This window comes from Colletes gigas, unplaced genomic scaffold (genome assembly GCF_013123115.1).
Source record: "Colletes gigas isolate AHSC1104 unplaced genomic scaffold, ASM1312311v1 Colletes_gigas_Sc00035, whole genome shotgun sequence".
Taxonomy (NCBI): Eukaryota; Metazoa; Arthropoda; class Insecta; order Hymenoptera; family Colletidae; genus Colletes; species Colletes gigas.
This window is the reverse complement of record NW_025106664.1, coordinates 1,820,251-1,964,429: the sequence shown is the minus strand read 5'-3', so window position 1 is coordinate 1,964,429 and position 144,179 is coordinate 1,820,251. Positions and strand designations below refer to the sequence as shown.

The following is a 144,179-nucleotide window of genomic DNA, read 5'->3' as shown; positions in this document are numbered from 1 at the left end:
TCAGCTGATCCCTTAAGCAGACATTTAAATCTCCTGCCTTTCGTATCCGGAGCACCCCGACGGTCGAATTGTTCGGCTCGTCGTTCGTTGTTAGCTCTTAATCGCGCAGTTCGATGGCGGCGTGACTTTAAATCCCCGTCGGAGAATTAAACCGCGACGTTTTCCTGGGAGCATTAATCCCGCGACCAGGTTTGCGGAAAGTTCTTTCATCGTGACTAATAATTCGAACGGGGGGGAGGGAAGGAAAAAAGATGGCCAACTTGCGCCCGGGCTTATCAGGCTCGAATAGATTTCTGCGTGCTTTGTGCGCAAAATTCGTTCGATAGATTTGTCTTCTCAAAGACACGAGTACCGCCTGTCTTCCGCGTATAAATGCTCGATAAGCGTATAATCCCATTTCTGGGGACTCTGGAGATCGGATCCGGTGGTCTAGGATTCGAACTTTGCTCCCCAACATATTGGATCGAGCTATTTTAATTAATCGAGCTATTTCTAAGTCGGCTCTGAGCTCGATACTCTGAGTGTCCGGCCAATCTGACAAATTTAATTATCAAAGACAGGTTGAGATGTTCGGAGAGACATTGCGACGTTTTCAGATTATTAAAATATTTGCACAGGGTAGAATAGAAGTGTGGCGTCGCCTACCATGCTCGCCACCAGAGGGGTCGCGCTCTCACAAGCGCTCCACGCTTGCTATATATGACTTCCTAATATCCCAGTCGTCTAAGGCTTACTGATAAGTCCCCTTCTTTCCTTTTCTGTCCTCCTACGATTCTCACGAGTTCCTAACCGCAGCAAAGCGAGGACAGCTCCTTTGTGCTCTATCACTTATCCCGAAAATAATTATTTTTAACTGCTCTGTTCCCCCATGTGAATTTTTAAATTACCCTAGCGAGCCTGAGAATCCATATAAGCGACCAAGCGTTGCAAATAGTCGAGTCACACCCATTTCAGCTACGTCTAATCCTAGATGAATTTCTATTTCTACGCCCACTGTTCCCGATCCAATCCCGTACCTACGATGTCAAATTGGCGGGCTAACTTGCAACGTAACGAAAAACGTGTACACTGTTGGACGTTGTTCCTCCTAAATAAACATCGCGTATGATACATCAAACGGTCACCAATCCGCGGACCAATTTTACGTTGGATCTGTACGTGTAACAGTCGTGTAGAGTATCTCAAAGGGCCGAAACGATCAAAACGGGTAGACACGGAAATGGTCTATCAGGTCAGACCGGGGGGCACTCCAATCAATTCAGCTTCCTACGCCCCAGTATTCGAAACACCTGTCGCCTCCGATAAAACGAAACCAACGGAACGGAGCAACGCTTCGTTAGTTACCAGCGCCGACGAAAGTCGAATCGATCGGTTTACCGGTGCAAAAAAAAAAAAAAAAAAAAGAAGAAAAAAGAAATAAAGGTGCTCGCTGGTTCGTCAAACGTGGAACATCATCGACGCCACGAGCAGGCAGGAAATCTCGTCGGTGACGTCCCGTTTAAACGATCCCGATGGTTCCCGGCGTAGGAGTGCTGCCAAGGAACCAGGAGGGATCGATATAGCGCGGACGGGGCTGCCAGGATCAAACAGACGGTGTAATAGAATAGACTCCCTTTTGTTTTTTCTCGGTCCGTCCGCGGGCGTCGAGGCGGAAAAGCTTTGCTGTTGCCGGGAAAACCGGCTCCGTCGGTTTAATTACCGATCTGATTGCGGCCAGACTACGTAGGGATCTCCTCTGGGCGCTGTTGTGACGTGCCAACGTCGCTGCTGGATCCCCCGACCGAGAGGGCTGAAAAAAGTCGATGAAGCGCCGGAGTGTGGATTAAACGAGAAACGAGAGAGGAGAGGAGACAGAGGGACGGAAAGGAGCCACTGTAAATAGATACGTGTGCCAGAGCACGGGAAACTGCGGCGTTCTTTTCCATCGACGAGGAATCGAATCTTGATCCGGGGGAGTACCGGTCAGCCAGGGAACCTCGAACGCTTCCCGTGTTGGTTCACCCGAACAGTACTTTGTTCAATTTTTTTTCTATTCAGATCGCGCGTCGCGAATGACCAGGAACCGAAAATCGACGTTTACTTTGAGAAAATATGTAGATGCTCGACAAACGTTAACAAATGTGTGCGAGATACTTCGATGAAAAATAGTTGTACAGTGCCTTGGCAAGAAATTTTTGTAAAGAGACAGTAGAATACAGTAATGACATTTGATACGAACCCCGGAGCGATGTTCATCTTAAGAATCATTTCTGTAGTCGCTTAAACGTCGATTTGACAAGTTGGACGAATTTTTTTCTCGAAAGTGGATAGAATTTCGAGGGTATGTGTATTTATAAAAAATGATCGTAATTGCCCCCCGCAACTGAAAATAATTTTTTTAGAACAATTTGAAATTTTTTTTTTTCGCTGAAGGCACCCCTGTCGATTTTTCATAAAAATTCGTTTTTAATTTTTAATCAACTTGTTTGACGCTATACAGAAAAGTTGTGTAATACTTTTTTGTAGGTATCCATGAGCACTACACCAGAAAAAAGTTTCATTGAAATATATTCAATATTGTAGGAGTTATGGCCGTTTGAAAATTGGACCACTTTTATGGGGTTTTTCTCATTTTGTGGTGTCAAAGAATAACTTCTCTAAAATTTTTTAAATTCCTACATATTCTTCACTAAAATACGCGTTGATTGCTTTTTGAAACATTAAAATCCTCCGATCCGTTCAGGAGTTATGACGTTTTAAAGATAATCAAGAAATTTCAGTGAAACATGTCAACGTATGGTCAGACATTACATTTTCAGTAAGGAATTTTTTTCTCGAAAATGCGCAGGATTTCGGGGGTATGTCGATTCACCAAATATGATTGTAATTGACCCTCGCAACCGAAAATAATTTTTTTAGAACGATTTCAAAACTTTTTTCATCGACAAATTTGAGCACCTACCCGATTTTTTTTCTCGAAAGTGGGTAGGATTTTGGGGGTAAGTGTATTGACCAGATATGATTGTAATTGACCTCCGCGACCGAAAATAATTTATTTAGAACTATTTGAAATTTTTTTCACCGAAAAATTTAAGCACCTACCCGATTTTTTTTCTCGAAAGTGGGTAGGATTTTGGGGGTATGTGTATTGACCAAAAATGACCGTAATTGACCTCTGCAACCGAAAATAATTTTTTTAGAACGATTTGAAAACTTTTTTCACTGATAAATTTGAGCACCTACAAGATTTTTTTTCTCGAAAGTAGGTAGGATTTTGGGGGTATGTCTATTCACCAAAAATGATTGTAATTGTCCCCCGCAACCGAAAATAATTTTTCCAGAACGATTTGAAATTTTTTAATTTCTCATGCGTGTGGAGAGGACGCTAAAATGATCTTCGAATTTTGAGGTTGGTATGGCAGTCAGATTGGGCCACGAATAGTCCATAAGGTGTAAGGTCTACTCGTATACCACGTCTGTGGTGCTATCGTTAGGGCACCGTCGCGTCGGTCTGATAAGCGTCCAAAGCGTGAAAGGGAATCTCCTTAACCAACGAGTACGAGAAAAAAAGCTTTCAGACGCCCACTTTGCTCGAGGTTGCCAGGAACGCCGGCACAAGCTGGTGTCGATTCTCCCACAGTCACCGCCGTCGCCACTCAAAGAAAACTGCAGAACTATCCCGGTAAGGGAATGGGTCGAAGAAAGGAAACCCCGGCACGGAGGAAAACCGATCGCATCGAAAACAATTTCCACGGCAAAATCTCGCATTTCCGCGAGACAAGCGAGGCTCATCGACCGGATGGAGGATCTACCATTGTGGGTTCCCTCCCAGGCTCCTAATTCGATTCGACGCTCTCGAGAACGCGCGGTACCGAACGGGAGGGGGAAGGAAATCCCGGTCGTCGAGCGATAAGTTTTGCGGATGCATTGTATCCGGTGATTTGGCATTGTTGGCCGCGGTGTGCCCGTCAATGGGTGCACGCAGGTAGAACGACACATAACGTCGGCCTTCCGTCGTTGTCTTGATCGATTTCCGATCGATCCTCGCGCGTCGAGCCACTCTACTCTTTCCCCCACCCCCTCTTCTTCACGATTATCGTTGTCGTTGCTCTCCTTCGAAAAAATCACCGATCACGGCGCAGGCTTCTAACGATATCGTACGCGACGCTCGACTGCGAACCAAAGGTCAAACAAGCAGCCCTTTCGATACCCTAATCCCAAGTATCCTGCCTATTTTCAGGCCAAGAGGAATGAATATATCAACAACCTCTCCAACGATAATACGAATTACGGAACAAATTCGTTAAATTCTCGTTCGTTATAGTTTGATACGGAAGATCGTTGTAAAATGGCAATTAATTTAATGCCCGTTCGTATCGCGCGATATTTTCCCCGGCATTTCACGTCCGTGTCGCCATGGTGTTTCGGTTCCACAAATTTTAATGCGGATCATTGTACCGGACTCCCTTTGATCGTATAATCGGAGGCGGAACAATTAACTTTATTGAATGCACTGAATTTTCGATATATAGCCAGCCGGGTAATCGCGCGTAATTGTCGTCTGGTCAGGCACTTAATCACATGGGCCGCGTTTTGGTCGAAAAAATAGTATAAAAACCGAGCGCTGCCATGGAACCGTTCTTAGCGGCGTCGAAACTGTACGTTTCGTCGTTTCGAAACGATCGTTCCGGCCGAGGGCACCGCTTTGCAATGATAATTTCGCTCGACTATTTATCCGGCCTCGAATTTTCCTGTTCAACGACGTCGACGACGCACCGCGTCCTCGTCGCGGGAACTCCCGTCGTTCCGAAGTCGATCCTCGATAATACGCTTCCCGGCGTATTGGTTAAAGCCGCGGGAATCGTCCAACTTCACGTGCTCGTTCTTTTTCCGTCGCGTAATCCCATCCCCGCGAACGTCTTAAGATATTCCGAGCGTTCTTCGACGCTGAACGGGCCAATACCACGCTGGTGAGCGCAATTAGAAGGGAAACGCCGTGAATAAATGAAAACCAGCGACGCCGTCGGGAGAACTTTATCGGGAAACTTTTGTTATGATAAACCGTACGCGCCCGAGAGGGCGACGACGAGATACTTTCGTCCCGGCCCGGAGGACGGAGGATGCAGCAGACTGTCTACCAGTTGGCGGAAAGCATCGGGTGAAACAATAATATGAACTTTTCTGGCTCGAAATAGCCACGACTAACGTTTTACTGGCTGGTGTTGCCGCAACGACGGCATTGCGTGTCCTTCCGGTCGCGAACTCTTTAAATTCTTCTGCCACGAACGTCTTTCGTTTTATTCTCACTCGATGGGAAAAGATAAATAATAATAATGCCTATTAGTCTTTTACTTTTTCTATTTACTCGTTAAGGTAGCGATAATATCTCTGATGTTTTCCGTCCACGGACCGGCCATTTTGGAGAACGTTAATAGCTCGAAATGCTGTGAAGTTAAAATCGTAATTGCATTTGTGGTATTTTTATAAGGAATAGCGAGTCTAATAATTCGATAGATGGTATCAGGCCTTGGTTACAGCTGTTCACCAAATATTTCGTTCGAAGAACTTCGCGTTTTATTCTTACTCGGCGAAAAGATAAATAATAATAATGCCTATTAGTCTTTTACTTTCTCTATTTACTCGTTCAGGTAGCGATAATATGTCTGATGTTTTCCGTCCAAGGAGTGGCCATTTTGGAGAACGTTAATAGCTCGAAATGCTGTGAAGTTAAAATCGTAATTGCATTTGTGGTATTTTTATAAGGAATAGCGAGTCTAATGATTCGATAGATGGTATCAGGCGTTGGTTATAGCTGTTCACCAAATGTTTCGTTCGAAGAACTTTACGTTTTATTCTTACTCGATGGGAAAAGATAAATAATAATAATGCCTATTAGTCTTTTACTTTTTCTATTTACTCGTTAAGGTAGCGATAATATGTCTGATGTTTTCCGTCCAAGGAGTGGCCATTTTGGAGAACGTTAATAGCTCGAAATGCTGTGAAGTTAAAATCGTAATTGTATTTGTGGTGTTTGTAAGGAATAGCGAGTCTAATAATTCGATAGATGGTATCAGGCCTTGGTTACAGCTGTTCACCAAATGTTTCACTCGTTCGAAGAACTTCGCGTTCCGGATCTATGCGTGTTTTGCCGTTTAGAAAACGCGAAAACGATCGGAATAAATGGTAATAGGCAGAGAGCCATATGTGGGCCATACGGAGGGTGAGTCAGCAATTCACGATCTAAATCCTTAATTTTCTATTGGCTGGTACTTGAAATGCATAGACACGCGTTATCGTGTTACGGAATTGCTCGGTTTCTGTTCACGTGCACCGGACGTTTATCAATTAATGCCGAACGCAGTCCAATTGTTGACAATAAACATCTGACGTAACGGTTAGGTTAGGATCGAGAGGCTTAAAATGCTGTGTGCGTTTCGGAATGGATCCGACCAGGATCGAAACGTTGGTTTTTCTTGTAAAAATTCCTTTTTTATCGAACGAGTAACGAGTTTATATTTTGGCTATACCTGGATATTAGAAAAGTCCTGGCCCGGGTCGAGATAAATGAGATTAGCGCAGCACCGGAGTCTCATCTCGCTCTAGATTGTTGGTAATTCACGTGCAACCTAATCGCCTTATTTGAGAACTTTACCCATTTGTATAAGACGAGTTCGAATAGCTTCGGGACACCCCCGAACTGTTGCCCATTTCTCGAGTAGGCAGTTCAGGATGATTCTGCTACGTTCCTTCATACACAGATGGCCATCCCAGCTTCAAGAAGAAATCCTCCATTTTGAAACTGATCGCACCACGACTGACATTTCTGAGCGTCAGTCAACGCAAGAAGATGGTCTATTATTATTTCCTATGCAACGGTACATATATTCGAGCGAAAATTAATTAATAAATTAGTCGCTATTATTATTATTAAACGTATGAAATTTGGAATGTTATTTAAAACATTGTTACCAGAAGGAGATATTTTTATATCGAGAGTTCGTACGTATTTTCCTGGAATTTTATTTAAACAAAGTAGCAAAAACTATGCACGACGATAAACGTTGACGAGACTGGTAGATGGTAGTGATAAGTTAGGTTCGATTCCAGCGTTTGTTGTGTTTCATTTTTCGCAAGTATTATTATACGGCCTAGACTATAACTATAGATAGATGGGGAACACTAGTCACAAGCGTATCATTTGCTTTTGAACGCTGTCGCTTTGTTCCAGTTACTGGAAACACGGTTCGTGGCAACTGGGAATCAGCCGCATCGCAGAGAAGACCCGATTTACACGAAGATAATGGATATACCAAACGATGTATAAATACTTATATGGCAGTCGAATACCAGTGTTTCTCAAATCTTAATTTCAATCTGATTATTTTTCACTTACACTCCATAAAAAGCAAATTTCATTCGATTCTTTAACAGAGCATTAAAAAATAGTTTCCGAGTTACACCTAAAGTTATTAAATACAAAGGCAAAATGAGCCACCGGAAACGCTGAATTTAAAAACGATAACGACTGCAAAAATACCCATGTTCTCTCCCTCTCCCCTTAAAAAAAAAAATAAAAGTTGGTGGCTTCGCTTCTACCGAGTTCGCCGCCGTGAAACTTTTAACGATGATAATTATTTTGCTAAATTTGTTCGCCGTTTCATCGTAATTGTAAATCTCGCGTAAAATTTGTTCTCGCCGAAACGCGTCGCGGCCGTTTCCCTCGTTTGCCAGGCAAACCGAGCTCGAGCATCGAGTCTAAATACCTGAAAGACGTCAACTCGTCCTCTCGTGGACTCGCCCCTCGCTCCCACCGGGCCTCGAGCGATCGATTCCCCCGAGTCTCTCGAAATCGAAGCTCGATCAACTCCCCGCGCCACTCATATCGCCATCGTCGTGAAAATCCCCAGACCTCATAACCTCGCCAGGATATTTGCCAGCAAGAACATAGTTCGCGCGATTACCGAGGCTTTCGGGATTTTAATCGAAATATAGTCGAGCGTTGGTTCCGAATACGTTCGAAAATGAAGATGAAACGCCGTTTACAAAGTTCATCTTTTTCTAGAATTACAGTGGCGCGATAAATATACTGTTTCCCAAGTCCTGAACGTTCCAAAGATTTATCTTATACGAGTGCTATTCTTTTCCCGACGAAATATCGTGCCTGGGAAGAGATTCGCGACCGTACCTCGTTAAAACGTACCTGGCGGCCCCGAGATTCGGCGCTTTAACGAGGCACCGCTGTTTCCGAGAGCCGCCGCGACGTTTCGCGACGGTTCCAGGTGGCGTTCGGCCAAGATTAAATTCACCACGCATCAGGAGGGCTGTCGCGAGCCAGCGTAACAACTGTTTCAACCCTTCGAGCGGTACAGGCACCGAAACGTAACATCGATGGGGTGGGACGCGTTCAGACTTTATGGGGCATCTTGCACGGAGCGCAGAGACAATCAATCGCGTGTCTGAAATCAGATCCTTCGTTTCGGTCGGATTCTACTTCTGTTTCCCTGTCTGCTGTACACTCCTACGGAATCTTACGATTTATCTCGAGAAATTTCAAGTCGCAGAATTTACGAGTGACCGTTCCCCTGCAACGGCACAATCGCGACTGTCGTTTCGTTTTACACGCCCGCGTTTTACGACGCGAACACCGAGTACCTGCGTTTCCGTTTCAATTTTTTCGATCGATCGAACCGAGAAAGAAAGAAATTAGGACCTTCAGGTCCGTCTGTTGAAATAATTATTCGTCGAAGATGGCGGCGAAGACACGCTTTCGCAACTAAACAGCCGACCCTAGACAGTTGACCTGTAAGGTGTGTAGTTCCGTATTACCATAAGCTCTCGTTTGCGTGCATAATCGACTCCGAGCCGACAAAGTTGCAATTGTAATGTTAAACACCATTTCTCATCAAAATAGCCGGCCATATACGCCTGTAATAATTCACCTTAAGTAATGTTTTTTGTTTCGATTTCTCGTAGCGTGGCCTGTCTGAGTTAGGCCTGGGTCTATTTAAACAAATGAATTTCATATCGGAGGGTAAATCAAAGAGCAATTAATTTGTAAATTCTCCGTATTTTTAAAAACAGGTTCGTTTAAACTACCTCAGTTTAAGATGATTTGCTTCTTTGTGCCGTGTAAAGGAATCGATATAAAACCAGGCGCTCTAAACGTCTTTCACCGAGTATAAACGAACAAAGGGTGAACCTTTTTTCCCCCAGTAAATGCATTTCCACAGCATTTTTGCCAAGTCGATCGCATCAGCCTAATTTGCCAAGAGTGCACGGACTCGAGGAACAGCGAAACGCCGCGGCCCTCGTCATTAATCACATACCTGATCGCGATACTCTCCGGGTCTGACGTGCGAGTTGATGCCGTGCGACGGAGCTGTTTACACGGCCATTTTATCCGGCCAATCTCGGATTTCGCGATTTTCCAGTGCATGTTTATCGGCCGTTAATGAAGACGCTACCGATCCTCGTCCACTCCCATTCTCCGCCATTCTGCTTCCGATCCAGCGAATCGTACTTCTTACGGCCAGACAAAGGACACGTGGAGCGTTTCTCGAGCACAGAAGACGGAGATCTCGGGTTTTTTGCAGGCATCGTTCGCACGCAGGGCTCTCTGTTCCTGACAGGCTCTACGCGCGCCGTGAAATAAAGGAACTTCGGTTTTTAACATGTCCGCCGACCAGTCGATTTTATAACGATCGCCTCTTAGGATTTTTACGCGATTCGTCAACCTTCCAGACAATTTTCAATCTGCAGTTTTCGGCGGAACCAGCGTTCCATTTTAAAAACTCGATCAAAAAACATTTTCACGTAATTTGTCGACCTCCCAAAGTATTTTCAGAGTCCACGGTTTTCGGTGTAATCGGTGCCAAGCCCGATACACGTCCCCCATTTTTAGAACTTGATTGAAAAAGCTTTTACAGGTTCGCGGGAAAGGTTTTACATTTTCCAAGATTTTAGATTTTCACGTAACTTGTCAACCTTCGAAAGAATTTTCAGAGTCTATAGTTTTCGGTGTAATCAGTGTCAAGCTATGGCTTCGATTTTTCGAAATTGATTGAAAAAGCTTTTACGGGTCCGCGGGAGAGGTTTCGATATTTTATAAAACTTCCAAGAATCTCGATACGTTTTTGACTGAAATTATTTGCGTTACGAGTCGTTTCGCGAAAGTTTCCACGAGGGGGGAGGAAAAAAGGCGAGCGTCGTTTTTCCGAGGTGGATTGACGCGTCCTGACGCGAACGTCGAACGAACCGCGCGCATCCAGCGATCATTATTGAATTAAATTGCCCGGAAAATCTTTGAGATATCCTAGTTCCTTAAATTAGCGAAGTTTTCGGGAACTTTCGTCCAAGTTCCCCAGCCCGATCGACCGTCGGACTTTAGACGTTCCGGGCGTTCCAGATTATTTAAAACGAGTCGAGCCCCGGCTGGGTTATCCGTCGCGACTGAAAGTCGTTCGTTTACTTATTTACGCGAGATTGCTCCCGTTGCTCGTGAACGCAAGACGTGCCATTTATCGCGATTGTCCCACTTGTATATTCGATCATTTTTAACGGAGGAAATACACCAAAGTATGATTTTGTTACTTTAATGGGACGTACCACGTAATGGTAGTTCTACATCTTCAAAAATTGTCGTCCCTTCCGAGTAAAACAGACATATTTTTTGAGACGCAAGGACCTCGTAAACAGAGGCATATCGACAGATACCAGCGTCGTAACTTTTTACGGACACTCGAGCGCCGCGGAAAATATGAAACAAGACTCGTATAACGCGCGAGTTCGTTTCGATCGTTTCTCTGGAACCTGGGAACCCTGAAACACATTTAACTTGGCGAATTCAATTTTGAGCAACGAAGACTTTGCGGATATAGCAACCTCCAGGAACTGTGATCAACGTTGGGATCGAAACGATTAATTCGATCGAGAGTCCGGGGTCCCGGTGGCTAATGAACCCAAATCAGTTTGACCTGGTCGGTCCTCCCCTTTGATCTCGATGATCCTTTCTCCCTTTCGACATCGTCCAAAAAGATCAAAACCGATGTCCTGTTCAAACACTTGAAGCCTGAACTCTGATTGAACGCCAAACAGAGGGCCACGCCATCAGGTAACAACGCCGCGGCAGCGATCGAGTGCGAAATTGCTGGTCGATCAATCGACAAATCGTAGGTGTATCTTTCACGACTATCCGCCGGGTTTTATTTATCCGGATCAAGTAGTTTGGCGTTTACCGTCTGACGGCGTTTGGGGGGGGCTCTGATACCGAAGTTCCGGCGGGATCGTCGTTCGTTTGCACGATAAATACGACGCCGCATCGAGAGGTCTGACCAAAGGAAACTGATGCCAACTCCGGCGTGCAAATATTGGCTTCCGTGTAAATGTGCGTATACCCGACGCCGTCGACGAATCGGGGCTCTTCCTCTGTTTCGATCCGTCCTTTCGCGCCCCCCCCCCGCCCCCCCCCCAACACCCGTTCCCCGCGAGAAAGTGCGAGACAAAGGCGCCTACGAGGGGGACAAAGACGCCGAGAGGATTTATTTATGCGAGGACAAACCCTTAAGATGTCGGGGCTCTTTGCACGCGAGAATAATGATGATCTAAATAGATGGCGGAGAGTTAGCGCCGAGAGGTTGAACGATCTGTTTACCTCGATTTTTCCGATGAGACTCCTCTCGACAGGCTTTCACCGACGGATGTAGTCGAGTTTCACAGAAATATGCAACTTCTCGGCTCCGCGAGACGTGAAGAGCGACCACGTTTGGTTCGTCGACGATTTGTAACCGAGGCACAAATTTCTTCGATCAAATTGCGGAACTACTAAGGAACTATTATTTTCTAAGTGTCGTATGGAAATTCTCGTTCGATGAAATATCGAGAAGAGATTCGCGAGTGTACCTCGTTAAAGCGTATCCAGCGACCACGAGACTCGGCGCTTTAACGAGGGACTACCGTTTTCGAGAGTCACCGCGACAATTCCAAGCGTTTGGTCAGGATCGAGTTAAAAATTAAGTAAAACCATTCTGTTTTGCTCTCGATCCAATTATTTATACTCGATGGAAAATGTTCGATTGACTCTGAACCGCAAGCAAATTTCTCTTGCATCCATCCTTCTGTGCAGAGTTGGTGTTTGCACAGGAAAGTTATTTGGAGGCCGTGAACAATATTCAAATGATATTTCCCGATGTTTTTTCCGAGAGGATAAAGGTCCTCTAATGATAGGGACACAAATCGCTTCATTATAAATTCCCGTCGCGCGGTCTGTTATTAGAGGAATTTATTAGGCGGCGCTTTCCATAAACGCGTTATCGGACCCGGAGATCTGCAATTAGGGGCATTTGCATCGCAGAAGCAGCTGCTTACGAGCCGAACAAGCGGACGCATCGCGTTCGAATGCGCACGCACGGACGCCTCGCGTTCAAGAATTCAGGCGCGTTTCGAATACGCGAGAAAACACAAAACACGTCCTCGACGCGCGGTGAGAGAATTTTTTTCTCACCTTCCGCGAGCGTCACGCACGCGGTGTCCGGTTTGCGAGCGGTTTCAAAGGTGCACCGGTGCCCAGCCACCGGAAATGGCGATCCGAGTAGGCGTCGATAAGCCGTGCTTTACCCGCGACCGGTCCTCGACGCGTTGAAAAAAACACTCTCTCCACCACGCGCGATTCGCACGACTCGACGTAATAGGAATACGAAAGCTATTACATAGGCCGCTGGGAAACTAATGGCCGATTCGAACACGCGTTACCATAGGAACGATTCGTGCCACCAGTTTCGAAACAGAGTCCACTTTTTCACACTCTACGCGTTATTTGCCTCTATCCACCAGCTATTTACCCTATGACCGCGAAAGATGCGTAATACGCTCCCACGTGTCCATTAATATGCACGGATGTATATATGGCCAATAAATTTTTGTCGCCAGAAGACACTTGCTGTTTTATAGCAGGCGATTAAACGAGCGTATATCGACGTCCGTTTGGATATGTAATTCAGTATCGATATGGCTGAACGTCAAATATATAAGTGAAACTGGATGTGCAATTCTCGGAAGAGGAATCGAAAATATTGATAGAAAATTCAGGAAGACGTTCGCCGAAAAGTTTTCGCAGAACAGAAGGTATCCCGGGAATAATATTTACCGGGATCAGTTTTCGATTAATATCGTAAGATCGAACTGATAAGAATCGAAGTTCCTCTCTTTCGAACTGGATCTTCCACCAGCGATTCTTTAAAGAAGACACGTTGATTTTCTTTCGCGAAGAAAATCCGAGCGCCGACGGAGCAAAATTTCCGGACAATTATTTTTCCAGCAACTCCGCAGAGGGGAAAAGTAACCCTTGGAAACGAAACAAACGTTCCTCTTATATGCTTCTGCCTTGTTGCTCAATGTACTCCGCTCGAGTACCTCATTATATTTTAATTCCGTTATTCGAAATCCATCTTTGTTTTCTCTTTCTGAAGCGGAGACGGGAATGGCAACGTTCGAAAGATTTCGCGAGCCACCGCGAGGCAAGTTGGCGAACTAAATGAGATACGTATTCGTTGCGAAAGTAGTGCGAGATTTCGCGTTTCTATTGCATTAAAGGTTGCGTGTTTAGCCGCCGGAACATCTTCGTAATTGAATAAAGGAAATTCCAATTTTTTTCGCTAGCGTACGCGGTATTTCTCCATATTCCCACTTTTAGAACATGGACGCAACACCGTCTATACACCGTGATTATTTAAAAAATAAAAGCACACCAATAATTGCATAAAATCTAAAATTAAAAAATAAATAGATCACCAGATCCAAGAAATATTTACAGGAGCAAGTAGAAACGAAAAGTTTCTTATAAGAGTCGTGGAATAATAGAAAATGCTATATGGAAGGCACACCAGTACTTGCATGAAATCTAAAATTAAAAAATAAATAAATCACCAGTTTAAGAAGCAAATAGAAAGGAAAAGTTTCTTATAACAGTTGTGTAACGATTGTTTATTGTACGTGGAGCGAATATAAAAAGTGTTGACGACGAACGAATTTAATTGGTGGGTTTGGGGTTTAAGGGGAGCCAAGGGATCGAGTCTGCGCGATCGGGGCATAATGGCCGAAACGAGGCGAGGCGGCACCGATAGATCGGTATGCGGGAAGAAATTACGGGATAAAGAGGCGATTTTCGCGTTCACCTTTTGTCGCGTAATATTTTCCGATAAGTAGCGGAAGTATTGAAAGGAAATGTTCGGGAAATATAGCGGGCGAGGCGTGGTGATAAGCGCGGAGAAGAGAATATACAAGGTGCGCCTGAATCTTTCGGGTAAACTTTACCAGCGCGTTCGATCCTCGCAACGAGAGGCAAGAGTGGTTATGAATATGTTCCTCAAACAATAGGGAAACATGAAGAATTTATGAGACAGCCCGAGTACCTATTATTAATAGAAGCTTTGATATTAAAAGTCTTATATACCTTGCAAACGGTTCTCCCGTGGACTCTGCGTAAATTAAAAATCATTTTCTTCATTTTTCGAGTAATAGAAAAATCTGAATTGTAAACGCCAAGAGGAAACGTTAAGAGGATAAACGAGATAAAAAGTAACGGGTTCGTTTGTCCATCAAAATTGATCGACCGCGTTTGTACTTTCGAAACACGGTGTATATAACGCGCAAGGGATGTAACAGCGTAATATCTTTCCCGAAGATATACGACGGGCTTGATACGCCGCGGCAATACGACGGGAAACAATGTCGAGTCGTGCGAGAAAATTATTTTCGCCGAGTATACGAGAGCCGGGGATTCAGCGTAACGTGACTATCCTAATCGACTCTGGACACGCTCGCTGACTAAATTATCCGAAAGAAACGAGAGGATCCATTCGGTGCAAGGTCAATACAGGGGCGTGGCGCTTTTTAAGGTCTCCAGGGAGGAAGAAAAAAGCCTGAACGAGGAAAACTCACAGGTGGAAAGAGTTACGGCGCCACTAAGCGACCCTTCAATTTCGAATTTGGGCCTTGCTCGCGACAAATGGCCGGTGGTCACGCGACACTATTAACGTTGGCGACCCTTTCATTAACACGGTCGCCAAGATATTTCTCGCGAAACGGGATTCTTGAGGCGAAGGATCAGTCGCACTTGCACGGGTCGAGCCAGATGACCTGCTTTAAGAAACTCGAATTGACTCGTAACACAGTAATCAGAACCCTCGATGTAATAAGCAAATTACAGTGGAACCCCGAGAAAGTCAGGCTAAGAATGTTGGAGTAAAATAGTAGGCTTTAGAGAAACTATGGATCAACTGTAAATCTATTTAGGCCTTCTGGACTCTGTTCTATGTTCTTCCGGAAGTTTTGTGAAACCCTGGAAGATCGTAAACGAGCTAAATATAGGGGATGAGTATTTTTCTTGGTAGCAGTAATTTAGTTTTAAGGGTTAGAAGTAGGTTCCGGAATCTTTCAGGAAACATTAGGATCCATAGTGTTGCTGGTCCTATTCATCAATGTTTCAGCGTGGCCGTTACTTAGTTAGCGAATTATGGGCCATCATTTTCCATTCGTTGTCATTAGGGGCGCGCTGTTAATACGCGGCGAAACAGCATGGTGTGTCTCGATAGTAATCGATAGACCCAACGAACGAAAGGTAATCAACGCCTGAGCACCGGAAATCTCGTTCGCGGGCGTATCGTTTCCGTTCCGTGTCTTCGCCGATTCCGGCTCACGGGTTCAGAAAAACGTACGGCGTATTCGCTGCATGTAGGCGACGGGAAAGAGTACAGAGAGGACCAGGGAATGAAAGGAGAACAGAACGTCGCGATATTGCGATCCTGACAAAGAAACAATCATTTCAAAAGGTTTCAATCGTCGGGGGAGGGGAAAAAGAGGGACGTTTAGCGGAGGCGAACCCTGGTATTTCGATATTTGTAGAAAACGGGACAAAAAGCGGTACCGTATTTAAAAGCGGAGCGACATCGCGCCGCTGGAATAAATCGTTTCAGGACAATGGAGCGGCGAATGGCTGCGAACGGAACACGCAAAAACACGTTCTATCGACGACAATAATCGCTTGTAATGTACACGCGTCCCGTCCATCGATCAGCTCGAGTCGATGAAAAACGATTGGACAGTTTAAGGTCCTCGACGATAAATTCATTGTCTCGAAGACGATCGAGTTTAGCTTCCGAAGCGCTTCGAATGGCCCTAACGGTGCTCAAGCGTCGATCTACAATGTCAAACGACTGGATGAAAGTGACAAAGGATGTTGTTATGAAGGACAACAGAAGGGAAATAAAAACTACTGCGAGGTCCTAAGTTTGGGTCCAAAAACTAGTAGGATTCCACGATAAATTAAACCTTTTTTAGAAGTACAGAAGTATAGTCTATGTATAGTTTCGAAGAGATGAGTGAGTATAACACTAAACTTCTTTGGGTGCATAGTGTTGAAGTGAATATGAAAATAAACATAGAAGGCAACATAAATTAGAATAATTACTATGTTCATTAGAGGATGAAATTCCCTTTAAAACGAGCATTCAAACGAGCCGATAGAGTAATTGGTTCCGGAGATATAGCGATTTTAGTTTCAAGTCGGTGCGGTGGCTAGTTTCGTAGATACGAGGGTCCGAAGCGTTTGTTTACGTTCACGCGAGGTGAATGACCGCGCGCGTAAATAGTAAATAGTGCGTAGTAAATCCTACTCACATCAGAAGCCAACCAGAATTTGATACCAAATTTTATCCGCTTTTTTACAAACAAATGTAAATCGTACAACTGGTTGAATTACCTAGTCGTGATAGGTTGAGTATTAATCGATCATAATTATGGAGAGTATGAAGAGACTCGATAGAAAGAAAATTTCTTGGACAATTATTTCCATTAACCTCGAGGCGCAGTAGACGTTGATCTTTGCGCTTAAAAATACTCCTTATGTTTAAGCACAGTCCTCCAAGATCGTGGATCCTTCCATTTTCTGCGAGACGCAAAAAACAATGTCGAGTTCCGAGAACAGAGTAGCTTTCAACGATCGAGCACCGGATAACTGAAAGCGCGAAGGAGGAAACGGCAATTTTCCTCGAAACGTTCGAACTCTTATATATTAGCATCTGAAAGAAGTCGAGATACGCGCGTCCGGTCTCGCAGCCATTAAAAGATAATTCTCTTTTGTTCGGTTCGAGTCGCGGGGTACGGACAGCGTTTTCCAGCAGGCAAATATTTGTTCGACAACGAAAATATAAAACGAACGGACCGTTTTAACGCTAATGAGAAAAAGTAAATCGCCGCGATGCGTCATCATTGCCGGGACGCGATAACGTCGAGCGTTATTCAGGTATTATTGCAAAACGTATTAACGTGATCCCTGGGCGACGTGTTTTTTCAGCCCGAATGGGCGAAAGCATATTTGATAAATCAAGAGTCTCTCGTCGACGTAGCGAGTGCACGGCCGCCAAACAACCGGGGGAATTTGTCTGTTTTTAATTTAATATTTACCATCGCCGGAGGATAATGCAAATTTACATCTCTGCACGCCGGCGTTGTAACGAACGGACGCGAAATAAAATGTGGATTCGAGGGGACAAGGATAACGAGGAAAGACTGTCAGCGACGGGACAGCCTCGTCCGGATTTTCCTTTTTCCTTGACTTGTGTTTTGCAACCCGTCCCGCCCTCCCCCCCCCCGCCCCTTCGATCGTCATTTTGTTATCCCATCCACCCACGGGACCGGCGGGGAATTATTTTCCTGGATTTGGAAACGGTTCCTGCAGACGAGGGCGCGGCTATTATTTCGCTCGAACAATGACTTTTCGCGAGCGCGTCATCGGCGCGGAAACATCGATCTGTACGGGGTGTCCCGCTAAAAATGCTCCGACTCACCGATACAGTCAAGCAAAGCTCCTCGATATTTTAGTCGAATCAAAGACTCGCCGAGTAACGACAATCTCGGAATAACAATTACGCGAGATTACGAGTCGCGCCATTGTAATTAGATGTAATCGTAACTCGTGAATAAAATTTCAATCGTCGGTTCCCCGAACGTGACCAGATGCTTAAGTATCAAGATAAATACACCCTGTCCCTCTGGTTGCAATAAAATATCGAACGTTGCTCGAAAGGGAACAAAAATACACTGAGATTAAGCCTCCTTCCAATGTAAACACATTGTGCATTTTTCTTCGTTTCCCTTCCGAGCATCGTTTTAGGAATTACGATTCCCGGCCGTTGGAAACAATTGGAGTACGGCTGGTTCCGCGGAACCGTCTTGCGTCAAAAGAGAATGGCAGAGAACGGGCGATTCGGTAACTTAGAATCGAATATAATATTCTGTAAAAATTCTCGAGATCGTTTCGCGAATTCACTGTGCTCCGTGGTAACTGTTCGCCATCTTTAATGCCTTTGAAAGTTCAATTTCGCAGGAAATGGAGCAAAAGCGAAGTCGTAGTTGAGGTTGTCTTCTTCGATCATGGACGAGGGGGTGGTAGAAACTATTTACGATGACTTCGAAGGTAAATTTAGGAAGTTGCTCGACGAATTAGATTGCACGCCCGTAAATATACGGAAACTGGTTTCCTTCGTAGACGCTACCCGCTCGCGAGAAATGCTTTCTGTTTGGTTTCACTCTTTGGAGAGACAGCTTCGATAAGTTTATATGTATAAGATACAGTCCTGACATGAATTCTGAAGAGCGCTGTCCCCATTTTTAGGTTATGCTCGTGGGAGTGCATAAATAGAGAACTCGTCCCCGTAATATGGAAGCTCTTTCTCGTGAACGTTTGTGTCAGGGAATACACACGCTCCGTGCCGAAACGTATTTCTCTTTTGTGTCTGAAAGTGTGCTTCTTCAATCTTTAATTTTAGCTATACGTACGCTGGAAAAGCTTTGCTCTGTTTCCCGTGGTCTTTCAACGAGATCTAAGTGATAAACTTTTTTTTTGCTTCTGTTTTGAGTAATTCCTTTAGCCCTGTCTCATTGGCGAAAAAGTCGAACCTCGATCGATCAACGAATAAAACAGAAATTTTCTAGATATCGTGCCTCTTTGGGAACTCGAACTCGAACTCGAATTCGAATTCGGACTCGATAATTTATTAACACAAAATGGACGCATCGTAGTCCTTAGCGGGGACGTTTGATCGCCGAAGACCGACAATTTCGATCTGCTTTGGCTGGTTCGGTCCATATTCCCAGCACACGTCGAAGTCTATGGAGTCGAAAATCACGTCGGGTCTCCGATGCCACAGATCAAACCCATTTACAGTCATTACGTTCAAAACTCTGCATCAAAGGATACTATACGATGGCGAATGGGAAACGACCAACGTTACAGGCCAGTTAATCTTTGAAACTATATACGCGTGACAGAGACGGGTGGGGAGAGGGGGAGGTGGGGGGGGCGAGAGCAATTATAGCCGGCGATATTACTTTTACGATTATAAATTCCATTAATATATCAGGACCGTTCGGACCGTTATAATACCGTTAAAATTATACTAATAAATCGTCCTGTTAATCCCGCCGTTAGCGTGTACCGGCGCTTGTTTTATCGACAACGTTTGTCGTTTCGCGGTAAGTCCGCACGGTTGTTACGGAAAATGCCGTACACCTGCCGACCGAACTGTTTGGCCGATCTACGACCCCCTGTCGTTCACAATGGCGGCCCGCGATCGAAGAACGCGAGATGTTTCTTGGCACGCGGGACCAAACTCGAACGTGTCGGCCATAATTTATTGGACGATGCGAGACGAGTCGGCAAGAAGCTGCAAGGATTGGGTTTTCCCTCTAGGTCGCCTGCCGGAATCGTGGACTATTGCGAGAGAGAACCGTCGAGATCATCCAATCATCATTTTCTAAACTTTAAACACTTTCGATCTACGTTGATCGTCGAGAGACTAAATGGATATTTAGTTTGTTCCGCGGCTTAGAGGGTAGTTTTCACCCCGTATATTAACCGATAAAAAACAAGAGAAACTAGGCTAAATTAAGTCTGCTTACAGTTTCAGCTCGTAAAGATATTTTAAATTAGCGAAATCGGAATTCGGAACAACTTTCGTACCCCTTTTCGTGACCTTTCGCGAGCCGGATAACTAACGAATGTTTTATAGAAATAAACGTGCATAGTGAATGAAAATTTCTCAACCATTAGCCGGATAATTTATTTAACCGTAAGTAAGCGTCGCGAACATAATTATCCGCGTAAATATTTATTCGAAGTTGTTCGAACTCTGTCGCGTTCGAAAGCCACTCGTACGGGGTCACGATCTCACTCTGTAGGCATCAATAAGTCATTTCCCAGTTTAACGCTGCGTCATCGAATTCCTGCCACGGTAAATTTTACCCCGGAAACGCTGTCGGGAAATCGACGAGTTTCTAAATCAATTTTTAATGCTTGACAAATGAATGCGGCCTGACAGGAGGCATTCGGAGCTCGTGCGTCGTCGGGAGCTTCGGTTATTAATAAACAGTCAGGATTTTTCCCATATGGCGACACCTCTGACCCCTCACCTGGTCCGCGAACAAGCCTATCCACACACATTCGAACGAACGTCCGTAGTGGCTCTCAAATTTTTTAAATTCCGGTCCAAAAATACTGCAGCATTCGGGGCAAAGAATTTTTCGAAATAATCGATATCGACAGAGACTATTTTTACTGGGAGAAACGAAGTTTCAAAAAGAGCGCCGGTATTTTAAACATAGAGTAAATTTCATTTCAAAATTCTAACCTTCTTTCTTCCGGAACTGAAAAGGTTAGAAGTGGAAAACAATATTATAATTAACGAAGTGGTAAACGGTATGAAAAAATACACAGAAAACGAGGGATAAGTTTTTTTCGTAGGTCGCTTCGTTTTCGAGATATTCGAGATTTGAAGTGTTTGGTGCGCCGCGCGATTTCGATGTTGTTTTCCTCGAAATCGGAGCGTCGTACGGGGAAACGATAGCCCATGTTTTCGACGTGTTTTTTCACGTAGAATTGGTTTCCGTGGCGGTGGATCTCCTGTCTGGTGAAGAATTGAGCGTCACTGGGCGCAGGGACACACGTGAAAATTTTCCAACGTCACGGTACGCCGCGTGCGGCTGAAATGCAAGGACAGATGGTACTCGTCATACATGGGCGTGTTACGGCGGGCTGCTTTAATCGCTTAAAATCGTGGTTAATTGAAAATGAGTCAATTTACGCGTAACACGAGACCGCCGCGGCTGCGCGGCGTCGCGTCGGATGGGCGCACCGTCGAAACGTCGTCGTCCTTGGGACAACAATCCTCTAACATCCGGCGCGATCGGCACCATGGGCGTGTTTTTTTCCTCGAACCGCTTTTTTCACGGACGACTGTTTTCGAAATTAACGCGTCGAATCTACAGGGTGTCCCCGTTTCGATCCATCCGCGCAAACGTTACGAAAGAACTCTTATTATCTATCTTTTCGAAGAAATTTAAGAACGAAAGGTGTGATAAAATATAGAATATAGTTCTTTAACAGATCCTCGACTCCAGCAATTTTGTGGCACCAAGACGAACGAGTTCTTTTTCGACTAGCAACTTGGAACTTACGAGATGAAAATAATTGTTAAAAGAGCTCCGAGAGGCGTTCGCGAATTCCGTTTCCGGACGAAACTGTTGGCGAATTTGTGATCCGAACTCCGTCTTGGCAAAGTACGTAAGCATTCGAAAGTTTGCAAAGACACAATGGCGGCTTCAGGACATTGAGACTCGAAAAGACTCTGAGTAAAATCGGTTTTCGACGAGGAATTTAAACGCGTGAAAATTCCCGCGATTTTGTCGCCGATGGAACGGGTTTTTTCGTCGAGTGGATACACCGGGTGGTCCCGGTTTCGATCGAACCGTTCGTGGCACGGAACGAATTGGCGAAATACGAAAGAATACTTTCCCGGGGTACGATTAAAAAGAGAAATCTCAGTTTTAATTGACGGTTCGACGGACGATATCGCTCGTTCGCGGGAACAGAGGCACGCCGGTGGGTTCTTTTTCCACCCTGAAACGAGATCTTCTCGCGTTTTCGAAGCTCTTGCGAGCGCTCGTCGAGTTTCGTCGGTTTTCAGAGCGATTGGCGGGATAAAATAATCGAGACGTATAAACGGCGGCGCACACGGCCGGGTTTTGTTATTGCGCGCCCGGCTAATGGAACTACTATTTCTCTTTTCCACCCCCCGTACTTTTCTTTGTTCGTTTTAATGAAAATTCATACGCGTCTAGCACCGGCGCTCTAGTAATTTGTCCGACGGTTTCTGCGGATCAATAACCTACTTTTGTGATTAATATATGCAGCGGACCGGCCACGATTATTCGAATGTTCGCTTTATTACGAGTTACCGTTGCTGGAGGGACGAACGATGATTATTTTTTATATCTCCGTAACAATACTCGGGCACAAAAACAACATTCCGCTCGAGCTCTATATCGCGTTCGTCACTGTTATCCTTAATTTTTATACTTTTTTTTCATTTTAGTACCGCCTGGAATATTTCCCATTAAATATATTGAAGCATTTTTCAGCTTTGTTGCAGAGTAGCTTTTTCCCGAGTCGATCGCAATTTTCTGATAATCGTTCAAAACGTTTTTAGCACAAAATGGACGACTGATATTAAGTGTCCATTAAAACTATTTGGAGAGAAGTTCTCGACAGCCTCGATATACTCTTTAATTGCTGTATCGCCCCAACTTTTTCGCGCGATAATTTCATTGTCAGCAGTGTTTGGAATACGCTTGCACAGCAAAGAACTTGTCCCATCTTCTGACAGTCCGAGAGTTTAATCACGACAAACGAGACACCCTGTCTACAGAGAAAGTTTGTGCAAGTTAGACGAGCTCGCAATCAGTTTCTTTGCAGAAATTATCGGGACACAAGACACGGCCACGCAGTTCGAGCCAATAACAACCATCGTCCACGTAGAACTTATTTATCGATTTTATGAAAAAAAACTGATTCGCGAGAAGCATCGTTTTTGAGTAATACTTTGTACATTATGTACGCGAAACTTTTTAAAATTACAACGCACCGGTGACCCAGCACTTTGTACTCGGAAATATCAACGAAGGAACATTCACGTCAAAAGATAAAGTAAATAACAATTTGGTTTATTATTTTCGCTGCATTGCACGGACACGTATATTTGCGATTTTTTACGGTCGTAACCTAAATCAACGTTCATTTTCCCAGGGGAAAAGACCTACATTGAAACGAAGGGGTGTTTAAATATTCATTATTATATTATGCGCTGTAAAAAGTTTGATAAAGTTTCGCTCCCAGAACACTCTATCGATCGACACCAAACACAGCGAACAATGTTCCATTATTTTTTACGACAAACAACATTTATTCAAGTTAACGTCGAAGCGCGCTGACACGGTCGCGCCAAGGGTCAGGTGGCTACGCCATTATAACGCGTTAAGATTAAATGCCAACGCCATCGGAAATTTTTCGATCGAGCAACTGTTAATGTTGAATAAATTAATTTTAAATTCAACTGCGCGTAAGAATATAACGAGCGTTACCAACCATCGCGAGAAAGAAACCCGCTGGAACAATCCGTGAAACGCAATGTTTTTAATACACCCGCTGGGAATCTGATTTCACAGATAAAATCTATTCTGACATACATACGCGATATTTGTAAAAACGATGCACCGGTAAATTCAAGCTGCAATCAGCTGATGGGTTAGTTATTTAATTAAACGCTAATGGATGCGATGGAACACTTATCAATTAATCCAATCCCATCATATGCTGTTCCACGACGATGGAATAATACTCATCGCCTTCCCGCGGTTTCGCACAATGCCAATTCGAACGTTTCTCAGTGAATTCCCAATATTTATCGAGTCTATTACAAGGAATATTTATGACAAATGGTCGAACAGCGACCACTTTTTAAAATACTGACTTTTTGACGTTTCCAAGCCAAAAGAGAACGCTTGGTATTTTGCAAAAATTTCATAGAACGGGAGTAGAAAATAACAAAAAAAAATCGACCCTCGAATGTTCGGAAATAATAGTACCGAGTGTAAATAAATTTTTGTTTGTTTAATAATACGTTTTGTGCGCGGACTGAATCACGGGCAGAATAGAGTTCAGGGAAACTCGATTCCCCTGGAAATTCCATTTTCCTCGGCCGACGGGGTTTCCAGCCGAGCGGCGCCTGGCTCCGTCAAAACACTGTTAATTCTTTCACGGAAGAACAGATGCAATCAAACTTTCAAGTTATCCACTCCCGCGCTCCTCGTCACTTTTCCTCGCGCTCGAATGCCGCGAGAAAAAATGGTAAACGGGTCGAGGCTCTTTTTAGCTGGGCCGCGTTTACGTGTGCGTTCGTCGATGATGGCCCTGCGCGCCATACGAAGCGCATCCGCGGTCTGCGGTTTCTCCAAATCGTCCCAGGGATTCCAGCCCCTCCGGGGGGGATTACTTCCGTGTTTAGAAAACGAACGCGAAAGCTCCGCTCCGGACGTGAAACACAAGCATGGCCACGCGTGCGCGAGTCATGTTCTAAATATTTTCCAGCGTGCCTCCTTACGACCCTCTTTGATGTTCTCTTGATTCCAGGCGACCTGATCGAAGAGGACACGCCAGACGCGGAGTTTGGTGAATTTTAGTCGCAAATGACTCTAAAAAATTGGTCGAGAGAGACTTCTACCTTCTCAGGGTACAAAAAATTCACCCTCGAAAGAATTCATTCGGTTGAAAATAAAGAGAAAGTAGAAGATACGAAATATGACAACTGAAATGGCTTAATTGAGATCATCGTCGACTATAAAAATGGAGGAAACAATATTAACTGGCGGTTAACTCGATGGCGAAGATAATTGTGAAAAGAATCGAGAGCGGAGCTTTCACGTATTCATTAATTCCGGATTCCTCGTAAAACGGAGATGAATCGGAAGAGTCTCGATTAAAATTCTGTGTCACTTTTTTTCCCACGGTTTTTCTTTTTAAAAAGATCGCGCACGACATCGAAATAAATTTAAATTTTCAAAGCTCTCCGCCCAGCTCGTTGGTCTTTGCTCAATTTTAGCAACGTATCCGCTCTCAAAGGGGCATCATTATACCAAAGGATACCAAAACTACCGTACGAAATCAGTGGAAAAAAGCCTCGAACCTCCGACGTGCAATCGAGATTCACAGTTTGTGGATGATCGTAACGGTCGGACGAACAAACGGAACTTTTTCGGTATTGCAAGGTGTCTCGGTGACGTAGGCTGTTCGAATTCGTATCAGTTTTTAAATTAAAAGCACTCGATACTTTCCACGCGCCGCGTCGACGCGAACGGCGGCGTAATTGATCGTTAATACGTGGCGCAAGTTTACCAACAAACTCCAGCTGTTGTTAACAAACCCAAACCCTTTCGATACACCGAGCACAGTCTATGATAAAGTACACGTAACCACCCGGTTATGCTAAGGGTAATCAATTTTAGTAGTGCTTCCAGATGGACAAAGTATCGGGTCGCCCTATAAATAACGCTAGTATTTTTAGAAATGCAACAATTCACTTGCAATCGTTAATATCAACGTCTAATTCTCTTGACCTTTTAAAAAAATTGTCCATCATCTTAAAATCTAACAAAATATGAAATTAAATCAAATTAATAATAATTAGGAAGTCCGACACTTAAATCTCGTGTTAAAGCAAGTATCTTCTCGTCGTGAAACGGTGAATTTTCCGCGCCCTGGGGCGGTCGCCTTCGATCGAGACGAAAATCTGGACATCGAAATCAGAGACTGCGGGCTCGAGGGCGGCCATTTCGAGCGATTCCGACCCCCTTCCGTTTCGAGCGAGCCACTCAAATCTTGCAACGTACAGAATTGAGTGGCCATCAGCCGACGGTAACAACAGGGAGGAACTGGGGGTTGAAGGGGGGGGGAAGGTAGCGTCGATTTTCGTTATCAACCCCCGGTGGCACTTTCCGCATTTACGAGGGGGTAAGTGTGCGTCAGCAGAGTGGGCTGACGAGCGACGTGTGGTACGACGCGTGTGTGTAGCACGGCCGTAAACAACCGTGCAACTTTCACGAGGACTTTACGCGGCCATTACAGCGACCCATTTCCTGACACGCGGTCCACGACCACCTACGCCCCCTTACACGCCTAAGCTTCGTAAGATAATTGTTCATCAGGGAGGTTCCAGCGTTGAACCGCGGTCGCGTTAACGCCGCCATTTTATCGCGGCCGGATCAATCCGCAATACGCGGTCGCGCGTTCCAATTTTCCAAGCGAGATTCGTCTTTCCACTTGTCCCACCCCCCTCAGCAGGATTTTCGAAATTGCATCCCCCGTTTAATTATTCCGATTCGTTGGAAAAGTTTACTCGATATGCGTTAGATTATTAAATTCAATGTTAAAGGATAAAATGACGTTTCTTTGAGCCCGTTTTCAAAGAGCGTAATCTTCCAGGCAGACACGTCGAATAAAAATTGATTGCTTTGCTGTCCCCTAAATTCGAAGTTTGGCCCGCAAAAAATATTATTTCGTTTCGTTCGGCCCTTTGATAACCGAAGTCGCTTTGAATTGTTATATCGTCGCGAGTATCGAAAAGAGAAATAAAACTAAAAAAGTGATACACCGAAAAGTCCCGTAACAATATATTTCCATACGAACATATCAATTTCTATTTTCATCGTACGAGCGGACGACGACGATTACAAGCAATTCATCGACGCAATACACAGATCTCGGGGTGAAAATCGATAACGAGCACCCGTTTTTTTGCTATTACCGTTAATGTGATGTCGCAAGAGTAACATCGCTCTTCGTCGATCATGGGCGGCGCTTAATATCCAACCGAACGGTTTCATGGATTTTAATGGAATTGCTGCGAGAATAGGATATATCGGCCAACTGAATACAACCCCCCCCCCCTACCCTCCACCCTCTCGTCGTTTAAACAACTCGATTTGAATCGAAAGGAAGCCGTATTGAAACGCGAAACACACATGCCGACCAATTGTCTACGTCATTAAGGTATTCAGGTTAAGTGGCTTTCTGTTTTTTCCCCATAATCGTACGTATCTTCCATCTATTGGGTCATCCGGGGAGTACCTGGTGTTTTGCGACGGATTATTAATATATTTATTGAAAAAGGGAATTACGAAAGTGGAATAATGGATTTTAATGCACGGGTTCTTTTAAAATCGCATCAACCATTGATCGGAATCGATAATCGGTGCAAAGAAAAATTTGCAAAACGAAATAAAATACTAAATTAAAACATAATATACGTATAATGGAAATAACAGAAATATTTTGTGCGATAGTTCTAAACATCTAGTCCACGGGTGTACAATTAATACGAAAGGGTTAATCACTCGCGATATGACAACACGCTTCATGTAAAGGCAACCACGCACGGTAAATATTATTGCGCAGCATCAAATATTGACAATGATATTGATTGCCTCTGGACAATACCGCGGATTAATGCCATATGAATATTGAAACAATCTAAAAGTCTTTTATTATTGATATTATTAAAACCTTCGGAATCCATTGAGCATTCAAAATCTGCGAACGATTGTTTCTAGCGAAATGAGGAAACAAATTGGGAACATTGTCTCAATAATATCGTTTCGCGATGTTACCGACGCAAACGCAGATCGTGCGTGGGTGCCTTAAATAGCTTATCCGTGTCAAACCTTGAAGAACGTGCCACGTCGCGTGCGATTCGTCTTTTTCGTTTCGCAATAAATCCGCGCGTCCGCCATTGCCGCGTCAGTTTTGTTAACACATTCGAGCAATTTATTATCGTCGTAAATTTTTTTTTTTTTCCCTTACTTTTATTAACATATTCCCGGCGGTAGGGTGTAATTTTAATTTCTAAACACGGTATCGCGAAGCGAATTTCTTCGTATTTCATTCTCGTTCGAACGCAAGTCCGACGGCGACCAGTTTATAGATTTTTGTAAATCGCACACGCCGGCTTTCCAGTTTTAGGTCGCGTGCTAGAATCGCCCCGGTTAAGAAAGCGTTAATAGAAATACTTTAGTGCGTCCTGGCCGGCCGTGAAGCTTTATGAACGAGTTTGTCGCCAACGGTCGCCGATTAATTGCCCGCACGCAATTGGACGGCGGAAAGTTTCGCGTTTCGCGCTGCAAAAAGAATACAATCTCTTACGGTCTTGCGTTCTCTTAACAGTTTCGATCATTTTCAGTTACGTTTTAGACAGAGATTCGAAATTTTAAATGCACACGAGCGGTAATAAAAAATAATGGCACGAAAAAGTAATTTCTGGCGTAGTAATTTAATAACTATCGATTATATTAATTAGAATTTTTGCTAGCATTTATAAGCATAAAACTACCCCTGAGTACCTTGTCAAAGTAAGGCCTATCGACTGCGAGTTAGAGCTTGGTCAAGTTTGTATTAGGTAGAGATCTGATGTAAGTCTTTGTTAAACATATCTAAACTTAAATTAGGGCTGGGATCATCCAAACTAATTGTGGATCTCTGTGTATGTCTTGGGCCTTCCCCGGGTTAGGTTTGTTCTGAATCGAGACTGAGTAAGCTTTGGTCGAGTAAGGACTAGGCTTCGGTTGATTCCGTATCAAAGGCTACGCCATGTCTTCCCTAATTCTATGGTCCCCCTGTACAATGAATCATGCAATTGGGGCAATTCGCCTGGTTTGTGGTGGGAAAGTTAGTAATGTCAGTGTCAATCAAATTAGTATGGACTAGTGAGTCCTGTACTTATGAAAGCATGGGGTACAATAACAGGACATTGGCAAAAATTTTGCAGAAAAAAAAAATCATACATTTTACTCGTTTCAACAGAAAAAAATTACTGCCATGAAACTCCAATTTCAATAAAACGGAAGAGTATTTTCTTTCTGCTAACTCAAGTTCAAGGGGTGAAATCACCCCCGAAAATTTTACGTCCCATTTATTAAAGTTGTTTTATTTCCTGGCTAAGAGAAACCTTGACAAAATGAAACAATTCGAAGTAAGAATGGACAGCTCCTGCACGTTTATCGGTACGTATCGTGTCTTAATAACAATAGTGGACACTGTTCATGGCGCTAAGAGACACAGAGGACCTTTCAAACGTTCATTAACATGTCAACGATACGGTGATAAGAAATATCAACCTTGTTCCTTATCTCTGTTCGAACAAAGCTCAAATTGAGTTTGACGTCTTCGATTCTTTATCGTACTAACAAAACAGTACTCATATTGAGCTGCAAGCACAAGAAATAGAATTTTTGTTTTTATAACGAATGCTTCCGTTTTTGGTGTTCAAACTTTTTAAATAAACATGAAAGATGCTAACATTTGCTTTCGATATGTCAAGAACCGTCGAAATTTTTGTTAAAATATTTTTCTTCGAGCTCAGTACCTTCAGCCTCGAACTTTCGCGGGTGGTTTCACCCCTTCGCCCCATTTTGTTATCGTCACACTGTTTCTATTTAAGAAGAAATAAGTTTAAATACAGACAAAATTGTCTACACCTTTTTACAGTCCATAATTTAGACCAACTCCACCATGTTTGTTTATTCACATTTTTTTTTAAAAGCGTCGGACATTGTTTGTTGCGCATTCGCCGTTACATGTATTTTCATTTCGCGCAGTATACGCGATAAACCATTTATAATATAAAAAATGCAGCACCGTAGGTTGCCCGCTAATTTTTTGGCACCGTTTCAAATCCCGCCGGGGCAAATTTGTTTTTACATTATTAACCTTCCACGGATTATTTATTTATCGCCCGAGAAAATATTTTAACGTTAAAGGCGGATGGAAAAATATGCGTTTAATCGCGAGCTATATAATCGTATTTTATGCCTTTGCGTACAAACGGTTGACGTTTGTCGTGCCGCACGATGAAACCATACGCTCCAAAATGTATTTATCTTTTCCACGATTAATACAAAATAATCGTAACTTGCTCGTCGTGATTCTCCCTTTAAAATAAATTACTCGAGATCAATTTGCGATATGGATTTTCAGAAACAAAAATTTCTATCGTACGATCGTTTAAGAAATAATCAAAATAAAATTGATGCTGTGAAATTATAAATTTTAAAATTCAACAAATTTCAAAGCGCTACCACGTGGTACTGGAAACGTTCAGAAACCACCCTAAGTGCGTCGCGACGTGGCCTGTGGGTAGAATAGGGACGAAATTTTACTTTGGAATTTACAACAGATATACACGATAAGATATATTCAATTAATAATAAATGAAGCTACTGTAATATCTCGTGGTGACTCTTTTCTCTCTCTAGCTTACTTCTCTCTTTTCTACTGGGCTCTCTTTACAACTAAACGTTACTGCCCGAATTCTTCTTCGAGCTGGCTTCATAACATACACATCCAACATTCGCATCAAAAACTATACAATATTCCAGCCAAACGACTCCCACTCGCCAAATTCATCCACACTCAGATACCTAAAACCGACGCCCACGGGGGCAACCCTCTGGCTGGTCGCTGGCTCGCGGAAAACAAAACGGACGCGCGTAAGAAGCCGAACGTAACGTCGACATCTAATTTCCTATAACGTAGCTTTTTCCATAAGTGCAACGGCGCAGCTGCAAAAGAGTAATTGCACTTATGCAAAAAAAGCGAGGTCGCGTAAAGATACATCTCGTTATAGCGTTCAGCTTTTTCCACGGACCGTTTTTTGCTATCCTTACGGCGAGACGAGAGACACGACCCGCCCCAATTGCATGACTCACCCTCTATAAAACAATTTCATTTTTTTTTTTTTTTCCATCTCGAATCATTCTCCCCTCCCCCACTCTTGCCAAGAACGTGCCGCCCAACGACTTAAAGGGACCCTCGGTGCGACGTCACCGACGACCGTCGTCGTTTGATCGCGCGCTTGGCGAAAAGGCGGCGTTTCGAGACGTCGCGTCGCGGCGCGATAAAAGCGGTAATTGAACGTTATTACCAGGCGTCTCCCGGCCCGACCAGACTCCATAATTCTTCGGCGGGGGTCCGTAAACGGTCGGGAAAACGCGGGCTGCGCGCCTCGGAGAAAATAAAACCGGTCCATGGGGACAGTCGCGTTCTTCGTTTGCGTTTCTCATAAGCGGTCGGCCCTGTTTTCGCCTAGCTGGACCCGCGGAGGGAATAAAAAACAACGACCGAACAGAGGGAAAGAAAAGCTCGTGGACGGATCGGCGGGTCGAGGAGGAGGACTCCCGGGGGAGGTGCAGAGGGCGGTGGGCGCCTCTTTAATATTTGCTCGCTGCATCCAGAAGCGTACCTCTCCGCGGAAGATCGATGCGCGACTGTGACCTCCTTCTCCCGCCAAGTGTTAAATTAAATTATTATGATCGTTATCGTTAATCAGAGGGGATATCGCGGGATCGACTACCGCCGACACCTGTACACGACGAGAAGACGAACGCGGGAAACCGAAACGGAACGGGAGAGCCAGCGACGACCTGGAAATTACGCGCTCCGACGAATCGGTGGATTTGATCGTTCTTTTTCCATGCATTAGGAGATACCTCTGTATTCCGATCGAGCCGATAGATCCCACCCCCTTTCGCCCCATTGCACTTTCGATAAATGGCGATCGTACCGAGATCAGGTGTCGCGTGAACACGGTGGAAATGATTACGAACAACGGTCTTTCTTTCTCGAGTACAAGAGACAAACAAATTCGCCGGAACGTATAGCGCGATAAAACAAGATAAATAGAGCGCCGTTGATTGTCCAAATTTAGAAACGGGGTCACTTATTAAATAAAATAAATGGTTCGTTGGAACAAATACGCCGCGGGCGATTCTATGACCTCTCTGTTAAAAGACATAGGCAAATTTCATTTTCTATTTCTAAATTCGACTACCACCTTTCAGTTATCCGATCGAGAGGGGCTTGCAGTTATCCGAGCGTCGGTGCGCCGAGTTCCAGAGCGGCTCGAGGTCATCGCTAGCGCGTCAGTTCGCAGGCAGATCGCGCTACGAGATACATAATTCTCCCGGGGCGCCATTAAATTATATTAATCCGCTTCCATCAGGAAATTGGAGCTCCCAACGAGCGGCGGTCGACGCAGCGTTGCTCTCGACGCGACAGCCCCATCGTCTCTGCCTATCGATCTAGCCGCGATACGTTCCTTATCCGGCGATCGGATCGCCGGGTGTCTTGCGATTCGGGCCCTTCCGTTACCGCTTGGATGGGGAAGGGGGGAACCGCCCGTTTCCGGGAGATTAGGGGGCCGAACGGGGCCGCCCGTGGCACCGAGACCGACCAGAAAAACCGAACGGGCGAGCTGGTAATTGGGTCGAATACCGTAGAAAGCCTCCGGGGCTCCGAAGAGCCGACGGAGGCTCGCGGTGTCGCGGTGTTGTTTATCCCGTATCGCGAAATGAGTTTTGGAACGAGCTACGTGGGTAGCCGGGGGAATGAGTCGGAGTGGATGCTGGAAACGCGTGCGGGGGGAGAGGATCGTCGGATAGAATCGCGAGAACCTAGAGACACTCGAGCAGGAAGGAGAACCTGTTATCTGCAAATGAACTTCCTACGGTCTATAGAGATCCCTGCAACTCTTTACCCGATTTTCCTTTGTTTCAGGATTTTATGACGGGTGCTCGAATATTAGCTGTATTTGCCTATTCGCGTGCAACCGGGAGTCGTGCGATAGATTCTACAGAAAACGGCGTGTATCGGTGTCTCTATCTGGAAGGTGAACTTCTTACCGGGTATGGTCAAGGTCTGCATGGTCGGGGAGGAAATATCGGATATATTTGTGCCAGCAGAAGTAATTTAAACTCATTAGGGAGAGGATTATCGAGTACAATTTCGAAACATGTAGATATACCGAATATGTATTATCTCTGATGTATTTACTGGTATATTCAATGCCTATTCAGTGTTACCGGGTGTCTATAAACAGTGTAATTAGTGGAACATCTTAATTCCTATTTCCTCAAACCTAACGTGCATCGAATTCAAATTTGATCTGCATTGCCAGAAAAATTACTGAACAAATAAGTCTCTTACTGTCTATATCGACTGAATATAATGCAATATCGAGCAGGCCAGTAAAATCTGAAGACATTGAGAATAACTCAACTTTTACCCCAACTTTGTTTCAAACCGATCGAAATATATTTAAACAGCTGCACCCTGTTTTAAACTCATTACGAGGGCAGATACTAAAGCGAGAAACAAATCCTGGTAACAGCAATGAACTTTCCGAACTCTTCTCATTTCTGTTTGTTTCGAATTTACATGTCGAGTATTAACCGTGTTCGAAACACTGAAAATAATTTATATATGCCGAGCAAAAAGGTCGTTGCACGAGATATCGGGCGAAGGAAGAAAAACCTGTTATTTGTCGTGAACTTGCAGGCGCCATTACCTGTTGAACTCTTGTTTTGATTTCTGTCTGTTCGAGGTTTGTATGTCGAAGACTCGAGTATTTGCTGCACTTAGAACGGTGCCGGTGATTTGAGCACAATGATGAGTCGATACGTTCGCAAAAAGCTGGGAACACCGAGCCACGAAAGAGAGTCCGTTTTCTCCGATGCACTTGTTAGCCTAGTCGTCCCGTGGGATTCATTTTCAAATTTCAGGTTTACCCAACAAATATCAATTATTAGAATTCGTTTCCAAGATGACTACTTGGAAGCTTTGTAAATTTGAATTAAAACGGAAAAAGCTTCGTCGCTTTCCTGGATTTCCGGTCTGTTCGAGGTTCACGCGTCGAACAATGCAGCGGTAGTTAAATTTAGAACAGTGAAAGTTATTCATGCAGAGGGGTAGAAGGGTCATTGAATAGATTAGGTAGATACTAGGAACAATAAGGTAGGAAGAGGAACAAATTATTGCAACAACTAATGAGATTTATAGCTAACGAGCAGCTGCGTCGTCAGATGGATTAAACATTGATCGAGGAAGCAGAACGTGTGATCTACGATTTATTTATTCCGATCTCTACCTGCTAAATTCTGTTCTAATTTGGTTAAGATCTATACGTCGAAGAAGACTGAAACGTTGGGATGCATTTGAATTAATAATCGTACTTTATGCACAATGAACAGCAGGATTATGGGATACATTAGCGAAATTCTGGAAATACTGGAGTAGGAAGGAGCACGTGTTATCTGCGATAAGCTCGGTGTTTCTACCCACCAGATTCTTGTCCTGATTTATTCAAAGTTTGTCTATCGAAAACGACTCGAGTATTAGCTATGTTTAGACACGATCAATTTGATTTATGCACGCTGGAGCAGGATTATTGAATAAAGTTGCGAGAGCCGAAGACGCTCGGGCAGGATGGCTCCTTTCGCGATTCCTCTTTGTTTGCGATCTATACAACGGGGGCAACTCGAATAATAAAAGCAATCTATATTTGTAACCATAAAGCATTTATTAAAAGCCTCGAAACTGAACGATTATCGATCCAAATCTATTTCTATTTTTTGGCTAACACTTCGCTACCCAATTTTGTTCAAACGTTTCGATTCCATCTTCATTTTGTACTTCCAAGCATTTTCTGGCCCAGATTCGCAAATACATTTTCTCGAAAGGCTCTTAAAGATTTCAGAATTCTTTAGCTCGACCTCGAATTTTGAATAGCAAAAAATAATACGAGTCCTATAATAAATTTATTCGATCTTTGTCTACGAGACGGTCTCTCCTAAGTTTTTTTTCGTACGGATGAAACCTTGGAGGCATCTTAAATCTTTTAAGAAGCAGCAAGGACGATGGTTTATGGAAGACGCGAAGAAAGGTTTGGAAGAGACTCGGTCGAGGGATGTCTGAACATTTTAAGATCCATTCGCTGCACGAAGTACGAGAAGGAATAGATTTTGTTATACACTTTTTCACTTTCTGTGTGTGCCACTCTCTTGCCCTCGGAGAGTATCAAAGATGAATTTCGCTGGTTTCTGAATGAAGTTACAGAGAGTTGGAAGGGAGCCCAATGGTATCGAGACTCGAGGCTTTCGAATAGCAAACAAAAATTTTCCCGCTAATTGATTAGCAACTTTCCCTTTTCTGGAAGCCCAGATACAAGATATATTACGAATTGCAAAGCTAAATATAAAATAATAAAATATTTCTTGAAATATGTTTGGAATTTCTTTTAATAGAAGATTATCGGAATCGATGCTCGAAAGTGCAATAAATCGAAAAAAAAGGCAGGTTTGGTAACCGCCACTTAATGTTCAGCTCGTAGTCCGTTTCTAAGTCTAATAAGTTATTTAAAACGTAAAGTTGCAAAAGGAATATAAAATGTATTGATCAGTGTAGCGAAAGGGGCACGTAAATTACAAAAAATATACGTTAGAAACTCAAGAAATTTTATTCCACTCGCAGGGAGCAGTGACTTTAATGGGATAACGAAAATATAAAATACGAAGGAAGTTTCGATCTCCAGCAGGAACGAAAACTGAAGAGTACCCTCGCGTCCATTCTTGCGCGAGTTATTTCAAACTTTGCAAACCATTACGATACTTTGTTGTACATTGTATGTACTATAGTTAACTGAAACGAGTAGTATCCGGAGAAGCAAGATATTCTTAAAACTGAGCAGGTAATTTAAGAAATTGGGTGAGAGTCCTGTCATTCGCGTACGGGCGACGTGGCGAACGTAAAAGCATTCACGGACACGGAACGGTGGTTGGTCAAACAAAACATAGCGAGATATAGAATCACAATTGGAAAAAAAAGGTATCCTTCGTTGCCAATTTGCTCGTCGCTGGCACGCGTACGTCGGATCGACGCAGTTTGCACCGATCGTTACAGAAACGGGGAAATTTCGTCCCCAGAAGCGGTGTCGGTTCGCGTCTCGACGTCGCTGGCGGAAAAAAAATCTCCGAGTTACCCCCGAATTATCGAACAAACGACGGCCCCCGAATCCGGTCGCAGAGGAATTTTTAATGCGGCCGGACGCACGCTACCCTTCCGCTCGCCGAGTGCCGCATAGAGTGACACAGCACGCATCTATGCAGGCGTCGACACGGTCGAACACCGAATGGAAAACCCTATTTTCCATCGGCGACACGCGACGAATCGACTCTGCTCGTCCAGCTCGAGCAACGAACACGGACTCACCCGCTACGACGAGGCAGGTCAGCAGCAGTCCGAGTCTCCAATCCATGACGATCCCTGGCGGTTCGCCGATCGCGCCTTCTCACTTTCAGAACGAAACGGTTCACGGACTCACTGGCACCGATTACTGTCACAACGGAAACGCGGTTCACACAGAGGTCGAGTGAGGCGGTCGCGCTTAAAAAATTGTCCGGATCGTGGGGCGAGAGCGGTTCTCGCGGGACGAGGCAGAGCAGGTAAGAACCGGGAGCACCTTGTCGCGTCTGGAAAGGGAGGAGACGACGGTGGGCCACGGGGCTGAAGAGGTCTGCGGGACTCCCCTTGACCTCTCCCTCTCACGAGTAGTCGCACGCGTGACGATCGCGCGAGAGGCACGCGTCGCGAGGAAACAGCCGCTGCCGGCCAGGCATTTGGGCAGAACCGTGTATGCCGCGCGGCGATCGCGTGTCGAAGTGCGCCCGCAGCCAGCTAATGCCGCCCTCTCGCAGTTTCACCCCCTTCATCGCCCCCACCAACGCTCTGACTCTTGGCCCCTGCGCCCCCGCCACTCGAACTGCCTCTCCCCTCCTCGACGCTCTTCGTTACGCTGACGCGCGTCGGGAGAGCCACCGGCGTCGTACGTTCGCACGAACGACCACGGAAACGACCGAACGACTGCTGCGGGAGTTGCGCCCCCACCACTCCACCCCCTACGACCACCTGGTGGCGGATCAGGGACGGACGCCCTCCAACCGGTCCCCCCCTCGAAAATTCGCCACGCGAACCGTTAACCACCGATTTCGACCAAACTTGACAGAAAGGTCCCCAAATGCACGATATTTCGACCCACATTGATGGAAACCGTAGACGCCTAACAGAACGGCTGCTATTCGGGGTTTATTGTAGGGGGATTGCAGGTCCTTATTTGGTGACTTATTTAGTGACCCGCAAGAAACAATAATCAACACTGGATGTAGAGTAATTATGATTTATAATCGCAAGACAACATAAAGATTTATGCATTTGGCCTCGTCGCCAGGTGGTTATAAACTAACGCTTTTCTCTGTTTACTTCGGCGTTATTCTGTTGCTGTACCATCCCCACCAAGCACGGGTCTCCACATATACCGAACGTGGTTTTTGATATCCGTTAATCTAATTAAATTTTAGGCTTTTATCTAGTCTCGAAATAAACGGTTACAAAATCGATATAATTATGAGTTGTAAATGAAGTTAAAGAAAGAACCCCTGACATTTTCCGCGCAGAGAGAAGGATTCAGATCCACCGGGGCACGTGGTTAATTTTCATCCTCCGAGCACGAGTACCAACCGACGTGTAAAATACACGTGTATAGTGTTGAATCTATCCGTGCGCCGCCGAGTCTCATCAAAATCGGAGATTGTCAATTGGGAAATGTTCCTTGCAAGTCGGACGCGAGGAAACGCGAACCACGGCCGTAGTCGAGATGCATCCCCCTCGAGATTCTCTTTGGCTTTCAGCCGCAGTCGGTCACGTGGTGCAACGTGACGTTTTCAGAAGAAAAGGTACGCCGGAACATGTAAAATTTAACGCCTAGTTTGTACGGAATTCTCCCGACCGGCCGTAATATGTTTTACGAGCGACGATAAGGAAAAATGTAACGCGAAATAAAAGATTTTAGAATTTAATAGCCGCCTAGGTATCGTAATTATTTAAGAAAATGGGCTCTTTATTTCCACGCGATATTCTTGTTATTTTGAGATGTAAAACTATCGTCGGAAGTGCAGAAATTCCCTCGTTCGAACGGTCGTGTCTTCCTATTAATTCGGACAATAGGGGCGGTTGCAGTGTATTCTTCGCGAATCACCTTCTGCACGAACCACAATTTATGGCACAATGCCTCGCGCGATTAAGCTTCCACCGCGTAGAAATAAATAATTATACAAATAACGCGATCCCCGGTGGAGATTTCCTTGAAACTCGTTCGCGGACCAGCTCGACTGGTATTCGAAAGGGGATGGGTACGCGGCAGGGGTTGAAACGGAGACGCTGGATATTTCTTTTGGAATTTTTCTGCCGCACGACCGAAAGGGAAAGCAGTAAATAGAGGCGGGCCGGTGGTAATGATTGTGCAAGCGAACAGAGCGGTACTAATTAAGGGGTGGAACGTAATCGCCCCTTTTTTTTCCTAATGACTTTATTGTTTTCATTGCAACCGGTTGTTTTCCGGCTTTTTTCTTCCCAGAAACGGAGTGGGCGGCCAGGCAAATCGGAGGGATTTTGAATCCTGGATTGTCGAGGTTTCTTTTTCTCCCCCCTTCCCCCACCCCTCGTCTCAAGGCCAACGGAGAAGAACGTTGTAACGATTACGTCGGTCAGTATTTAAAACGTCCTGGTTTCAGGACGCGGAGACAAGAAATTTCTACGCGAAAGAGGAACGTTTCTTTCAACGACCTTTTATTTATCCTCCAACAAGTGCGCAGCTCTTGATGAGTTAATTGGATTCTTGTTGCGGACGAAAATTAAAACGGAGAAATTATAGAGCCGGGTTACGACCCTCGACAATCTTTTTCCGCGTTTTCTTGCTTCCCAGTATCCCCGGTAACTCGACGTTTCTTTTCACTCGCGTTCGAAGATCGTGAAAGACCGAACTCGCAAAGGTCAAAAGCAACCCTTAAATTTCTATTCCCGCTGTACTTTCTTTTCCGCACACCTCTCGGAGCCCTCGTGTACAGCATTTTCATTCATGGACGTACGAAGAAAAGCGAGGGAAATTCTCTTTTTACCGAATCTTTCTACGCTTCCATCCTTCGATAAACTCGAAATCCTAAAAACGAAAGAATCTCCGTGGCGACGTGTCCCAGAAAAATATTAGTCGTTCCGCCGCCGTGGTTTACGTTTATTTTTAAAACGGGGGGAATTTTTGATGCTTTCGTCTCGTTATCGGAAACAATTATAGATTTCGACGTGCTCGATTTTTCGAACATCTGACACGCGAACGACGTTCAACGGGGAAAATACGACGAGCGTTTAACGACAGCTACAGCAATATTCAATTAACGGTGCACTTAAATTTTTGGAACAAATAGCAACTATTTCTATAAAATAATAAACGACCGACGGCTGAATGAGGCTGCAGTAAAAACGAAAGAGTGTACTAAAACAGCTCGACAACTGCTTACTAGACTTGTTAGAGCTACTTAAAACAGGCAGCCAGCAATTTTTCCGAGCCAGAAGTAAAAACTTCTTTCGCGTTTCTCTCGGAAACCGCGTTTTTTTATTTAATATTCCAATGTCTCGAGAATCTCTAAAAAAAGAGAAAATTCAAACTAAATACGTAATACACGAAACATCGAGAATGATAACCATTAACCAGCACTTTCAGTTTAGAGTGGAAATAAACGTAGGCGGTGAATTCGAAATCGCGGTTAAAAGGATGAAAAATAGCGAAATCTGAAGAAGACAGGAAAACGTGCGTGACTGGAAACAAAGCTCGTGTCAGCGTGAATAGGCGTGTCGGGCAAAGTAGACGATTTGAAGCGTACTTTTAATATTTGCTACGAAGTGGAGTACCGTTTACAGCCGCTAGAAATTTTATCCAAATCGATCTGTTTTGCTCGTTTCTTTTTCCGAATTCGCGTAAAAACGTATCGATTCGCGAAGACCGTGAGAAAGTTGCGTAAAACGGTCTCCCGATCGCGTTTAATCTGAAGGCTGCACGGTATCGGGGAAGGAAGAACGGGCCAGATAAACGCGTAAACAAACGGAATCGCGTTAAACTGTGGAACCGCAATAACAAGCTGTTGCAGTTATCGTCGCGTGTGCATGCAATTATGACCGCATGGGGGGTTGCACTAGCCGTACCGTTCCGTGATTGCACTATCGGTGCACGTTCGACTGCGTGCACGCAAAGAAACAAGTCAAACTCGTCGAGACACCGTCCAGAAGCAATAACGTAAATTTTTCGCAATTTTTCCATCCGCAAAGTTGGGGTTTGCAACCAAGATGGAAGATTAAAACCTTCGAAAAACAGACTCTTTCAACAAAATTGACGAATCGAAATCTCTGAATCAATAGCTGCTGACGTATTCTGATTTATTTTCTGTACAATATAATGTGTTCTATAGGTACCGCAAGTACTTTTACTTTAAAAGAAATGTAAAAAACCACGAGTACTCTAACGTCTGAAGAGACTCGAGCGTTCGTAATCAAACGAGGTTAAACACTCAGATTTTGTAGTCCTCGACGAAAGTATTGCCTCACTTTATCCGAAAGAATATTTACGCTCGAGAGTGAAATCTGTTTTTTTTATCACGAGATTTTTCCATGCATGTCGCGATCATGTAACTTGTAATTACAACGCGAATATCGTGTAACGTTCTAAATGTAAAGAGGCCCCAAAAATAAAGCTCCGGATAAATGAAGATATTCGAGACGACGTTCTTTTAAGCGTCGCGTAATAAATACCCATTTAAAAATGAATTATTGTTTAATTGATACCTGCGAGTGATGGATAGCGTAGTAATGATATGCGGTGGCGACTTATTTGCATTTTAAATAAATGAGCCACGTACGTCAACAACCCCTCGGGTTCTTAAATTTGCTTGCGAGATTAAACTTTGAACAAAAGGGGAATGCAACCAGGCAAAAATGTCGGTGTAAGCTCGTCGAATACCGAATATAATCGAAAAAGGAAAGAAACTGGGAACAAATACTTGTGAATCTCGTTCGACGAAATTGAAGATAAAACGGGGATTAATTTACAGAGGTTTTATACGCTCGTATAAAATAAAATTTCACATTGAAAATGCAATGTTTCCCACAATGTAAACGTAACTTGTATTGTACGTTGATTATAACAATATTGATCCAGTAACCAAAATGTTCAGTTCTGAAAATTTACACTGCATCGATCTAGATTTCTTTCGTTCTCGCTAGTCCACGAATTACCTAATTAATTACCCAAATTCATTCAATTGTCTCCTTGTCTCCTCAATTTCCATTAAATAAAATACAAAAATCTATTACACTTATAGCGGGGAACTCTAATTGCGCGAAACATATCCGAAGTTCAATCGCCCCGAGTGCTCCCGTAATTGAACATTCTATTATCCGTACAGAGTATGTCTTTACAGAATATCCGTTATTAAAACGTTTTCCCATAATGGCGCAGATTAATTATTCTAAGAATTCGGTGTGAGTAATAAAGAGATTAAAGTAGAAGTATAATTGCGATTATGAACCGTAATTTAGATTTGTCGATCGGAATATTTTAAGAAGGTTATGCAATTATTACATTCTAGCGCGAGTTAAATTCGAACGAATTAATCAGAAATTAATTCAGTTCCCAGTAAACTCGGAAAAATTAACCAGTTTCTCGGTACGAAGAAACACGCGAAAATGCTTTGATGTTTGCGTTGTTTAATGAAACTGACCTTTTTACGCTCGCGGAGCTAATATTTACGAAACGTTAAACGTAAAGATAGCTTGTTGAAAAAAACGATTCGCCATTCAAGCGTAAAATGTAAAATAAAGCAACAGAATCAAGCATTCCATTATCCGGGAAATATTTCAATCCGATCAGCCGTGTTTAAATATAAACAGTTCCTGTAAAGATAATCCGAAAATCTGTTTCGTACTAACAGCCGGGGGATATTTTTCGAATGCGGAATATCCTTCGGCGGGATCTCGTCCGAAATTCGCGATAGATCGCAAAAACCCCTGAAAATAATCGGTAAGCAAAAGGTACGAAAAAAAATGCCCCTCTAAATCTCGGTCGAAGCATTTTCCCACGGACCGATAGAAACGAAGCGAGGAAAAAATATAAAATAAAAATAAACGCGCGGGATTGCGCGACACCTGAGTCCCGGCGACCGCCCGCGTCCCGACCCGCCCCCCCTCTGAAAAATCGTGTGTTCCCCCGAACCGGGGTATCGTGGGTGGACGCTGTTCAAAGAGGTTGAAAATTGATTAAAGTCGAGCCAGAAATCGAGGAGGGTGCGATTTTTCAGCCGGTCGCCGAGACGCGGAACAATGTGTCGCTATTTCGGCTGAAAAGCGACGAAGGAATTGACGCGATAAATCTCGGACGGATGTTCGCAGGGGTGGTCGGAGCGTGCCAGGATCTCGACGTTGCCCGCACCCAGGACACGCGCTTGCGCCAGGACATCGTCCTGCGTTTCCACGTCCTCCGCAAAAACGCCTGCCTTCCATTAGCGGTGCGCCGCGAATATTATTTAACCGCTCCATTACCGGCCCCGCGTCACCCCTTCGGAACCGACAATTTCGATCGAACGTAAATCTCTTCATTTTTCGTCCACTCTGGATTCGATTCAATAAGAAATTTTACGTTTGAATGACATTATACTATATTAACACTAAACCTACCGAGGCCTCATGTACACTCATTCCTACTAAGGCTCTTTTACGAGGCAACGTACTACTAATTTTTACATTATATCCATAGAAAGCTGTGTTTTAAATAAGCATGCATTTTAAAAATCTATTCGTAGTTAAAAAATACTGGCTAATATCTACGCAATTGTAGTCAAATTTAAATTCAGTTTCGATTAAATAAACAATTTATAATCCAGTTTTACCGCACACCAGTTATATGATTAATAAGAATTGTCGAAACTACTTTAGGTATACAGCGTCAAAGTAAATATGAAAATAAACATGGAAGGCAGCATAAATTATAAAGGCAGTTATATTCATTTGATAGATGATAAAATACCCTTTAAAATGAGCGTTTGTACAAGGCAATAGGGTAATTAGTTCCGGAGATATAGCGATTTCAGTTTCAAGTCGATGCGGTGGCTAGTTTCGGAGATACAAGGGTCCGAAGCGTTTGTTTACGTTCATTGACGCGAGGTCAATGACCGCGCGCATGAATAGTAAACAGTGCGTAGTAAATTCTTGTCAAATTAGAAAAATTACCGCTTTACATAAATTACGATATCTCGAAAACGGAAAGTCGGATTGACAAAAACCAAAAAGCATTTTACAGAGGAAGGTTTACCGCCCCTAACAGGAGTTCAATAATGGATAAAACACTAGTAGCTTTGGAGCTGCACGCATCTGAAGTTCTAGTATTTTTAATACGCGTGAATAGAGTTTAAAAAATTACTTCTTTATTTAAATTGCGATATCTCCAAAACGGAAATTCCGATCGACATAAACCAAAAACCATTTTAAAGGAGAAGCTTCCCCACTTCTAATGATGGCTCGATTATGCATAAAACATTAATAGTTTGGGAACTGCATGTTTATAAAATTTAACCATTTTTAATACGCGTTGTTGGACTGTTCCAAGACACTGGAAACTGAAGATTCTTTCATCTCTAATGTTCATAAAATAAAATAATCATCCCCAGATCTTCTGTGGTTTTCAGTTTATTTCAATTCCACGTTGGAAAACTTTCAGGGAACTCGAGGTAATATGGACACAAAATTTTTATATGCACTGCCGTCCATAAACCACCGGGACATTTTGCTCGTTCATCTTGGCAAATGTAAATTAAGGTACAATTTTTTGAAACGACCTTTGTTGCATTTATTCGTTTCAAGTTTCTACCCTCAATTTTATAACGTGTAAAATCGAAATAAATACGCGATAAATTGAAGTTGTACAAGCCAACAAATTTGAAAGTTTGAAATCGAATAACAAAAAGACACTAAAAAATAATTATCTACAGAACTCGAACGAGGCTCATACACTCATAATTTAAACTTTTTGTACAATACGAGTTCCATTTCTTGTACAATGTTACGAATAATCATGCGCCCTTACCGGAGCAATGTCGTGAACTAGCATTCAGCGTGCAGTTTTAAAGAAAACAATGCAGAGTAAACGCTACGACTGTTATTTATTTCCAATCTATCTACCTGTCAATCTAGCTACAATACATTCCGCGAAAACGGATGAAAGGGGCACTTTAAATCGGCAGAAAAATAGCGGAATTCGAGGTCCGAGCAGTTCGTGGAAAAAATAACCGAACAATTTCGAGAAAATTATCCTGTATCTCGAAATGCTACGAACGACTGTACACATTTTCTCCGATAAAAAGAAATCTTGATGGAAAAGTATGTCGAAGACACGCACGCGTCTTCCTCGGAACGTTTTATCAATTTGTCGCTCGCAGAGGGGGTGTATTTTGAAATTCTCGAAGAATCTACTTGGTCCGCACATGGCCCAGCATCGAAACGACCGGAAATGTTAATTACTCGCGGCGGGGGCAGCAGAAAGCAGGTAAATTGCTCGACGCAAACGCTTATCCCGTGGCGGTGAACGCGAAAGGGGGCCAACGGCGGGGCCGCGTGGCGATTCTTTCGAGGTAATTACATTTTCTTTTTTTTTAATTCAACCGCACGCTCCCCCATTGTGTTCTCACGTGCATGCGGGTATAAATAAGATAACTGTATACAATGCACTTTACGCGTCGGTTATTCTTCCGGCGGGAACATTAAACGGCCATTGCTGTTACTCTATCGAGAAACTGCTCCGGTTAATTCCGCTACCGGAAAAATATGTTTCGGCCCTCGAAAAGAATTATTCCGCGTACAAAACTCAATTTCATATTATTAAATTAAATATCGCTTTCTTCAACTCGAGTATCCGGAATGGAAATTGAGCAGACCTGCAATTTAATACACGTTTAACAAAATTAAACACCGGTCCTCCAAAGAAATCCTCTCGCGTACCCTTAATCGTTCTCGAGCATCGCTCCTTTATTGACTTTGTATCGCTGCTACCCCGGAGTTTGACCCCTTTCGGTTACTTCGTACGACAAGCAAGGGGATAACTACGGGTGTATTCTCAACCACCACCCGCAGAGGGTGACGTCATCGAGCGGAATTTCGAACAACTTGTCCGACCAATTAATCAGAATTAACGAGGATTCGGTGCACGTCCAGGGCAGAGGATCCAAAATATTGTCTCCGCGCGAAAGAATCTGAATCGATTTAACCCACGGCGTAATCGTCGGATCTGAAACTAACCGCGAAACAGTTTCGATCGGATCGAGGGGGAATACAGCAATTCGAATAACGCATCCGTTCGATTAAATCTGATTAACGGGGCTCCGGTAGCCCTCGATCGAGCAGCGAGCATTCGTCTCTGTTCGCGTACCCTCGAACGAGATCTTTTTGCGTTTGGTACGCGGAATACAGCAGTTTTAAGAGAACGCGGAACGCGGTACAACTCGAGTGTCTCGTCCCTGTCTAATAAATTAAACTCGGCTTAATTCGGTTAAATTTGTCGTCCCTGGCTTTCCTCGTTCCCAAACGAACTTTGCGCGAAAGAAATTCCACGATGGTTCGAGAATAATAAATTTTATATAATTTTTCCGAGCGCACGAATGTAAAATTGATGATAGAAAAACAGAACGGTTGTATTGGAAAAGGGGGACACGTTAACGGATATGGCCCAGGGCCATTCTTGTACCCTTCGGCCGACTGTGATGGTATACAAATATTTGTTATGTTTCAAATTTCTCTTGTTCGTTCATCAGATAATCGTACATTTTTTCGTGAGAAATTATTTAAATTATAATTGACAAGGAAAATAGAGACTGTTGGTTACTGATATTCTGCCTTGAAAAGCTGGGATAATTATTTTGGAAATTTTGGTTGCACGTAAATTAACACGCTCGCTTTCGTAATTGATTAGTAAGCTCAGGTCCTAACAAGATCGCGTAATTATTATTTAGAGACGATTGTAAAGGAGTATATTAAATTTTAAATACAAATTTAAATGCAACTTCCGATTTCGTTCCATCGAGAAATTAATATTCCGAGACACGGTTTCGACGTTCGTCCCCCGGCGGTGTTCGATCGAAGAGGACTTATAAACCTCATCCTGGAAGATCGTAATCACGATTCCGGGGGATAGCTCGAAGAAATAGCGGGATCTGAATCGTAAGGGGTGATATATACGATAAATTTCGCGCGATATTCCAACGAAGACACACACGGGACACGGGTTTATCCAGGGGCGAAACGAGGAACGCACGCGCGAGGACGAAGCTCTTTTGCACGCGTACCGACTCCCACCTTTCGCCCGCTCGCCCCTGCGAGAACACACGCGGAGAGGACGTTGAATGTTTTTTCTGGCCCCGGGTGCGAGAATAAAATAAAATAAAAACCCCGAACCTGTCCGTCTCGGCGAACAAAATTGCCGGGCATTAATCTTTTTATCGCGAGGCATAAATGTTTGTAATGGTGACAAACGTTCGCGGAGGAAAGTTTCTGCTTTTAATAAAGCTATACTTTTTCCCCCCGAAACGAGTTCGACGACCGACCATACAAATTCGACCGTTGAACGTCCAAAAACATCAAGGTTAACGATCGTAATTTTTTCGAATTCCTTAATTCAAATTTTCAGTTTCGTAAAAAACGTCCGACTCGTCCGATATAAATTCCAATAGGAATTAAATTTCGTATAAAGCTCGTTTATAAATTGAACGAGCTCTACCGCGAATTTTAAGGGCAGGCAAAATTAATTTGATAAAATTACTCGTCGGAAAATTTAAAATTGGAATAATGGAATAATTTACTGGGGAACTTTATCAAAGTCTAACTTCTTGTTGTTGGGTAATTCGTTATTATAGAAATGTGGTTTGTAATGTGGGTGTATTAATTCCATGCAATTAAATAAATTAAACGTGTTTGTTAATACGAAACTATAAAGGTCGGCGCACCGAAGGCGAGGCTTTCGCTGTGCGTATTTAATGAGTTATTTCGCATGCTTGTATTAATTACTCCTGCAGTTATCAAAGCGCTCGGACTTCATTTTCATCGCGATCAAACGGCAACTGGGATTATTCTGACTCCAATTTCTGTGCCTTCGCATTCTTCAATTTTAGCCACTGTCGATACTGATTTATTCAATAATCAATAGGCTAGTCCATTTGAATGTAATAAACAGAATCTTCCATTTCGATTTTTCGTAGATTTCGACACTCGTTTCTCGAAAGAAAAATACTGATATTTTTAAATTTGCAAAAATCAAGCACAACCAAATCCTTCAATCAATTTGGATTCTCAAACTTGCAGTCTTTCAAAATCTCTGTTCCATCGTGTTTTGTTCTCGCGACTAATAAAGAGTTATTGCTCCCCTAAACGTACTAGTTAAAAAATGTATGAGTTTCGGTTCGCGGTTTGCTAAACTATATGTATCTGGTTGGAACCGAGACCACGAACTTCACTTTCAAGAAATTTAATGTTGCTCTTCGCGCGATAAATATGGTGATTCTGGTAAATGGGTCTTCGCTATATCTCTGTTCCATGGTAAAGATAGAAAAATATCTCTCGAAAAGAATTTTGTGTGGGATAATTACCTCTATTACCCTATGACACCACTTTTCTCAAACTTTCAAGGGAAATACATGATTTCTAACACGTGTATGTATTTCCTTGCACTCTCAAGGAAAGGTCTGGGTTAGGTCTGGGTTAGGTCTGGGTTTTCTGGGTTTTTCAATTTCTCTATTTTTCAGAGAATTCCGCAAGAAAAAGACGTGTCCCAAAATATCGAGTGTTCGATGTCCAAAGAATCGATTTCGTGTGAAGTGAGATTAGTACTCGGTGACAGAATCAATGCATCCAACATTATTGCTATGATTCTTCCACTCCTGAGGCATTCCGCGTTGCCTATAAGACCCCGAACGATCGGTTTATTAAAAAGAAATTTGTTTCGACTTTGTTTGTTGCCGCGATTCGTCCCCGATGCGCGAGGGTGGTGTGTGCAGGGAGGGAACTTCGCCAAACTCCATTCCTCCCCCGCGCCGTTCGAGCGAAAAGTTAGCGGGGACAAAAAGAAGCGGCCCCTGCGCCGTGGCGGACTTAATGAGAAACAATTGAGTTAAGGCGAGTTATTTTAAGCGGAAAAGTTGGCGCCGAAAAGCAGAGCGGAGCAAACCGACGACGGGAGGCGGTGCCCTACGGTTAACTCGAACAAAAATAAAAAAAATAAACCCCCTACCGCCCGTACGCGAACGGCGTTAATCGATCGATCGACCGGACGAACGGTCGGACACTCGGTTGGCCGCGATCAAACTCCACGAAATTAACGGGAAGTTCGTGCGCGCGTGTAGTCCGCGGCCTCGTGTTTCCCTAATGGACGGTTAACTTCCCCGGAACGGCTAATTGAGTTACGAGCGGCGCAAAGGGACACGGGATTCGACGCGGTGCCACCAAGAACGCGCCCTTAGAAATTTTCATCGAACCTTGGACCTCGCTTTTCCGGGGACATCCGTTGTTCCAAGCTTTCCACCAGCCATTGCGTCGCGCTTAGAAACGTCTGTGATTTACTTTTAACGAGGGAAAACATTGCAAAATCTTGTATTTTCTAGATGGTATCGATCGATTCTAGTATCGAGGAGGATCTTCAAAGCGTCGAAAATGGGTCCAAAAGTAGACTTTGTCATCTCCGGGCTATTAAATAATAAGTAACCCGTAAAAGGAACGCCGCGTCGGATAGCATCCCCCAGCGAAATCCGTGTAACGAAAGGGTGCGCGACATCCCGCGAGTTTAAGTACTCGAAAGTTCAACGTTTCGCGAAATCCATGAAATTTTCAACGCTCCGTACGACGGCACCCGGTACCCCCGGAAAGCATCCACGGGTTTATCACGGCGAGATTTTGCCGGTGAATTTTTCAACGTTACGAGTTAAACTAATTACTCGTCGCTTGGAAACTGTCGACGAGCAGTTCTCTCGTCCGTGTCGAAGTTCGGCGAACGGACAGTTTGGTTATTTAAAATCACCGGGACCCGCTCGGAATCGGTGACACGCGCTTATTTATCGAACATTTCCCAAAATCAATCGGTCGTTTACGCTCGCATTAATTGACATCTAATTGTTAAGCAATAATTAACGTTTTATTCACGGACAACGACGGGGCTTCCGCGACCCCCTCTTCGTCGAGTGGCGGCGCAACACGTGGAAAGCGGGTCGAGCAACAATAGACCCCCGGTGTTAATTAATCGAGCTTGCTCGTTTATTCGATAAACATTTGTCGAATCGGTGGCCGATCCTTGCACCGTAGTCGCGCTAAATCAATCGTGCCTCTGATATTCATAAGTGGTAACAATAGGGTATTTTTATCACCCAAACGTTTAGAGGCGTTCCCGTGGACTCTACGACTGGGAAGTGTAAATGACAAGTGTTTCCCGGATCTAACGATTGTTTTAGAATTCAGTTGGATATTCTAGGACTGCAAGGCACGAAAATCTATTTCATTCTTTTTTTATATATAGTTTACTCCCACTTTTATACTATAATGGCGATTCACTATAAATGAGAAGAATCTTTTTTGTTTATTATGGAATTTTTTCTATTTACATTTAGCAAATGTTCATTACAACTGTGTGTTACTTCTCCATTTATGAAGTAGTTTTGTTTTGTCCTTGGTTTTTATTTCATTTTATATACTAGTAGCTGCCAACGCAGCTTAACGTCGATGATTGTGCAAGAATCACTGTTTCTAATAAGGCACGATCGTTGACAAGTTTTATTTCTAATTTATTCAAACATAAACCCTTAACTATCTCAATGGTTTATACAAGTTTCAAAAACTTAATTCACAAGAACCCAATTGAGACGAGACATTAACTCAAAGTGAATTTCTTAACTATAAATTTTTGTCCTGTTTGTCCTGTCCAGAGAGCAGGATCTCAAATAGTTTAAATAATTTCGCAATGAGAACGAAAGATAATAAGTATCCCTGAAGTTCGTCCGGATTACGGAATAATTTGATTTCTCACCGAACTACAAGAGTCCGAAAATGGAAGCTACGAGGCCCTCGAGCTGTCGTTTAATTAGCCCTTGCGGGGGTCAAGATTTTCGAGGGTCGAGGGGTCGCGGATAATGACAAACGACGGAGATACTTTTCGCGAAACGATCGGGGAAGCCAGCTGGCGGAACGTGTCGTGCATCGATAGCGTAACGATCGCGTGCTCATTATCCTGGCGGGCCAATGGGGCCGTGTGTTGAGCATTCCAGCCACCGACTGAACTCCATATTTATGCCAGCGGCCGGCCATATGCGTTTAAATACCTTGCCACGCGTATACGATCGCGTGTACATGTATCCGCTATCAAAACGCGACACTCCGAATTTCTCTCTACGTGACCAGCCCCTATAAACAGGCTGTTACCCCACCCCTCCTAACTGCTCCAGGGGATTCGATTTTTTCCAACCCCTCCCCCCCTGGAGACCACGTCGAGAACCAGCGGGGTCGAGTCCAACGCAACATTTCAACAGGCTCCAATAATAAATAACTTGGAACATGATATAAAGTAAAAATGTTGAAAGGTTTCCACATAAGGAAATTCTGTGACTTCTATACGAGATGAACCAACATCTTGATCACCTTGTACCATTCTCAAATAATGTTGCAACGATGCAATTAGACAATGTCTGGTTACGAACGCGATCGCTACTTTTATTTATAACCTTCTATTCTGGGAAATGCCAACCACTGGTATCGAATTCGATACTTTGACCTTAATTGTTTTTTTTCCCCCGCGCGACATTTCGCTGATCAATGCTAGTCGCGATAAATAAATTTCGCGACGCTCGCTACACACCTCGACCGTTCCTAATTCGAAAAATACTCCATCAAATTATTCCCTGCGAGTTCACGAATTCAATAACGTTTTACGTCCGATAGGGGCCGATGCCGGGGAATATCAGAAAATGTTCGCGGCGGTATAGATACGATATTTTCCTTGGGAGGGAAGAATCTTCGCGGTGATGGCTGAAACTTTTTCAGGCTCCAGCAAACTTCCTTCAAAGCGGCCTTCCACGATAAAATAAGCGACTCTGCACCGAAACGATGTTCCGTGTTTATTTCGACGATGGGAGGAACCCATTGTATAACCAAACATTTTTATTGTTAGTAAAACTCGCCAAACGCGAACCTAATATTTTCTATCTCGTCGATAAATAGACGCTTCGTACGAATTTTAAGATGGCCGTTTCCAGTGAACGTTCATCGACAGTCGAGCGCGTTAGGCTGGATTTCGTTTGAACGTAAGTGGTTAGGGTTTCCAAACGCGTTTCAGTGACTCCAAGAGTGCTTCGAGGATCCTTTTGCTGCGACGCAATACTTAATAACGTCCATTGCCCGTATATGGGCGCAGGTCGATTGAAAACGGTCCTCCTCTTCTCTCTCTACCACCCGTTGCCTCTATTTCCTACCCCCGTTTAGGCGTGCATCTCCTGGAACCCGCATTTCGTACAATTACCCAGAAGGTCCGTTCATTCCATTTGAAAGATTGAAATTTTTCGTGAACTCCTCGACATACCGCCTCGAGACGGAAACGGATCAACGATAACCGCCGTCCGTTTTCAGCGGGGAATTTTCTTGCCCTACGTTTGCGACCTTTATGCATAATTTTCTGACCCCCCAACATTTCGACTTCAACTTCTCGTCGAAGAGCTAGGAATATTAATTCTCCGAGTAAGATATTAAAGAACTACTAGCCATCAATTATCTAAAAACAGAATGTTAATTTCTCAGACGATTTCACGTTCGACTCAATTCTAATCAATCCTATCTAAATTAACAAGGTTAGGTCTCGATTAGATCCATCTTTCCACCGTTTGGAATAAGTACTTTGGTTTCGATTCGAGCAAGTACCAGGCTACGTGTTCTCCTTTACCAGTCCCCGGATTTATTCGATCTTGGCATTCAGTATCCATCAAAGGAGGATCTCTACCATAAGAGGAACGAAATCTTGTATGGCTTATTCTAAATAATACGCGTGTAGAAACTTGCCGATACCGCTATCGTCGGCGTCATCCGATTTCTCGGTAGCATTTTTTATCCAAGCGTTCGAATTACGAAATTTATACTCCTGAACTATCGTACGGTCGAAACTGCGCGAAACATGGTCCGTTAGCGCGGGCACGGTAACGTAATCGACGAGCAAATAAAAAGTTTCACGCGTTCCTCCGTCGAGCGGTAACTGGATCGACAAACATTATCAAATGAACATATTTGAAGAAAAAATCTTGATTCGATGATTATAAATAGGCTTTCGCTCCCGTCGAGCACGGGATAAATAATTTTTGAAAGCGAACCAACGATTTATTTCTTTGATTTGAAACGCGCGAAGGATGCAGTACTATAAAATAAAACAGTGAGTATATATTGTATATATACTGTGACTTCGGTGAAAAAAAATGTTTTTATTCCGAGAAGAACGGGAAGAAAAAAAAAGAAATGATATTCGCGGGAAAACAGGGACGGGGGAGGACGCGGTTGCGTCGTTAAAGAGGAACAAAGCGTGTCTCGCGATCGATACCGCGATTCCTCGATTGAATCCGAACGACAGCCCTGTGACATCGCAGTTTTTCTCCCGGTAACACCGTTACAGGCATAAAGGCGGAGCTACCTTTCTCATCGTCGCCCCCTCGTCGTTCACTTCGCGAAGATAGATTTCCGTCTCTTCCGGGGGCGGACTCAAACGTAATTACTCCACGGGACTCGTGTCTCTGCTTTGCTCATCGACGGAACAGAGAAAAATCTTATCCCGATCGGTCCGCTAACGAGCAAAGAGAAACTCCGTGAAGTCCAGCCGATCCTTCCTTCTCCCGGTTCCCGTCCTCCTCCGCCCTCCCGCGACTTTCCTTCCGCCCCCTTTTCCTTTCCCCCTGGCCAGGGGCTCCAAACAAAAGGGGAACCGTTAACAAAAGTTGACGCAAGAAGAAAAGGAAGAGAATGAACCCGTCGGTACGTACGCGGGACGAAGAGGGAGACAGAGTGGGCCGCGAGTGAATGAAAAGAGACAAAGGGAGGAGAGACAGGGTGCAGGGTCCGGTCTAGGTGGCTGCATTTTCCGTCGGGAAGACACGGTAGAAGTGGGTCATCTCGGGGAGAAGTTCGTAAAAGCGTAAAATGCAAAAGTAAAACGACCAGGAGGCGAATAGGACAGGGTGGGTAGCAACGACGGGGGGAGGGATAGCGTCGGCTGAGGACCGATGGAAGGGATGCTGGAAGAGCCGGCGCTGATGTATACTTCGAGATGATTTGCATAAAGTTTCCCCGGCGATCCCAGGGAGACCGGCGAGGACGAATGCAACAACAACGCGAGAGAGCTACGAGACGCTCGAGGAGGCGGAGGGTCGAAGGAGGCGGCGGTGGCTGCTGGAAAACGCCGGTGGGGAATCCAACGGCGGGGGAGGGAACGGGGCGTCCAAACGCCTACGCGAGTCCCGTTTTTCGCGTCGTTGATTTTCGAACTATCGATCATCATCCGCTTTAGTCCGCCCGCCGCCGCCCGTGCATCTGTCGTTATTGAAATCCGCGCTCGTTTGTCTTCCCGTACTGAGTAATTACCGGAGCCCTGTCGATGCGTTTCGTTTCTATGTGCCTCCAACCACCACTTTCCTTTTTTTCATACCAACCGCATATTCCGAAAAATTATTTCCACCCCCTCTCCAGCCCTCTGCGTTCTCGCGGACGGGACGGACGCTGCTACGTCGTCGCGAGGAACGGTCTTCGAAAATGGATTTCCGATCGTCGACGATGCTTCAGACCGTCCATGGTACATACCGGGTGTAAATCCGTGGAAACTCAACCGAAACGAATAATCGTTTACTTTGGGTTTGATTACGATGCTACTTTGAATATGGGGGTGATCGGGATAGGGTCGAAGTAATTTTGATCAGACCTTCTGATTTGAAGGAGGATTTAGACGATATCGAGCTATTCGCGTGGGTGGCTATTCTTCCTTAGGGGTTACAACAAAATTCTGTAATTCGATTTTTATGAGTGTCGTCGAATCATCTTGGAGGCATTTCAATTTGCTATCCAAATATGATTTAACACTCGTCTGTGTTATATTCAATATTTCAGTATTAGAGTTCGTTCGTTCTGAATAAGTAAAGAAAGAGTTGTAATGTGGAAGAGAAGGAATTTATAACCACGCAAAAGGGTAGTAACGTTCACTCTAAAGTTCGAAATACACGCCTCGACAGTCGTAGAAGTCACGACAAAAATATTTGACTTCGTAAATATTTTTTCATTCGAAACGCGGAATGAGAATCGATTCGTGTCAAAAGGAAAGCAAATTCAATTACTTGTATCTACTCTCGGACAAAAGCTGCTCCCAATTTTTGGAATCACCATGTACGCCGCGAAAAGTTTCATCGAGTATAGAAACGCACTGAAAATAACAAAGTGGATGAAGATGTATTCAATTTCTTTTCGAACAAGTAGGGATCGATTCGAGCCCCCTGGTACACGATCGACTTGCTCGCGAGTTTACCCTCGAAACGGGGGAACAATCGGACCCCTCCGCCCCCAAAAATCGTTCCCTAATTTCGAGGATAGGACAATGCTACCCGCCAGCGAACAAACATCTCTCCTCGACCGGTTCGTTAATGAGATCTACGAAATCCTGGACAACGTTAATTGGGCCTGGGTGACCCCTATGCCAATTGACTTTCCACGTACGGGGCCTGCTCGTGTCCTTCTGCCCTCGAATTAGACAGCTGCCGTTGTCCAGCGGGGGTCTGGGACCAAAAATTCGGCAGATGTGCGCCTCGAGATAATTGTCGACTCGGTTTATCGCGATCCTCTTCCCGAAACTATTCTTCTATCGCAATTATTTTCTTTTTTCGCCGCTATTTTCTGAACTATTCGCAAGGCGCTTTACCGATAGGATAAAACGAAAGAATTTAATCGCGATAAAATCTTCCATTCTTGCCATACGATTTTATTACGATTTTTTCAAATGCCTGCTATTAAATTTTACAATAGCGTTTATTTTATCATAACGAACGTGCAGCTACGTTATTGCGAAATTAAATCATTGCATTGGATCTTCCAGAGAATCCAACTATTTTGAATTTTTGCCGAGCACATCCACACATTCCATCATACGATTTAGAGTTGGAAACATTAATTAACTTCGATTTCTACGCTTAACACATTCCGACCTGAAATAACTCTAATTCTGAAAAGAAACGATACTAAATATTTCCGATTTAATAAAATATTTAAACCGTATAATTGCTCGTGTCGACAACGCGTTACTTAACTATTTATCGGAACGAATAACACGCGACGACACGTTACTTAATTACAACGCTTTATTCGGGTGCATTTTTAGAAGGACGCGTTGCTAAAAATTTGCTTGAAAAACACAACGTGTTGCTTAATTATTCCACGGAAAATACGTTTCGTCCAGTTAACGTCACGGCTGCTCAGAAGCTCCTTGCCAAAAAGGAACGGTAAGAAAAACAACGCGCGACATAATTACCTTCCAAAAGAGCGACAATGTACTAGATAATTGCTCTCCAAGCGGACAGAAATTGCGCAACACATTACATAATTAGAAACACCGTGATACGCACCAAAACGTGTTCTTCAACGCGAAAACATATAACGTTATTATTCGCGAAAAAAAAATACTGGATAAACTTTTGGAAAAACATCACAAACTATAAATCTTAGACCTCGAACTTCCGAACCTGTAAGACCATAGAAACGAATCAGAGATCCACAAAAATATATTTTCGAATTTCTCACAATATTCTTAGAATTAATTCCATGTATAATTAACGTAACATGAGTTGTTCTCTATACAACAGTGTCCCAAGTCGAGGGCCGCGTTAAGAATTTGCGTAACGCAACACGTTGATTGTCGGTGGCGAAAGTGTCGGGATTCGTCGATGAAAAACCGAGCAGAATAGGATAATCAACAGGCGCCTTAATTAACTAGCGAAAGAGTAACGGGGACGGCACTTAATCAATTCTCGAAAGAGCAACAAGGCACTGTATAATTACTACCCCAAGAGGACAACGCGTCGCTCGAAAAGCCCTCTTCAAAAGGGGCAACGTGTTGCTTAATTACTTTCCAAAAGGGCAACGCGTTGTCGGTGAGACCGGCGTGGCGTGCGGCGTGCGGCCTAAGTACAATATCATTACGCCCGCCTAATCGCAACGCGAGGGGATCGCGAACCTTTCCGGGTTTCTTTTCGTAAACGGGCGCCATCGCCTTGGGCTGCGTTCCCCGTTCCCCGGAAACGGAACCGTCGCTGTTTCGCGCCAGTTTTATGCTCGCGCGAGCATCGTCCGGCTCGAAACGAATCGAATACACCACAAACCCCCCTCCCCCTCCCCCCTCCTCCACCCGGGTGATGAGCCACGACATCGTTTTCGAGCCGCCTAACTTTTTCGAACGCCGCCATCCGCGCAGACGCGACCTTTTTTCAATTTCCGGAATTGTTCGCTGAACCTTTTATCCGGCTCGTCGGGACGCCCGAAGAAATTGCGAAAGGGGAACGATCGAACACGGGACTCCTATTTGTTCTCGAATCTCTTACCCACTTTGTTACGACGCTCGGCTATTTGGCTAACCAAACGAATTAACCCTTCAACCCTTCGACGAATCTCTTGTCGAAAATAGAGATCCGTCTTGGTAAATAAAGCGATACATTTGAACGAAGGACGGTACAAAAATATATACAGTCACTCCCGCTCGTATTCTCCGAACGAATTAACCCTTCAACCCTTCGATGGATCTCTTGTCGCGGATTGAGAACAGAGATCTGTCTTTGTTCTTAATGAGAACACGTTGAGTTGCAAATAGAGCGACAAAATGAACGCAGATGTGTTTGAACGGAGGATGGTACAAAAATATTTACAGTTACTCGTATTTGTACTCGATAACGATCACTTCGCTAAATGAAACAAAATTTGTTTCGTACGAATCGAGTTGTTTTTGAAACTGGTATAAATCGTTCAGATTTTTAAGGGTCTGTATTTGAGAAAATTAGAAATAAAAGTGGGTGATCGCTCGAGAAAATGCCACGTATTATTGATTTGTATTACTTTATATTATTAAACGTCTCTATCGATTTTGTAATTGAGATTTTCATAAATAGAAAAGTGTCACAGCGCAATAAAAACATTCGATTAAAATAAATGGAGAACGAATTTCTCTTGCCCAGAGATTTTAATAATTTGGGAATCGATTTAAGGACGATTATTGCGGACAAGGGTTGTAATAAAATTAATTTAACGAAGGCGCACCGGGGTTTGATTAGTCATCGCGCTTCCCCCATGAATTGTTTAAATGAAATATCGACCGTGCGTGGATAAATTTGCAGCGACCGCGTCGAGCATAGCCAGAAAACGACGCCGGAACGACACGCGACACCATTAACGCCGTTACACGGCGCCGATAATGCCGCGTTAATGTAGCCCGGCCGATTCGTCGCGATTAAAACAGCGTTTTGTCCTTTCATTTACGGCCAATTGCGTCGAAACGTCGACGGACTCCGCGGTTTCGCGTATTTGCGTCGCATATCGGCCATGCCAGCTCGCCTATTTATCGTTTTCACCGTTGTGCGTAATAAATTGATCCCTCCTAGCGTCGAGGATCGTCGAAAATCGCGACAATGCGAGAACGGCTCATAGAACAAAATTGTTTTACAGAGAATTCTTCTTCTGGGAACCAGAATAGTTCAAAGAAACTATTCTGACTTAGGTTTATCCCAATGATTTTGTGGAAATGGATTCGTTTACTGTCATTCTAAATTGTTTTACTCAAACAAGAATTCAAGACTTGAAGAATTCTTCTTCGGGCACCAGCGGTTCAAACAAAGTATTCTGACTTAGGTTTATCCCAATGATTTTGTGGAAATGGATTCGTTTACTGTCATTCTAAATTGTTTTACTCAAAACAAGAACTCTAGTATACAATTATAAGGGTTGTTAATATAATTAACAGAGAAGATTCCTTATATGTGATGATTTGGTGTGAAACATATAACGGTACGTCTTATTTAGATCATGACCATGCGCCAATTTACAGATGCTTAACACGTCGACATAGACTACGTTTTCACGGCTTCTAACTTCGACTTAGCAACGTCGATATTATAACTCCTACTTAAGCGCCCAAGCATTTACACATTCACGGGTATCGAAGTTGAAACGGCTTAACAACTTTCGAACGAAGCGAGTCAGGATTTCCCGGTAGCGCCGATATAAAGTCGCGAAAAATTAGGTGCTTGCTTGCGGAGAACTATGGTTCTAAGACTTTGCTTAAATATAGAGTCGTGCAATTGATACTGGACTCTCAACGTCACAATATTATAACAACCTAATTGCCTTCATAATGTACTTTTTCGCCCCATTTTTCTGGGGTTCTAGAGCCCCATTACCACTCGAAATATTACCAACAACTTACAGAAATGAACGCAAAATGAAATTACAGAAATATTTCTGCCCACGCATTATATCTTCGGTAAGGAATTTTTTCTCTCGAAAGTGAGTAGGATTACGGGGGTATGTCTATTCACCAAAAATGATCGTAATCGACCCCTGCAACCGAAAATAATTTTTTTTTCGCCGAGAAATTTCTGTTATTTGGACATTTCAGATAACCGGGTACTCAGATAATCGGAACTCTACTGTATTTTACGTGGTTGTTTCTTGCATTTAACCTTAAGATTCTGCTGGTACCAAGTGCTTACACCAATTAATTGATAATAAAATTCTGGTTGATCGAATCTTCCAGATCGAGCGTCCTCCCCGGTTGGAAGTTTCTTCGGTTTTCGTTGGTCGATCTTCACGGGGAGAACTCGCGTTGCTTATGGGGACGATAATAGCGTTAATCGCGGGTGAGGAATCCCCGTGAACGGGCTCGCGTTCCGGATTCCTGTAAGGAGGTCAGGGCCCGGGGAAAATACAGCGTTATTCGCGGTTCGGGGTATCTTCTGGACGGCGTCGATCGAATTCGTGGAACGACTCTCAGGAGAGAACGGATGGAGAGAGAGAGGGGGAGAGTGACAGGGGCGAGCGGAGGACGAACGAAGCGGGATGAACTCGATATACAGGGTGACGTGGTGGATTTAGCGGCGTGATAAAAAATCGTATCGGTCGTGTCATCGTCGGCGTTCGACGTTCGATGCCCGATTCGAGGCATCGAGCATCCTCGATTTATACGGACAACGGCCGCCGCTCGTCGGTGCCCTAATTTATTACAGCCCGTAAGGACAACGGGGACAGATAAGGGCGCATAAATATTTATGGGAAAATTCATGTACGGGCGGGGGTGTGTTATTTTTGTTTTCTTTATTTTTTTGTATTTCAGGCACAACCACGCGGACGACGCGTTCCCCGAGCGCGGATTTGGGAATCCCACCCTCGGATCGCGGACGATGGCGTCGAGGAGGGGGGCGTCGAATACCGATTCCATTTGTGAAAACGATGAAAGAGTTTCCGCGGCGCTCTCGTTCGGAATGTTCCCTTTTTTAGCCGATGGGGTGACCCTCATACGCTTTTTGTACCATTTTCCGCGACATCGATCGCAGCCGTTCGTATAATATACGATCGTCGTGGAATAAGTTTAGCTCTTATAAATGCGCACGCGTGGGAGCAACGAATGGTTCTTTGGCAAAAATTGGAAGACGGGAAAAAACCTATTTTGAATACTTTGCGCTTCGTGCTCCGTCGAGAACTGCAACCTGCGTATATAAATGGGGGGTACAAAGTTCTTATTCGTTCTATTCGGATTTAAATGTCATCGAGATGATCGTCAATTAGCCTAAAGACCCTGGAAACTATGGATTCGACACCAATATCGGTCGTTTTCAATTATTTATCATCCTCCTCCCCATTTCTATTTCAACCAAGTTTGGTTCCAGAGTTATTAAATGAAATAAACTAAATTTAAATTACATGCGTTTCTTGATTATTCCTCCAACGCAGAATCGGGCTGCAAAATATTGGTAAACGATACTAAATCACTCTGTATTTAAAGAAGGGAGGTCAAAGCCGGATTAAGGAGAACCTGGTACCGACAGGAAGTAGAATATGGACATCGTCGAATAATTTGTTGCTCGGTTACAGGCCTTCCAACGGCGATCTAAAACGTCCGACAAGCAATAAAAAATGGAATAACGCACTGTCCGTTATTTTGCCTGGTAAATATTTATTTCCCCGGTCCGGTGATTTAAAATCACCCTTAACCGACTTTGTATTTCGACCGGTATATAATATTTGAATTATTTAATATGGAATTGATTAAACAATCTTGTACCGAGTACAGATAACCAAAAAACGATTACTTGCTTGGAAGATAACATAAGACTCTTGCAACGGAGGGTTAATCGAAAATCGTTCTATACTGGACATGTCAAACGCGGCCTGATCCATTACATTTTGCTACCCGCTTTGTTCCGTTTACGCTACGGGATTCTATCCGGCCCGGGGTTTATTTCATAATGACTTTTCGAGTGGCCGAGCTTTTCCTTTCAAAACGAAACTCTTCAATTTCCCATTGTATTTATTATCCCCGAACGCGTAACAATAATTCTCTCCGAAAGACACGAACGGGGAGCACTTAGTTGATAATCCCGTTCGTTTGTAATAACTTCGCTGTACACAATACCGACTAATTCCTAGAAGTATAACTAAATTGCTCGGGCCTTCTTCCGCGATCTCCACGAATATTTTCGTAACAGAAATCACAATTCGAAAACGAGCAATGTTTCTTTCGCTGTTCGTGCAATTATCAATTCGAAGTCGAAGTCGACCGCTAGTTTAAAATGAAATTACGAGGGTTGATTGATAACAAAGGTGTTCGATATAAAATAAAATTAACGAAACCGATCTCAAAATAAATTGTACTCCGAACATACTAAACTATTGACTGAAAAAATTCTCAATTTTCGAACCGCTGTAACTCCGTTAAAAATTATCGTAGAATCGTGATCTTTTTTCCAAATTAAAGCTTCGAGTTTCTACTTTCCGATACCGTGCTCGGATTTTCAATTCGAACCGTCTCCATCATTGTGAATTTTAAATACGCGGGTAGACTCGTGGTATCGAAAATTGCAAAGTTTCAACGCCTTCTATGGACTCGGAGAAATTTTTTCTCGATATGTCGTTTATAGCGGCTTAAAATTCGGATCTTTCTCTTGAATTTGAAAAAAACATCAAGTGGCTACGATTTTTTTTCGCGAAGTTACAGCACTTTCAAGTTACCCCTGCATTTTCTTCGTTTTTCTACACACCTTACGAGGGGTTACTTTAAAGTGCTGTAACTTCGCCAAGAAAAATCGTAGCGACTTGATTTTTTTTTTCAAATTAAAGGGGAAGATTCGAGCTTTAAGTCGGTGTGAACGACAGATCAAGAAAAAATTTCTCCGAGGATACGACGAAAATTGTTTCGTTTACATTGTCCATGTTGATCGAATTTGAGTAAAAATGCGTCTGCTCGGAAGTGAACTTTATCGCGATCTGTAAAATCTCTGATACCGACGTGATATTCGTCAACACCCCGTAGAAACGGTTTCGGGTGGTGTAACGTTGAAATAGAGACGGATAAATCAATATCCCCCGGTGTTTCCCGCGAACGGAAGAATTTTTACGAGGATCATATTTATCCAAGACGCTCGCTGCGAAACGGACGAGAAGAAGCAACCCGAAGAATGGTCGAGTCCCGGGCTGGTCGCTGGAAAACCGATTGAAATTAAAGGTCGATGAATCACGAGCCAAGGAAACGGAACGTTCCCGCAGACCGGAAGTGAATTCTGTTCCGCGGGAAGACGAGTCGCTAACGCGCCACGGGGACGGAGAGGTCGGGGGCTTGTATAAAAAATCGAATCACCGTTTCCCCTTGTTGGAACGTGAAATACTAGCCGCCATTGGCGGTTCTATTTAATTTACGTATTGTAAAATCAACACCTAATTGTAAATATTTATTTATTTATTTGTTGTATCGCTGACCACTTTTGAGAATCAAGTGTACACTGAATAAATAATTGAGGATGGTGAAATGAATTTCTTCTTCGGAAAATAAATAAAAATGTATGAACAGGTAGTTTACGTATGGCTTTTGGGGGGTGATTGAAAAATAAGACGGGAATAAAAAATGCCAAAATGTCTCGACATGCTCGATGGAAACTTTGCAAGATCTAATCCCGAAGGCACCGAGTAAGAATAAACTTGTTCAATCTTGTTTTATGGATTTTCCGAGTCTTTTGCCCCGCGCCTCGTGCGTTCTTTTCGCGGCTCTTTGGGACCTAATCCTGTGCGTAATAAACACGGCTGGCGTCCAAAATCGTTCCCGGCAGCCGTGTCCCAATTTCCGACGTCGAATTTCGCGCCGGAAACTGACACTTCTATCTTCTCCGCCGCGAAAACTCGACACCGATGTCATTTTTCGGGGGGATCGAAATAAAAATGTATTCGCGACCATCTTGCGCGCGAATTCCCTCCGATCGTCACCGCGATAATTGAAACAAAATCTCTGGTGAAATTTCGTTTTGGATCAATTTTGAGCCGCCTTTCGATACGGAATTTTGAAGACACGCACCGTGATCTATCGTTCAGGGTCATTCGAGGTCATCAGAAGGCCAAGCACGATGAGAAAATAATTTACCTCGAAGAACCGATCGAACACTTTCGTGTTTCCTCTAGTCGCCGGTATATCGCTCTTATAAACGCGGTACGGATCGTAGAATGTAAACAAACGTTTAATCGTTTAAACGTTGCACGGCATTTGATCCGTATCTATGAATACTATTATTAGTCCGCGGTATGCTATCGACCAAAGCTCGGCTTTGTAACATTCAATCTTCTAAACTGGATTTGGCAATATGGACGACGCGCGGTGTTATCCGTATCGCGTCGCTTCAAAGCGTGCATCGATGCCCCGGCACTATTTTTAACGCTTATATTGTAAACTAGTAAATAACCGAAGCGTTGGATCGACTTCTTAAGGCAGACTATTTTCCTATAAATTAAATATTGAAAAACAACCCCTATTTTCCCATCAAACCTTAACAAACAATTTTAACCCTCCCATAGATTCAAACTGCATTAAAATAAAAATAAAGACGACTTTTAACTAGACTCTGATCTTTCTGAAATTTAACAAAGCAGAATTTAAGAGGACGTATAAACTGGTTACAAATTTTAACCCTCGAGTAAAAAGAAACAAATAGGGTGAAACTGCATTAAAATAAAATAAAATAAAGTCGACTTTTAACAAGACTCTGATCTTTCTGAAATTTAACAAAGCAGAATTCAAGAGGATGTACAAACTGTTTACAAATTTTAACCCTCGAGTAAAAAGAAACAAATAGGTTGAAACGGCATTAAAATAAAATAAAATAAAGTCGACTGACAGCAAGACTCTGATCATTCTGAAATTTAAGTTCACTCCGGATAAAAGACACGATAAAAAAAAAAATAAAATAAAGACGATTGTTAACATGATTTCGATTTTTCTCAGTAAACTTGATAATGCCAGAGTTCTTCGTTTGATCTGGGTGTTCCTGAAAAGACACCGCAGCCACCCCCTCTTCCCTCGATAGGTCGTTCAATTATCCGTAATCGAAATAATAAGCATACAACTGGTTCCCGAGGGGGCGGGCTGAACGGTAAATTGTCAGAAAAAGTAAAACGAGATTCTTTTTTTTCGAACAACGCCGAGCGGGGGAGTCGCGGAGAAATGTTCATTCGGTTGGGCCTTTTGTTTCGGGGGATGAAAGACTGCCGCGAATAGTTCGGGCTCGTGCGAAACGATCAATTAACCGACACGTGCGGCATCGTTGTTTAATCGGTCGAATATTCAATCAGAGTCTCTCGCTGTTCTCATTATGCATTCTCCGCATCGCATTCGCTGAAACGAGAGGTCAGCCACGTTCGAGGCGTGTTTAACCGGAGCCTCCGACATATTTTGTATGGACGAACGTATGCACGTACGAAATAAACTTTACTTTATTTTCGATTTTACGTTTCGCAAAAGAGCGGCTGCATGATATTAAATTCGCCATTGCGACCGTCGGATCGATACGATCACGAAAATTGATTGTATATAACAGTACGCACTGGAGTTAATAAGCTACATCTCCGTTGAACATCGTCTCATTTTGGGACCGTGTTTGCTTTGGAACTTCGCGAGATAAACAGATGTCGTTAAACTATAAAGGAAAGTTTCGTGCTCTGAGCTGTGTACTTAAAGGTTCTGATCCAACTCCTTACTCTATGTAATAAAAATTATTATTATTGAGTCTTTTTATCGAAGGTGTATGCTATTATGGTGTAGCTGACTCCTGCGAGGGATGATTTAAAACACTCTCTCGCAGCTTCCTTTTGTTTTCTCATCGAGTCAATAAATCAATCTGGCTTCGAGATGATAAAAGGTCGCGGAAACTTTCAAATAATTAAGTCCGCGCATATTAAACAATTATTAATTTGAAGTTGCACGATGTGGCGGCCCCGATAATCCACTTAAGTGCTCTCACTCCGGGAAAAATGCTCCGAGGAGCAAAGAGCCGAACAGACCCCGCTGCGTAAAACGGGATTTATGGCCCCGCAATTAATCAAACGAATATACTTTGTTATTTAAATTTTTAACGATAAATCTAATCCAGATTACCATCCGTAGGATCAAAAAATTTACTGAAAAACATTATTGCCGTGCACCGATAAATAATAAAACGCGATGTAGATCCGATCGTACGCATTTCAAATACAAATATCAATTTTCTACGAATGGGTTCGCGATTGATTCGACGAATCGCGTATTTGTACTTACGGGGGAAAATCAGAGAACACAGGAATTAATTTTTGTAGCTTGGCATCGACATTAATTTCACGTTTTGATGCGCGTGGATCCGAATAAAAATCAAATTTTTATGAACGAATGCTTCCGTTTGGAAAGCGAGAACGTTTAAATTATTTAAAATTATAACGGGCTCAAAGCCAATTAAAAGTAAGACACTATAAATGACCATCTGTATTCGCCTCTTTAAAAGTGGTTAAAAGCATAATCTGGATGAGGATTAAAATTATCATTACTGGGTAAATGAAAATTGATGAATAGAAAACTCTTCTTTAAAGCAAGTCTCAACAGACTCGATTCCAATTAAAAGTAAGATACGAAACACTGCAAATTACTTTCTTTGACTCTTTAAGGCATCGCCCATCAATAACACATTTCAAATAACCATTCCCAGAAACAAGAAAAGAATACATTAAAAGGATCCACTTCGTAGTAATCCTTCTCAAGCGATCATTCCAATTGAAAATAAGGTACGATGCATTACAAATGACCCTTCTTTTGTTGCCTCTTCAAGACGCTGCTATCCAATAACACCGCTGAAACAACCATCCCTTGGAACAAGACAAAATTCATTCAAAGGAGCTCTCGCGCAAGAAAGTTTCTCCCGGGCGATCATTTCAATTGAAAGTAAGATAAACTGCATTACAAATGAATCTTCCTCATCTATCCCTTCGAGGCATTTACCATCCCCATTCGTGGTTTCCAAACCTTTTGGAAGGAACATTTCAGCGACCAAATTTGGGGGGAAAATAATATTTTTGTGCCCAGAATGGAGGGTCAAAACGAGAAAGATATATTTTTACTGGAATAGCTGCTATTTCGGTTAAAATTCCTCGGGACCTAAATCAGGAGGAAAAGAACACTTCTACGGCCAAAATAGGGAGTAGTCACAAAACGAGAAACATGAATTTTTACTAAAATAGCTATTTTTTTGGTTAAAATTCCTCGGGACGTAAATCAGGAGAAAAAGAAAATTCCTGTGCCCAAAATAGGGGGTAATTTTAAATCGAGACAAAATATTTCATCGTCCATGAAACTTCGATAACCGATATTTTTAGGAAATTTGATATCTACTAGAATAGCTGTCATTAAAATTCCTCGTGGCGTAAGATCGGGGGTTGAAATGAAACAAAAAGCGATTCGAAAGGATAGGAATCCTCGGGTGTTGCAAGTACTCGGGTCATCGAAGCCTACTCTGAGCGGAGCCATTTTGCTAGTTCCCGTGTGCGCTCTTGAATTCAGCTCGGATGGAATCCCTCGACCGAATGAATTTTTTACGGGATCCAATCGGATCCAGGGGATCGAGGCGATCCAGGGCGGCCTGTCCGACACGGGGAGGACCAATTTCTCGGCGTGGAGCAGCCAGCAGCTGCGTCTTCCGCAGCAGTATCGTTTTGTATATCGTGGCGGCGCGGATAGCGAGGAGCCCGGTTATCGCGCGGCGTTTTCGCAGCGAAGAGCACCGAGTCGAAAGAAATATTAAGCGGGGGATGTTCGAGGGAGCGAGAGAGGTCTAATATCGATTTTCGGTCGCGCTAATAAATAAGCGCATGCGTGCTGGGCCGCGTTTGTACGGCCCGACCATGGAGTACGTGCTCTTTCAGCGGATTCTTCGCGCCTTTTGCGTCGTTAAGAAACCACCGCCATAGGAATGGCCCTTCTTTCCTTTCGCCGTTGAGCAGCAAACTTTGACAACGACTCTTTGATAATTCCATTTCGATTCGATACGTTTAATGGAAAGTCGGGACCGAAAGCAACACGCCGCGGCGTTGTTTGCACGGAAAAGGGGTTGCTGCGTGGCTCACGGAACGAATGCCCGACATCTGGCTCGGAGAGTTTCTTCACACCCTGTTTGTACATTTTTAGGGAAGGAACGAAAAATTAGAACGATTCTACCTCGTACAGGAGTCTGTTTACTTCTTATCATAGCTTCGGGGTGAGAATTTTTATTTTCGACTGCGCAAGTCCGATCGTTGGTTGATTTTGCTAACTTCATTTTCGTTCGACGCGATCAATGGTGTATTCCAGTCGAACAATACCTTGTTTGCACGAAGGGGACGGTTTGGGAACGAGGATCGATTTCTGGTGCCGGCGAAACGATCAAAAATTATAAATTCTGTTTTATGTATGAAGTTCGCCCACAGGTGGGTAATAATTTAGGGGGTGGTTCCGCGTAGCAAAATAAGTCGAAATTCTTGGGGATCTTTAACCGTCTCAATTGGCAAAGTTTAACGACGGCTGATCGTACCTGATCTTGGGCTACGGAATTAATATTGCATTAAAATTGGATTACAGGGAATGGTAATCGCGGTGCTCAGCAGTTTTTACCGGAAGCCTTTATCGGGGCGAGGAATTGAAGAAAATGGAATGGAGATCAGGGGTCAAAGGTCAGAATAACGCCAGCGACGCAACAATGTTCGATACGCCGTTGACCCGATACAGTTATTGACGGCGGTGCTGCGGATGCAGTGTAATATTATTTTATACGAACGATAGTCCGGATGTAGCTCAACACGACAACCAAGAATACGTTAATTAACAAAAGTTTCTGACACAGAGAAAAATACAAGTTTGATGTTTTTCCTCGTTAGAATATTATTGACGAAACAGAGAGATTCGCCGACAGAATCGAACGTTTATTTCGATAGCAATTCCGTGTCATTATTCGCGACGGCGGGCAACGAACGCTCGTTCAACATTAATGAAAAATAGCCGAGTTATCGACGAAGAGTTTTCGCGTTGTTGCGGACCCAGTTTAATATTGTTTTAGCGAACAATGTGTGAGGCATTGAGAACTCAATTCTACGTCATCGATAGCAAACAAGGTTGAGTGCTCGTAATTAACCAGTAATATTCAGATTATTGGACAATGGTCGCAACGAATGCGGCCGGGTCGTTGTGAACGCAGCATAATTTGATCACTAATTGCTTGTCGATGCTTCGCGGAGTAAATCTGGAGCACAAATTCAGAAGAAAATTACGTGTAGGGATTTGTTACCAACTTAAAAAATTAATAAGAGAATCTTAAACAGTCTTCCTCGATCATTTTCTCAAATTTTCTCTAGATATATTCTACGAATAAATATCTATTGATTCAACGATCTGTACTCTTTCGTTGATCTTAAAATAATTACAAGATTTCAGGCAATACACACGTCCACGTATCGATCACAGCGTTTGTTACGAAGAAAGAAGATTGCAAGTTCTCATCATCCCCACGAACGGATCCGAGGTGAACGCAAAACCCCATTGACCGGGGGGTGGTAACTCGAAAAATATAAACCAACCGTCGTGGATATAATTTTCTTGCCCGTGCAACGTGGCTGGCGGTATCGGATGCGCAATTAAGGATCGGCTAGTAATTTCCCATCGCGAAAAACGAGCCAGCGAGGAGATCGAGTTACCCGCGCCCCCGGAACGAGACTCCCACATAATTTAGGTGGAAATGAAAACGGTCGGCCGGGCGGGGTCGTTAGCGAGAGGTCGGAGAAAAAGTGCGAGTCGCCGTGTGTCGGAAGGCTCGATAAATAAGGAAGCAATTTTGGGTGGCCGCGGTGGCACGTTTCGGGATGTAAAAGCGCGCTATAGAGTCGCGCCACGTACGGAATCGCGACTCGCTGCGAATACGCGGGTCCACAAAAGAGGGGAATACGAGGTCCCGTCGGCTTCGGGGGATGAAATTCATCCCGACGCGTGCAACTGGTACCCCAATTACAGGATGAGGGTCGTTAGTCGTGGCTGCCTCCTCTCCATCCCTCTCCCTTTCTCACGATTCCCGTCCCTCTCGCAGCCGTGCACGAGCCCTCGCTCGAATATTTGAAAGTGGCGCGCACCCGTGATTGCTATGCATGCAAAGTGTCACTGAGAAACGGGACGATCGAGATCCAGGCGACAAGGACGATCCTTCAGCGGTTAGATAGTCGAGCTACCCCGGGGATGCATCAACTTCCCCAATAAGTAATGGGGAATTTTGCTGATAACGAAGACGCGCTCTGTTCGCGCCACATTTATGCCCGTGTCGTTTCGAAAAGGTCAACCATCGATGCCAGAGACCTGACGATTTTATTCCAACGATAAATAACTTATTAGTATAACGCGGGATCGTTAGATTTTTATTAATAGAATTGATGAAATGGGAGCTTTGTGGAGCTTGTGACTTTGTACTTTGAGTATTTCTTATATTTTTGTGTATTATGTGCATTCTGTAGTTTTTTTGAAAAGCAAAATTTCCCATAAATGCGTGCAAATCATCTACTTATAAGAAACGATGCAGCTATTAAAATTTGTATAGCCACCGTAGGCGTCAGTTATTATACAGAAAAGTGACACTTTGTGTTTATTAGACTTTTCTTTTTCTATGCATCGTTTGCGTATAAAATGAGATTCTAACCCGTAAATAAATAAATTTCTACCCCTTCCTCGCGAGACATTTCTCTTATTGTTCTAAAAATTAAACTAGAAAATAGATTTCGAAAGGAATTTCACGAGGAACGTACCACTTACAGAATCGTTCGAATTCTTAAAATATGAAGATTCCGTGCGCGCAGCGTGAAGTAATTTGGATCCGACAGAAGTGACAAGAGATAAAATAGCGAAACTTGGAAAGAAACGATCGTAAAACGGGGGTTGGAGTTTCCCTTTCCAGCCCCCTGCGAGATTGCCGGAAACCGGGGGTAGACGATCGTGTGTCGCTCGAGCGCCACTTGTTGCAAAAATGATAACGGGATGGAATCGTTCCCCGCGATCGTTAAGGGTTGTCCCTTATCTCTGGCGACCTTTGCGCGGAATTCGCGGAATTGGGGATTCCAGGCGTTCGGATCCGACGCGAATCGTCGCTGGTTCCGCTTCCCGGGACGCTTCTGTCGGCTGAAAGGAGAGGCCAAGGGGGGGTAATAGAATTTGCGAAATCGCGAGTAACGGATCGGGTCTCGTTCACTGACAGGCGAAATCTCTTTTCCGAGCGACGAACGGAAAGAGGGTTGGCGTCTACTACGTTCCACCCTCTAGATTGGCGTTGTTGGGCGTTTCAAGATCGCTTTCTCGCAAATTTTCGAGCAACGGAATGCTTCGAATGCTGCTCGAGAACCGGGAATACCCTTTCCCGTACATTTATTCGATCAGAAGATAGGGTGGCTCAACCGACGCTACAATACCGTGGACGAAATTTCTCCAAGAACACCATGATTTACTGCCCGAAAGTTCATTTATTCTACGAATATATGTCAGTGGCGTGTGAGAACCTTGCGAACGCTGCGGTATCATTACCGTGAAACAGCGCATGTAAATAAACTCGCGTGTTTTCGCTTTGGAAACAGAAACATTAAAATACTGACCGTGGCAAGAGCGGTATATTTTGCTTTATCAAGTACACGAAAAATATATCTCGCGAGCGTTCGAATAAAAAATTTGCGATGTTGCGAATAACTCCTCTTTGCAAGCCCAAAACAAACCTAGGCTTACAATAACAAATGCATAAACGTGGATTTAAGGTGTTGGGGTCTCGAGCTAGGGATAAAGTGAAATTATTTTCGCCGGACTTTGTCGCCAACGGAGAAATAATAAAGTGGATACCGGGGAAGGAATTCCAGCCTTTAACCCAATGTGTATCGAACCGAACAGCCATTAGCCCCGAAATCGTCCAGACGTCTCCGCCCTATCCTTTGATCGAGATCCTTGTCAAACTGTCCCCGTGGGGCGTTATCAAAATTATCCTCGAAAGATGTCCTATCTACCGTTGGATATTACACGTTAAGGGCTCTTATCGGACAGATTCATAGTCCAGAAGATACACGCGACACCCACGAGCAATAATCGTTTGGGGTACAAAAGAGGAATTTAACTACACGATCGGAATCGTTCGAATCGCGTTACCGAGTCTGTTCTTCCAATTTACCAGTTAAAATACAGTTTTCGTTATTACGGAGGAATATATCGACGTCGATGGTGCAACGCGAATGATATATCCGAACTGTGTTAAATCAGGATACGACTTATCCTAGATTAAATTGTCTCCGTTAATAATAATTTTGGAAGAGCGAAATGACAAATTTTAATTACAGAGGATGGAATTCGATTTTGCGTACGTTCTCGCTCAGATTAAGAGCGTCGAGGGGGTAGGATCGTTCTTTAAATCCAAATGTAAATCTTGTCGGTTCAAAAGGGGGGGAGAATTACCGCTGATCGTAATTTCTTTTTCGATAGATCAAAGTTTAGTTACGCACGGTCGTCGAAAATTAGCTGGTTTCATAGGAATATTCCGTGTGGCTGGGACCAGCCACAGAATCCCTGCCCCGGCGGCTTTATTTCGATCTCCTCGCTGGCCAGCCAGAAACAGGGGGTGGTAGAGAAAGGAAAAGTCCCTTTGGGAATCGCGCGACCGTCGATGATCCAATCTGCATGATTAAGCCAATAAACGGACTAATTAAATATTAAAGTCGATTACCAATTCCGGTCGCTCTTTCGTCGAAAAATGTTATCCGCCTAAAAAAAAGTGAGAGACAGGATGAAACGAGGATTTTCAGGATAATCGCCGCGCGAAAAAGCAATAACCAAGAAAAAATATCGAGAGGACTCGATGATATAACCGGCAAAAGGTTTCAAAAATTGAATCGTTTTTCCGCGTTTCTTTAAGATTCAACAAAATTACAGCAGACGAGTACACGTGTCACGGACTGGCGGTCCTCGCGGGAAAAGTCGAACAATGCTTTGAAGAACTGTGTCCACAAAAATCCTGTTCCTCTATCCGTCCGATTTACGACGACCTCGAACGGGCTTTTAAAAAGATATGAACGTTTCTATCTTAGAGTTCGCGGTTTTCTTGAACGAAATGAAATTCAAATTTTCCGGAATCAATCCTATCTATCACGATTATTCGATTCGAATTTAACCCCTTGAGGTTCGATTACGGGGCAATCGTTCGAACGTGAACTATTTAATTTCTGTTTAAATCTGTTCCCGCAAGGGAAACGATTTTAGAAAATTCGTTGCTCAAACAGGCGATCGCTGCACGGTTTGGATCTATTACGTCGCGATTGATGGCCATCTGTAAAGATCCGCGTATTGTTTTTAATCCCCGCGAAACGGGTAAAGGATCAATGCACGAATCCGGTAATATTTTCACGTTTCGGCGGGCTGCGAGAACAGACAGTTCCAGTCCTACGTTGGATCGCCGTGAAAAATCAGTTTCAGAGTGTCATAACAGTGACACTCGACCGTATCTGCGTGAAAAATTTATCGACGTGCCCCGGAGGCTTAGGCGCGTTTCGTTTACGTGGTAAATCAAATCCAGGCAAATTCGAAACTATCCTTTTTTTCGAGTTCTCTTTTTCCCAGGTCGGAAGGGAGATACCGGGAACAAATTAAAATTAAAATACTGTCCTGGTGATCCCTCCACCATAAATTTATAAAAAGGCAAGAGAATGTTACCGAATAAAAATTGGTAATATTTTTTAGAACAAATTTAATGTGTATCGAAAAAGGCTTAGAAATTTCAGGGAACCTGCATAATTGATACGACACGATAAAGAATTAACAGGATCCGTCAAGAAAAGTTCCTCACCGAAGTGGAGATCGCGTCTAAATCTCGTTATCGGAACACGCGACCCTACGGATATCGATTAAATCGTCGCAGGGGCGAAATCTTTCTTTCGACCCCGATTCGCCCTCTCGCGGTCGATAAATTCATTAGAGCGAAATAAATTCCGGCGGAATAAAGTTAAACGCTGGAAGCAAAGTTGTCGGAGATTTTACTTATAGTATTATGTGCTCGACGTTCCCCCGGTTGTCGTCGTCGTTCCCTGGATGCGGGAAAAACGAACGATAACGAGGAACTCGGCTCGGGACGGTTCTTCGAGGAACTTCTGTTTATCTTTCGGCGAGTTCCCCGTTTCTCGAACGGCATTAACGAGCCAGCCGAACCGTCACGTATTAAATCTAACGGACGGAGGAGACTTCTTTCGCCGAAGGTACGGGGCTAGTTAATTGTTTACTTCTGTATCAATACTTAAAAGAATTGCTTTACCGATACGTCCTCGGAATTTCAACCCTCGGAATGCTCTCGGGAAAATCTCTCATTCGTAAGTTCGAGATAAAACAAATCAGTCGCGATGGTGATTTTGTATCAGTCAGGGCGAGAACGAGAGTAAAAATGAGAGTAAAAGTGTTTGTTTACGTTACGTTATTAGGTGAACTCTTCATCTCTGACGCAGGTATACTAAACCCAGGCCTAGATTCAGCGGGACCAAAATGGCGGGGAGCGTCAAAGGTGGAGAAAGAGTGGAGATATCCCTTCTCTTCCAGCTCTGCACAATAGAAGTACACACCTAACATTATAAAATGTCAATAGATTTTTACAATGTGCCTTCGTTTTTAAATTTAATTTTATAGTTTTGTAAAAGGCATCCGAGATTTTGCTGGAAATCGAATCAGACCGTGAGATGAGTATATTGGACTGATATGTAAAGTTTTATTGGAATCCATTCGTGTTGACACGTTGCCAACCAATCGAGGAAATATCCCCCTTTGTGCCTTACGAACGTATGTGAGCTCAAATTAAAGATTACTAGAGTTCAGTTCTTTCGAATCTCGATTTCCGACGTTTCGTGAAACTCCTTACTTAAGCAATAACAAAAATAAATAGTAACGATTGATAAAATTGCACGCGAGATATCGATCCTCAAATTTTAACGTTTAGGCGTTTGACAAAGCGTTAACAGACATAGTCAAAGATAGTCCTACTTACGACGTGTTGTTGAAAGCAATAAGACAAAGGAATTTGCCTTGCAGTTTCTCGATAAGATGGTTGTTAAAATAAGGAAACTAGACTAATGTGCATGCAAAGTGCATTCTTAATGAGTCTATGCCATTAAAATATTGCGCTATTAATACGACCAAGGGATTACCTGTCTACGCGATGTTGCGACAATGCCAAAAGATAGATTAATAAGAAATTGCTCATTCTCTTATATCGTGACCCACTGACAACGGAAGCGTCGTTTAGGCTATAGTTGTATATTGTTGTATTTCTCGCGAGATTAAACCGAATTATATGGCACTTAGACAAATTGAACGTTGGCTTATTCATTGTAGACCACTCCTCTAATCGAACGCGATCTCGTCGCATTAAGGACGACTCTTAGGACGTATTAAATATCGTTACATCATCGGTAATAAGAAATTACAGAGTTCGATGGACGTTGAAAATATCGTTTATGAACAAATTGGAAAGCACGGGTCCTCGGTGTGGCCCTTGTGGGACCCCGCAACGAACTTTAATATGCCTGCAGCACGCATTATTAAACTTTGCTGCTTGTATTCTGTTAGTAATAGCACTAAACAGCAGAATTGCAGTGGTTCCAAAAGTTCGTATTATAGTTTGCATAACGAAGGGGCTGACAAAATCGGTACCATTTCAAAAATCAATGTATATAAGGGTAGTTCAGGACAAAATTTCTCAGGACAAAGCACTGTTTTATGGGGTACGCTTAACCGTGGAAAGAATTTCAAAATTTCTTTCTCCTACGAAATTTCGAGACCCTCAAAATTTGACTAAACACCAGACATTTTGAAAAGAACAAAAACAGTTAAATCATTATTAAATTTGAAATTTTATTTTTAATTAAATATTGATGTCGAAGATACTTGGTGTTGAACAAATATTCTATCGTAGACAAATTTAAATATCTTTATCAGTTATCGAAAAGATGTACTTTCGTTAGTTTCTGGAACCCGCGTTTCGTACCCTGTTTGGACGCCTAAATACCGCGTTGGATCGCGGGTATTCGTGTTCCATTGGCGTTATATGAATGAATTTGTCGTCCGTGGACGTTGGCCCTTTAGTTTTTCGATCGTTCGCGGAACGAGACCGAGGTTCGGTCGGTTCGCGGGAATTATCAGCCCCGCCTCGGAGCACGTCGCGTTTTCGCCCGCAGCCGATTAACGCAGTCCCAGCAACGAGCGTGGAACGTTCCGCCGCCGTAAATGCAACAAATCACGCGAATGTATCTGCGCAACGAGTCGCATGTAATACGCACACCTATAATATCTGTACTTATCCGGGATTTGCTCGTTCCCCGTGAATTCACGTAGACGTCCGCGCACGTAGCGCCATCTCGTACGCGTAACGTGCTTATCCGGCGTTATTCACGGAAAACGCCGTCGGAACTTAAAATTCCCGACGCGAAAGGAACGAGTCGCGACGCTAAGCCGCGCGTAATTTTAATAACGCCGTCCCGACGCCCCCCGCCACGGCAAACAGAGGGACGGACGCGCGCGCCCGAAAACTACGGGACATTTTGAACCGGGTCCCGGCCACCGGGATGAATGGCGGCTCCGTGAGTAGATTCTACGCGAAAAAACGCGTCGAAAACGCAGGGGGGATTTACCTTCCGCGACGCTCCGTTCGCGAGATAATCGAGCTCGAACCGAGCGCGGGGCACGCGAGCACTCTGTCGAGCAAATCATAATCTGATTACGTTCGTCGGGATACGATTACGCCCGGTAATTAACGTTCAATCACGGTCCAATCGTAATTGCCAATCTTTAAAGCGAAATTATGGTGAATGTAATCTTACATTACCCCATGGAGCAATTTTAAGAATTTGGGACAAATTATAGAAACGGGGATACAAACGGTTCGTTACTTAAACTTGAAATCGACTTTTATTAATTTTATATATTTTTTTTTTTTAAATTCGTGCTAGGAATTGTTTCATTTTCAGTCACGAATATGTTGTTGTAATAATTGACCATATATAAGCGATTTTCGGAGCCGACGATCGGCGATAAAATCGATAAAACTGTTTTTCGCGAATTATTGCGCGCGTCGGAGTACACCTCAAAATTACAAATACATCCGAATGCGGTTTCACAGATTATACGTACGAGAATGCCATATTTTACTAGTTATGCTGGATTATATGGCGCGAATACATAATCTGCCTCGCGGAAGGTATTATAAATTCATCAAATGATAATTCCCGGGTACGCGGGCGTACAGAGCTAGAAATTTGTTTTGCATACGATTTAAAATATTTCTAATTTTGAATTATTTATCGGAATCGTCGGTGGTTGAATCACTGTTCCAGAAACGATGTGTTTGTGCGATATAAATCGATCGCGACTCGTTTCTATAAAGATCAGAATCTCTGTGTACGGTTTCGTTGGCCAATAATTGTACAGGAGACTCGTTAGAATTCGAAAATAGGATATGTACGATTATAAAAACTTAAAATAATTCGGGTCAATCGATGTTACTGATCCGGTATCGGAGCACAAACGTTTAACGATAGACGAAGATAAACCATGCTTGGGCTGCTGATTGTTTGACTTATTCGATTTTTGATGAAACAAGGGAACCCGATAATCGCCGGGCCAATTAGGGGACCGTGCGCGAGCTGTATTAACGGCCGCGAAATCGCTGATTAATCTTCCCTGGTCTAAGCAAAATGCAGGTGAAGTCTCCCTTAGACGATCGGGAACTAACTTTCCCGTTATCGTACTCGTCTATCTGGCGTTTTTCTCGCATATCCCGGCCGCCGGAAGAAGGTCAAGTGTGCCAGGTCAGCGAGTAATCGAGGCGAATCCCACGGAGTACATAATTTCCCGAGTAACCGCCCACTAAAATACCGATTTTTCTTAACCGATTTCAAACCCATCCCTAACATCAAGAGGAAACAAACACGATTCTTTTGGTCGCGACAAGTCGTACTCCACCGGCCAATTATTTGTTATCGCGATGCAGAGCGTTCTGCTAAAAAACAAGCCACTTCGATCGGTCTTTACCGTTTCCCTATTCCTTTGTTCGTTTTTTCGTAAAAATTCTGGTAACCGAGCCCGACTTCCAGATTCATGATTTCCACCATTGACGCAAGTTGTTTGTATCCGTCGTTGGGGATGCTTGAAGCAACGTAAACTACAATCTCGACTGTTTTAGCGCCGCTGGAAAACACACATTTTTGGAGGCAACGAACAATGGAACGGAATCCAGAAAAACTGGCCAGAATATGGAGTTTTCGGATTTGCATGAAAAATGGTGTATAAAACGTTTTTTTTTTCGCCCGCTAATTACGGATTCGCGGAGTGTATAATGTTTACGGCGCGATAAATTGATTTTAAGAATTTCGTAATCAAACGTTACGATCGTGTTGTGTATTATAAACGAAAAAAAAAATACTGGCGGGTAGAACGAACTGAAAACGTGGAATAAACTTTTTCTCGTCGAATGCTTCGCGAGATAATTGAGTCTGAAAAGTGCGTCACGCGTCTGATCATTATTCGCCTTTTCAAGTTTACTCCATATTTTCGACTCGTTCGCACAGACATCCCATTTCCAAGGAAAAATAAGAAATTTGAATTTTTGGCCAACTTTTTAGGAATGCAGAGTAATTGCACGACTTACGATTAATGCGTATCTGACCGTTTCAAACCCTTCCTTTCACGGTTTGAGAAATTAGCGACACTCGAGCCGATATTTATTCCCAAGCTCAAGAAGGTGAAATACGCCGTTCGAAGAGCGACATTTTCCAATTTTTTACGGAGGTTGTTTCGCCCCTGCAAGCTTAAAATCCAGCACAAATAAAAAATACGCGCCCCTTGGGTTTTACCGCTGAACAGAATATCTCAAGGAGAACAAAATTGGCGTTGGACACTTCGTTATTAATCTCCCTTGCGAGGGAGGGAAGGTTTCCACTGTTCCCATCCAACGGGAGGGTCAGGAGTGGAAACGTGCTTTTTTAATGTAACGTACCTCAAATTGTAGCTCTCGAGGGGGTATTTAAAATACACCCCTCTTTTAAACGCGTGTACCCACTCGTTTTCAAGATGAACGGGGTTGATACTCCAAATTTGAAAATACTCGACGAATATTATCCGAATACGGGTTTGCGTTCGCATCGCAGACACGGATCTCGCATTCCCGTTGCTCTCCATTCCCATAAACATTTACAAGAGTATCGACGCCTACTCTGCATTATGCAGTTACCCATACCGATCAAGTATTCGCTACAAAAGTATCGGTATCGGAAATTCGTATGCCTGAAACTTCCATATACTTTCGATATTTCCTGTTGAGTGTCAGGAACAGGAAGAAAATAGAAATTTTCCGTATACATACGATTGTTAAATACACATAAATGTAAATAAAAGAGTATACACGAGGCTAGCAACATAAGTGATCTCAAATAATGAAATAAAAGACCATCTCGAACAATATTCTACAACATCAGAAATTCTGGAAAGATCTACATAAAATATAGAAACTCCGAACAATATGTTGCAAGTAAACACCAGAAATTGCGGAAAGACCATGAGACTTCCAGAGAAATGGAGGAGGGCGGTAGAACAGAATCGATCGTACATAATAATATTATACCAAACATCGAAGATTGGTAAATCTCATAAAAAATAAACTCTCGTTCAGTAGCAGTTAATAAAAGCTTACAACGAGTAACGTTGGAAAGAAGATCCAATCGGTCAGGCAAAGCGTTAAAGCTCCCAGATCCACCAAGACAGATTCAAGATACTTGGTAGAAGAGTGGTAAGGTTGGAATCTTGGACCGATTTCAAAGGGCACCGGTAGCGTTAAACAATCGTGGTAGCTGGTTTGCAGGCGGGTATGCGCGTTGGTAGGCAGGCCGTCGACAGGGTGCCGTCCGCCACCCGGCAGGATCAATTACGAGGAACAAGTGGCCAACAAAGCTTCTCGGGGCCTGGCCCCGTGTACGATCCGTTGAATCCACAGACCGGGAAATAATCGGTCGGCACGAAAAATCCGCATAATTTCTGACGGAAGAGTCGCCGGGAGCGGGTCTAGCCCCTGGAGCGTACCGTATTTCCCCCAATTTCGTTAGCGCCTGCACACACACGCAACGCAGCGAAAGAGGTTCCCCCGCGCAGCGGCAGAGCGAGACGGTGAATTTTGCAGCGATCATCGACTTGGGGGACGGCGCAGTCGCCCAGGAACCGACTCGAAATCGCCCCGTCTCCGTCGTTCGCGTCGATCCGCTCCCTGTTCCCGTCTCCGTCTCTGCCGCTGCGCTCCCGGGTGGTCCTACGCCACCCTTCTCTTGCTCCACGACCGCCAACCCCCACCCCCGTCGTGTCGCTACCAGCACCACCACCACCACGAACGGACGAGCGTCAGTGGTAGCAGCAGCAGCAGCCAGCAACGCAACGCCGCCTCCTGTTCCTGCTGGTGTGTGCCTATGCCGCAGTAGCTGCCGCTACTCTACGGCCCCGAGTATAGATTTTCGATTAGTGCAACGGTGGAACGTGGACGACAATGTGCCGGTCCGACACCTGCTGACCGTCCCCGAAGGTCGTCGCCGTCGTCGTCGTCGTCGTCGTCGTCGTCGTAGTCGTTGTGGTCGTGGTGTGCGTTCGAGAGACCGTAGGACGCCAAAGGACACGGGGACGAGAACAAGAGCGAGAGAGAGAGAGTGTGTGTGTGTGTGGGTGTGTATGTGTGGGTGCGTGAAGGAGAGAGAGAGTGAGAGAGATCGATTTCCCTCTCAAGCGTGTGCGTGAACAGTGTTAAACTGGTAAGCTGGTAGCGGACGACCATGGCTAACCAGTGACGACTCGAACGAGATTTCGGGATCGTCTATGATCGATGGCGCGGGGACAGCCGTCGAGGATGCAGCTCGAGATGATCCACGGGACCCTGCTGTCCAGGCTGGTAGCGCTGTACGCGTTCATGCTTCACTCAGGTATGCGATGGACGTTCGATTCGCTGTCTGACTACAAACGGACCGAACTACTGGTTCTCTCGGTCGTCGAACGTTCTGGGTGTATTACGAGCAGCTGACCACGAAAGCGTAGACACAAGCTCGACCTAGTATTCGGTTATTGTCCTCTTCGCCTGATCCACCTTAGGGTACTCCGACCACCAGGAGTGTACACTTCCTCGTTTCCATCGCGACGGTTTCATCACTTTCGGGCAAAAGACTCGCAATTTACCCTGTGGTCTTTGACCTCGAGAGCCACGGGTGGTCCATAACCTACGATTCCAGTCTTCTCTACGATCCATAGAATATAGGTTGAGAAAGTGACCTTCCATCGTGTTCTCCGAGCTTCTCCCTGACCGTTCTCGATCGTCGTCCACGGACGGAGTTGATTGTACGAGCGTGTCCGGCGTGCTCGAGGGCCTGCAAAGACCGATCGAATCCGGCTAAACATTTGCGATCCCTGTACTCCTCGGGCGGTAAATAAACATTTAACGCCGGACGATCGCGTTACTCGCACGGTGAGCTTTACGATGTTCAATCGACCGATCGGTCCAAGATATTGCGCCGTCAATATTGAGGCGATACGTTGTCCACGCTACTGTTCGCATTGCTTGGATGTTTGTACGATTCCGATCTACGCGTTCGCCGGTTCTGGACAATACGCGCGCGGCATTTCACCGTCATCGATCTTCGTCCAGCGCGTGTAATTTGCTTAATCTCTGCGCCCTGTGAACGTCGATCTTCTTTTTACCGCAGGGAAATAAGTTCCGAGAACGATTCAAGCTCGCTGACCTACCTCGACGAGTGGCAATTTACCCCTCTGCCACGTTCGATCCTGATTTTAGCTATTCCTGAAACGTTAGTTGTTTCTTCGCGAGACCTCAATTCGATCGATGCTACAAGAAAGAATAATTCGTGTTCGTTTACTGTCGATCGTAGTTTCAAATTTCTATTAAAATCAATGACCCAAACCTGGAGGGCACTGGAATTCGCAGTACAAATATAGACGGAACAAATAGGGAACTACATACCTCTGGAAATAGAGATCGAAACAAAACAGAGTCACAAGTAATACCAGTCACTGGAACATCGAACAGTCTCGAACGAAGTTTGCATACGCGCGCGAACTGAATAAAACCCGAAAAAGGGGATGCTGATGAAAAAAAATAACAATAAATTCATAAACTAGCTTTGGTACCAAGCTTTATAAAATCGGGAATTTTTGTTCGCCGTTGGACGACGGGATCGCAGTCGCGATTATATCGAAACGCGGGAACAACCTGTTCCGCGAGCAACGTAACGTAAAAATGGCTCGAACGGAAACTGGAGCTCGATTCTGCCTTTGTTTTCTTCGCCGTAAAATGAAACATATCGTGTTTCCGGGCCCCTTTCAGCCTCGCTGTTGGTAAACGAGCGAGCGAATTATTTCCACGGTGGGAGGAAACTGCTTCGAGGATATCAACGGAATTAAAACTCTATTTTCCGGCGAGGCTCGAGTGCGTCGGTTTACCGTCTCCCGTTCGGAAAGGGCCGGGCACAAATTTCCTTCTCGTGCAGAAAACGCGAGAGAGCTTCCGCGATAGAGAATGGCGGGTAATACGGTAACCAGCAGACATTTAGATACGATCCGCTTTGTCGAGGATAGAAATAGGATTCTCGGGACGCGGAAGACCTCGAGGATAAGCGAAAAAGTGGATAAATTCTCGGCTCTGTATAAAAGTTTCATGAAAAAAGGAATCGCGACGGTGGGATTCGATCCAGACTTTTCCACCGATGTTTTTGCTTCTTGCGAAATTTTCCGTTCGCCAGACCTCGACGCTCGTTGCAATAGAAATTCTAAATTTCCTCGCACCGAGTCCGTGTCGAAAAGGTGTAATAATTACCGTTCAACTCTTTGCCCTACAACCGCGTGTGAGACTCGAGGGTCAGGTATTCTGGCCAAGACCGATTATCACGCGTGAAACTCGAGGGTCAGGTATTCTGGCCAAGACTGATGGTTGCGCGTGAGACTCGAGGGTCGGGTATTTTGGCCAAAGCTGATTAACACGCGTGAGGCTCAAGGGTCAGGTATTCTGACCAAGACTGATTATCACGTGTGAGACTCGAGGGTCGGGTATTTTGACCAAGACTGATTATCACGTGTGAGACTCGAGGGTCAGGTATTCTGGCCAAGACTGATTATCACGCGTGAGGCCGTGGAATGGCTCAAAGGCCGAGCAGTTTTGTTTAAATTTCGGACTCAACGCTGTTGAACTTTAAATCGTAGGGCAAGGGGTTAATCGAACCAATGATTAAAGAGCAATCGGTAACCATTGTTAATGACTAACTTAAATAACCAAATCGAATGTAATCATTGGCCATGACTAGCCATTAATCGCTAACAATTTCGTATTTGAATTGCATCGATTTTAATGATAGCCTCTTTCGGGGAATGTATAGAATTATTCTACTAATGTACACTTTTCTATATCTAGCGAGACGTACTGTTGCTTCAGACGTTTCAATCATTCTCCGCGGGAGTTTGCAGCCATCGAGAAAAGTAACCGTTTTATTTCCCACGGTTTTATCGTGCTTATAATTGCAACGATCGTTTTACTGGATTAATTGCCCGTAAAACATCTTATCGGAAGGAATTTGTCTCGCTCTTGGATCGCGTAACATACACTAAGCCGCATCAGATTTAGAAGAGTGACACGGTTACTCGTGTTCGCTATAAACAAAAGGGAGCTTCTGTTTCTTTCCAAATTTTTTTATTAGTATACTAGTAATGACTAACTGGTTCATTGAGTACTCTCACTTTATTTTGTCTTTGTGTATTTAAAAATGGACTTGTACCTGTTCAAAAAATAACTCGATTCGCAGGTAACGATTTTTGTTTTCGTTTATAGCGAATCACCACTATAGTGTACCATTATAGTGCACGAATACGGGCGTGTGTAACCGTGTACCTCGTTCACGACTCTGTTGTAATTTGCTTTCAAGTTGTATCGCACACCTACTCGAGGCCTATATCTAAACCGAGCCTGATTTGCTCGCTGTCTAGATCCAACTTATTGTTCCGGAACAAATCAAGTAAACGAGGTCCTCGAAAACCCTCGCGCCTCGAGGTTTAGGTTTATTGCGTTCAGACCGCTGGTAACCTGGGATTCTTTGACAGCTGCACACAGCACGTGCTCGAGCTCCGTCGATGAGAGTTCATATAACGTTTCGTGGTCTAACTTCGAGGAATCCCAGCTCGAGGCTTCCTAAGTCGAAGGGAAACCGATTCTCTCGCTCTGCTGGAACATACATTCGCCAAACGATCGAAATAAAGAACCCACGGTACATCGAATCCAGATTTTACGATCGAAACGTTCCGAGGTACGTTGCTTCGCGATCGATCGAGAGCCCCGTGTCGCATAGACGAACGTCTAATAGCATCGGTATCGTGAATTGGTCCTTACAGAACAACCACAGTTACCACCACTGTCTACAAACACACTAATCAGGGAAACCTAAACGTTAGGGGGAGAACAACAGAGGCACCGAGTGTGAGTAAAACAGACGGCGAGATGCAAACAGTCAAACAATACAGTCAGACGCTATTATACGTGAAAACAATCGCTATACAGCTCATTAGCATGTACTTAACCGCTGGTTTTGAATATATCGAGTTAGGTCGTGTGCTTATACGTGAAACAACACTGTTTAAACGATTCGAATTATCCAGGAACCATCAACTTTTAAGCGACTCGTATTAAAGCAACATGTGGTTGATGCTCGCCTCAAAGTTCTCCTTAAACCACGTCACGATAGACGAAAAACACTTTTAACGGACCATCGGTAATAGAACAGATTAAGCTGATCGAGTTGCGTGGCTCATCGTTTTGCTCTGTATTGTCGCGTAAAGAGAGACATTTTTCACCGTTCTGGCAACACGCGGATATCAGATAGACGTTTCGAGACCGCTTCGAAGACCATTCCCAATAAGAGCAGATGTACGAGCGCGTAAAAGCAAGCAGTTCATGATGTCACGTTCGTTTAAAAACGGGAACGACGACGCAACCGTATCGCGATAGGTCGTTAACTCAAGTACTCTAATTGGCTCAATTTCCAATAAAACTCGCGATTCACGGCGAGCTCCTAGGAGCCCCCCCCTCTTCTTAAAATAAAACAATACGTTGCAACTTGTCCTGTCCCCGTCCAAGGGCGTTAATTCGTCCGTTTGGTTTTCGAATTCCCCGAGACAAGGTGATTGTAATAGAAACGACCGGTCTTGTTTCACGCGGCTCGCGTTTTTGAGAACCACGGACGCTTTTAAGTGGATAATTGCGGCTTCGTCGTATCGTTTAATTCCACTCGCGTTTCTGCGGACGCGATCGAATCGAATGTCGCGTAGACCGCTGGTTGTAAGTTCTGGCTGGGTCATTCAATGCCAGATCGATCACTTTGCCAGGTCCATGCCAGAGATTTGCTTGAATTTTAGATACCACGCGGTTGTTATAAACTTTTACGAAGAGATAGCGTCAAACGTTAATTTCAAAATTTTATATACTTTTCGACCTAAACAAACGTTAGTGTAAATTAGTAGTACATCAGAATACACGTATAAAGTAAATTATGTCAAATATTAAAATTTTGGGTTTTCTTATTTTAGGCTAAACGTTTGATCAATCATAAGTCGAAAATGTGGAGTACCATTTTTCTGTATCGTGCTTCATTTTTTAATAAACAGGGTTTAGATGGCACGTCTGACCATTAAGCGTTACTTCTACTTATCCAAGTCGTACTATCAACTATCAATTTTCAAGCTCGTTTTTTATTGTTAACTAATAGTACCACAAAATACACGTATAAAATAAGACAAGTGAAATACTAACTTGTGCAGAATTTTTCGATACGGTCCGTAGGATGACTTTTGCAATTTATGTGTAAAATTTCGGGTTTCTTTATTTTATTCTAAACATTTAATCAATTTCAAGTCGAAAATGTGGAGTAACATTTTTCTATATCGTGCTTCGTTTTTTAATAAACAGGGTTTAGATGAAGCGTCTGACAATTAAGCGTTACTTCTACTTAACCAAGTCGAGCTATCACCTGTCAATTTTCGCGCTCGTTTTTCTCGAAAACGGAGCTTCGCGCGAAAAAATTGTATTCTTTATTTTTATCCCGTTTTTTCACGAGGAATCACCCTCTTATCGGTTTCACTGCGAAAAAACGAGACGCTTCGTAAATATAAGACAATATCGATCGAATCGCCGCCGCAGTTCTTTCCCCACTCTTTCATAAAAATGTTCAGTGGCTTCGATCTCGCTTTAACATCTTAATTATTTATATCGCAAAGTAGCAAATGATGGTTTATGTATCTGTATATATTTGGTATATTATTGTAACTACTGCCACCGTGCATTACGGGCTTCGATTAAAAATGCATTTCTATTAATTTATACGATCGGAAACAGCACTGAGATTCTGTCGATAACGTTTCAGATTTCATCAATCTCGCAGCATCTCATCCCCTTATTTCGAATCGCCTTCACGCGTATCAAGTATTATTTCGAACTTCTCCGCGGTGTTTGTGTGCGTTATAAATTCTATATTATTTTTAATTCTACGCCAAATCTCCGGCGGGTTCTTCCGTTCGGGACACCCGGTACAAATGACTCTGAATTCCCTGCAGCGAGTCTGGCAGAAAATTCGATAATTCCCGGCTGGAAAAAATACTGCCAGGACACGCGAGCTGGAAATTAACGTCGGTAGCCGTGTAACGTTTAATTCGCAACATAAGCGCGAAACGGGTGACGATAATACAGTCGGTAAATAATCAGAGTATATATTATCCGGCTGCTGATTAACCTCCCATCTCGACAGGCTCGTCCAACCCTCGTCCGATTGCCTTTAATTAAATCGACCGTGTCGACGTCCGTCACGAGCACGTGCGAGCAGCGTCGTGACGTCGAGCGTCTACCTCTCGACAAGCCGCAAAGATACACCCTACCGGTCGTGAATGTTTCATTAACAGCCGTCAGTCCGGAAATTTTGCCATGCTGCTCCCCGAAAACGGACTGAATTAGAATCCTCTGTCCCCCGCCTCGCGGATGCTCCATTTCAAATCCATTATTCCCAAAATCGAGCTATTTCGACACGATTCTATACAGGGTGTTCAGCCAACCCTGGGAAACATTTTAATGGGAGATTCTAGAGGCTAAAATAAGACGAAAATCAAGAATACCAATTTGTTGATGAAGGCTTCGTTAAAAAGTTATTAACGTTTACAGTTACACCCGTACTCAATTTTTTTTCACAAAAATGCGCAGGATTTCGGGGATATGTCTATTCACCAAAAATGATTGTAATTGACCCCCGCAAACGGAAATAATTTTTCCAGAAATATTTGAAACTTTTCAATTTTCAGGGTGACAGACAGTTATGGTCAGACATTATATTTTCAGTAATTAATTTTTTTCTCGAAAGTGCGTAGGATTTTTGGGGTATGTCTATTCACCAAAAATGATTGTAATTGACCCTCGCAATAAAAAATAATTTTTTCAGAATGATTTGAAATTTTTTAATAACTTTTTAACGAAGCCTCAATCAACAGATTGCTATTCTTGATTTCCGTCTTATTTTGCCCTCTAAAATCTCTCATTAAAATTTTTCCCAGGAGTGGCCGAACACCCTGTATATTTTTCAAAATTCCTACCACCAATACCTTTTCAAGTTTTACCTGGTTCGTACTGTGCTTGTAGGAATAAGAATAAAATAACAAAGACCCAGTCATTTTCAACGCTCCTACTAAAAACAACTATTTCTGTTGAAACTTTGACGTCTTTCTATCGAGTGTACCTAATGAATTATTGGAAAGTACTCAAGATTATTTATACTTTCTTATCGTTGTCGTATATTACCTGTCAATTTGAAGAGAAAGAAGAGCTGGCGACATTATGGTTTAAAATCGGAGACGAGATTTACATTTCTAAATTTCTTGTCATTCAATGGCTCATAAATAGTTGCTGTACCACTTAAGTGGCCTTTCTACTTTGTGGGATTTAAAAAATCGAATTTTTTTTGCGTTTTCTTTTAGTATGTAGTCGTGAAAATATATCCATCAAATATTAAATTGAAATTCGGAAAACTAACGAAATTATAGCCTGCTGAAATGTACCACAGGCAGGTATAACAACTGGACGTGAAACTTTAAAGCTATTTTTCTCGAAACTACATTTTTCGGCACTGCGTAGACGATAACATGAAAATTATTCAAGACATCAACATCAAATTTATACAGTATTTTTAGAACTGGTCTCTCTATGGCAGGAACTAAAATAATTGCGATATATGCAATACTTTTTCATTTATTAACAAAAAAGCAACCGAATATCTGAAAATAGTCAGTATTTTTTCGTAAAATAGCTGCCATTTTGCCATTTTTCGTTTTTTTTAACAGATCCTAATCAATAGATATTATGCGTTGCAAAAATTCATGAATATTTAAATATATAATAAATATATCCACAAACCCCGAAATTAATCGTTCTTTAATAGCCCACAAAAAAAAATCATAAAGAAACATGTATTTTTCTTGCCTATAAAGTAGAATGGCCCCTTAATTTCTGGTTAATTCTATTCTGTACTTAAATATGCAGAGTGTAAACGAAAATAGAGACGTTTTTAGGCAATTGGAAAGTTCACAGCTCCATATTTTATTATTCTCTCCAAATAAATCTTCAAGATCCAATCATTTAATTGGCGATTAAGCGACTGTTTATCAAGTATGTGGAAGATAATACTATTTTATTAGCGATTTCGAACCTTCGATCTTCCGTCGCCTATCGCGAATTCTTCCTTTGTCCCCGAACAGAAGTTAATGGCGCATTGTAATTGATTTCGAACGTTCCCGTTTCTACCGTCCGTTTCGAGCTTTTATCGTCCATTTTGAAACCGCGAAATATCGATTTTAGTACATCTATACACCGACACGGAAGATACACGTTTTATCGTGTTTGTGGAACTCCGCGAAATGGAAGAAAACGTTCCCAATAAATGTTGGGAAACCAGACCGGACCAGACGTATCCAAAAATACGATACACGCAGGCCTGACCTACATAAAGCGTTACAAATTTCCTTTGAAACGACGGCAGATATCAATCTGCAAGTTCAGAGTGCCCCGAAGCCATTCATCAAGTGCAATCGATCTAACTTTTAAAGCCTCCCCACCACCACCCCAGCCCCCTCCACCTGTGCCACGAAGAAAATTTTTCTACGCGATGAAGAGAAACATCAAGAACCTCAGTTTCTAAGATTCTCGTTCAATTTTTCCTTGCCTCTCGCGAGCCAGAAAGCGCAAAGAAATCGAGAACTGAATTGGAACTTTCACGGACGCGCAACTCTCTCGATTCCATCAAGAGCAGTCGTTGCAATTCCTAACCCAAACTGACCTGGAAAAATACCCGAGGCTCGGTTCTCAACAATTACCGTTCGATTCGCTCCTTTCGTCGACCAGAGAATTAAAAAAACAACAAGCGAAATTTTCGGGAACACCAGAATTGGATAATAGATCAGAAATGTCAGAGGCTAAATAAGAAGTTTATTGGGACAACAGAATCTTCTAAAATTGGCGCAAGTTATTAATGCAAGAAAGCAATAAGATTTTTAATGAAGTAGTTTTGGCGGGAAAACGCTGGGATCTGATTGTGGCCATTTGCGAGCATGTTGCGGCAAAATTCCTTGGGGATGAAAGGTCCTAAAGTTTGAGAAGGTGAGTTAGCTGCTAGCCGGGCCGCGAAAGTGTATTCACGGATTAAATTAAACGAGGCTTCGCGGGACGGTCACACGTGTGTAATTCAGTTCGCGTCAAATGCGATCTATCGTGGGGAAATGAGAGTCGCGCGTACACACACGCACTCGCACACACGCTCCTGTGGATGGGGCTTGATTAAGGCCACTCGAAAAACTGCAACTGCACTCCGGAATAACGCACGGTCCACCGGATGCGTAGCGAACAGCCACGAAATAACAGGGAATAGGAGTAATAGAATATAAAAGGGGGATTGCGAGAGGGCAATCTCTCGATACTGCTTTAAAACCTTACGGTTGGAAAACACGGGGGATGCTTTTGTAATTTACATCATTGAAGGGTGGAGGAAGGGCACTCGGATCGGAGAGAAAGTGAGCTGAATACCGAGCTGAAAATCGCTGATTTTCCGGCATCGCGGGCACCGAGAACTCGCGCCAATGAACGGAAATTTGTTAATTCCCTCGCGCTGACGGCGATACAATTTAATTGTTCCGTATCGCTTCCATTAACTCCACCCTTTTACTGTTTGGCTATGCGCGAAGAAATCGAACGGGGCTTTGTAAATCATACCGGGTGTCGCGAACGGAAACTCTTCAAAAACCCCTTAACGTACGATTTAATTTCAAATAATTCGTCAAACGTATACTATTATTTGTTCGTACAAGGAATGGCTACGAAAAACGATAGATTTGTTTTATGAATACCTCGTAAATGTAGAAATGTGGTGATTTTAATATACAGGGTGTTCGGCCACCCCTGGGAAAAATTTTAATGGGAGATTCTGGAGACCAAAATAAGACGAAGATCAAGAATAGCAATTTGTTGATTGAGGCTTCTTGAAGAAGTTACTAATGTTTAAAGTTCCGCCTGTAGAACGGCAACACGTGATAGTGGTTCTCACTCAGCATGGAAGACTCTACTCACTGACGTATCAACAGTCTTGCAGTTTTCTGAGTGAGAGCCACTATCGCGTGTACGCAGCTGTTCTCAAGTTGCCGTTCTACAGGCGAAACTTTAAACTTTAATAACTTTTTAACGAAGCCTCAATCAACAAATTGCTATTCTTGATTTTCGTCTTATTTTGTCCTCTAGAATCTTCCATTAAAATTTTTGTATAAGACTTGATGACGAGTGAGTAGCCTCATGACTGTGAAATATGACATCAAGAACTTGCAACGAGTCAGACTCGTCATTGTACAGCAAAGGGTTAAAAACTGTTTAATTCCTGCGAGACTTCAACTATTTACAGTGTATTACAATACCCTGGAATCTTAGAACTAACTCAAGCTCAATGTGTACCTAATCTAGAACAAACGTGGACCCGACTTAAAATTAATACAGATGTAATTTGCGCGTTCCTTGGCGCCCGGTACGAGACATAACTCAGAACTAACGCGGATTTAATTTACGGACGACCCCCGGCACTAATGCAAATTCAACTTACACACAACCTACGACTAATTCCGTTGAACGTCCGGCGGAAAATCGCTGATTTCCCGCCATCGCGAGCCAGCGGTTCGAGCTACGGAAATTTACTAATTCCATTCCGCTGACGGCGATACAATTTAATTGTTCCGTATCGTTTGCAACGATTCCTCCGCGCGTTTCGACCTTTGCGCGTAAGCGGAGCAGAATTTGCAAGAAACGCGGGAATTCGGTATGCTTCGACCACGATAGAGTACGGTAAAAATTGCAAAATAAATTGGAACTTATGGAGAACGAAAAGCTAATGTAAACATAAGGGTTAGTAACTGACAGTAGACTAAAGTATATACTGATAATGTATCGAATACCGGAGGTGAATAGCACTGATTTTCCGTCGTCGCTAGGCCACGCTCGGGCTCGCATCAATAAACGGAAATTCGCTAATTTCGTCTGGCTGACGGCGATACAATTTAATTGTTCCGTATCGTTTCCAATAACTTCCCTCTCTTTCTGTTTGCCTCTGCGTGAAGGAGAAGTCCATTGGAACGGCAGAAAATGAACGATTGTACTCGGTTACCCGGTCCCGCGATCGTCGCTGCGTGCCTCCACTCGACCGTGGATAATGTTCGAGTCGTAAGAGGATTAAAATGCAGTCGCCACACAGTCACAGACACGGTTCGGTCGAATTATCGGTCGGCTGTGCCTTGAAGATTACATTCACAAGTGGGTATTGTGTTTCCGTACCGTAATTTAATTTCAAGAGCGAAAGGGAAACCGAGACCTACTCGAAACCGAGGGAAATCGTCGGGACAGAAAGGGAAATTAATTTTCAAAAATGATTCATAGTGCAAAATAGAGTAAAACGCATATAAAATACTGCAATCGGTATTTTACAGTCGTGCAAAACCTTGAAATATGAAGATTCTCTTCGAAATTAAGTAGAGAGGCCCGTTTGTGGTCAGACATCTTTTAAGTAGAAATGAGTTGCTTTGTTTCGTAGAAATAAAAATGATTGGGAGATTTAATTTACTCGTGCGTGAAATTACAAGTATAATCGGGAACTGTTTTTCAGGTATCGTGGCCCTTCGTATGACAGCCCTGCAAATACCGCAACACGTCGTCCTAAATGAAACGGTCCGTATGCAGTGCAACTTCAACCTGGACAAAGAGACACTGTACTCGGTGAAATGGTACAAAGACGGCCACGAGTTTTATCGTTATCTGCCCAGGGATATGCCCACGGTGCAGACGTTCCGTGTGCCCGGCGTGAACGTTAACGTGAGTGTTTTTCGGGATCGACCCCGGTGTCGAAACGACGACGATCGACCGAGCTTTCCACAATTTTCCAGACGCGCAACTCCACGGAGAGATCGGTGGTGCTCAACAACGTGAACCTCACCAGCTCCGGAAGGTACCGGTGCGAGGTGTCCGCCGAAGCTCCCGCCTTTCAGACCGTGTCTGATCACGCGGACATGACGGTAGTCGGTGAGCAAAACAATATTTCATTCTAAATTAAAAATATGTAATTATCGTTAGAGGATTGAATTTTCTGAAAAAGAATATTTCTCTTGAAAAGGAAACTTGCGTCGCAAATTCTAGATCCATTAAATACCTCTGATAACTGTATTTTCCACTTAGATAGTTTAGAATATTTTTGTTGAAAAAGAAACTTATGCCACGAATACTAGATTCATTAAATACTTCTAGTAACTCTATATTTTCCACTTGGGATAAAATTAATAATTCCAGAAGATTTCTGACTAGATAGATACACAGAGTACAAAATAAGACGGAAATCAAGAATACCAATTTGTTGGTTCTCACTCTATTTACTGACGTATCGACAGCCTCACAGTTTTCTGAGTGAGAACCACTGTCGCGCGCAAGCAGCTGTTCGCAGATTGCCGTTCTACAGGCGCAACTTTGAACGTTAATAACTTTTCAACGAAGCCTCGATCAACAAATTGGTATTCTTGACTTTCGTCTCATTTTACCCTCCAGAATCTCCCGTTAAAATTTCCCCCAGGTATTGGCCGAACAGCCTGTATAATTTGAACACCCGGTGTAGCTTTTGGCATTGAAATTACGGAACGAACGAGCGTAAGCTCCGTTCCGTGCCGATGAATCCCAAGTTTCTGGTGTTCGAAGGGGAGACGCGTTTGATGAAGGAAATAGCAAAATATCGTCGTTTCTTTCAGTGCTTCCTGACGAAGGGCCACGAATATCCGGCGGTCGTTCGCGCTACCAAGTGGGGGACGTTGTTTATATGAACTGCACGTCCGCGCCCTCGAAACCGGCTGCCCTGTTGACTTGGTACATCAACGGCGACCCGGTAAGCATACCGCGATAAAAACGACTTTCATCCCCCATACGTCGATCAGGAGTTTCTGACAGTCCTAGTGATACCAATAAACTAAATTTCGAAAATGTGGAAACCTGTAACCGGCCTAGTGTCAACGTTTCCACGTAGAAACGAACTCTGTTCTACGGTATTTGTAATCGACGAGTTCGCTGACGTCTTGGAAGATGTTCCATAGAATCGAATAAACTCGGAATTCTTTCAGGTCGACGTTACTGACACGTAACGCCATCCATTCGACACCCTTCAGATACACGGTCGAAACGAACCTATCGCGCGTAACCGAGAACGGAGTTAGGTATAATGTGTGACACACTTTAACAATAATTCCCGCTTTTAAGTGACAGAACCAGAACTGTCGGTTCGGTTGAAAGCGAGGTACATAACGATTTTTATCTCGAGCGGAGGCTAAACGTTGTGTGTACTGTCTGACGAGGAAATTGAATGGGATACGAGAGTGAGCAAAAATAGAGCAACACTGGAGTCCCGTGGCACGAATGCAGAGTAGCCGAAACTTCAAAGCGACGCTGCGAGCGAACGTATCGATCACCGATGACAGAACAAAGATTTTTATGCTTTTCGTTAGATTTTCGCGAGATCGTTACACCGCCAATTCGGTGAAAATTACCCTAAATACCAACTCGTTAATTTATCGTTTAAAAATTAAGTTAAATTGTAGAATTAAAAAGTTCGAAGAGGATCGTGTTTGGACTCGCTTTTATCGCGAAAACCTCGCCGATTTGGTAATTACAATCTCGGTTACGATACAACAACGAGTATAAAAAATATAATTTTCGTTAGTTCGTTGGAAAAAAATAATAAATTCTGGGGGATGATTCCACGAAACAGGGCGGAGAATCGGATAGAGAATTATTATATTGTAGGGAATCCCCCGTTAAAACTCCATTACGGAAACTGTGAATGAAATTCAATATCCTCGTGCTCTTCGTTTCGGCTGATAATCGCGCAAAGCCCGGTTGTAGGTTTCTGCATTTTGAAAATTTCGTTACAACTTACGACTGAAGGAACAACCGGTTTAATTTGAAAGTCGTTTATCTATCGCTGGACGATCGAAATTTCATCCGGTCAGAAACTTCGGTTCGTCGGAGTCTGTGAAACACAGTGTCCTACGTGGACGATTAATTGCGGGGGTAAAGGGCGCCTCGGACCGGTCGAAAATGCCCAGGTTGCTCGCTGGGCTGCAAAGGGCAGCGCTCAGCAAAGTGTGCCATAATCGCGTTTTGTCCGATGGTCGAGCGACTCGCGGCGAAAATTCGTTCGCTCCGTGGCGCATGGTGATTGTTTCCCCCGTGGCTTCACGACGGGGTCAAAGAGAGAAAGAGGAAGAGCGTAGTTCCTTCATAGGGATTATTAGGGGATAAACAACAATCGACGCGGCGTTTCAGGCTGATACCCAGTACCTGCAGGGACCGCACATTACCGACGTGGACGAAAAGGGCCTGGAAACCGCGGTGCTGGGCTTGGAATTCCGCGTCGCCAAGAAACACTTCAAACACGGCGACATGAAGCTAAAGTGCTTGGCGACAATAGCTACCGTCTATCTGCAGAGCAACGAGGAGAGCGTCGAGGGGGACGAGAGGATCCTGAAAGCCCCTGCAATGGAGAGCCGCGAGACCAGAGCGCAAAGCCACACTCGTAACGATTTAACGAATGGTAAACTTCCCCTGCACGATCCACGCTCACCGATCGAGACACTTCGCCTCGTTATCCTAACCGAAACCTCCTATCTATACTTCGTCCAAGACGAGCCAGAACACGAACGATCGGCGGTGACCTACGATTTTAGCAACTCCCAAATATAGAGAAATAAGAAAGTACTATTCTCAACGATTCACTCGGTTTAACGGGGAGTTATTCGCTAACGATATACGAGGTGTGTAAATTAAGTAATGCGACTGATTGTTTCCCTCAAAATGACTTCCTTGTGAAGCCACACAGCGTTAGAAACGATTCTACCAATCCTCATAACAGTGCTGGAACTCGGATATTGGTATAGCTTTCAGCTGGTCGATTACAGCTGCTTCAATGTTTTCGAGTGTCCCAAAATGACGTCCCTTGAGGTGATTTCTCAATCTCGGGAAGAGGAAAAAATCACAAGGACTCGAGTCAGGCGAATAAGGAGGCTGAGGAACCACAGGAATGTTTTTACTGGCCAAAAACTCATTTACTGAAATTGCTGTGACAAGGTTGTTCTTGGTGTTTGGCCTCACACGCATGACCCGTTTTTCTAGAACCTCTCGGTGAAAGTGTTGATTGACCGTTTGGTCTTGAGGCATAAACTGTTTGCGGACGATTCCCTGACTATCGAAAAAGCAAATCAGCATGACTTTTGACTCATCTTTAGAACACACTAGAAAGAACTGTTTTACGAAAACAATTGCTACGAACAACCAAATGACTCTAGCGGGTACAAACTTGTATCGAAGGCGTATCACACGTTCAACTACAGTCTCTCCAAGTCCCGCATCCCAAATGTTGACAGATCGAATGTTACGTTGCAAGTCTCATTACTTAATTTACACACCTCGTGTATACAGTAAGATTCCAATTATCCAACATTACCATTTCCGTGGTACTCACAATATTACCAATAGGTTACAGAAACAAACACAAGATAAAGTGGACAGAAAATGAAATTACAGAAACATTTTTAACCACACATTATATTTTTGCTAAAGAATTTATTTTCTCGAAAGTGGGTAGGAATTCGAGGGTATATCTATTGACCAAAAATAATTATAATTAATCGCTGCAAACAAAAATAATTTTTTTTCGAACGATTTGAAATTTTTTAATTTTGTTGACTTTCATACCTTCTCGAATTTTTTTCTCGAAACTGGGTAGGATTTCGGGGGTATGACCATTCACCAAAAATGATTGTAATTGACCCCCACAACCAAAAATAATTTTTCCAGAATGATTTGAAATTTTTCATTTTTACCGAAAAATTATTTCATCAAAAATAATTTTCTAACACTAAAAAACTGTATTTTAATGGGTTTTATTGAACTATTCTAAAAAAAAGTGGCTCTATAATCTGCCTACGGTGGAAAATTAAATAAAATTAGCTTTTTGTTTATTTTTTTTTAGGCCTCGTCTCGATGGACGGAGTATAGCAATCGACGAAATTCTTGCAAAAATATTCTACACGCTATATTTTCATCTACTTGCTTGGAAATTATAATAACGATCATACATACGTCGGAGGATTGGTCCCACTACTCCCAAACCTATCGTTTTAGATCAATTATTCGTATCCTCTCTCTTCTTTAGGAAGAGTTTTCTGTTTTTGATTGAGTTGAGCCGTCCTTCGTTTGTATATTGAAGAGTAATCGATGGCAACGTTTGAGATAGGTCATCGAAGATAATCGATATTTTATAGATAATAGAAAACTAGGTAGACGATAATTTACCGCGAAAATTGAACTTCCATTTTTCCTTCTGAATGTGAAAGATTTCCAATATTTTCTTTCCAAAATATCGTGTCGAATTTGAATCACGACTTCCAAACGTTTGTTTGTAAATAAAATATGATCAACGCTGGTCGAACATTCGTAACGTCGACGATTAATGGAGATAAACGCGTAAAATTCATCGAAAATTTCAGAAAATCTCGACGTCAAAACAGGCACACGTCCGATTGCAAGCGAATCTCGAAAATTGATTGTGCTAAAGGATTAATTGGGACGCGATTAAACGTCGTTTAATCTTGATCTCGTTCCCTGATAAATAATTCGACCGAAATCGAATTAAATCTCGATCGAAACGTTCAACGCGTATATCAAGTAAAAATGAAGTTACTGGACGACAAGAACGCCAGTTTAGGACTATAAAACGCGAAACTGAATCGATAGTAGCTTGATACGGACGTTCGCCTTTGTTCATGGAAAAAAAGCGTGGCGCGAGACACAATAAACAAGCGAGTTTTAAAAAAGCGTAGGCTGAGTATATTAATTGGACATTACAAATCTCAAACGTTCCTGATAAGCATCGAATACCTTCGAAATATTAATAGTTACACCAAACATCCATAACTCCATGATTTCTACCGAACCATTTAATTATTTTATTTTATTTACTTTTTCATTACCGCTTCAAGCTAGAAATATCGATACGTTACGAAACATCGTTTTAGCCGTCTCGATTAACCAGATTTAACATTTTAGGTGGACAGTCAGCAACGATACTTAACTGGATGATCATCGTTCCGATCACGTGGATCGTCCTGGCGCGATAATAACAACATTTTTTCACGTCGCTTCCTAAAAGTGTAAAGCGAGTACGTTAGGAGATCGTTCCCATCGTATCTAATACTAATTTTTAAGCCGCGTAATCGTAATTAAATATCATATCGATAAACATGGTAAGGGTGACGTCCAATCGGGTGTCGTCGACGTACAAACATTGGCGGATTCATCAAACGCTCCTCCCACTTCACGATCGAACCGAACGATAGGTCTGATCGCGATCGAATCGATTTCCCAATGTTTGAAACTCATTTATTCCATTTAACGACGTCATGAAAGTTTACGTACTCAGACAACTTTCGATACGCGTTCAATTCGAGATTTTAACTATGGTTCGCTTCGAGGAATGATCAAACTATCATCGAGATGAACGAAGATAAAAATTTACATTGTTGTCTGCGGTTGTTTCAATAAATGATAGAAGTTTATTAAGGAAATATTATTTCTTAGTGAGATATTATCCACGAGAAACGATTCAATTTGAGAATACCTATACATATTTTCTAGATATATTTTTAATATCAACGTCTTCGATACATTTCATTGATCTCCGAAAACTCAAACTATCCTTCGCTATTGGTCACCGAGGAACCAACGTCAATTTCATTTTATCGTAGGGAAATTCATTTTTATGGATCCGCCATTGATAATAAACCAAAGTATGTTCTAGGCTCTAAATGTATTCTTGCGTGGAGGAAAAAGTCTTGTTTAAAACATATCCATGGATTTAACACAGAGAAAAATCTAAAAAAATGAAAAAACGAAAAAAAAAAGTAAGAAGAAGACAGAAAAACGTGAAACTAAAAAGTACAGAAGGAACATAAATCCGTCTCTCCGTGCGTATGTATGTTAGATCGTCCGAAAAGTCTTTTTAGCAGAATGTCACAAGGTTCTCGTTGCTTTTCAAACACCGATACATATTAGTTTTTACTACAATTTTATAAAGATCTTCCAACCTGGCATATCGTGAAAAAGATTCGTTCTGTTCTTTTCCCATCTCGAGAACTTGTTTCGTACGAACGCCACGGAAAGCAATCGTGCACAATTTCAGATAGTTACCTTCGCGAATTATAGTACTGGGTATCCATTGTTTTAAGTAAATTGCAATTTGTTCGAAAAATAGCTCCGCGACGTAAGAATACCGAAACTATGTAAAATAATTCCTCCTGGACCTCTCGACGCTAGGTTTTTTGTTTTGTAGTCCGAAGGTGCACAAATTTTTGTTCGAGATATTTAAAATCGACGAGAATAACGATAACAGGAACGATTACGAGAGGCAAAAATAGTAAGGACGATCGCTGGTTACTAAAAGACTGAAGAAACAAAATATCATTTATTAATTAAAAAGACAATGTATGTATTGTTTCGACGAACAAATAAATCGCCGAGCGTTGAGGGGTTAATCACGACTAAGTTTCCGTCGCTAGATTAAAATATATTTTAAGTAACCAAAGCGCAACACTAAAGTAAGTACTTCGCTACGATACTGTCCAACGCAAAGAAAAACTCTGTAAACAAAACCACGTAACTTGGGACAGAAGCTCATTGATCCAATGTATCTCCAGCCAAGAATATATCGTAGGTCCGACGCACAATGGATCGATAAATATATTTTAAATATAGTTTTTACTTGCAAATATTTTATATCTTTGTATATTTTCTCTTATTGACTATTTCGCTGTAGAGCTATACAGGGTGCTCGGCCACACCTGAGAAAAATTTTAATGGGAGATCCTGGAGGCCAAAGTAAAACGAAAATTAAGAATAACAATTTCTTGACTGAGGCTTCGTTAAAAAGTAATTAAAAAATTTCAAATCATTCTGAAAAAATTATTTTTGATTGCGAGGGTCAATTAGAATCATTTTTTGTGAATAGACATACCCCAAAAATCCTACGCACTTTCGAGAAAAAAATTAATTACTGAAAATATAATGTCTGACCATAACTGTCTGTCACCCTGAAAAATGAAAAGTCTCAAATAATTCTGGAAAAATTATTTTTGTTCGCAGGGGTCAATTAGAATCATTTTTGGTCAATAGACATATTTCCGAATTCCTACCCGCTTTCTAGAAAAAAATTCGGGAAGGTGTGAAATTTTTCGACGAAATTAAAAGATTTCAAATCGTTCTGGGAAAATTATTTTCGGTTGCGGGGATCAATTACAATCATTTTTGGTGAATAGACATACCCTGGAAATCCTGCACATTTTCGAGAAAAAAATTCTGTACGGGCGGAATTTGAAACGTTAATAACTTTTTAACGAAGCTTCCATCAACAAATTGGTATTCTCAATTTTCGTCCTATTTTGACCTGTAGAATCTCCCATTACAATTTTCCCCAGGGCTGGCCGAACACTCTGTATAACCAATGTATATAAATAGCAACTCGTATAATTTCCATTAAATTTCCATCTGTGGATTCGCGTAACTCAGTTTGCAAAGTTTTTCTCTTCGCTGGACGAAGTATGGAACGATCGGTTTCCTAAAGAGCATCACGGTTTTTTCACGATAAAGTTCCGCCTGCATTAAAATTTAAGTTCGTGCTCGAAGGAATGCATCAAAACTGACCGAAGCACAAATCGTCAAAATAATCATGTACCGCGATCACTTGAAATCGATTGATTTCACTTGAAATCACTTTGTACGTTCGCAACATTCTTCCACTCGATCTCAGGCATTGTTTGAAACTCGAAATGCTAGAAAATGGTACCCAGCACCGGCTACAAGGCGTATCTCGCGCACACGTAATCTCAGCTATAACAACGTTCAGGAATATATTTTTATCTAGATATTTTATATTCGACGATCGTGCGATTTAATCGTCTTCGTTAATTTTCCCCGCGCAAAATGGTACTTCTGCGCAGATGACGGAGGAATTGAAGAGTATTGAACACAAAAAAAAAATTTTTAAACGGACGTGCCCTGACGTGGAAACACTCGACGGGAAACGTTTCGAAACGGGAGTTAATACTTAAGAGTGTTGTGTCGATGTTTCAAAAAAAAAAAAAAATTGTCTTCGCTTTCATGCGTTCGGTGCATGTTGTGTATGAAGTTTCAACTCCGCGACATTGACCCGTGGCTCTGCGGTACATCGATCCGCCCTTGAATAGTTCATTACGTTTGAAGCGAGTCTTTCTTGTGAAATTGTTAAAAATAGGACACTAATTTTTTACCATTTTTTTTTTTGGACGACACAAAAATCGCTGATACAACATTTGATTACTACACTCTGTGTACTAAGGGTGCATACCCTTATGTTTGTTTAGGACCGTTCGCCTCGGCTTCTAAGCGCTCGCATTTGCACACGAGAGTCGTTCGTATTGAAACTGTAACAGCATACATCATTACAAATGTGAAAAGAAACCACATTGACATGTAGGAGTGTATAATTTTGATCGTTTAAAACTTTAATGGAATAAGCATTTGCGAGTACCAATTATGACAATAACGCAATTACTGTGCCTGAAATGCAGAGCTGAAGATATTTTTCAGTCGACGTTTACTATTGGCTAAAACGGTCGCGTCTAACCTCGATTACTTTCGTTTCAATTCCGATCTACGATCGCGTATTATACGATTTGTTGCGATCTACTTCCTGCGCGAAACGATTTCACAAGAAAGTGTGTTGATTATATGTTGTTGACTATGTTGTTGCTATATTGTTGCTTGTTCCTGAAATTCTATTCGCTACTCGTTTACTTCCCGCGTCGTCACTTACCACCTTGAATGTAACCCCCCGAAAATACGAAAGCTGCCTTTAATTTTGCTTTCTTTTATCCCTAAGTGCAGTACGACGATGTTCAATTAAACACGAAAGAGAAGAAAACTAAAGCTGCACTCGTGCGCGACATCGTGTAACGTTTGATACCATAAGCTAAAAACGGAAATGTGTTTCTCACGTAGTAGTGTGTCAAAATCCCGATACTTGTATTATGTAAGCGTTTACAAAGCTGTAAATATGTACATAATTTTCATCGTTATTAAAATTCACTATTATAATACTTTTATCTGTTTCTTTCATTGACACTCTACATACCCTTAAGAATAAAGAATAAAGATAAGAAACAAAGAAATGATACACTAAACATTGTAGAGTAGTTAATAATAACAACTTTTTTCTACGTTTACTAACATCGTTCTTTAAACGAAATGATTGCACTAAAACCGCTGATATTTTACAAGGTTGGTATATCAGTTCATGCGTCACGAAGTCCCACTGAACGATAGGTCTATTCTGTATCTCGTTTATGGTGTAACTGGTATGCATGAAGCGAAAAATAAAGATACCAGAATAGTTGAGACTCGATATCATATGCCGATTAAACGCGTCGAATTTCAGGTGTTTCGAGAACGAGAAGGAAAGACTCACATCGCCATCTTACTTGTATCCACGAAGTTGCCCGTTGCAAAAATGGAGGAGCTGTTTCCTCTGGTCACCGGTTTTATGGCAGACTCTATGCCAAATTAAACTAATATCACAGACGAGATATATGAATAGACCTTTCACCTAATATAATTTTTCGGCCGGAGTTTCTGGGGTCCCGGGACCCCATTACCATTTTCGTATCACTCGCAACGTTATCAACAGATTTAGAAATTAACACAAGAGGAAGTGAGACGGAAAATAAAATTACATAAATTTTATTATTTTTTAACGGAATGAAAGCTGTATGGTCCAGAATTGAGCATCGATCGATTAATTTCATTGGAATAACCAATCGATCGAGATTATTTAAAGATTTCAAAATTATTAAAATACGTAAGGATCTCATTGATAAATACACCGCAAATCCTCTATTTTTTATTGTAAATTGTAATATATTATTTATTTAAAAACTAACTCGGCAAAAACGTATTTGCGACTCGAAATCAGTGTTATTAGACCGCACACCAGGACGAACAAGGTATGTGGAACTATAAGAAGAACGCAGCCATTAGCTCATATTATTTCCTATGTAATTAATAATTGTATTAATTACATACTAAATAATATGACCCAGGTCTCACCACGTGGAGGTTGCTGCGAGTGGAGACCCGAAGGGAGATAGATGGAATCAAAGTTCCATCGATCTCCCTTTTAGCTAAGCTTAGCTGGATTACTAAACTAGAGAGATAGAAGGAAGCAATGTTCCTTCGATCTTCTGGTTTAGTTGTACCAAGTAATTATTTCGTTTGAAAAGGGGTGAAGCTAAATTATGGGATAAGCGACGCGACGCGATGCTGAACCGTGCAGCAGATCTTCGGATCGAATCAACACTGCCCTTGGTAGATTGATTCCTATTTCTAGCAATCGATCTATCATGGGTAGGCGACTAGATCTTTCGGACAAACTGGACGGCCGATCACATGTTTCGATCGATGAAACAGCGGTGATCGAAGCTAGGAACCAGAGAACGAGTCGAGAGAAGCTACTTGTTAAATAATTACTTGGAAATATTGGGAGACGCATACGATAGGGACTTAAAATTAACGTCGAAGCTCAAGTCTGGTCAAGTTGAAACTAAAATTCGGACGATAGAAGGAAACAAAGTTCCTTGGATGTACCAAGCAATTATTTGGTTAAAAAGAGGGACGAAGTTAATTTGAGGGACACGCGACGCGACACGACGCGACGCGAAGCTGAACCGTGCAGCGGATCCGAGGATCGAACCTACTGCCCTTGCTAACTAGATCTCTACAGGATAACGGACGGCTGCGACTCCGAATCTAAGGTCTCCATTGCTCCAACGCAACCCGCCGGGAGCCCGAAGGACCCGACTCAAGTTGTCTGACAAAGAGAGAGTACCTCTGTTTCAGTGTCGACTTCCGCTGGAAGGTATGCGTTTCCGCAGGATACGGAAACTCCACACCTTCCAGCAGAGTACCATTTTCCCTGGATCGAGCTACCAAGGGAAGGCGGTTAGATCTGTCGGGCCCGCTACACGGCCGATCACATGCCTCAATCGATGAAACAGCGGTGACCGAAGCTAGGAACGAGGGAACGAGCGAGAGACACAATCTACTTATTGAATAATTGCTTGGTAGGACACGGAGACACGTATAATAAAGAAGGCTTCGACTTTAATTTTAATACTCGCGACGAAGCTTAAGACTAATCAACTCGAAATTAAAAGTCCCTCGGCGGGCGCGGCGTTCTCCCTCGGTGTCCTTGCGATTAATCCAAATTTAAACTGAAATCAAAACTAATATTTATATTAGTGAGACATGGTAGGAAATTTAATAAACACTTAAAAATAATCTATCACCTAGCTAAAGGGGCTAAACGTAAAAATAGAAATCTTATATTAATCAGTGCCATCGAAACAAATATGGCATATCCATCGACATCATGTTTTACGTATCAAACCGAATATTCTTCTAATGATCAGTATCATCGAAACGAATACAGTATACATATACATCGACGCAATGTGATACAACTCAAAACGACCATTCGTAACAACGATAGGAACTTGGATCGAGACACCAAATTGAATCAATACCAAACAATCAAACGAAATGGAAGAATCAAAGAAAGTACCTCCGCAGAATATTACGAGAATTCGAGCAAGAAGGTAAAAATAAAAATTCATGGAATCGTGTAGAAACGAATATAGTATATGATTGAAAACAATACTACATTATTATATCCTGCAATACTATACATATCAAAGCATTCACATAAATTCGACAAACAATGTAAAAGTAGAAACATAGAAAAGGAACATTCATAATAACCAAATAAAATCAGATAGATAAATACAGTTGAATTCACATCAAACAAACAAATAAAAATAATAAAATATAAATAAGTGGAGTGGACTTACTACTTGTTGTCAGTACATAGGGTAGTTACCATAAGGGCCAGCTGTAAAGTAAGAAAATATTCATATTATAGCAACATCAGTTAGATAAACAAGGCAAAATCAGTTCATTGAAGCAAAATTGGCATCAAATGATAGCATAGAAGAGGGGAGAGAATTTTTAAACAGTTCTTACCGTTGGTCATCACCGTCCGGCACTGGTCAGTAGTGGTCAGTAGTGGCAGGAACGCGAATCAGCACTGGTCAGTAGTGGTCAGTATTGGTCAGCATTGGTCAGTATTGGTCAGCCATGGTCAGCTGTGGTCAGCGCTGGCCAGTAGTGGTCAGCAACGGCCAGCAGGGGTCAGCAGCGGTCCCCGGTTCGCTTTTGGCTATTTGCCCACTCCCGAATTCGCGACGCGACTGAAGAAATCTTCGCAGTGACCCTGCTTATATGACTAAGGTGATGAAAGGGTGGGGAGACCAGTCAGAGCCAAAGTTGAAGATAACAGGTAAGACTGTCTCGTCTACAAAGAAACTATTTCGATTGGTCCCACCTCTTGACCATTTCTGGATCTTCACTGGACCGCTAACCTTGATGTCCACCTCACTGTTGACCACCAGTGACCATAAACTAGTCATTGTTGATCATCGACCCATTAAAACCATTACGAAGATTAAAGCCTTCTTACGAGGATTCCCTTACAATTTGATGCATGATCTTTTTAACATTTTGTTCCATTTTGGAAGAGTGTATCTCGTTAATTTTTGTCTTTTTGTACGTCAGTTCGAACAATTGTCATACTGAGCGAAAAATTCGGAGGTGATTTCAGCGTCCTCTTCTCATGGATGGCGGTCAGTTGAGAAATTATTCACTGAATTAGTATTGATAGGCAAACAGCTGTAGTTTTGCGTAAATCCATGTGAGTTGGCTATGAAAGGGATTAAAATTCATTTCTAAATCTGTTGATAACGTTGCGAGTGACACGAAAATGGTAATGGGGTCCCGGGACCCCAGAGAAACGGGCCGAAAAAATACATTAGGTGAAAGGTCTACTCGTATACCTCGTCTGTGATATTACGAACCCGAGGGATGCCTCAGGTAAAAACTGCGGTTAGACTGATTTTAGCAAATTATTTACAACTTTAACTAGTCAAGGAATGCCGAATAATTCGTACTTTTCAACTCGTATGCATTTACATGCAACTAGCTGCTGCCTATCACACTAATTCAGTGAGTTTCTCAACTGACCGCCATCCAAGAGAAGAGGCCGCTAAAATCACCTCCGCATTTTCAGGTCGGTATGGCAGTTAGATTCGGCCACGAAAGTCCATAAGGTGAAAAGTCTACTCGTATACCTCGTCTGTGATATTAGCACAGACGAGGTATACGAGTACTCGCTAATATGTTAATTAAATATCTTATTAACAAATAAGTTTACATGTTTGTTCACAAAGAACTAAAGACAGAATGAATGAATTCTTTGTTTTTCAAAATAACAAATATCGAATAAAACAGATGAAATATATATGGAATCTTCTTAACCCATAGTAACTAGCAAATCTTCAACTTCAGCGAGCTTTCATAGATGATACCCTAATCGCTGTTTCGGCGGGCACCTCAGTTTGCCGTCCGATGCTGCTATCTCGTGGTCAAAATCAAGTACTATTAGTTATTTAAAATTAAACGTCCGAAGGGTTGTGAACGTTTAGTGTTCAGACACTGCACTTGTATATCGTATAATTTTTTAGGTTAACATAGTACATGATAAAAAGTATGTATCTTCTTCAATTAATTTATCGTTCGTACGGACGTACTTAAAAATTTAGTACTTATAACCTCAACAATCATGCATATAGTAGTATAAAGTAAAAATTAATAATATTTAGATTGCAATTTAATTGTCGAACTGCTTGAATAAGAGTTTCGATATTTTAGATGGAACCTATGGCATTGGGATCACCTGTTGGAAGTCCTGTACAAAGTCCTGGAAGTCCAGGAACTTCTGCGTATCTTCCAAGTTTCCTTTTGGGAGATACCACAACAGTAAGTAAAATTTAAAATAATGTTATGCAAACGATTTTACTATGCAATGTCTTTAACTTTTCAGCCTTCTAAAATAAACCAGTCTAACCCCCAAGATACTCCAAAGCAATTTCACCTTGGGCACAGTAGTCTAGCATCTCCACTAACACATTATGGTACCTCAGACTATCGTACTAATCGTCAGAAGGCAGTGTTTGGCGGAGCTAATACTCCGAACACGTCGCAAATAGCTACAGAAGATCATACCGGTGGGCCACCGACTAGAGGATTATTCGATACCTCGCCCTATGTATCACCTGGGAATCAAAGCACTTCTTGTAGCCATTCTAAACTTTTAATGAACTCGATGAACAATTCTATATTTACTGATAGCCCAATGAATCCCAATATAAATGAATCGCAAGGTCTTTTGCAATGGGTGACTGTTTTCGGTTTCCCGCCGAGCGACATGAACGCGGTTTTAGCTCATATCTCGAGCAGGGTACGTGTAGTGGACAAACATCCCGCTCCGCACGCGCAAAGTAATTGGATACATTTAAAATGCGCCTCGGAACAAGAAGCACAGAGAGCTTTTGCTTGTAATGGAAATATCGTTTCCGGGTCTGTAATGATCGGCGTGGTACCTTGCACGGATGAGGGCGTTGTGTTAGGAAGTGACAAAGAAAATCACTCTAAAATAAACGGAAGCGTCAAGTGTTTCTCGAGTCTTGGAATGGCCAATCATTCGCAAGAATATAATACGCCACGTACATCGATTAGAATACAAAATGCAAGACCCTTGGCGGCTGGTTACAACCAGCATTTAAGTCCGCAATCAGTACGATCGCCGGAGAATATACCGCAAAAATCGACGGGTTTGGTTTCGAAAGCAATGGAATATATGTTCGGATGGTAGCCTCTAATAGAAATAATTGTAAATCTTATTCTTTAATGACAAATATTATTTAATATGTAATTTTCTTTGTCCTTATAAAAAACAGATACAATATAAACAATACTAATTCGAGAGAGGAATATTAAATAATCCTAAAGTGTTTGTTACTTATCAGGCTTTTACTACATCGATAGAAATATAAATCTTTATAAACATCAAACCATTCTCACACAACCTCGCATCTAAGCTGTATTTCTGTTATATTTTTTCTCTACTCTTAAATTATCTACCACTGTTGAAATGACTCTATACCATACTGTATATAGCTTATTGTTAACGGATTTTTAAAGTTGCGGTGTTCGACCACACGTATTGCACAGATATCGGTTGAAATGGTCCGTCTTTAAAAGTACGCGTATTGCACAGATGTCGAATGAAATGGTTCGTCTTTAAAAGTACGCATGTTACTTAGAAAATGTTTATTTTCACAAGCTTATAACGAACTCGAATATTGATCACGTTCTGTGTAAGAAGAGACTTACAATGACTTAATTTGCAGAACAAAAAATATGCTATTGTAATTAGCACGTTCCTCTCTCCAAATTCGAGCGTAATGCATAATTGAAATTTTATACACGTTTTTCATAAAAAATAAACAACTGTTATGATTCAAATGCCGATTATACGAAAACGCTCGAGTCTATGTTTATTCCTTATATCCTGTTCATATGTAAAACATTAATATAGTACAATCACACATCCATTCCTCATACTAATAAATAAGTTGATATTGTCCCACAATATGTCCTGTTAAAATTACTTTGGACTTTCAATGGTGGCACTTCCTAAATCAGTCATTTTTGGATATTTCACTTTTTTCTTATCCAGTTCATCTTGTGCCCACAGTATCATCTTAAGCAAATTATTTAATCGTGGGCTTGTAGATTCTCTGTGTTCCATTTTTAATATAGCCGCGTTTAATTCGCTTGCTATCTATAGTTTCATAGAAAATTCAAAATAATTTTGATACATATATTATTAAGCTTTTGCGGACGAGTATCGGCAAATAGCCGCCCAAGCCTTTTTACTAAAAGTATGCGAAAACTTTCTATTGCCGACATTCGTCCGCAAACGATTAATTACAAAATTAAACAATATTGTTTAAAAAAAACAAAGCTGAAAAATTTTGTAACCATAGCTAAAGCAACCGAATAAACAAGATATAACAGTTATTATAAACATTATCCAGGAACTTATAAACCACAAATAATAATGGAGAATTAATACCTTTTGTCTATGGGTTGGATGTAACAGATCACTGAAAGGACTCTTATGTGGCTCGTCAAAAGCTAGCAAAGCCAAAGTACGTTCCAATTCACATAAGATATTGTCATCAGATTCACCAGCTTCGCTCAATCGATCCTGAGCAAACTGTAATGCCTCTTCGATTCTGCCTGTGCGAATCAACTCAATAAGATGCAACTGTTGCAGATGAAAATAAAGATATCTGTCATTGTCCAATAGTTCTGGATGCAACTGATTTACAAGGTCCGTTGCCTCCTGAATACGTCCATTCTGAATGGCATCCCTAATTCGAATCCTATCATCTAAAGAACTTAATTCTACAGTAGGTTCTACTCCAGATTCCTGTTGAAACTTTTCTGCTGCCTCTTTGAACCCCTCTACACGACACGATTCAAAAATTACAACAAGAACGTTTAAAACTATCATACGTGATGCTATTAAAGCAGACTTGCCTGTTACGAGATAATTCATAATTAGATTGTTCATGGAAACACGTTGCGTGTGAGAATTCTCTTCAAGTTTGGCAACCCACTCATCCTTCGATATATTATCTTGTTTCTCCGGGAAGCTCATTGTTCTTTTGTAATTAGCATCGATGATTACGATAAATAAATGTTTAACAAAAGTACAATCGCGAATATAGATTTGTACGAGGTACCTTACAAAAGAAATATCGAGAACTGTTTGACACAACAGCTGATTCCGTGTCGGAACGCAATGTAAATAAAACCAAGAAACGAAGCTAACCTCTATGATATAACTAAATTTAGCCTACTGACGGAGTAGATCGAGTATCTTTTCGATGTAAAAAGCGAAAAACAGAATTCTCGAGCGAATTGAAGTTACTTTGGAAATATTTCAACGTCGTCGGCGTCAAATCGCGGTCGAGATATAAGGGATACAACGTTAATAGCCATACACAACTGCTGTGCAAAATGTGTCTTTATATGTATCGGAAATTGACAATAGGGATTTTCGATTTTGAATTGATTTTTTAGAAAGTTGTTTTTTTTAGGCAATTTTGATCATTTAAATCGAGTGTTTTAATTAACAATCGAACCTTGATTTGTCAAAAATTCTGTAAAATTTTACTTGGATAGCATAATTAAATTTTGCCTTCTTCTTTGTACAATGGAATAACATGTTTTTACGAGAACGATTCTAAAAACGTATTAGAAAATACGTAAGACTTATTTATTCCTCGTTAAGTATAGTTACCAGGAGAAAAATTCTAACGCTTCCTAGGCTTTAGGAACATTTAAGAAAAACGCTTTAGATTCTGGACCACTGATAGGGAATTCCATGTTTTCAATGGCGTTGCCAGAATTTACGGGGACTTCCCGGATCGTAACATAGTTTATGCTCGCGGAGCACTGAAGAATTTTGTCATTTTGTCAAACATGTTCACGTAGAATGCACAATAACTTTAATATGAGTCGCATCTATAAGTATGTATAATCTAAGAACGCGGCATGCAGAAATTTCTGGTAACTCTAAAGAGTGACACCTTTTTATGTATCTACTCTTTGACTATATTTTATCTAGGAATCAAATCACTTACCGAGTTATGAAGGCAACTCGATGATCGTGTTGTTTTCCAAGTTGAGCTCCGTCCAGGTGTACCTCCGACGTATCTTAGGTTGATGATTATATTTTAATTTGTATCTTCACTGCAAAACTGTAACATTATACACAAATAAAAACTTGTAAAACTTCTATCAAACTCGTATCTATCTGGAGCAGAGCATCCCGCCATTTTGATCATATCGGAAGTCGCATTCGGGCGGGAAACAACTCACAACAATTAACGTTGATTTTTAGCCCTCTGTTGGAGTAGTTCGTTAACAAGGTCGGTATATAGGCGAACGCGCAAATGGTTAAAGTTATTGAATTTTTAAAATTCTTAATTAAGTTGTTTTAAAAGTTCTGTATTCTTTGTTGTGCTTGTATACGGGCGCGATATGTAATTACAGTCGTTCGATGTATCCACTGATACTTTGCAAGATGGAGGTTATGTCTGATATTGCGAATTCCAACTTTGAATTATAAACAGGTTAAATATATTTTTATCAAAGCTCGAACAAGAAAAATGGACACAGGAAATTCGACCTCCGGTGGTGACAGTTCCTCGCAGTTGAACTTAGAGAAGACGCCGCGTGCTGAACGAGTAAGATTTATAGGTTAGGATGGTTTCGAATAGTTTTCAGCCATTGCTCTATGGGTTTGTTTATTTTTCAGAGAGTCACTCGAGGCTCGCGACAAAGAGCTGTAGACAGCGTGACGAAGAAATTCCTTCGAAATTTTGATCCAGAACATAGCGAAAGAGAGAAGCGTAAACTTCATCGGCGGTTATACCAAGGTCACAAAAGACACGCTTTGTACGACGAAAATGGTATTTTCATAGAAACAGGGGAGGAACCGTGCGATTGTTTATATTTGAATTGCTCAGGATGCCATTTCCCCTGCCCCAAATGTGCTTCCACAAAATGTGCTCATGAATGCAGGTTTAGTATAGAAGAGAATTCTACAAGAATTGTGTTTGTTTATAGAAATTAAAAGTGAACATTTTCCATTAGGAGCAATCGTAAATGGACCTATGAATCGATTGAAAACGAAGGTTGTGATATTGTTATAAAAAATCGTTTGTTAAAAGATTCATAATTTTACATACAAAGAGTAGAGTTAAGAGACAAAAGGTAAAAAATGATTGCAGATGTATGTAAGTCAGGATTACATAAATTGTATAGTTCTAAGCTGACAGTTAAGTATAATTGATGTCATGCGAGTACGAAAATGCAATAAAGTTATACACGTGTCTTGTATCCTTTTCAATGTTGCCTTATTGACAACATTGGCGTTTCCTCATTCCCATAGCTCGACGACGTCTAACGAAGTAGACGCTCGGGTATACTGTACTATGTCCAACTTGTAAAATGTAGATATTCGCGGGCAGGAGTAATGCATCGTGGCTCGCATAATCGGCCGACGAGAATCTTCTGAAGGAGAAACACCGAAGAGCAGGGTAGATTTGAAGCGACAGAGACGTGCCGCGCTTAATGCACGTGCGTGTGCACTGTCACACGAAGACGCTATTGATTTTCCCCGGCACTTTTGGCGTAGTGCGCACGTACCTAACGCGCATACACACACACCGTGCGCGCACACGTTACTCTGGAGTGGGGCGAGCCCCGGTGCGGAGGGCGTGCGCCTCGTTCCTCTTCGAAATCATCGTCAAAGTTCACGCAACCGAGTGCCCGGAGAGAAGCGAGTATGGTGATCCTGTGGTCGGTGAAAATCGAGCGCAACATCCGTCGATCGATCCGCTAATTAACCGTCCTAGTCAACGCCGGTGTCTCGAACTACGTCCGCAAGAAGTTACCGCCGAAGAAGAACTCTGCACCAGGTCAGGTGTCGTTCCTGACCACCCGGCTCGAGGAAGCTCCTTTTTCTTCGCAGTGTCTTCTCGCGTAAAAGGTGTCACTGTACGGAAAGACCTTTCCCAACCCTGGTAGCCACGCAGCGTGCATCTGGTGTTTACTGGCCGCGAGAAGACCGCGGTGGTACACGCTGGTGACTCTTCCAGGTGCAGCACAGTTCTTTCCGGGTCCAGGTGGATTTCTTCGCAGAGAGGAGCTCCCACCAGAGCGCCCTCCGCTTGGCCAGGTTCACAGAGACGCTTTATCGTTTTTAGACCCTCCGCGACACATCAACGCGGGTCAATGCGTTCCGGTGATCTTATCGCCCCGATGATGGGACTCGTGGCGCGTTGACGTTTAACCGTGGTCGTGGTTCAGAATTTCTCGTGCTTAGACCTATCTCTGCCGGCTGTGCCGGTCGGATCTTCGTGTACCTTCAGCACCGATCGGCTATCGACTAGAGATTCAACGTAGGAGCTGCTAAAGTTTGCGAACAGTTCTTCGGTATCTCACGCTCTGTCCTTTCGCGATGGACGTTTGTTATTTTTAATATCGTGGTGGATGTTGTTCGACTATGACAAGGGCTCTTTCAAGTATCACTTGTTGAATACATGCAGGTATAGACGCGTGATTATAGGTCACAAGAGGATTGTGGCAGGTATGAGAGGGGGGACGTCGTATTTTTCTCCTCTTTTTTTTTTGCCGCGGAACGGTTTCAATGTTCGAACGTGTTTATCCGTGTCGGGCTTGGACAACAGGTCCTTAATCCCTTGCCAGCGATGAAACGTGCTTCTGTGTGCTTCGTACTCGTTTTGTAGACGAAGAGCACGGGCTAGTGGAATCGAGAAAATGAAAGGCAAACACGTGGATCGGTCCCGAAGTCGAAAACATTTCTACGTTGAGTTTTGAAGTCGGAAGCTGGTAGCGATGGATTCAAGGCGCAAAGTTTTGAATTACTTCGTAGATTGTTTATAATTAGGAGTCATTATAACTCTCTCTCTCTCTGTAATTCAGTCTTCGATGTTTCTCACGGACGTTTCTGTAAATCTACGGAAAGTTCTTCTATCGTCTGCGCGACAGGCTCGGAAAACATCATTATTGGTGGAATTAGAAAGCACACCGGCCAACGTAAACACTTGCTGGCGAAGGGTGCAGAAAATAACTGGATTGTAGGGTTGTGGAGGGTCGCCGACATCTTTCCGCGTGGTCGTGGGCGTTTCACGTTGCTTTGTGTGTTATGCTACAGATAGGTTGAAGTTTAGACGATCTCGCAGAAGGGACCCCGACTGACGGGGGTTAACATCATCGGGACGGCAGATGTCAGGATGCCGGAGCAAAGCAACGACTATCGCGTGGTGGTGTTTGGGGCGGGTGGCGTTGGCAAGAGTTCTCTTGTCCTGCGTTTCGTGAAAGGAACATTTCGTGAGTCCTATATCCCCACTATCGAAGATACTTACAGGCAGGTAAGCCCGATAAAAACACGTGGATCCGATACCTCGTCTTTGTACTCTGTTCTATCGTGTTGCAACAACGAGTCGGAATTAGCCAAGTCTTAGATAGATTCGTTCGTAAACTAGTAACGGCGTATTAAGTTATGATAAATATCTTCCAACATCTATATTCGTTTCGTCTAAGGACATTTAAAGATTTTGTGGACGCTTGATACTTTTGATCGCCGCTGCGTAGAGACGTCCCAGAAATGCTGGAATATTTCGAATCCTGCGCCAAGCAATTTTCAATTCCCATTTTCGATTTATTTTTTCGCGGAGAATCGATCCTTTCTATTATTTTAAATCACGATTACGGGACACATTGTATCGCTAACGAGGCAATCGCGCGGGCCGATAATGAAACAAGTAGCGTAGAATTGGATCGGACATGCGATGCAAGTAGTAGAGGTGCGTCATGTATCAGCCAGCGGTAATAGATTTTCCAGATCAGATAAGTAGCAGGAGCTACCGTGACGTAAACTGCTGACATTTTGCCGATGATTCATTACATGATGCAAGATCATGGCTTTAATCGTGCATCTCTCGGCCATTATCTCGTTCTGTAATCGCGAGATCCGCGTTGAACTAAACCGCGAGCAAACAGTCGATCCTTTCGACCAGCGTTTGCCTATTTTATTTGCATTTCAAATTTATTCCCGACTCGAGTCAATAGGGCTGCCTTATAGATTCAATTCGATTTATTTAAATACGTTTAACTTGTAAATTATCGTCGTAACAATGTATACCGTCTGCATCGATTTGTATATCGATACTAGATTTGTCGATATATCGATTGTCGATTGGTGTGTCAAACATCTACTGTTCTTCGTTTGTACGCGGTATTCAGGGTTTCCCATTAAATGGGAGTATATCTCAGTAGAATTTTCATCTTTTTAGAGTATAATGTCACAGTTTGACAGGAAATCCTCGTGACACCCTGCATTTGAAGACTTTAATACATTAGTAAATAAAAACTAAGTATGAGATAATATTAGGCGCAGAATAATAGTGATAATATTCACGCGCCTAGATAAGGATTAATCGAAACATTTCTTTATCGATAACTTTATCGTATTAGGATTGCACGATCAGTCAATTAGCGGATAGTTTAAGTTATCTGTAACATCGATTGTTCGAAATTTACATTATCTACTAACTGACCGATGCAATCCTACTCGTGAGCACGATAGATAGGTCAACGAAGGTTTAAAAGAAAAGAGCGCATGCCGTCCAGTAATTAGCGATACCACTGGAAATCAACCGATTCCTCGGTAAAAGGCAAACCGAAATTGTGGAATGAAATTTTTCGTACGAAGCTTCGTTTTCGAAAAAGGTCTGCGTCGGATATCCATTAGCCTGTACAAGTACGAACCTTATTAAAATTAAACGAATTAAAAACCCATTTCCCCGTAAACGAAGTCTCGCACAAAAGGTTTTATATCGTACATTTTTCGACTTACTTTTTAACCTCGAAATAATTTAGTTTACTCAATCGAGTATAAGAGTTTTATTCGTTTATACATTATTAATTAGTAGGTACTACATTGCGTTTCGTATCAAATTAAGTTTGTTAATTTAGTTCAATTATCGTCGAAGCTTTCATTTCACGCAAGCGGCCGAATTACTATGTTCGCCGGTGAAATTTAAAAAACGGTTCGCCGATCGTACGAATTTAGCGGTAGAGCTTCTCTTATTACGTCGAAGCAAATAAGTGGTCTCGATACGGTCGTTTTCGCGTTTGAAGTTATAAGTAACAAAGTAAGATATTTGTAGCTTTCGAGGCTCGGGTTCTGACAGTTGATGCCGGTTGAAGTTTCCGGGTGTGAGGTGTGTCCTTTGAGGAAAGTGTTCCGTCGTTTCTCCGTCATTGCAGCTACCTTCTTCGGGAATCGAATGACACACCGATACGTCGTACCAGCGTGTCATACAAACCCCGAAGAAGCAGGCTACGATGTTGGCGAAACGTCAGAACACTTTCCTCGAAGGACACCGATTGTTAAGTGAGGAATTTGGAGGAGAAATATTCCCACGGAGGACTAATTAGAGCCTAAACTTTTAAATTACAATGAAATTTACTTTAGTCGTGAGTTTTCCGCGTACCTAATGAAAAATTACCTCAATTTAAATTAAAAGGTTTGTCGTGTAAAGACTGCTCGGGTCAATATGACCCGGAATACGAAACAGCGCCGGGAGCCCTAAACTGTTGTTTTCGTTTTGTCCGTCGTATTAAGTAAACTGTGGCGAAAACAAACCAACCTCACCGTCGCCCGTTGCAAACATAGTACAACTAGGGAACGTTTAGAGAATCGGAGTTCCGTTTTACTTTATTAATTTGGTCACGTTGGGTCCATTTTGGAATCGGTTTTTTCCATCGGTTGTGTCGCGAATCACTGAACGGCCATGTGAAAGAAAAAATGCTTCGTCAGTGAAACTGTTGAGACCCGTGCTGTGCGTACGAGACGCGTGACGGAGGGAACAGTGAAACAAATGGGACGACCTGGTGCGGTATTTCAGGTGATAAGCTGTAATAAAAACATATGCACGCTTCAAATTACGGACACAACGGGGTCTCATCAGTTTCCCGCGATGCAGCGGCTTTCCATAAGCAAAGGTCACGCCTTCATCCTGGTGTATTCGGTGTGCTCACGGCAAAGCCTCGAGGAACTACGACCGATCTGGGCCATTATTAGGGAGCTCAAAGGACAGGACATATCGCAGATACCTATAATGCTGGTAAGGCTCGCCATTCTTTCGCGGTTACACCTTTCATTTGCTGGTTGGGAGTTTTGTCTCTCCAGGGATTATTGTTTTGGTCCGAGACGGGAAATCCGTACATCGGAGTAAGGCACGTTTTTGGGAACTGGGGCTCGTCGAATCTCTCGAATATTCCAGTATTCCGCCACGTCGGTGATTTCGAACATTTTCGAATCAGAATTGGGCAGAATTTAATTCAATCAACGATTTATTAACGATCGTGTCGAACTCTGAACGCCATTCGAATGCTATACGAATATTTCGTGCATTGATCGATACACTGCGGATGTTACGCATTCGTCATAAATATTTCTACCGATCAAACGTCCGGGTATTCGCAGTATTCGAACAGCGTGGCACGGACTATAAACCTTCGTTGTTTATTTTTGTTTTTTTTTTTTCTAAACCGAATATTAGCGTCGAAAAGATTTCTGTGGAGTGTCAAAACCCTAACAAATTCACAACATGCAAATTTACGCTGTGCGTGTATCAAGGACGAAGTGTATAAAAAGGGTAGATCAAAGTATTTCTGTCGCTTTTGAAGAAAAAATTTCAAAGCACAAAGTTGCACAGTTCAGAGGTGCGAATAATCGTTTTCAAGGCCGTTTCACTACGATATTTCAAGGTTATCGAAACTTTTTAAACGCGTTATCGTCGCTCTCCTTTTGTTACATCCCCGTAAGAGGCTAACGATTAATCGTACGACTCCGTAAACAGCGGAAGTAAACAAATTCGTAGGAACGCGATGGAAACGGCGGTGTTTCGGGATTGATTAATTCAGCAGCGCGCTGGTAAACTCGTCCCGGTTTATTTATGAAAATATTCCCCGAAGCAAGGGCATGAAAAAATTGAACACAGTTTGGATATTCATAAGTTCGCCGTTAACGTATGACAAAAAAGTTAGTACGTTATCGTAGTTTCTGGTATTAAATTCTCGACGTTTCCGGGTTCTCGTAAAACCAATAATCACAAGTTTTGTATAAATCATTATTTATTGCTAAGAATATAATTAATGTCTTTTCGTTTGACACCATCATCAATCAGTACATGTACAAGGATATTTTACAAGACCATCTCTTCAGAAAACGTAATTTTCATGCATGACCGGGACTCTAATCACACTGCTAAAAGTGTAAAAAATTGGCTCAGTGCTAACAAATTTTCTGTTCTGAATTGGCCTGCATAGAGCCCCTCAATCATACATTTGTATAGCAGAATTCAAGAACAGTGGAAACAAATATCACCAGATTATCGCAGAAAATTAGAGAAAGTATGATTGTGGACAAAATATTAAAAATAAATAACATATTAAATACTGACGAGTATTGGACGTGGTGCAAAATCGAGTCAATTTATTCTTTCTTTTATTGCCAAATGAGAAGATATTAACAACTAAAAAAATTTCTTGTGTTATTTTTAACCGTGATAAAAATAACTATAATATTTATTTGTGGTTATTGGTTCAGTTTTGCTCCTCACTGTACATCCCTAATACACTGGGGTATATATTTCAAAAATTATTATTGCGTCCTCCTTGAAACCAAGCTTGGCTCCGATCTTCTCATTCCTGCTGTCCCGTTTAAATACCTCTTCCTGTATTTAACTTCTCGATCAACGTTTCTTCCCTCTTGTTTCTAACAATACCACTTGGAATCCTTCTAAACATGTGTACCCTTGGCTTTCCATCAGGTTGGGAACAAATGCGACGAGAGTCCGTCGGTCCGCGAGGTGTCCGTGAGCGAGGGTGCAGCGGAGGCGGCGAACTGGGGCTGCGGGTTCCTGGAGACCTCCGCGAAGACGAACCACAACGTGAACGCCCTGTTCCGGGACCTGTTGTTGCTCGAGAAGAATCGATCGGTCTCGTTGCAGCCCGTGCAGAGCAACAACGCGATCAGCCTGAAGGAGAAATGCATGGTCATGTAACCAACCGCGTGCAGAATAGGCAGGATATCCGAATGTTGCGACGCGAGGTGTACGTAGGCGACGCAAATCGAAGAGGGCAACGTTCTCTCTGTACTCGACACCAGAAACGTTTGCCGCTCGTTCCTCGACCCGGCATGGTCATCGTCCATTGTAGTCTCGGCGTGATCAATGGGTAAAGTAAGCGAAACTTGCGTGAGCGAAAGGGACGATAGGTATCCGCGAGATATCACGCGTCGCGCAACGCGCGGTCCAATGCTCTTCAGAGTTGTTGCAGAAGGTCTGGGATCTTCTATTATAAACGAGGATCCGACGATGATTCACCGTTGTTGCTCGGAGGGACCTGTCCCGATTGTTGAAACGTTCGTTGTTTTACGATGCATTAGACCCACGTTGCGCCACCACTTTCTAACCGAATGTACTCTATACTATTGATAGATTTTTTAATTTTGATACAGAGCGATGTACTCGGTCCGCTTCCTAGGTTCCACGAGACCAACGACAACCACGCGTTTTCTCATTCTACACGAGTTGGCTCGTTAGTCGGGGAACAGCCTCGTTTGGTAGGCCAGTCGTGTACGCGCCCTTAACCATTTGTCTCGAGCTTACTACACGGAAGGGATCGTACCGAACGAATCGGCCGACTCTGAACCAGGGCCAAATTAAGATTTCGTTCGAACACTGGGTTATAGGAATATCTGCGAAAATCCCAGGAGAAGTTTAACGTAGAATAAACCTGCGATCGTCGTTCGCTATTACATTTTTAATCGTTTCTTCGATGAAAATGTAATAACCTGAATGCAATGTAGAATTCGTTATGGGTCAAATTGACCCGTCGTTCGCCTTTCGCGCGAGTGTTACGGTCCGTGGCCCTCCAGCTGACGACGGTACTGCGGGTTCGCGAGCTTTCATTGGCGCTTGTATCCCCACTCTGGTTCAGAGGATGGGGCGGAGCAAGAAAAGTGCTCCCGCTAGTCGACTTCTCGCGAACGCGCAGTACACTAGCCCCCTTGGGTCCAATGCCTTGACTCGGCCCTGGACACCGACCGTACCGTGGTACGGATATACGTACGTCGAGATCGCGTCACTCGACAAGCGGTCGTCCCTTTCGTGACCAACGAACAGGTGGATTTTTCTGAAAGAGCAATCAGTACAAAAGCGCTCGAAGTCGACCACGTATCAATATAAGAAGAGGCACCGAACTCGTTCCGTTGAACCCGCTCTTTCACGAAAATCGTCGCGTCGCGCTGTCCGAGACTACTGCATGATGACTTTGGGTACCGGTGTCGTAGGCAATTCTCCGTAGAACAAAACGACGGGGGGGTCGGGAGGGGGGTAAGGGGGGGGGGGGTACGTTTGAAAGATCGTAGAAGAGGCGAATACACGAACGAGAAAACGACAGAACTAAATAAAAGTTGTTACGAGGTTGGTTTTTGTTGAATAGTTGTAAGGTTTTTGTAACGACGCTAATTAGGATTTATTACTCGACACGTCGAAAAAGTTCAGAAACACGTACACAGAAACAGAAGACTCGAGCGCGCAGGAACGTTTACACGAGAGCACGTACACACCGGCCATACACCCAGGCTTTACGCACACAGATACATTAGGCACACGCGTTTCTCGCGTTGACCCAGATTTTAGTGTTTTCCTCCTGTATGTCGTGCACACGTAGAACCGCAAGCGTGTTAGTCTTTACGAGGAGACGCTAATTAAAGGGACTCGTCGCGATGGGCTCGTTTTCCCCTCGACGATTTTCGTTCGCCGCGTTTATTGCCGCGGTACTTCGGCCAGAGAAGTTCGAGACAATTTTTTCCCCCCGGCGATTCTCGGTCCTCGGAATTTTTGACATTTTTATTGGGCCCCGTTTGATCCGGCGCCCACTCGAAACGAGCAAAAATCGGGTCGATGGCTCGAGATCACTACGGACACACATAGACCAACGTTGGACGCGATCTCTCTTCATCGGTTTCGACAATTTGTCTCCGCTTCCTGTCGGTACCTTGTCCGCGAGATCCGGTTGAACCCTTGGTAATAGTTTCTTCTTCCCATTGTCAGGAATTGATACGAATATTAGTAAAGCAGTCGCGAACCTCTCGAAAAGATCTATTTAAACTTCGATGATAGATTATTCTCCGTTCGGTCAGGGATTAATATCGACAGTCACGATAGTTTTCTTTCCCGACGATGTTTCCGCGATGGCGGAAACAAACGCTTATCCCGCGAGGCACGAGTGGACAGAACATAGACCAGAACTTTGGCCAATAGTCGTCGTTGACTGATCAATGATTAAACCTTTTCAGTGGATATCAACGAATTAAGGTTACAGCCACTTTGTAGTCAGTTTATATTTGCTAGTCTGTCCGCTCGTCTAAACGTGCAGCTTCGTACTATAGCTTTAAGGGTAAAACATTCTGCCCAACGCAGATTTTATCAAAGAGACGAGAGTCGTACCGCGGATATTATGATTCGATAGAGATCGATCGTCTTCGCTACGATTATTACGATTATTAATATTATTATGTACCACCGAACGCTAGCGGTTGTTTTACGGGGACGTAAACATTGTAGGCAGACGCAGGGAGAGACATATCCCGTGTAATTGTTGAGCGGACGAGATGATTGTTGTTAAGCAGATACGCGCGAAACGAGGGCCGGTTTCATACCGTTTCAGCGTTTCCCAAATCCCGTGGTGTCCGTATTATCTTGCTTCCGACAAGCAAACGGGCAATGAATATAGAATACGTAGAGTACTATAAACGTAGATTAATTCGTGGTAATAATTTGTTATTCGCGTCGACGTAGGGCTCGATACAGATATTAGGAAAGCTTTAAGGAAAGATCTGTTTTAACATTGGTAATAATTTAAGGCTTAATACAGATTTTAACGATGAAAGAAAGATGGCGTCAACAAGATCTATCTTCGTCCAAGATACTAAGTAGATTGCATTGTCGGAAGAAATAGCGATGAAAGGATATTAAAATCTTTCGACAAACACTTCATTATACTGTTAAGAACATTACGGATAATAGGGACGCGGTGAAGATTGTTACTAATACTATTTTAACTAACGAATCTCTGAAAGCATGGTAATAGTAGAGATTAGAAGAAGCTCTCGCGTAAAGAAAGGGCGAACAATTTTTCATTTTACCGTTAAAGAAATGCCACGGTTGGTTTCCGGATGCCTTATAGCCTGGGAGACGCTGGACGAAAGCACAAACCTTCGCTGAAAGGTGGCTCGTGCGAATCTTTTCATAGAGATTTTAATAATAGTATACGCGACAGCTTCGTTTACTATTCGTACAGTCAATCGACGAAACTCCTAGGCATATATGTAAATTGTACATAAGATTTTCTATATTCGAGTTAGGGCGTCAGCTGTTCGAGATATTTGCACCGTTTCAGTTATCCGGGATGGCGAAATTGACAATTATTTTTTAAGAGGTCCTTTTCTCAAATAATGATACAACCTAGCGTGCTGCCTTAACCCGTTGATTAGGGACGGTCAGTTCACACCGACACCAATTTTTAATTGTATTATAACGTTTATTTTAAGCGCGAATCGTTTTATTCGTATTTTACTAGGCGCACACGGTGAAATTACCCAGTTGCAGGTTCGGTGTCGATTCTTTGACAACCAGATATCTGTGCATTAATGTATATTGACACGTATTCGCTGTTATATTTAGAAACAAGGTTAACCAAAGTCTAGTCAAAGGCGAATCTGACCTTATGAAATCGACCCTCGACAGGCTAAGACAGGAGCTCTGGGCGAGAAAAGAAACAGAAATGTTCGCGTGAAACCACACACACACATACAAACACATACACATAAACACACGTACACGAAACACGTGCACACAAAAGTTAGAAGTTTAACAAAAATTGTATCCTCTGATTTTTTCGGGGCCAATCGATGTGATTAACACACGAATCGTGAGCTTCTTCCGCGCGACGGTAGGTCGACTTCCGTTCCTTTCGCGTCTTTGCAGAATTCTGCGAATTCATTGATTTCGATTGGATCCTTCGGGGCACGCGGCCGCTCGACCCGTTTCCGTATTTTTGACGACTTTTATCTCTCTCTCGAGAAATTCGATTTTCTATCTACCCCTTTTTTACGATACGACTACCTCGACGTGGTCCCTTTTAGCCGGTTTTAAAACGTCTCGCGTACTAACGATTCGTCCTATATCTCAAGGAGGGCCGCGAACCTCGAGGGATTCATCGTCAAGTTCGACGTTTGTTTCGCGTGAAACCGCCGAGACGAAGATTTCTTTCCATTCGACCGGGGATGTTCGATTCTCGTGATAATTATATTTCGAACGTTACGAGAAAATATTTTAATCTTGCGATCGTTGACGCGCAATGTCACCAGCTTTCGAAAATAATCGTTCTACTGGCACGAACATATCCTATAATAACGAGTACTCGACGATGATTCTTCTTATCGAATGAAATTTCTACTCGACGAGAGGTTGGACGAGACTCGACTCTTGATCGATAGGAATTTGATGTACGAGGATAGGTTTAAGAGATCGATAAGTCGCCTTCGTGGGGGATCAATTTGTTGGAAAATTGATTCGGGATCGAACATCCCCGCTTTCGACGCCGACGAACGCGGGCCGTTGTCTGTGTTTGCGCACGCGCGATGGATCGGTCGCGCGCTCGAGAAGGTCGATCAGTCGCCGAGCCGAACAGCGTACATCGAGAGCACAAATTTTTATCGCGTTGTATCGATAGCCACGGCACGCACGACCACGAATATACAGACCTCGATGGATCTCGAACGATATTACGCTTTATTTTTTATTGTGTGTCCAGAAACGTCCGGCGTACTTTGATATTTCAACAACGGATCGGTGTCGCCGTTGTTCGAGGACGGAGACAGACGTTTCCGACGACTGCAAAGAAAATACTATGGAGATAACGCATCCAAATAAGTAAAATTAATAGAGAAATTGTTAAAGAAAAGAAAAAATAATGTATTATCGTATCGAGGATAATTACCATAGAACACGAAGGATCCAAGTATTATAAGTATCTAGAAAATGTGATAGAAAATTGTAACGCTTAATTAGCGTCAAAGCGACTAGAGCTTTTGATTCTTAACGGAACGACGCAGGTTCGTATCCTTCCAGCAAGGATTTTTCTCTATACTTTTTCCTGGAATTCACGTTTACGACGACGAAGTCAATTGAGTAGATAAGTTTGACAAAATAGCGTCGAAGAGGTAAGGGGAAAATAGCACGAAAGTAGCAACGGAACATAAAGAAGTAATATACGATAAATAATGGAGAAGAAATATTAGAAGTACCCTTACCGTAGGAACGCGAACGACTTTGAATAATATAAGCAATCTAAGAAACACAGATAGTAGTAGATATCGGTGGCAAAGTGTGTCTGTGACGCTCAACAGTGGCCGGAATTTTCAAATCTTCACCGTTTAGAGTTTAGTAGAAACTTTTTCTGTCATACGTTTCTCCGCGAGATCTTCCAGTAGCGTAATTTGTCCGAACGGTCTTTAGGAAAGGCGCGAATTCCCGGTTCGTCTTCGAATAACGGCTTCCGGTCGGAGAAAAGAGAGACGAGGTCGTCCGTGCCAAAAATTCCGTTGTCCGTTATTTATGGAGTTTACTTAGGCTTAAGCTTGTTGTTAAGTGATCGATTTTAAAAAAAAACACCACACACAAGTTTTCTTCATATCCGTGTCTTCGTTGGTTCATACGACAGAACGAAAAGATTGTAACGACCACGAGCATGCTTGCTACACTTCGCTTTCCCGCAGAAAATTCATCGATGTAAAGAAGAAGTCTTTTAAGGATTAAGGAATTTTAAATCGCGAACGCGTCAAAGGTGGGGGATACTCGAAAAAAAATGTAAGCAGATACATAGTAATAGAGTTTATTGTAACCCTTTCGGTGCTGTGGGCACGCCAGCGACGTTCAACGAATACGATCGACGAAGATTTGACAAACATTACCGGGGTCGAACGTGTTGTATCAACGAAATAATCATATCAGTATATCATATCACCATAGCCATTGAATCTCAGGCTCAGGTCCAAACGTTACAATAATACACAGTTGTAAGTCGTGGAAATTGTCGGTGGATCAAACGAATCTCGATAGAGCTTAATCCCCACCTTTGATCGGTCACTCACGAAGAGAAACGAAGGAATCACATATCATGGCTGCGCGTTCCACTGTGTATACTCGCGAGATAGAATGCGTCTAGAATGGCACGAAGAACGTTTCAAATATTTAGCGAAAGAGTACGAATAGAATGACCGATTTTATTGTTGCGACGGCTCGTTCATTATTATCCACTCAAACCGTTTTAATCGGCTACGAAATCTGTACTCGTGAAGGATAAACCGCGAAAATTATACAATCTTGATTCTTGGCAACAGACTTTTTTACTCGAACCATCGACGTCGTTTCCTTCCTCGCCATTCCCCGCTACTTTGCAGAGCTGAAAAGCCACGGACACAAATTTTCGTCAAAGACACAGGTCGAGTATTGTCTTTCCAGCTCTGCACAATGCGCCCTTTGCCCTTTTGTTACTTCTTTTTTCGTACATGTGTTTAAATTCTCTTCGACGTCACACGGGAGCAGCAAGCTTTCAGCTTTATCGTTCTCCAAAAATCTGGTACACCAAGCGGCCATTTTGTAGGAGCACCGTTTCCGCGAGCTGTCCATCGATTTAGAAAGTTTACATACAGGCATTGTCTTACATCCATCGAAACCACATTGTTTTTCTAATCGATAGTGGAGCATATTGTTTAACTTGCTCTCCAAATGTAAAAACGTACTTCATCTTGTGCTACGCGTTGATATCTCTAACCACTCCTTCGACTTCGGTCTTCCACACCATCCCCGTATAAAATTAGATTTTAATTCCAATACAGAAGTCATGGAACACAGATTTTGTTACACCGTGATCGAATAAATATTTTTTCCGGGGTCCACGAGTAACTCGCGCGAAGACAGCAAGTCCAAAGGATGGTACCTCGCGTCCCGATAAAGTTTATTTGGATATTGTCGACAGTTTTCTCGAAAATATTCATGAGTATCGTCTATTTTCGGAGCCCCCCTTAAACAGACTCGTATCGTCGTAACGCAAACATGACTGCTGAATCGATCGATTGGCGAAAAATAGACGAATCGCACGGCCGTTCGATGAAGAAGCGTGTCTTTTGGTTACTTGGTGCGTGGAGAGTGTCAGGAGGCCAGAGTCGCGTAGCCAGAGGCGGGTAGGAGTGGCGAGGAGAGTAAACATTAGTGAACCAATCGTCGAGAAAGGGTGGTCCAGTGGATGTTTGTCTTCCTGCTATTCCGGGGGATGCTGGAAGCACGTAGCGCGACGTTCCCGGAGCCAATCGCGAACGATCCCGATGGAGGAATCCGAATCTCTGCCGCGAGATTTCTTTCGGCGAGTTGGCCACTCAGTCGAAGATCAACGATCGTCGAAGGGCTCGTCGAGAGTCTAAGTCTTCGAGTGCCTCGGTGTTTCCCGACGACGATGGAAAGAAGAAAGACATAGATCGGTCAACGACGAGCACAAAATCGTTCCCGAAGATCATGCTGCGCGGGAAGAGCAGGAACAAGTCGGAGAACGCGGAGGACGAGGGCCAGGCGAAACAGAGGAAGCCGAAATGCGCGCGTTGTCGAAATCACGGCCTGATCTCTTGGCTGAGGGGTCACAAGAGGGAGTGTCGTTATCGCGAGTGCCTCTGCCCAAAATGCTCTTTGATAGCGGAGAGACAGAGGGTGATGGCGGCCCAGGTAAGGTCACTCAACGAGGTTAAACTATAGCGATCGCCTAAATTAGCAGAATAGAAACAGAGAAAGCTACGGATAAACAGCTGATGGTAATCCATTGATAGAGCTACTCAAAATCCCCACAGTTTCCCGCCATTAATACTCGAAAAACAAACACACAAAAACATTCCGTAACATCGAACGGAGGGAAACTGCAGTTCGCCATGTACAGTAGGTCACTCGCGAAAGAAAGATCACTGTGATCAAATCTTTGCAGCCTTTGCATGTGATACGAATGCAGGCGTTCATCATGCGGTAGTCCCCCAAACAATCGCGTGATCACTGTTCTCCATTCTTGCAATCATTCAAGCCGTATCTCTGTCATTTTGGCGGATGCAATTGAGAACTCTTCCGAATCTACGGATCTAGCGGTTCTAGGGCTTCCGCCAGCAGAAGGACGTTTTCGTAACAAGCCAAAAGGCCGCGGGCGCTCGTGTATTCTTTCGAATATTTTCCTGCTCGTCAATCTTCTGGCATAAAGTTTTAATCAGCGAGACTATACATCAAATCCGCCATTTCTGCGTTTGTGTAAGTTGCCACTATCACAGAATTAAGAGTGTTTATAAACAACCATTCACACAGGAGGCACGAAGCAATATTTTCCAAATGTTTTATATTTCTGACATTCTTGAGCTGACCTTTTCATTCAAAAACCATAGACGCATCGAATTAACGAATTTTTATTTTAACGTAATTGACGGTACGCGCGCGGTGTCGGTTTCAGTTTGGCGTCGCAAAAGGGTTAATGAAGCGTCTCGGCAAACAGGTGGAACCATGAACAAAAAAAGGTCAATTTGCTGCGCGTATCGTTGATTCGAATCACCTTCGATATTTAACGGAGCCGATTCGCCCTCTGTTATTTTTCAGTCAGGAAAAACAGCACATTGTTGTCGCCCTCGTTGGATCGCGTCGGTGGTTTTGCCGACGACAAAGGGTGGCAACAGAGATTCAGTTTCATTCGTGGCATTTGTGCTACTCGATCTTCCCCTCCTCTGCCGCGGAAAAAGTCGATCAACGAGGGGGGCCCGGAGGGGGAATTAAATCCATTAACGCTCGGTGTAGCGTTTCATTTTTGTTTGTACAGGCATTACGATACTCGATACTTTGTCCACGGTGGCTTTCGAATCGTCCACGATCGACGCAGATCGTTACCCACCGCGGCATCCGCGGACAAAGACGAATATCGAGACCGAATCTATCAGATAATGTTTACTTCATATAAAATTTATTAACTGAATTCTATTCAGATTCATTCTTTTAACTCCTGTCGCCCACGTATGGTAAGAGTTCCAAAGATCTCCATATTTGTTGATCGTTTATTCCAAATTGAAGAACGGTACTTCATAATCTTCTTCCAACGTCGAGATTCTTAATCCCAGTTGCTTCGTTGTTCCCTTTCCACTGGGAAACATAAAATCTAAAAGTGGGATTCTGTCAGACTTCCTTGACGATCTCCGATGTGAAACAATATAGTGGGTGGTCCAGCCGGGAATAACGCGTGCCAAATGGTCCCATATGTATCTCTATTGACATTGGCCGTTAAGAAAACACATATGCAGTATCGTCTAAGCGGCGGGTCCATTTATAAATTGGAAGCCGAACCCGTGATCCGATCCGACTTCGTTTCTGTCGTTGCAACAAACCTTCCGTAACTTCTCCCCGTCACGCGACTGATAACGCGTGTTTATCGCTGCGACAAGGTGGCCCTGAAGAGACAGCAAGCGGCCGAGGACGCGATCGCCCTCAAAATGGCCAAAGTGGCGACCGGTCAGAAGCTCAATCGACTTCCGCCGGGGAAAATATTCGGAATGGCTATCACCGAGCCTAAGCCCGCGACAGAAGCCAACCAGGATGCCGATCCTCCTCACAAAGAGGACGAGAAGGCGTCGGAAGACTCGAGGAAGGACTCGTCAAGAGACCAGTGCCACGAGCCTCCGGTACGTACCAAAAAGAGCTAATTTACAACGTAGTTATTTGAAAATTTATGTACTTCTCCATTAGTTCGTTATTTTTTAAATGCTCTAAAGAAAGGTTGATTTCCATTTACCAATTTGGTAAAGATCAACATTACGTGAAATAATTCAATTGAGATTGAGAGCCCACTTAAGGGTTAAAGATTGTTTACTAATGAAAATATGGCCTCCAACGTCGCAGCTGGTAACGTGAAACGCCCTTGGTATTATAAACTGTTTCACAGTCGATCTCGGAAGACTTCCCAAAATACAAGAGCCAGGTGTTCAGCGGGAACAGCCCGGACGACGCGAAGGAGGCTAGCGTGTCGCAGACCTCGGTGGACACTCTGGCACGTCTTTTCCCCAACACGAAGCTCTCGGTGCTGCAGCTGGTGTTGCAGAGATGCGGCCAGGACCTGTTGAAGGCGATCGAGTATTTCGCCAGCGACAGTTTTGGCATCGGTTCGAGCACGTACTCGTCGGCTTTTCGACCGCCGGCGCAGAGCATCGCCGAGGCCAGGCCGAACGAGCAGCTCGCGAACACGATGCTGGCGCCAATTTACTCCAGCCTGTCGAGGAGCTTCTACGGGGATGGTTATTGCTTGTTGAACATCGTCCCGGAACAATTCCCAAAGAGCATCGTCGCGGACGCGTTGCCCATCAAGAACAATAGCCATCAAGAGCAGGATAGCGTTGCCCTGAACATTCAGTATAACAGTTACTTTCATTCTGGGATGCAGCAGCAGCTACGGGATCACGTTTACGCACAAGTCACGGACCACCTTTCTCCCAGGCCCGGGTTCCTCCACTTGCCATCCATGATGTCGGGGATTCCCTGCGTGCAGCCCAATTGCCCTCAGTGCAGCTACAAGTTCCCCTGAATCGGTAATGCGTGTATAGTGCTCGGATCAGATATAACAATCTCGTAAAGACCGTAAAGGTGAGTCCTCGCGTAACACCAACACTTGGACGACCATTAAATTTTTATTCGCGACCCCAATTCGAAGTATGTTGTGGTTCGAGCAAGCTCCCTAATTGTTTAAAAAGTACGGACTTCCGTTATTCGTAGTCTTTAGAATTTATCAGTTCCATGAATTTGTTTAAGGGTTAAGGAGCGGCTCTAAATTGTTAACAAAATTTTCGACGTTTCTTTTGAAAGAAACAAGAATATGTATAAATACGAAAGTAGAATCTCCCATTAAATTTTTTCCCAGCGGTGGCTAAACACCATGTATACGTATAGGTGTACAAATTTTGTTATGTTCGCGTAAAGAATTTTTTAAGAGGCTCTAGGAAATGCTATTTTGTCGCGTTTACGTATTTCACACTTGTAGCCGTCTGACGTACGAGAAGAAAGGAAAGTATTAAATTATAAGGGTCTTGCTATTGTACGAACCCCCAAATATGCAGAAAAAGTCAAAGATTTTTCAAAGGAATCGAAATGTATAATATTCTAACGTGAATTAAAACATAGCCGAAACGCTAATAAAAGCTAAACTACATATCAAGTTTCCCCCTGACATTTTACTGGGTACTTTTACTATCAAGATAAAGTTATTGGGTTGGAAGTATAAATTGTGGAGAGGCCTAACAGCGGTGCCCATGGAAAAGTTTTAGAAAATAAGGTTGGCCGTCAACGTGTTAGAAATACGAGAGAACAAAATTCCGTGGCAAAAAAATAAAAGAGATTCTAACCTAGATCCATTAAGTACGGCCTTATAGCCAACAAACTGCTTTTCAGAAGGGAAAAACACGTTTCGCGGCTTATACTCAACGAGGCTTAACGGGCCACACGAGTGTGCCTCGAGTAGATTGTTATATTTGTTCCTCGTATTATACACCAGTGCTATCCAACACGAGCTACGATACTTAGGGATATTTCCTCACTCTGTTTTCTCCGTTAAAGGGCTTTTCGATTTATGCTGGCACGATAAGTCCTAAAAAAAGGTCCAACACTTTTAGCAACAACCTACAGGGTATATAAAAATAGATCAATCGACAACTTACGGTAAATAACCGATTATAATTCTTCTTAGCCATCTGATGGCTTTATTACTTCATCGAGTGCTGGGGGATGATTTTGTCACATATATCCAGGATCTGACACTATTAAAACACGATTCAACGTAAACGAACCATTGATGAATAAAAAGCTACTGAAATTTCCCAATGTCCTCATTTCTGGTGCATTTCTTTAGGGCGTACATTTTTCTTTTTTCGATGCCCCACTACGAACGAGGCGGAACGTATTACTTGCCGGATTTAATTAAGGAGACACGTCGCTTAATTAGAGTGATGTGGGCGTTTGCGTGCAATTAGAACAGAAAATCTGTCAATGGCGAGCACTCGGTAATGACGAAATCTAAGGTGGGCGGTTCCACGGTTCGAATGAATCGTGGCACGTTATTTTATCATGCAAGTCAATGGTTTCCAAACTCTTTGAACGATAAATTCACAGGCAAAGAATGCTCGTCGTTTGAAACGTTTTATCTGGATGAGAATTTTGCCCATCTCTGGTCGTAGTCAATTACGCCGGCGATTAGTCGCACGAATCTTGAGCATTATTGGCGTTATCGTGTGTGAAATTTCCACGTGGATTTAACGAGCTCCGCGCGAAGGCGAGCCACGGAGAGTTGATATCAGAAAGGGGGATATCCGTGATCGGTAGACCTTAATCTTCAAAGTTCAGCGCAACGAGTTAGGCCAAGTGAAGCGTGCCCGCGGCACGCATCACTTGCTTCAGCGTCGAGAGCTTCTCTCTCTTTACCGATTGACCTTTGACCGTCAAGCGTGAAATAAAACCTGTTAGAATAGTCCTCGGTGACCGTCAAACTTCTACAAGTCTAGTAATTTATTTTTCTACACAGACAGCTTTGTAACTTACATCGATAATCGGTTAGCGCAATACACCGAGTGTTTTTTACCCTTTACAAGGAGAGTAAACATCGATCTTTTGACCCGCAAATATTAGCAAAATACGTAACGTTTAAAAAAACGAATAATATAAATCGCTGTAACTTCCATTTTTAAGAAAAGATTTACTTCATTGACTTATACTAATATATATTAGAAAACCTCTTTAAGAGAGGTATCTTGCGCAAGTATTTATGAAACGGGGAGAGTTTTCTTTGGAAACTGGCTATAAAGTTTCACAGCAGCTATCGTGCACGCTAAACTAATAGGGCGGCAGTAATCGAGTTAGAAAGATTCAATTGTCTGTATAAACAGTGCCGATATCGTCGGGCAACTGTCGATGCCCGGAAGTGGTTTACTTTGGCTTTGGTTTTGGGAAAAAGGCAAACACTTGGCTCCCTCGGGGAATCCACGATCCATCGTGCTTTGAATCGCGAGGAACTGAACACCGTGTGCTAAGAAACGTAATCCATTCACAGAATCTTTCAAATTCAGCTTCCGTTCGTGATAAATTTCACGCAACAGTTGGAGCAAAGGGTGCGAAAGAAACAAACACTGGAGTAACATGAACAACAATAAGAACAGGTTTTTCATTATTTATCTTTATTTGGTTCTTTAATAAACGTTTCACAGAACGTGAATAGAATTTATTTATTTTTTGGTACGTATACGATACGAATATACCAAACATCGCATTCTTTATACCATCTTTAAGAATAAATGGTTATCTCGTTAATCAGTTTTGCGCTAGAATAACCAATATTGTTACTATTAATTATTCTATCTGATCTATCCACTGTGTAAACGTTATGTAAAACTATTAATCTTGCAATTCAGGATAATGCGTGAAAACGAATCGAAAGATTAGTAACGTTTACAAGTGTAAACTAGATTCGATGTACGTCGCTATCGTCTTGGGTACGCCTTTTGCGTTGAAAGTAACGCACAAAAAAATAGTCTTCGTCGGGTGCAATCGGGACGCGCGCGATATGCTTTCACTCCTCGCAAAGAGATATGTACACAGATGGTAGTTTCCTCGATTGTATGTATATTTTCTGTTACTTTTTAGCGAAATCGTGCGTCCCTCGCACAATGCTCGCCGCCATTTTCAACGACATCCAATTTAAAATCGAAGATGTGGCTTGTTCTTGATCATGTGCCTGTAAGAATTGGTGTTATTAGGTAACAAATATCGTATAAAATATACACTGTTCGAACGACTATAAAGTTAACCTACTTTAGCCGCGGATCACTTTCAATCTCACAAAATATTTACACAATACTTACGTTCTTTTCGGACCATTTGATCGTTACAATGGAAATGTATTTCAATTTTCAAAATAAAAAGATTATACGTACTCAAATTATGATATCGGTTAAAAATAAAAGCTGCATTCTTCGTAAAAAAATTCACGCACACAGGAGGGAGGGGGGCAACAAAATGGCCACAGGGTATCACTCACTCACGAAATGGCGCAAAACCATAAAAATTATCATTTTTAAAAGGAAAAAATAAATTACTCTTCGTTCTTCGTAAATGCAATATGCTACTTTTTTGTATAATGTATAGAATCTATTTACAGCCTGGTAAAATAAATAGAATCAATTCTGAAATTGACTTTGAATAGAGCAGTAAATATATCAGATATACTTTGAAATCATTAAGTTAGATTTGTATATTTCTACTTAAACCATAAAAAGGGGAACAATTAATCAAAAATTAGTCACTGATCGTTAGCCACTTATTCAATGGCAGCAAAAAAATGTTCTGAAACAACTCTTTGGAGTAACATAAATAGAAAGTGTGCATTGTACATACTTGTCGAGATGTTCCCAGAATACCATTAACGCAGCTCGATCTAAGTGCCTTTTCGTTCGACTCAATTCGATCACCGTCACCGCCCAACGCGCTACGTTCGCGTCTAGCCTCATTTCGTCGTACTTTAAGTGAAAAGCGCAAACTGTGACAGCAAGAACAGCTCGTATTAGATATTTTCTTGGCTACGAAACAGTGGTACTAAAAAGTATGCGTACTTTTTGAAAAGATTTCAACGGGGTTTCCATCGAAAGGCCAGCCTTTGAACTGCCAGGCTGGACCCATCACGAATACCGCGACTACCCTTTCCCAGTCCGCGTTCGTGAGTTTCTGTGGATTATCCACTACCCTGTATGGAACTGTGAGCCCGCCATCTTTACGACGTTGCAGAAGGACTTCGTTCTCCCGTTTGCTACCTATTGCACGCTTCTCCTCGTTGGTGAGGTACTTCAGATCCTGAAGTATGTCTTTCGCGTTATACATCGTTATCAGTGATGTATTCGCGCTCGGAATGATGATAATGGGCGTTCTACTGGGTCGTTTGTTTTGAGCGGCCTGTTGAGGAGTGAGTTTCGCGGCGGAAGTGGGCAACAAACCGGAACTGGGAGTGGTCAAAGGATTGGTCGGTGGTTTTCTAACCGCTGGATTGGTACCCTCCGTTACAGATTTTAGAGTCATGCCGTGATAAGTACCCATCGTATCGATTTTAAATCCTTCCGTTTCTTCCTTTTGTTTGATAAACCTTTCTTGATCGTAACGATTGTAAACGGCTGGCTGAGGTAATGGGCGCATAGGCGTGGAACGCGGGGTAACCATTGGCGTGGGAACCGCGGGACCTTTCTGTCTGCCTTCCTCGCGGGCTTTAATACTTTGAAGTATTGCAAATATATTCTTTGCAAATATTTTTCCACTACTTTGCAGAATAGTTGCACGTGTTCTCCACTGTCTTTCTCTAGAAACTATATCCTTGGTGTCATCGACGTCCATCAATATTACTCGTAAGTCGGATCCCATCCCAATATCGTCATTTTCTTTAATAGTAGTACGCTTCTTAGCTAAACGTTTAGCCTTGATTGCAGCTATCTTTTCGACCGACATTGCCTCTGACAGCGATTTGATATTGTCCACCGTGACAGAAGCTTCCTTGGGAGCATCCAACCTAGCTGCAAGTTGCTCCTTAACCTTTTGGACATGCATGTCCTCAAACCTGGGTTTCTTCGAGGATCCACTCTCCAGGCCATCTTCAGCAGCCCGTTTTACTTGCGTGGGAATTTCTAAAGGTGCAGATTTGTCTATGGCGGCTGATGTGGCTGTTTCACCATTGAGATAGGCCAGTAAATCTTTCCTGTCGGGTCGCCGTACAACTGGGATATTCTCTGCAGCTGCCTGCCGTACGTACACAGGATGTGTAAGTTGCACATGTTTAAGCAAAAACAATAGGCACTCGAGTGTATAATATTCCTTTGGCGTTCCTTCCTTGCCAGATCTAGAAAGAAATACATCTTGCTATTCCTTCTCTTCTTCCTAACAGTCAAAATATTACATCTCTGACACTATATATTTCCAAATAAAAACGTTCATTTGTGTCGTTAATTGACAGTGTTAGTATATTTCGATCTGTTCTCTATATAAAAGAAACACTTATTTCCTCAACAATTTATTCGAAGATGTACGTTACATTGGTTTGTTTTATTTTTAATCGCGTAATCAAAATGCATGGGCAGATGTGCGTAGAACGCTACATTATAAAAAGAAAGAAAACAATTGAAAAACATTTGTTAGTTTGGTACGTAAAAGTTAAGGTCGCCGAAGGACACCTATCACTCTACAAAAACGATGACAACCTTTTCACAGTTTGTTTATTATTTCACGACGGTGGACACAGTACAGAAAATTGTCTAATGGTGGAGCCGTTCCAGGTTACAGCTGCCAGCATTTATTCTTGGGAAATCCGATAGAAACTTACCCGTATGTTAAATAATTGGTCTTCACATTCTTTGGCCAGGAGAATTCCCCGAAAATTATTTGATTTTCACGTTCGATTATCTCCTTTTTGTTAACATTGTATTGCCGGAGCAGACTCAGCGGATCCGCCATGATTACAAACTACCTCCACCTTCGGGTAAGATGATAAACTAAAATATAAATCGTCACACACACGACTCACACGATGTTAATTTTCGAAAATTAAGAAAAGTTAACGCCGATCAATCGTTCTTGTTGGTCAAAATTAATTAAAATTAATCACGCAACAACTGTGAATTACTGTGAAGTTGTTCAATTCTCAAAAATTGATGAAAAATTGCATGGTGTTGAAATCTTGATATTCTTAGTATCATCTTACCCAAAGTTCAATATTAGCCTTTATTCGTGTGTTATTTAAGTGCGCATTTTATTAATATTTATTATTATCAAATATTACTAACAAAAATCAAATATTCAATTCACTTGTATTGTGAAGTTAGGAAGAGGAGCCATTTCTGTATTGCAAAGGCGGGAAAGTCTACAGATGTAGAGGCATGTAGGAATGGACGCGTATATGTAAGTTAAATATATTTATTGTAATATTGATTAACTTAGCCTCTTATATGCAAGCCGTTCGATAGAAACAAAACAAGCATGTCTATTAAATTCTACTCCAAAAGATTCTGTGGTGCTTACCTTCTAGCGTTTCAATATATTTTAGCCTAATTCTTGAATTCGTTGCTGTTCATCCGCAGGAAACGTTAAATTCGGTCCTTAAATTATGTCAATCACACAGGTTCATTGCACACACAAAAACTACATAAGATGATAAGTCTAACTCGTATACCTCGTTTTTGATCTAACCTACGCCTTGTCTATGGCTGCACTTTCATTTCTGCATCGATACGCCATCTACTGACGATAAATTCGTTACTTTATTTCGCGGTTGAAAGGGTTACCTACTTTCACGGCGCTCAGAATTATTTATTAATATTATATTTATTATATTAATATTATTGCTTATTGTGACAGTTACGTGTAATAGAATTTATTTTCCAAAAACGACGATTGTGTGTAAGGTTCCTGCTGCTATCCCAAACAGTTTTAAATATAGTTCAAAAAACGATCTGATAGCCACAGGTTTGTTCCGACCACGCGTATAAATACTGATTCCCCGCGTATCGACAGCCAGTCGTACGTGCAACCACTTACGTGATAGAACATAAAATACCCAATCCTGTGATTGACCATTTTAATTTACGAATGAAACGTTAAAAGTAGATACAAGAAAATGGTTACAGTATGAATTAGACAGTTCCCCACGAACATCGTTTAAAAAAATCCTATTTTAAACGAGGATGTCTATGTTAAACTTATCAGACACCAGTTTGTCAATAACTTTAACCGGTACGTGCATCTCGCACTCCACCGTTGCACTTCGAACGGTGCGTCATCTGTTATTGCACTATAAGTTGTATCATGTACCATGTGCAATAAGAAGGTAAAAAAGAAAAGGATTCAAATTATGTACCTATTTGTAACAAGGACTCGTTTATAGTGACTTGATCTGTCTCTTTAGATTCGTACTATTATATTTCTAGGCAAGATATCAGAACTTGGTACTTTTGTTGAAGTAGAGACTGAAATATTTGTTATTAATTAATTCTCCAAAACTAAAATGATCTTTCCATGTCTTCTTGTAGGTTAGGTTTGGTTAAATCTGCCAGAATTCAATAGTTCTTGATAATTACCGTCATCTATAGCCGTTCGTCTTATCAGTGGATGCCCCCCTTATCGGGGATGCGTTATCAGCAGTAATACTGGCGGTCGCGTGGAATAAGGTTTTAAAACTATCCAGAATAATAACAACAAACCCCCACCGATGATCTCGACGGTCAAGGTTCTCGATTACAAAACAATCGGTCACAATGAACCGTAATATTATACAAATCGCTGTTACGAGTAATCGCAGATAACGGCTCATTTCGAATCGACTTCTTTTCCACATACAAAAGTCTGAGGTACAGTTTGCACAAATTGTTATTTACAACGATGGCGAACTGGTATCGCGGGCGAGGTACATCAACATGACGCGCGATCATTAAACTTTGGACGTTAATAAGCCGAAAAATTGATAACAGACCTTTGTTATTACACCAAATGCGCAAACATTATTCGACGTTCGATGATTCGTAAAAATCTAGATGGCGGTGTTCGGCTCGTTTAAATTTGCAATTACTATTTTCGTAATCGTTATTAACGCATCCATTAACTATGATAATCAAATTCATTGTACGGAGCGTATCCTCGCAGGTTTCTGTAGAAAATTTCTAACGCGTACCACACACGCTTTATTAAAAATGCTTTGTAGTTCTAAAAATTACTCCGAACTGGAGTATCGAAATATTAATAGAATAGATGCTCGATTATTATATCTACGAGCTTTGATATCGAACTGCTTTGTTAAAAAGTTATAAAAAGAATACGAAAGAACCAACAACAGTTTTGCTGTAACGCGATGCAGTGTACGTATAGATAAATGAAGTTTATGTCATCTGTTGACACAAGCTATGTTTACTGTTTCGAAACGGTTCAGTAAGCACGCAAATTGTACGTTATAATCGTAATTTTCTTTCCGTTGCGATTTTACTCGTAAACGAACAGTTCGTGATCTCGAAAATACTTGCACTTTACAGATATATTGGGTTGTTCGGAAAGCAATTTCGTTTTTCTTCCTCGTGAAAAGGAACAATTCTCTTATAATATATAAATATTTTAGTGAATTATGTACTGGTCATTTTGGTCCAACACCTTTTGCCATGATTCCATGCTACTAAAATTTCTGATCTTTATTTATAAAAAACTGATGCAAGTGATTTTTGACATCGCCACTTTAAGTAAATGTTTTACCGTTTAAGAAATTTTTTAAAGACTGGAACAAGTAATAATTCGATGGTGCTACATCTGGCATGTATGATGGGTATGGTAGCACATCCCAATCCAAACTGTAATAGTTTCTGATCCCAAAACGAAATTTTGTGAAGGAGTTTTGGCACTGCCATTCTGTTAAAACAGTTATTCTTGCAATTTTATTAAACAATTTTATTCTTGCTTGAACAGTATTCTTTTTGGTAACAAAAAAGCAAAACATCGGGACACCAAATAAGTACAATTGTACAGAAACAAACAAAATTTTTTACAAACACGCTTCGAAGTATCAGCTGTGAAAATGTGTAATGGAAGTACGGTTTAGAATAAAGTTGGCTGGTTAAAAATACAATTAACGTCTCTGTTGGTAAGAAAACGAAACTACTTTCCAAACAACCCAATAGAATTGCATCGATGGCGGTATTGCTTTGCAAAACTTATTAAAATCATCTGCGCGAGTAGCGGAAGGAAACGTTTCAGACAATGTCGTTTTAATTCCCCTCCCTTTAGAATCACGGAACGCGAGTTCCAGTTTCGTTTTTTAACCAGTCATTTGCGAGATATTTTGTTACGACGACCGAAACGGGATACTTAAGGACGCGTACACGGCCGAGAATTTTTACATTTACCAGCCAGAAGTCTTTAGAAATGCTGCGTCACGCGCATTCACTCCGAATCCGCGGTTTTTACAGGCTGGCGTACAAAGTTCGCACCGACCAAACTCCCCGCGTTGTACATCGAATAATGCTAATGACGGCGGCGTTGTCAACTTTGATGTTTCGTGTTTAGCGAACGATTTAGAGAAAATACGTGTTAGCGTTACGCGGCGTGTAAATCGTTAGGCGCGAGGAATAAGAAAGGCCAGCCCGCGATACACATTTCCGTGACGTTCTTATTCAAGTAGACGTTTGACCCCAGCGCGGCATTAACCATTTCACAGCAGCCTAATTTCCATTTATTACGCAATTGATGCAATTAGATACGTCAATCAGCGGGATAATGGGGTGGACGAGATATAGACACTGCCCGACAATGCGAAGTTAATCCGACTTCAAACGCCGACAAGTTGAAGACACGCTCGCCTCTGGCGCGTCTGGGCCTCCACCGTTTCGTTCAATAACCACTTGCGCGTATAGCAACCACTTGTTCGTTCTAAGCCCAGCGAGATGCATTTCCTTTCTTTTCGTCGTCCATTTTTCGCGCCAAAATTAGCCATTCGTGAATGAACTCTCTATTCCTCTTCTGTACGCCTCGCAGTGGCTAATTTCATAGATCTAGGTGGACAAAATGATAATATTAATGTTATCGAAACAGCCCCAAATCTTATAAATTTATTTCATATTTACTATAAAATGCCTACACTCCGGGACAAAAAAATAACCCATTTTTAAAACTTTACTGCGTTTTTTTTATCAAATAAGCACGAAGAACGGTAGGACACACATCATCAAACATTCAGCAACTTATACACAACTAAGAAGCGCAAATTTGCTACTTGTACTATCATTTTGTTCCGCTTGCGGACGAAAATATTTACGTTTCCATTCCTGGAATTCTGTTGAAGTAAATACTGCCGATGATATTCAGTACATTATACATATAAGCATGCTCATAAATGTGAACATATTAAAATATTCATTTTTTTCAATTTATAATACCAAACGGGAGAAATTATAAGGTGTGCTATCTTTTTGCCCTGGAGTGTAACTTCATGAAAATCGTTTGGTTGGTAGACAAAATAACAATGTATTCATTCATATTATACAGTTTTTTATGCCGATAGGTTATTTAAGCCGAAAGCTTTTATTTAGATGTTTAAGTAAATTCATACATTGTAATTATTTTACTATTATCATCGTCGTCATCATCACCATAATAATAATAATAATTATTATTTATAATAAAAAGTTCATGAACATGTTTCTTAAGAAATTTGTCCATCTAGATCGTTTAAATTGCCCACTTTGCGCCTGTATCTTGTATTTTCACGTGTTAGGTACACGTTGTTTAAATGGACACGTTGACAAATTAAATGCCACTGTACGAACATACATTTTCGAAGAAATTGTTCGAAGAAACATCGTATTTCTGATAATCTACCTTTGTCGCGAGCAAATACAGCACAACTCTAATGACGTACCAACACTCATTCAATAATTACACAGTGCAGTAACTTAAATAGACACGTTTTTTTTTCGTTACAAGTGTTACATAAACGGTCGTAGATAGTAATCAGTTCCCCATCCATTTATTCGATGTTGACTCAGCTCCGTCGTTAATCCACCAGTTTGCCTCTTTGTACTTAGAAAGCGTGTACTAATATTCCGTTTGTCTGTAAACATTTACTGACGATGGAACGTATCAGCCTTGCGAAATAAATTTGAATAAAATCAGAGTCAACTGTATCAATAACGAAATGGTTCGGGGTTGAACGATGGCGTTGAATTTCGAGAATATTTACGCTCTATCTTTCCCTGGAACCGATTCCCGTACTTAGATGTACGCGAGGATAAAAAAGACCGACGAGGATTCAAAGTACCGTGATAAATAATGCGCGAGAACGTTTTCTCGCTTTCCGTACGTCTGAATCACAATGGCGAATTATAAATATTCAAGAGCATGACGCGCGCAAAGTGTGTCAGTAAAAACGAAATGTTGCGTCGATGTGTCGAAGAATTCGTTGAATAACAAAAGAAAAACACATTTCAACCGACTATGGTAATTGGGGAAGATAAAGAACCAAACAAAACGAAAAACAAGTACCGATTTACCAGATCCTTGGAGTTTGTATAATTAATTGCATTCGATGAAGTAAATATTTATGCCATGTGCATCGAAAAGATTCGAATAAAAACCAATCGAAGGGAGGTATCGACTGCCATTTTTACAGCATTCGAAGGATCTCTTTGAAATAATATTGATCAAAAGAAAGCTTATCGATGTCTCGAGTAATTAGCGACTATAGAAACCTGTAAAGCAACCTACAAAATCGCAAGCAGTGGCACATGTACACATTACAGGAAATGGAGAATAAATAAATAAAAACTGAAATTTAAGGTCAATGCGATAAACTGCTGATGCGAACATATTGCTCTTAGCTTCCTGCTTCTTATTAACTGTTATCATTTTATTAGCTTCATTAATACTCTGTACTTTTAATTTTAGTATCAAGGAGCTGACAAGGAACGTTCACGAATCTGATATTTTAAAAAATCGTAAAACATTACGAGGAAATAGAGTAAAATAAAAGTATCATTCTTCATAATATGGTTGATGGGGAAATATCAACCTTTGCAAAACAATGCAAATTTTTCTTGCTCGTGAAACATCGTATATTTAAACAAGGGACGCATTATGATACCAACGAAATACGGTTTCGTTTTATGGATGAATTTTCGAGTGTTTCGTAGGAAATTATAATATGTGACCAGTTGCATAAGAATGCTCCTAAATAGAACCATTCTTACAGAAGAGGGTTTCTCCCGGTTCGTTCATTGCATATTATGAATAAAATATGTACATGCGAGATATGTATGCGAATAATTTTACAGACTCGAGCGTAGAATCCGTCGAATTTTGTACCCTTTTCTAAACATTTAAATTCGTTGCTCAAGCAGAAGCTAAAATTACGAAACCAAACTTTTACGAAAACCTGTTCGGATCCTTTTTGGAATTAATTACAATATTTTATAACTATGTTGAACCGATCAATGTCGTTGCAGACATTCTCCAATCGCTTCGGTTGTATTACTAATTTTATCGACGATGATGCAATTGAATCACTAAAATACACGTGTTATATCTAGCTGCCCGACGATTAACGACTTTATTCGTAAAATAAAATATAAAGGAAGCGTACCAAGCAGAGTGAAACAGCGAGGTTTAACGAATAAGGACTGCTTTAGAACCCAACTCAAGTTTTTAATATGAAATATTCCAGCATCCAGATAGAAACCTTGTTTTCTACAAGAAAAAATTGTTGAACGGCACAAGCCTGTGTACATAGGGTAAAAAATAGTGCACAAACTGGGATATTCGGGGCATGAAGTTCACGCGTGACATACGAAAATCGTATCTGACGGTCGCGAGATGGCAGATAACCCTTATACTTACGCAGACTCCCATGAAATCACTCGCAATTAGAAATTTTCCACTTCTTCATAGGATGGGAAACAGATTAGTCCGTTCTTGCAGCCATGTCCACGTGCACCGATCATCCATCTTATAAAAGTCTCGTTCGTGGATTAACTTAAGCGTAGAGAAAATCAAAACGTGAAACTTCCGTCTAAGAACGAGAAGAAGACTCTGAATGATCCAGAGATGTAGAAAGCTGTAAATCTTTCGCAAAATAGACGAGAAGGGAATTAGAAATCTGTCGAGTTTGAGAAATTAGAACTCTGAAGAGCCTAGAGTCGAGAGAAGATCAGAAATAGCCTTAGCGTACTCGAGGCTGTACGAGGCACGAGGAAAACCGAGTTGAAAAAATTAGAAACGTCTGAGTGGGCGTGTTTGCAAAAATAACTGAATGTTCGCAAAGTTAGACCTCGATTACGTGTCTTGGTACCGAAAAGTCGTCCATAGAAACTCATCCGCGAAGCGTGGAGCGTTTCAAGCCTGAATCGTTTGGCTCGCGACCGATTCGACTCGAACATGGTAATTCTACGTAAGGTCACGGTTTCTAGTCAACAGCAGGAAATATCAAACGACAGCACGCGACCGGGATAGAAAAACTTCTGGAAAATGAAAAACTGTGACAACGATCAACTTCATTCGTATCAATCTGGGACGAATTTAATCGCAGACAAGGGAACTCGAGGCAGAACAAAGAAAAAAAAGAAACTAGTCTTTCAAAAATACATTGTAAATAAAAAAATTGTTTCGCCATTGTGTTTTGAAAAACTCATCGCTACGCAGGAATCAGCCACGTAAATTCTAATCATTTCCCGAATGAGTGAACCGACTCGAAATTTGTTCATCTCGTATAATTTGGTTTAGAGGGGTCAAATGGGCAACAAAAACAAGCTGATTATAGTATGTAGGTTAGAAAAAAAATCTTCGACGATGTTCGTCGAAATCGTCTCTGTATCTGGTAAAAGATAAACGGAAAAAAATTATAGGGCTCTGTTTAAGAAATTGAAGATGGCTTTGAAAACTTTCAAGGAAGAATTGCCATAAAATATTTATTACTGCTGTTTGTAATTCGTTTGGTATAAAAACCTGCAGTTTCAACGGCTATTATAACAATTTGCAACAATTTGCTTGGGCATTGATTTGTTTATTGTAAACAGGGTCGAGTGGTCATTATGTACAGTTTTACGAACCAAGTTCGCGACGATATTTTCCGGTTATAATAATTGTATAGTTACAATTATGTTAAATGTTAGATGTTCTCGAGTGATTAACGTTATCGTACAATTCACGCGAAAATAATTTTCGCATTTTGTCTTCGTTTTCGTTATCTTTTATCGACTTGTACACGATAATGGTCATCTTAATGTACATGAATTATTAATACCATTCTTTTGTGGCTCTATAATTATTTCTTTACGTTTGTTATTTAAAAATCCCTGTTGCAATTTTATAAAACAAGCCTCAATCGCCCCTGTCGATACTTAAGATTATTAAATTAAACGAACAAATTCCGTGTGATTCAGCCATTCTGTGTCGCAGCACCTACGACAATAACTTCTCCCGCGTTAATTAACTAATTTACTCCCTTCCCGTTTCTTTTCATCGTCCGTTTGTAGTACGGAACACAGAGATAGGAAATGAATAGAAATACAGATTTCTGCTATAAAGATTTCGACGTTAAAATGAGATGCAAATTGTTTTACATATTGCATAATTAGTGTATAGAGACAAAAAGAAGAGTGGCTACTTTTTTTTATGTTTGAAGTTTAGGACATTGAAGATGCAACGAACGTAATTACTTTGGACCTCGATCCTGCCATGGTGAAAGAAAAACCTAATCTATTTGTTCATTTACTGCTTATGAATAAATTATATTTACCAATAAATTACCAAACGCATTCTCCTTCAAAATAACTAAATTATTAAAATTCAGGGCATCGTATTGACTTGTCGCGTTCCGAAACGTCTTGTTTACGTTTCATGGGAATGGCGCGTTCGATGGACATTTTCACGGAGATCGTTTGGGAAAAGGTACCCGTCGCGGCGTTTGTACGTGCGTTTTTTAGCAATACACGCATAAATTAATACCGTTTGATAACAAATACTAATTCGGTAACGATAACAGATAACGGACGGACGAACTTAGTAAGAGATCGGAGTTTCTATCGCGTACGAAAGAACGGACAACAGTTTAATCGAGACGTTTTTCATTCGTGCGCGAACGATCGTCGACGACGAGCGAAACTCTCGTTCGATCATTTGCGCGAAAGCGAACGGCGCACGTCGTTTAACCGCGAACCCCAGCTGAGTTTCGCGGAAAGTAGGTTTAGAAAAATATTTCAGCACGTGCGTGGAAAACGTGGAAGGGAGGGTTGCGGACTGCATCACATTAATGCACCTGACGATTGGTCGCGAGTCGGAGGCTCGGCCGGACCGTTTAAAAATAAATTACCACCGCGCGTAGTGTCGCGCGAGTTAAATTGAAACCGGCCAGTGCACTCGGGGAATTTACGTTGGGCGTTCGGTAGCTCGCGCGCATTGGAAGTCGTTTCCCGACCACCGTCGTCTTCGCCGTCCTTGCTATCGTCATCGTCTTCAAATTCGCCTGTGCGTTGATCGTTTGCTCGCGGAATGACGTGTGCGACCGGGAACACGTGTGAGTGATCCGTGTGTTTCACGCTTGTGTCGTCGTTAAATCAATTCGAGTGTTATCTACGTTTGAATGTGCGCGACGAAAGGTCGAGTCTAACCTCGAAATCTTGCGAACTGTTCTCCGACTTGCGACCACGTTTTCTAGTGTACCGCGTTTCGCGATAGTGTGAAAAACGCGCGTGCCGAAGAGAATATCCTGAGATCGACTAGACCTTTTGTGTTCCAAAGCCGTCGGAGGATTACCCGGGATATGGTGCTACGATAAATCGTGACGATGTCTATTTAACAGTGGGTATGTCAACCTGAAAGGAATCGTCGATTGTTGCTGTGCTTTGTGATCCACGATGTAAAGCGAGACCAAGTTGACCGAGGAACGATATAGTTAGTGGTGCATGTATACGTGGTTTACTATCAAGTATTTATATTGTAATAAATTGTCGAATCCGATCGCGCTATCGTCATTCCTTTTATTGTCGTTGTTGCGTCATTAATTTACGCCATGGAAACACAGTTATTACGTTGCACCGTTGCGTGATACACATCATTGACTGTTTCACGTTCTAGTGAAAATAAGAGCTGAATGATGTGTCAGTTGCGTAAGGACATCGATAACTTGAGAAAAAGACATGGTCGTTTTCTTTTAAATTTTGTAATCTGGTTCTTGTTCTTTCAAATTTGGAATCTTATGTCGTACGACATGAAGGTCAATTTTGTATGCATAGTAGTGTCTATTCTGGTTGATTGAACTCAATTCGCGATATGTTTAATTGCTATTCTGCTCCTATAACTTTATATGATGTGTTGGTTTGTACTATGCCATTTCCACAGAAGAGTGCAGTGCTACTTTATGGAGTTTTGATCAATGTTCATAGGTCAATTACGAGCAATGTGTATACTATATACTATGAGACATGTTGGTAAGGCAGCCTTAAGGTGAAATGTTTCGTAGTTTACCGGATAGGGTGGCTGGGCTCTATTATGGCCACGGCCTGTTTTGCTCCTCCCATCCTATTGCTGTTATTTCATTGGCAATCTCGATTATATTATTATGTTGGTTAGTAGTATTTTATTTGAGTTATATGAAAGTATTGTAGTTCATTCTATATAGAGTAAATAATGAACGAACTACTATTTTCTCGTTTAGTTATCCTTTGGTCAATTTGCCTATGCCTGGCAACGCACCACGAACTATAATCAATCATACTGTTGTACCTGAAAACAATACAGAAAACTCTGTGTTTTATGTGCAACAAGTGGTATTAAGAGCTGGAGTTATTCCATGGATGGAAGAGTTAACGTTAATGGATGCTTTTCGGGGTCCACTTTATGAAATTTTTAATCTTTTAGAGATTA

The 144,179-nt window shown here is 42.5% G+C and overlaps 9 protein-coding genes across 16 annotated transcripts in view; 6 read left to right on the top strand and 3 right to left on the bottom strand.

Annotated features, from left to right (window-relative positions):
- Positions 1-36,386, bottom strand: part of LOC122402378 — a 51,488-nt gene extending 15,102 nt beyond the window's left edge. Inside the window, exon 1 of the mRNA XM_043405102.1 lies at positions 35,957-36,386. Coding sequence (XP_043261037.1) covers positions 35,957-36,002 — 46 coding nt within the window. The 5' untranslated portion in view covers positions 36,003-36,386. The remainder of the gene's footprint in view (positions 1-35,956) is intronic.
- Positions 36,387-79,113: 42,727 nt separating this feature from the next.
- LOC122402367 lies at positions 79,114-96,235 on the top strand. The gene is made up of 6 exons (XM_043405087.1): positions 79,114-79,213; positions 90,506-90,711; positions 90,783-90,918; positions 91,632-91,765; positions 93,199-93,466; positions 95,980-96,235. The coding sequence occupies exons 1-6, from the start codon at positions 79,117-79,119 to the stop codon at positions 96,048-96,050; spliced, it is 912 nt and encodes a 303-aa protein (XP_043261022.1). The 5' UTR covers positions 79,114-79,116; the 3' UTR covers positions 96,051-96,235.
- Positions 96,236-104,498: 8,263 nt separating this feature from the next.
- On the top strand, positions 104,499-105,792 carry LOC122402411 (nucleoporin Nup35). 2 transcript variants are annotated; one of them, XM_043405176.1, is made up of 3 exons: positions 104,499-104,617; positions 104,782-104,889; positions 104,954-105,792. In XM_043405176.1, the coding sequence occupies exons 2-3, from the start codon at positions 104,782-104,784 to the stop codon at positions 105,782-105,784; spliced, it is 939 nt and encodes a 312-aa protein (XP_043261111.1). In that variant the 5' UTR covers positions 104,499-104,617; the 3' UTR covers positions 105,785-105,792. The 2 variants fall into 2 exon arrangements, with proteins under 2 accessions (XP_043261111.1, XP_043261112.1); XM_043405177.1 differs by having other exon boundaries at positions 104,541-104,617; positions 104,733-104,889.
- A 787-nt stretch (positions 105,793-106,579) lies between these two features.
- Positions 106,580-107,990, bottom strand: LOC122402412 (glucose-induced degradation protein 8 homolog). Its single transcript, XM_043405178.1, has 4 exons — positions 107,727-107,990; positions 107,521-107,645; positions 107,051-107,445; positions 106,580-106,756 (listed from the first exon to the last, which is right to left on the bottom strand). The coding sequence occupies exons 2-4, from the start codon at positions 107,639-107,641 to the stop codon at positions 106,580-106,582; spliced, it is 693 nt and encodes a 230-aa protein (XP_043261113.1). The 5' UTR covers positions 107,642-107,645; positions 107,727-107,990.
- An 845-nt stretch (positions 107,991-108,835) lies between these two features.
- On the top strand, positions 108,836-109,875 carry LOC122402410 (ARL14 effector protein). Of its 3 annotated transcripts, none has more exons than XM_043405173.1 (4): positions 108,836-108,950; positions 109,042-109,235; positions 109,307-109,572; positions 109,645-109,875. In XM_043405173.1, the coding sequence occupies exons 2-4, from the start codon at positions 109,158-109,160 to the stop codon at positions 109,727-109,729; spliced, it is 429 nt and encodes a 142-aa protein (XP_043261108.1). In that variant the 5' UTR covers positions 108,836-108,950; positions 109,042-109,157; the 3' UTR covers positions 109,730-109,875. The 3 variants fall into 3 exon arrangements, with proteins under 3 accessions (XP_043261108.1, XP_043261107.1, XP_043261109.1); XM_043405174.1 differs by having other exon boundaries at positions 108,902-108,917; XM_043405172.1 differs by having other exon boundaries at positions 108,898-109,235.
- Positions 109,876-110,304: 429 nt separating this feature from the next.
- LOC122402387 (GTP-binding protein Di-Ras2) lies at positions 110,305-117,920 on the top strand. Of its 2 annotated transcripts, XM_043405120.1 has the most exons (4): positions 110,305-110,731; positions 111,731-111,947; positions 114,489-114,707; positions 116,418-117,920. In XM_043405120.1, exons 2-4 carry the CDS (start codon positions 111,810-111,812, stop codon positions 116,649-116,651), a joined length of 591 nt encoding a protein of 196 aa, XP_043261055.1. In that variant the 5' UTR covers positions 110,305-110,731; positions 111,731-111,809; the 3' UTR covers positions 116,652-117,920. The 2 variants fall into 2 exon arrangements, with proteins under 2 accessions (XP_043261055.1, XP_043261057.1); XM_043405122.1 differs by lacking the exon at positions 110,305-110,731 and having other exon boundaries at positions 111,451-111,947.
- Positions 117,921-124,229: 6,309 nt separating this feature from the next.
- LOC122402388 (doublesex and mab-3 related transcription factor 3, truncated-like) lies at positions 124,230-127,302 on the top strand. The gene is made up of 3 exons (XM_043405123.1): positions 124,230-124,433; positions 126,170-126,406; positions 126,667-127,302. The coding sequence occupies exons 1-3, from the start codon at positions 124,230-124,232 to the stop codon at positions 127,300-127,302; spliced, it is 1,077 nt and encodes a 358-aa protein (XP_043261058.1).
- Positions 127,303-129,950: 2,648 nt separating this feature from the next.
- On the bottom strand, positions 129,951-133,981 carry LOC122402360 (parafibromin). The gene is made up of 6 exons (XM_043405076.1): positions 133,963-133,981; positions 133,812-133,888; positions 133,117-133,266; positions 131,369-132,636; positions 131,154-131,295; positions 129,951-130,494 (listed from the first exon to the last, which is right to left on the bottom strand). The coding sequence occupies exons 3-6, from the start codon at positions 133,245-133,247 to the stop codon at positions 130,458-130,460; spliced, it is 1,578 nt and encodes a 525-aa protein (XP_043261011.1). The 5' UTR covers positions 133,248-133,266; positions 133,812-133,888; positions 133,963-133,981; the 3' UTR covers positions 129,951-130,457.
- Positions 133,982-142,374: 8,393 nt separating this feature from the next.
- LOC122402366 (sterol regulatory element-binding protein cleavage-activating protein) overlaps positions 142,375-144,179 on the top strand; it is a 10,079-nt gene continuing 8,274 nt past the window's right edge. Inside the window, exons 1-3 of one of the 4 annotated variants that reach the window (XM_043405085.1) lie at positions 142,375-143,118; positions 143,699-143,880; positions 143,971-144,179. The exon at positions 143,971-144,179 is cut by the window's right edge and continues 25 nt beyond it. In XM_043405085.1, coding sequence (XP_043261020.1) covers positions 143,765-143,880; positions 143,971-144,179 — 325 coding nt within the window. In that variant the 5' untranslated portion in view covers positions 142,375-143,118; positions 143,699-143,764. Of the gene's footprint in view, positions 143,208-143,654; positions 143,881-143,970 lie in introns of all 4 variants that reach the window. The other 3 variants (XM_043405084.1, XM_043405082.1, XM_043405083.1) reach the window with 3 other exon arrangements.

Excerpts from the sequence above, each read along its gene's own strand:
- LOC122402412 (XM_043405178.1), bottom strand. The coding sequence starts at position 107,641 with ATGAGCTTCCCGGAGAAACAAGATAATATATCGAAGGATGAGTGGGTT. Across the intron at positions 107,446-107,520 it reads TATGAATTATCTCGTAACAG|AGGGGTTCAAAGAGGCAGCA; the intron begins GCAAGTCTGCTT and ends CGTGTCGTGTAG. Across the intron at positions 106,757-107,050 it reads ATCCAACCCATAGACAAAAG|ATAGCAAGCGAATTAAACGC; the intron begins GTATTAATTCTC and ends ATGAAACTATAG.
- LOC122402410 (XM_043405173.1), top strand. The coding sequence starts at position 109,158 with ATGGACACAGGAAATTCGACCTCCGGTGGTGACAGTTCCTCGCAGTTG. Across the intron at positions 109,236-109,306 it reads AGACGCCGCGTGCTGAACGA|AGAGTCACTCGAGGCTCGCG; the intron begins GTAAGATTTATA and ends TTTATTTTTCAG. Across the intron at positions 109,573-109,644 it reads AAATGTGCTCATGAATGCAG|GAGCAATCGTAAATGGACCT; the intron begins GTTTAGTATAGA and ends ATTTTCCATTAG.
- LOC122402411 (XM_043405176.1), top strand. The coding sequence starts at position 104,782 with ATGGAACCTATGGCATTGGGATCACCTGTTGGAAGTCCTGTACAAAGT. Across the intron at positions 104,890-104,953 it reads TTTTGGGAGATACCACAACA|CCTTCTAAAATAAACCAGTC; the intron begins GTAAGTAAAATT and ends TTAACTTTTCAG.
- LOC122402360 (XM_043405076.1), bottom strand. The coding sequence starts at position 133,247 with ATGGCGGATCCGCTGAGTCTGCTCCGGCAATACAATGTTAACAAAAAG. Across the intron at positions 132,637-133,116 it reads ACCAATTATTTAACATACGG|ATCTGGCAAGGAAGGAACGC; the intron begins GTAAGTTTCTAT and ends ATTTCTTTCTAG. Across the intron at positions 131,296-131,368 it reads CGTTGAAATCTTTTCAAAAA|TTTGCGCTTTTCACTTAAAG; the intron begins GTACGCATACTT and ends TTGCTGTCACAG.
- LOC122402388 (XM_043405123.1), top strand. The coding sequence starts at position 124,230 with ATGCTGCGCGGGAAGAGCAGGAACAAGTCGGAGAACGCGGAGGACGAG. Across the intron at positions 124,434-126,169 it reads AGAGGGTGATGGCGGCCCAG|GTGGCCCTGAAGAGACAGCA; the intron begins GTAAGGTCACTC and ends CGCTGCGACAAG. Across the intron at positions 126,407-126,666 it reads ACCAGTGCCACGAGCCTCCG|TCGATCTCGGAAGACTTCCC; the intron begins GTACGTACCAAA and ends ACTGTTTCACAG.
- LOC122402367 (XM_043405087.1), top strand. The coding sequence starts at position 79,117 with ATGGCGCGGGGACAGCCGTCGAGGATGCAGCTCGAGATGATCCACGGG. Across the intron at positions 90,919-91,631 it reads CGCGGACATGACGGTAGTCG|TGCTTCCTGACGAAGGGCCA; the intron begins GTGAGCAAAACA and ends CGTTTCTTTCAG. Across the intron at positions 91,766-93,198 it reads GGTACATCAACGGCGACCCG|GCTGATACCCAGTACCTGCA; the intron begins GTAAGCATACCG and ends GCGGCGTTTCAG.
- LOC122402387 (XM_043405120.1), top strand. The coding sequence starts at position 111,810 with ATGCCGGAGCAAAGCAACGACTATCGCGTGGTGGTGTTTGGGGCGGGT. Across the intron at positions 111,948-114,488 it reads TCGAAGATACTTACAGGCAG|GTGATAAGCTGTAATAAAAA; the intron begins GTAAGCCCGATA and ends GCGGTATTTCAG. Across the intron at positions 114,708-116,417 it reads CGCAGATACCTATAATGCTG|GTTGGGAACAAATGCGACGA; the intron begins GTAAGGCTCGCC and ends GCTTTCCATCAG.